This window comes from Halichoeres trimaculatus, unplaced genomic scaffold (genome assembly GCF_033239565.1).
Source record: "Halichoeres trimaculatus isolate MK-OKI-2021-1 unplaced genomic scaffold, fHalTri1.1 fHalTri1_scaffold_3, whole genome shotgun sequence".
Classification (NCBI taxonomy): Eukaryota; Metazoa; Chordata; class Actinopteri; order Labriformes; family Labridae; genus Halichoeres; species Halichoeres trimaculatus.
The window spans coordinates 4,542,751-4,654,282 of record NW_027437181.1 but is presented as its reverse complement, the minus strand read 5'-3'; the positions used below and the strand labels follow the sequence as shown (position 1 = coordinate 4,654,282).

At 39.5% G+C, this 111,532-nt stretch overlaps 2 protein-coding genes and 1 long non-coding RNA gene across 3 annotated transcripts; 1 reads left to right on the top strand and 2 right to left on the bottom strand.

Moving 5' to 3' along the window:
- Positions 1 to 3,398: 3,398 nt before the first annotated feature.
- prmt3 (protein arginine methyltransferase 3) lies at positions 3,399 to 83,301 on the bottom strand. Its single transcript, XM_074666609.1, has 16 exons — positions 83,226 to 83,301; positions 82,842 to 82,971; positions 82,324 to 82,406; positions 82,176 to 82,225; positions 81,982 to 82,087; positions 81,263 to 81,413; positions 80,662 to 80,803; positions 77,682 to 77,747; positions 75,579 to 75,700; positions 66,178 to 66,277; positions 48,134 to 48,212; positions 37,537 to 37,724; positions 34,766 to 34,852; positions 19,237 to 19,287; positions 18,462 to 18,549; positions 3,399 to 3,560 (listed from the first exon to the last, which is right to left on the bottom strand). Exons 1-16 carry the CDS (start codon positions 83,245 to 83,247, stop codon positions 3,451 to 3,453), a joined length of 1,575 nt encoding a protein of 524 aa, XP_074522710.1. The 5' UTR covers positions 83,248 to 83,301; the 3' UTR covers positions 3,399 to 3,450.
- Positions 83,302 to 84,863: 1,562 nt separating this feature from the next.
- On the bottom strand, positions 84,864 to 89,097 carry htatip2 (HIV-1 Tat interactive protein 2). The gene is made up of 7 exons (XM_074666510.1): positions 88,893 to 89,097; positions 88,402 to 88,591; positions 88,216 to 88,323; positions 87,090 to 87,227; positions 86,927 to 86,988; positions 86,169 to 86,420; positions 84,864 to 85,779 (listed from the first exon to the last, which is right to left on the bottom strand). Exons 2-6 carry the CDS (start codon positions 88,588 to 88,590, stop codon positions 86,192 to 86,194), a joined length of 726 nt encoding a protein of 241 aa, XP_074522611.1. The 5' UTR covers position 88,591; positions 88,893 to 89,097; the 3' UTR covers positions 84,864 to 85,779; positions 86,169 to 86,191.
- Positions 86,373 to 111,177, top strand: LOC141787830 (uncharacterized). The gene is made up of 3 exons (XR_012598095.1): positions 86,373 to 86,442; positions 94,900 to 94,954; positions 111,042 to 111,177. It is a non-coding gene; the product is annotated as an uncharacterized LOC141787830 (long non-coding RNA).
- The last annotated feature ends 355 nt before the right edge of the window (positions 111,178 to 111,532 follow it).

The following is a 111,532-nucleotide window of genomic DNA, read 5'->3' as shown; positions in this document are numbered from 1 at the left end:
CTCAATGCTATCATGCAAACACATCTAGTTCTGATTCCCATGAGGTTGTAAAATGTGAAAAGGGTCTGCAGACTTTAAATGAAGGTTTATGATTCCTATTTTTTATTATTTTAATTGTTTATTTCTTTTTTTACTCAAAGATAATCCAATACCAATCATTGAAGTGAATCAATGAATCAATTTGTTTTTAGCTCGACTCAAAAATAATTTTTGCATGTCTGGAGTTTTCGTTTCTGTATTTTCTGCTCGAGGTGTCACTGAACTCACCCCCTCGTGGAGTGGAGGGTTGTTCCGTGTCTCCTCGCGCTCGTTAATTACACGAGCTGCTGTAATTAATTGATCACTCCCCCTCTGTCTGCCTGAGTGATAAGAAGCCTCATCCAGCTGAAGCGCCTGGAAAGAACTGATTCAGCGGAGGAGGTCACCCAGAGGCCCACTGCTCCTGTAATCATCATCATCATCATCATCATCATCATCATCATCATCATCATCATCATCATCATAAAGAAGAAAAGCACTGGTAAAAAAGCCCTCTTGTGATCAAATAAAACAAATCTATAAACTAATTTTAAGCATTAGCAGTGTTCATTGTTTTCTTATTTTTTAAGCAATAACTATCTGGGAGCAGTGGTGCACACAGAGGGGGGTAAAGGGGTGCCCCTGTGTCTAAAAATATTCTTAAAAAGCCACAAAGTGAAGAAAAAAGATGAAATAGTCCTCTCAGACAGTTGCAAGTGATAAAATTAAATAACAGTACCATTGCAGTAAATTTAGCATGATGAACTACCCTGATTGAGTATGTTTGTTTATTATTTAAGGTTTGAGACTTGTGGGAAATTAGTTTTAGATGCTCAAAATTTGCTAGGGAAGGACATCAGACCACCCTGGTTTTGCCTTTACCTCAGTAAATGAACATAAGTGTGGTTACTGAAGGTGTGACAACCTGTTTCAGTTATGTAATCTCCAGGTGGCCTACATCTCAGATTGCCAACCTAAGCTGTTTCTAGCCCACCTTAACTTTTGACAGGCTGAAACACAGTCAGAGAAACTTCTCATGATGACAGACTGAGAGATAGAAAACGACAAAGTTTAAAGATGGTTTTAAAATGCTACTGGCAGCGGATCTGTATTGGAAGTTGCATTTTTTTGCCCCTAAAAGAGCTTGAGTAAGCGACTGAATGGGACAGAAATGTCTGCCATGGGAAATTAAATTTGCAGCTAATTATGTATGTGATAGTGTTTTAAATCTGCTTTCTGATACCTTCTAATCCTCATTGGACAGAAGGATGAACATCTTACTTTCTTTGATCCCAGGAGCTTTTCTTACAGTCTTTGCCAAAGGTCATAACCAGGGCTGGTGTTACGGGGTGGGCCCAAAGGTCCCAGGCCCACCCTTAACGTTTCTTATAATTGTTACATGTATGTATATATATTTAAATTGGTATGAAAAGAGCATGGTAAAATTTTGTTACGCCATGTATATTTTATCAGATGCTCTTTCTTTGTAAAATGAGCCATGTAATTTAGCTTGTTGGAAAAAAAAAGTTGTGAAACATTTAGCTTCATGTGGGTGGGATCAGAACATTATTTTAGAAAGACTGCAGTTTTTTTTATTTATTTGACCGTTGTTAATGTCCTCGCCCTTATGGCTTATAACAAACCATAGCATTTCCTGGTGTGTTAGAGCGCCACTCTTTGGTCAGTGCCATGGAGAGTGGTTGCAGGTGGATTCGTCTGATGCAGAAAATGGTTATAAAAATGTAATTAAAGGTGAAAAAAAGCAACCAAATCCGCTTTAAAACCACACCTAGTAACATTGGTTTATTGTCATTTTTATTAATTGTATTGATGATCTACAAAATTTTGTAACTTAAAGCCAAGCCAAAAACTGTCTGGCCCACTCAAAAGTGAAATCCTAGCTCTGTCCCTGGTCAAAAAGGAGTTCAGATTTGTTTTTGTTTTTTTGTTTTTTTTTCGTAACTTGAAAGAAATGATAAAAAGAGCTTAAGCTAGAAAAACTGGTCTCAGGTAATGTTGAATAGTTTGGAGGCAGACATGTTGAGCTGCAGGTGCCCATCTTGGCCAGAAAACTCTTAAAGAAAAGAGTTGTTCAACTTTAATGTATCATTTCCTAATTAAATCAAAGTAAAGATAAAAAAAGTGCATTTTTGGCTTAGCTTTTGGTTATTATCTATTGAAGCACGTGTGATTGTTTTTAATTGGACTGCACTTTGTATAAAAAAAGTGTTTATAAATAAAGTTTGATTTGATATAAAGAAGGTTGTGTGTGAATCAACATAATTTTGACATCTTTGTCAGATGTACTTGAAGAAAATAGTCCACAGTTTTGTTTTTATGAATTCTTCTCAGTTGTAAGCTGCATCATAGATATTCTACGGTGGCCTGTAGGTGTCAGCTGGTTTGCAAACGCAACAACACAACGGAAGTTGAAAGGACAGTTTTCCTAACAGACACAGAAAAGTTATGAAAGTAAGTAAATGATTTTTTTCTTTTTCACCTTCACTTATGATAAATATAGCGTTAATGCTAATGTTAATGATTCATGACGCTAAGAGTAAGATGACATATTTTCTGGTGAATAAAAAACAATATCACAAGGTGAGACCCCAAAGCTTTTTTTTTAATCAAAGATGAATTAAGGAAGATAATTATTTACTTACTTTTGAAACTTTTCTGTGTCCGTTCAGATAACTAACCTTTTTAATCTCCGTTGTGTTGTGGCTTTTGCAAATTGTCTGACATCCACCAGACGCTGTAGTATTCTCACAGCCAAAGCTTCAAATAAAGATGACTGATGGTAAAAAGTGGAAACAGAGTTATGATTTTATCACATGAAAATTAAATGTTACCATGAAACTTCCCAAAGAAACCATTCAGCACTAAGCATTCATCAGGAAGAGATGCTACTCTGTGATTCAGTCTGACACCAACACAGACTCCATCAGATTTATATAAGATGCTAAAGTAAAGGGACACGAACAGCAGAGAGTCATTAGAAGAGGAAACCGTCAAATCATCAACGAGACAGGCAGCCAGTCTGCTCCTCCTCTGCCTCCTCACAGATCACTACACTCCTTTTCAAAGTCTGGGATTCATCATCTCTGGCAGAGGAGGAAGAAAAAATCTTTAATTGTAAGCAGAGCAGCTCAATGGAGTATGCAAAGAGTCTTCCGTCAGCCTTTCTTAAGCGTAAATTCATTTTGCATTGTGGCCGTAATCTCTCTGAAGATGGATGAGGCCTCAGGTGAGAGCTCACAGAGCTTAAAGGAGGACAAAAACGAGGAGGAGAGACTCAGAGACACTTTCACACCAAGAAAGAGCTGAGACGATCTCAAACAAACATCTGTTTTTTATTACAAGGTAAAGAAACATTTCTAGCATGAACGTCAGATACAGTATTAATGTCCTCTTGCTGTGTGACGGCTGACATCACTGCAGGCTGTACGTCTGCTTCCTGTCTCTGAGGTCAAAGGTGACGAGCAGGGATCGAGGGTCCTTCTTGTTTTTACGGACTGTGATCTTTCCTCGAAGCTCCTCTCCTGAAAACGAACAGAAGAAAGGATAAACATGTTTATTTATGTCCCGAAAGACTCGACAATGGGATGGATGATCCCAGTGAATCAGCTGTTGCTGTATCCTCAGTGGATCCAAACTTTGACGACACATAAAAAGTCGTGAAACACTTGCTCACACTCGCTGCCAGGCTAAGGCCTCCACAGCCTGAGCAGAGACACATCGCTGCTTATAGAAGTGATGACGTGTGTAACGGCGTGGTGTAATGTATGTTAATAAGAAGTGCGAGTGTGTGCGTGAAGGAATGCAGACCTGCAGGAATCAGCAGATGGCAGCGTGAGGAAGCGCGTTTACAGTACAACGCTCGAGCAGGCGGAGGCCGGGAGAGGAGGCTGATGATTATGACGCATAATCACTCTGATTAACTTCACGTTTGACTGCTGGAGGTAAATGAATGTTTATCCACACGGCAAACAAGCATCCGCTCCCCCCCTTCAGCCGCCGCTCCTCCTCTCCGTGCTACGCTCCCTTCATCGCTGGAGGTTAGAGGAGGACGGGGAGGGGAGAAATTGCTGAGTGTGGTGAATTTTCCAGCGAAGCTTCCGCCATCACTGCTGTCACGTCGGAGTGGTTGCCATGCCAACGGTGCTGTCACCGAGTCTTGGCTGCTGGCGCCGCACTCTGGGTCTGTCACTCCACTGCAGTGAGGAAAGACCAGAGAAGATCCTACACTGAGAGCACGCTGCTGAAACAGACACTCGAATTTTTCCAAAGGAGCTTTGACCAAAATGAATCATGTGTTGTGATAATTTCATGACGTCAAAAGAAATCACAAGTTTCTAAACAGAAATCTAGTGAGACAAAGTCCCTGAGAGTGACCATCCACATGGCTTTTTGCTGTAGCTAACAGATAAACATGCTACTTCATGGCTCCTACTCCATCAATGACTTAATGAAGTGGGTCAGTGTTCGACAGGATGGACTCAGGCCAACAACAAAGAGACAGAAAGGTCACTAACAAACATAAATAGCCTAAATTTCCTGCTCATTCTTGTGACCGTGAGTTTGGCCCTTAACAACAAGAAGATTTGAGTTGCTCAAATTCAATTTGTCAAAATTCAGATCTGAAAATCCAAGTTGAAAATCAGATCACAGCATCCAGGCTACCCAGGACAGGAAAGGCAAGATACCGTATTTACATGGATATGATATAACACAGAGTAATATAATATAATATAAAAGAATAGAATGCTACTCTGCCTTCTGGTATTCCCTCTGTCGCTAGGTTAGCACGGCTAGCTCGTCCATCTTATTGGAGATAGATCTTACGTTCCCAATAACGATGGATGGAAGGACAGGTCCATGTCGTCACTTCTTAGCTCACACCTGAGAACCAGCACGTCGTCCTCACCTCCTTTTCCTCACTTTGTTGGAAACATCAGGCCTTGCACCAGTTAGCATTGACATGCTACAGGCTGCTAACAGCTGATTTCACATGTAAACAATGCAGCCATGGTTACATGTAGGATCTCCAGACAAACACAGGAGCAAAAATATCACTGAAGCCACAAAAAGTTTGGTGTCCATGACCAACAAATGAGCCATACAAAGTAATGATCCACTCCAAATACATCGATGACGAAAAAATACAAGAAACAGAAAAAAAGAGAGGGCAGCCACAACAGGGGGACGCCTAGCAACGAAGATAAGGTTTTTTTTTTTCCTCTTTAAATAAAATCTTAACAGTAAGGCCTATGTTTCAAATGGCCATGCCTTCGTTACGTTTCTCAAACTCACACACCCTTCTGTCAGTCTCTTGGTAACGGCCGCTTTGGGGACAACAATAAACTTTTCTTTTACAGTTTCCATTTTTCAAAAGCTCTTTTTGGACGTGTAATCTTCGGACATGACACTACGTAACTTCATATTCTTTGGCGTCCTGACAGTTGTTAAAGGTCTCTAATGCATTGACCATCAACATCCTAAAACTAGCATCATAACTCCGCCTCAGTTGTCAGTTTGGTCCACTTTGCTCTGGACAATGAGCACGCCTCTCCATTTCTCATCTCCTCTGTTAGCTCTGTTAGCTCCTGTCCCTGCGTCTCTTCTGTGATTGACAGGTCACCACAGCCACAGTGAGGTCACTGGCTTTACAAAAAGCTGGCGCCCTCTGCTGTTGCAGTCGTGTAGCGACACTTGACAACTATCAGCATGTGTCAATCCTTAGATCTCCATTATCAGAACCTAGTTTTTTCCACTTTATTTTCAAACGGGAAAAAAAACATTTCTTATAGTTGTGTCATTGCGGTATCTTGCCTCCCTGTCCTGAGTAGCCTGGATTTTGCGATCGGAAATTTTCAACTTGAATTTTCCGATCTGAATTTTGACAAGTTGAATTTGAGCAACCCAAATTTTTTTCGTTGTTGAGTAAGGAAACTTGAATTTTTATATCTGAATTTTTTAATAGGGGAATTAAAGACAAATAAATTCAGATACATAGTTTTCATAGCATAATAATTCAGTTATTTTTTTCCATATTAAACATTCAGTGGTTGTTAAAACTCAAATAATTATGTCTCTTATTTGCTTCCATAGTGAATGCATTTTAAAAGAAAAGGTATAAAAGGTCTAGTTAAAGCAACAGGACCTGGTGCTCATGGGAGCTACGCTCAATCTCAAGTTGGTGAAATGTGATTTAAGGTCAAAAGAATAATTGTTTGACCTTTCCTGAACTTTTGTCACTCTTGAAAGGAAAGAAGAAGCGTGGGACTCGAGACTTTTGCCCACAAACGGTCCAAATAATCCCCGACGTCTCAGGTTGAAGTATTAAAACGAACAAACTGAAACACCAACTGAATGTCTGTGCAGTCTCCGTGCGACTGCAGCAGCTCTGCTGTAATCAGTCACACCAAACTCCCCGTGGAGGAGGGCCTCGCTGCCTCCAGCAAACTGGCCACTCAGATGCTGGGAGAAAGAGTTAACCATGTGTGGAAATGAGCCGAGGAATGGAGCTGCGACGTCGTACATCAACATGCCAGTGTCATTAAGCACAAGCAGGCCTCCAGAAACAGCCTCTCTCAGCCCCGCCGCAGCTTCCCTCCATGAAATTACACTGGAAACACACGGCTGGTGTTAGTCATTCATTTAAACTGTTGTCATTTTCATTTTCACCATTTAACTCACGCTTCTGCAGCATTTGAAACGCCATCAGAGGGAAAGTGACGACTGAGCTCCGTCATTTCCACACATTAACACCAGGAGTTTTCCTCCAGACTGGCTCTAAGGGACCTGTTCCTGAACTTCATGTCACCAAGGAAAGGTCGACCATGTTGACTTTAAGTGAAGCGAGACCGCGGACATGGGTCAGTGCTGCCTACATCCCTCCCACTTCCTCGATTCAGATCCCACATCCAGTGACAAAACAGGCTTTTAGTTGCAGAAACCATCAGGGTTAACTCTCCCTGGTTCATTCGTGTTGTGTGAACAGGACCTGACGCATATTTGCCGTGGTGTCACAGCAATGTAGCGCCAGCTGGCAAGGTGGATTTGCTCAACGTAGGATATTTTTACCTTGAGTATTGGCTGCTATCGGCAGCCTCCACAGATATCAATACCTGGACAAAATGCTGGTATTGGCCCGATACCAGTGCTTGTTCATCCTTGTTTAACTTCATTCTTTCTAATCATGCTGAAAAAGGCTGCAAACAACGATTACTCTGACGATTATATTTACAATTAATCGATGAATGGGAAAAGAAAGGATAAGAATGCATAATTACAAAATTCACAAATTATTGTTTGTTGAATGATATAAACAAGGAAACAACATTTTTGAACATAATTAAACTGACCAGATGCTACATTTATAAGGTATAAAAAATGACATGAATATATTGTTACTTACAGAATCAAAAGTTTGGGCAAAATAAAAAATATATTGTTATATCATCAGATTAAAGGGATAGTTCAGTTTTTTTGAAGTGGGGTTGTATGAGCTCTATGTGACCACTAAGGACATTAGATACAGTAGAAAGTTGTCTCCTCTCCCTCAGTAAGACACAAACTGTAAACTGTGGTGACGAGGAAATAGACGCTAACAGGGAAATACCGTACCAAATTCAAAGGCTATTTTCTCTGCCTACAAGAACTAAAATCAAAAAGTAATACCACAGTTTAAGAGTACGCTACATAAAATAATTTTCAAGTGCATTAAGTCTTCGGAAATATAAACATTTATTAACATCCGTGGATGTTTCCTCTGTATTCCTTTCAGTCGACATCTGTAGCAGCTCCTCTGCTCCGGTTCATACAGGTATCCTTTTGGTTCCAAAGTGAATGGAACTTCATCCTCGCTGTCATAGTCACTCATTTTGAATTTCCTACACTGCATCACAATCCTTAGAGTACAAACAAAAGAATTACGATACTTGATCAAACTTACACGAGGCTACAACCGGCGCCTGAAGCATAGCTTGTTTACATTCCCTACAGCTGAAAGGAGGAGGGGGGACGGAGCGCACTAGCGCTGCGCGGAAGGATACATGACCAGTTAGTTAGGTCAGGATAAATGTTTATATTTCAGAAGACTTAATGCACTTAAAAAATATATAGCCTTTGAATTTGGTACCGTCTGTCCCTGTTAGCGTCTATTTCCTCGTCACCAGCGAGACACCTTTCTACTGTATCTAATGTCCTTAGTGGTCACATAGAGCTCATACAACCCCACTTCAAAAAAACTGAACTGTCCCTTTAAGAACTTAGTGGGCCAAAAAGGCAAATAAATAAATAAAAATGTGTCCTCAATCTTTTCCGCTGCAGGTCAAACAGTTCACCCCCTCTGCCTTACCACTATCTGTAGCAGCTAACGCTAATGCTAATGTTCGCTTAATGAACTCTTTGTAGTTTTCAAACGGGGTGACGATTTAATAAAAAGACTAAACGAGTCCTGAAAGACAAACCATGCATTTCACAACATATAAAGGAGTGTATGTGGGATTTTGTAGCTCCTCAACTCGCTCGTCATCAACGAGCCCGACATGTTAGTGTTTTAAGAGCTGGATCATTGCAGTTGTACTGCATGCCATGCAAGGTCATTTTTGTCAGTTAACACGCTGTGTGCTTTAACTCAGTATGAAATTCTCCCAAACTCTGCCATTGTTCGCGTGTTTGGTTGTTTCCCTCACCTGCCGGCTCGGCTTCTCCTCCGCCACGCTGATCTGTCTGTGACGCATACAGCCCTGCAGCCCAGGTAATCTACACTCCAGTCCAGTAGGTGGCGGTAATGCACCTTCAGCTAGTTGCTAACCGCTAAATAATCCGAGAAAAATGAAGAAGACAAATTAAACTGAAGAGAAACTAATACAGTAATGACGCAGCACAGTGCATCTATTATAGAAAACCTTGTTGATGCTTTTACAAATCCATTTTAGCGATTTTATCATTTCGTCGTTGCAGCCCTAATGCTGATGGACTAGCTTAAAAAGGCTGATGATAAACCAGTGGCTTGTCCTTTCTAGTGATATTATAACAGATCAGTCTGCATTAAGACAAAAACAATACCAGAAACAGAAGAGTTTCATTATCTTTTGGGTTGTTTTATGTAAATTCAAGCTGAATTTAGATTTATCACGGCACAGACTTCAGCCTCCTCCTCTACCCTGCAGGTACGCTCGTGGTCACGTATCAGCTGATCCTCTGTGACACCCTCCTTCTTGCTTTAATCTACTGTAGCTTACGCTCGCTGAGAAGCAGAGCAGATGGGTCGTATATCCCACGCCTTTACACGCAGCAGCCGCTCGTGTTCTGAGTTACAGCCCTGAGGAACATGAAGCTTGGCTCGCCAGCTCCTGTTTGACAGCTCAAGGACCCTCAGAGCTCACATCAGGGGGGTGAGTCCAGGAGGCTTGGACAGGTGAGGGCGGGGAGTCATGAAAGTGGGAGGGGACAAACGGTATCTGACTAACCAATGAAACAAAGCCTTTCAGGTCTTCAGCGAAGGTAACCAGGTCACCACGTCCCCCCTGAGGATCATGGGACTTTTCTTGCCACAGAAACAGTGTGACCTCCTTTTTCCTCTGGACATTAAGCAGGTATAAGTGTGAAAAGCAGGACCCTCCTCTTTAATACTGGAGCTACACAAACACATCAGAGCGTGACAAATGATTCGCTGGTTAATTTATTACGCTGCCAGCCAGGAGGATTTGCAGGGATGTTTTGTTCCAGCCTGCTGCGTGCCTTCTCCCTCTTCCGCCGGCGCCTCCCACAGACGCGCGGTCTCAGAGTTAATTACTGCTGCACTCGTACAAACACATCAAATAGGATTCAGTCTGCGCCGTGATAAATCACCGCAGACAGAGTCAGTATTAAAAACAAACCGCTGGATGTTTATGCCGGGCCCTCAACGCAGCTGATCAGAGATGAAGGTGCGTCTCAGTCAACGCTGGAACAAGAGGCCACTGAGTGTGTGAGCGCGAGTGTGTGTGTGTATTTGTTTTTAAGAGTTTTGTAATCTTCAAGGTGACTTTAGGAAGTTTTCTCTTACAGCCAGAAGGAGTTTGGTAGAAAAACTATGCAAGTACTCTCGTGAATTTAAGGGTGTAGAAGGAGCTGTGTGTGTGAGTGTGTGTGAGTGTGTGTGTGTGTGTTGTAAAATACACCAAAGGAGCCTAGCGGGAAGCTGCTGAATGCTGTTAAAAACTCCATTTCTGGTTTACAGCCCCTGGAGGAGGCTCTGGGACTGTCAGGGTGCCGAGGTGGAGCGAGCACATCAATAACCTGCAGCTCACACACACATAAACACACACACACACACACACACACACACACACACACACACACACACACACACACACACACTCTCTCACACACACTTTCATTTTGTTCTCACTCCAACTTTTTCTCCTCACTCTGTTCGTGTCAGAGTAAAATGCAAACATCCAGGCTGGTGGATCTTTGGAGCATCTGTGTCAGTTAAAGCTTGACTCTGCAGGATCCGAACCTGATTGTTCTGACAGGAACATGTGTGTGTGTGTGTGTATGTGTGTGTGTGTGTGTATGTGTGTGTGTATTAGCCGATACTGTAATGTGTCACTCTTCCTCACAACAGCCCCCCAGATGCTCTGCTTACTATGAATTTAGCTCAAGGACAAAAAACCGCGTGATTACAGTCTTTGGCTGAATCTGTAGTCCTTTTCTAGGATAAGGACAACATTTCCCATGAGCACCATCACCCATTGTCCAAAGATATGACTCTTACCAAGGTGTGCTTTTTGTCTGGAGAGCAGATCTTCTTTTCAACTCTACTTTTCTTAGTACAAAACAGCTTTTCCCTGTGCCACATCATACCGCCTACGATAATACCGATATAATTTTTGACGATATAAATTTGTCATTTTGTGATGTGCAGACGCAATGAGGTATGAAGCTTCCTGCTGTGTACCAAACAACAATGACCGAGAGTAAAAGTAGCAAGGCAGCATCAGCTCCGTCCTCACATGAGGGTTTAGTGCCTAAAAGAGGAGCGACCTCAGTGATGTGGAGGTGGTTTGGCTGACCAAAGATCAGACATCAAGACATTTTTCTGGACTGGTCAGGTGAATGTAGCTCATATGAAGTCCGGAAAGACATTTTCTACCAAAAATAAGACAAAAACACTTGATAAGATTTCCTGTTTTTGCAGTAAACTTATTTTAAGTAGAAAAAGTATTTTTAGAGTAATATGGGCCACATTTACCTGACCAGACCAGAAAAATGTCTCATTTCAAAAATCTGCCATACTTCTTACCTACTTCTCCTGGAAAGCAATGATAGTAAAATAGTGTCTTACAACATTTGTAAAGTGAGTGTTTCTCAAGGAAGTACCAACAGGGCTCACTTTGATACAACAAATATGATTTATCATTTAACAACAGAATCACCCAAGGGAGGACAGGATTTATCAGAGAAAGGTATCGGTATCGGCAAAACATATCATCAAAAAATTGGCATGGAGACATCCCCAGGTTGTAGTTTAGTTTCCTAGAGATTAGCAGACTATCTGTTCAGTGTTGCTTATGTCCTGCCAGAGCTCATCTGCCAACTCCAACCTCACCAAGCAGAGCTATCGTAACCTCACTCTTCATTTTATTGATAGACCCTCAAGTTTGAACAGACCACTGCAGAATAACTGCTGACTGTGGGCTGGTTGGGAATGAACATTAGCACAAACAGATTACCCCTTTAAACACTGCAAAAAACTAAAATCTTCTCAAGTGTTTTTGTCTTATTTTAAATAAAAATGTTCTTAATACACTTGATGCGAGCCACATTCAACTGACCAGTCCAGTAAGATGTATTCTCTTAGGATATTTACAGACAAACATAAGGTCTGAATTACTTGTAAAAATTTGTTCAAACCAAGATTAATGTCATAATACAAGTAGATTTCCTCTTGTCGGCAGATTTGCTTTTTTTTTTTTACTTGTTACAAGCAATTCAGACCTCATTTTTATCTTTAAATAACTTGAAATAAGACATTTTTCTGGTCTGGTCAGGTAAATGTGGCTTATATTACTCTAAAAAGACTTTTTCTACTTAAAATAAGACAAAAACACTTGAGAAGATTTTAGTTTTCTCCAGTAAACCCTAAGTTCAGCATAAAATGAGGAGACAGGAGGAAACGGCAGAAATTCAGCTACAAATGCTGTCAAGTCATACTTCAACCAAACTTTCAGTTCATTTGAGGGATACTTAAGTTGTTTCTCTGAACCAGTGACATACATAGCAATACTGTTACCGAACAAACTTCACAACTGTTCCCTTTATTATGACACCAGAATGATTCAAACAGACCCTGTAGATGCCAAGATACACTATTTCCAATGCTGGTATGTCATTTTTTTAGCAGAGACCCAATAAAAGAGGCCAGGGCCTAAAGGGTTAACCCGTGCTTTGGCCCATGCTCTATCACTCTCGAGTTTAGCTTTCTTGTGCCGTCCTTTTTTTTTTTGACAGTCCAGCTCCAGCGTTCACCATCGATACAAAGAAATCCTTTTCAGTAGAGAAAATGGACACAGCTTGCTTCTCACTGTTAAACTTTACACGTTCAGCCAAGTAAGTCCAACCAGACCATGTATACTGAAGAAAAGCATTTAAAATAACAAATTTTAGTGCTGATAATCTCAGTTAAAATCATGCATAAATATTTATTTTAGTTTCACTCTGAAAGTCCTCACAAAGCCTTTAAGCCTGGCCTATAAATTACACATGATTATTTCACTAGTGGGTGATCAGTGTAATTGGCCCCTCTTTTAACGCCCCTGTAACACCAAATTTCTCTTCAGCTGAGTTTCAGAGACTTGTTGAGTAAATGACCAGGAGCAGTGATGCTGTAAAAGCAGACTGTAAAGGATCAAAACTTAAAAAGACATTTTGAGTTGATTTTTCGTTCAGTCCATCGACTATCTGATTTTATTTTCATTCACTGATCACACAGATTAAAGTAGTGGCAGCAGAGAAATTATGCACCTGACTTTCTTTCTGAACACTCCTGAACCACGTTAGCATACTGTCGTCCCCAGCTCTCAGATTCAGCTCTGTTTATCTGACCCAGCGGAGCACAGAGCCTGAGATAGCGTTTGAGCAGCGTCAGAGGGTTTGACGCTCTTATCGGCCCGACTGCTGCCGGCTGGAGCTGAGCGTGGCTAAGGGCTGCCTGACATGTAGCGCCTCCGTCCCTCTGCAGGTCATTTATTACAGTAAACTCCATCTAATATCTGGTCAGCGAGTGGACAGCCGGTCCCCAGAGGCTCATCAATCCTCACATCAGCCGACATCAGCCTGTGATTCCCATTATGATAAAGCACAGGGAGGGCCAGAGGATACAGCAGTTTGAACAATGGATGATTCACAAAACAAGTGTAAGGAGTGAATATAAAGCTATAAGTTAAGATGTAAATGAAAAGTTTGTGATTGTTGATAATAACGACATGAGAGATCTGACCCATGTGAAACCCTGATACGCTCTGACGGATTCAAAGAGACTCAAATGCCTTTCTTGTTAAAAATGTTGTTGCATGAAAGGAAATGTAAGTTCAAGAAACGACAATCTGTCCAGGATCTATCAAGATTTCTCAGTGATTGTTGCAGCCAACACATTAGAGGACACAAGAGTACATTAAAGTAATTAAATGCTGCAGCAAAGACAAAAATTGGTGCATGACAATAGATCAGACAGCACAACACGATAAGAAAACTTTTGGGCTAAAAATATTCTGAATCTGAAAATCCAGATCCTGATCCTGCCATAAAAACATCCTGACATATTTTCTCCACATCGCCCCCTAATGGAGAACATTTTCCTTGGTCAGAAGCAGGGTTTGCTGATGTTTATGCAGCACGTAACACTGCAGGAAACTGACCACTGATTATCTGGGATCAAGATACACCTGAGGGTCAGGTGAGGTTTAATTTCATTAGTCTGTGACGAGTTTGACCATACTTGGTGACTAATTTTTACAGAAATATCTAAAAAGAACAGTTTACAAATGAAAAAAAAACATACATCTCTGTCAATATGTACCATACTTTGCCAAGCAGTCTGGTTAAGATCGGGTTGGTACGGGTTGGATCGGTTAGGCTTGATTCATGTTTGTGTTTCCGCAGCCAACCGTGCCCCCTTGTGGTAGGCGGTGTGTAAGCAGGATGCTGATAGCCGCTTTAGTTATATAACAGTGTGACGCCATAGCAGCCTGACACGGTGTACCCCGCTAATAAATCCAACAAAGAAGAAAAACGCGACACAGTAAACAAAGAGCAATGATGGAAGACATCCAGAAATTTGTTTTCTTGGTGATTTCGATGTGGCTCCTTGTTACAAAGTGCAATCAAACTTTGTTTCAAAGAAGTCTGTGTGCCGACAAGAGAAATGCAGCCCCCGCTGTTGCACGGTAAGTGATGAATTCTTTGACCAATCAACAGTCTACAGTGTTGTAGCCGGATCAGTTAAGTCTGGCATCCCAACTAAAGGGTCCCAAAAACGTGGTTTGGCTCGTCTCGGTTATTTAGGGATCTGTCGTTGTGAAATCCAGGGAAACAAAAAGTAGGAGGACCCAAATGCGGATGAAAATAAAAATGATCTATTAAACTTAACAAAAAAGGCTTTAACAATCTATTTGCCAAAAAAAAAAAGGAAAAAGTGGATGGACTTTAAAACCGACTTGAGGGACTGAGGAGATTGGACTATTTGCAGAGAGGCTTTATAGACTTTCGTTAACTGACACCAAATTGTTGTATGACATGTTCTTTTGTTGTAACCTTATCAAACAAGCAAATCAAATATAAGTGTAAAAAAAAAAAACTTAACCAAAAAATTCAAAGTTCCAACCAAAAACTTTTACAAAAGGAACAAAACCTAAAAACACTAGGAAACTCAAGGAACCAAGAAGACAGCGACACAACAGCAACAATGAGCTGACAAAGAACTCGAGCAACATAGAGCTAAATAGACAGGAGGAGCAATCAACAAGGAGGGAAACACAGGGAAACTTAAGACAGAGGCTAAATACATCTTAAACACATAAACACTAAGAATAATCACAAAGACATAAACATGACAAGGACCAAACCAGAACCACAAGGAACAAGAATCAAAGAGACACACAGGAAACACAAATAACACACAAGAGCCACCAAGATAAACAAAAGAAACACAAGACCAGAATCACCAAGAACTAACACAAAGAACTGAAGACACACATAAACACAGATGAAACAAGAAAACCCAGTTATATACAAACCAAAAACCCAAACCATGACATCTGTCCCTAGATTAGTCAGTGGAAACGCCATAAAATGTGTGCGGTGCTGAGACGAGCTGAACTGAACCGCTTGGTGGAAATGGGGCTTAAGTTGCATTGCAGAAGCAAAGTTAATTGTAGGTATGTGAAATAGACTTGTAGTTAGTGAAAGGACAAGTTTTTAATTCTTTTTGGTATTAAAAATGTTTTGCTTCTCATCCAAGAAGCTGCTTTAGAGCTGGAACCAATAAAACTAAAACTCAGTCCAGTTTCCTTTAACAATAGGCTTTGAATTTCCTGACCACCGAGAACTTTCACAGACTTCTACACGAGAGTTTTAATAAATGTTTTACACACTTCACCCCGTGACCATTCATGAAAGTCTAGAAGAGTAAATCTTACGTGTTGTTTGCTGGACTCACTGCGTTCTCATTTAAACACCGAGGTCTAAAACATGTTCGACTTCAACAGTTCAACTCATTGATGTTGTTCTGACTTCAGCTGAGGTCAGGAAATAGAAAAGTGTTTGATCATGCAGAGAGTTGTTCTGCTCCTCCTCAGTATCAACTTTAATCTGCTGAAACAGCGTTTCCATAAACACCTCACCGGTCAGTTACAAAGATCTCGTCTTGTCGTGATTCAGAGGCCTGCGACGGGCTATCAGATGAAGTTTTACATGCTGTCTCTGATGGCTGAATGTGATTGGTTTTGATCCCTCGCTGTCTCCGGGGATGACAGATAACGGGTGTCAACCAGCCTGACTACATCTCCACCTCAGACAGATTACCTGCCGCAGCTCGCCATGATGCACAGCGAGGTCCACGAGAGGATGTGAAACTCAAGATGCTCAAATTCATGATACATAGGTGCTCGTCCATGTCTATAACTCCTGTACGTGACAGCTGATACAGGTGTGTAAATGTAAAGAAAGGATCACAGTATGACTCAGCCTTAACGAAAGTAAAACTCAAGGCATGTTTCTCTCCAAAACCAGTGTGCAGCCCATCAAAGCTGATGTCATTAAGGCTGAGAAGATCGAAGTAGTTAATGAGTTCAAATGTCTTGGCATAGTTTTAGACTCAAACCTTGATATGGAGAAACATGTTAAGAAAATGATGTCTTTCAGTGGAGGCAGCAGAGACTTTTATGCACGCCATGATCCTTTCCCATATGACATACTGCATCGTATGCTTGGATCAGGCCGGGGAAACCGTCATTAAACCACCAGAGACTCTGTATAAATCAAGCAGCATCCGCCGGTCTAATAATATGAGACAATACAGAAGTGTGTAAATCGGCTGTTTCTCCAGTGTTCGCTTGAGGCTGGCTCCGGAAGTCCCAGAAGTCCCAGAAGTCCCATACACACCAAGCCAAAAAAGCTGTTTTCACAGCAGAAATTAACCTATTTACAGCCTGGTTCAAAAACGTCTCCTGTCTGAACCGCTAATGTCACTATCTGCACACACTGTACAGTAGTTGAATTTTTTTCTAACTCGATAGTTCAGAGGATATTAAGATCGTGAGCTCGACCAATCAGAGACATAGCTCAGGTCACATGACTGATGGGCACTCTATAGCTGTACGCGAAACACTTGGTGCTACCAATATGGCCGCTATAGCCAATGTGCGCCCAATGTGTCTTTTTCCTTTTCAGAAACAGACGAGTGACGTCAGGAAGACTATGTCCATGATTTATACAGTCTACGGTCTATACGCCTCTTCTTCTCCTTCTTTCACGAGCTCACCCAATCAGAGGCAAAGCTCAGCTCATGTGACAGCTGGGTGCCTTATAGCTGTACTCGAAGCCCTTACCACTTCCAATATGGCCGCTATAGCCATTTGCTTAATTTTCCGTTTCAGAAACAGACGGGTGACGTCAGGAAGACTACGTCCATGTTTTATACAGTCTACGGCAGTGGTTCCCATACTTTTTGTGCCCAAGGCACGCCAAAGGACAAGTAAAAGTCTCAAGGCACACATATTGTGACATATCACTCACATCATGTAAAATATCTGCTAATGTACATAATTATTTGCTAATGCCAAATAAAATGTGACGAAGACAACGGTAGTTCTAATGACATAATTATAAACAAAATACAAAATATTTCAAAAATTGATTTGAAATTCTTCAAATTAGGCTTCATCACAGCAGCAGCAGCACACCCATTTAGACCAGACAGGTTACAAAATTAATGTTTCAGCAGAAATCAAGCACAAAGAACTGTCAATGCAAGGAAGCTGCCGTGTCTATTGTCCTGAACTACAACTTATAAATGTAACACTTTGTATCAGCATTGAAAGCATGGAGTACAATCATAAGTATTTTATATGGTGGTTGGTGGTGAATGTTAGCTGTGTCATTGTCTTATAATTCCCACCTGTGCAACTGTGTGATCAGCGAAATATGGTGTTCTTTGAATTGTTTTTGGGTAGAGTTTGCCTCTGTATTATGAAGTAAGTGCATATTAGGAAGTGATATAGTAAATTGAAAAAATGATTGTTTTTCTGTAATTGTATAATGCCATAATAATGCATCGTTGTCAGAACATCGTTGGGAACCACTGGTCTGTGGCATAAACCAACCTTGAAAATATTGGACAAAAAAATAAATGCAATACCACCACAGGAGGATACTGAAAAGACTTCATATTTTGAGTTGAAAGAATTTTAGATTTTTTTTTTTAAATTTGTTTCTTGTATATAGGACCATAAATGGTTTGGCTCTGCCTCCACAGTGTCAGTCGTCAACTTCAAGTCAGTGGACTGTATTAAATCCATGAGGATATCTTCTTTTAGAGAATGCTATGTACCCTTTTACTGTAGTGCCTTTGGGCACAACTCAGTGGAATGCCTTAACCAGGTGACATTAAGAACTGTGATTCCATCAACAGCTTCAAAACCCAAAATGAGTGTGTGTGTGTGCACGCATACGTGTGCTTTACAACAATGAAATGATTTTATTGTGACCTGCCAATGGACTGCAGATGTAAATTAGCTTCAAGCTAACTCTGGTACAACGCATCAAATGTTGACGTTAATGTTTAATATTGTAAATGGTCCCTTTGTAAATAAACCAAATAGGTAGATAAATGATAAACCTATGAGTGACCCAGTGTGCTGGTGTGTGTGTGTGTGTGTGTGTTCACTGACCTGCTTGGACAGAGAGAGGTCTCTCCAGGAGGAAGACAGTCTGTTTCCAGTGCGTCTTTGTGACCTGAGGACCCGTGGAGAACATCACCTGGCGACGAGCAAAAGAAATAAATCACTAACCAGAATTCTTATTACAAAAACAACTTTTAAGTGACATAAAGTACTTCTTACAATACCTTAAATACACAACACTGGGTTTGTTTTGATGGAATATATAAAAAGTCAGAAGCATTAGCCTTTATGTTGACTTATTGGAAACTATGCCACAGATTTGTATCTGCTATTGTTGCACCACCATAATAAGCTAAAGGACTGGGAACATTTAAAAGCAGACAAAACTAAACAGAAATCTGTTACTTCTTAAAATATATTCTTGTTTATATTACAATCAAAAACTCTTCTTTATCTTTATTTCAGTGCAGACTTCTCATACTGTAGTAAAAGTAAAGTGAACAGTGTTTATGGAGCAACAAGACGATCCTACAGCACACTGTTTTAGCTCCCAGTACAGATGGAAATTTACTGGACCATCCTCTGCATGCAGCTTGACTCTCAGGTAAAATAGGAAGTGCAATCAGAAGGCATGTCCGCGCTGCTCACAGAGCTCGGCATCGGCTTTTCCAGCCGGCCGCCTCTGCTGGGTAAGTGCTTGTATCAGCAGTCGGCGAGGACGCCCGTCGATCGCCAGTGAACGCCTCGGGGAGGAGGGACACGCTAAAGCGTGAACATAATTGAGTTTCCGTTAAATGGCTCGGCTGTTGCCGCCGCTGCTTACCTTGTTGCTGCAGCCTTTGTCAAAGAAAATGTCAAAGTAGCCGACAATTGCCTGCAATGAAATATGAGGGTCGTGTTAGAATGTGACAGCACAATAAACCCCTGGATCTGTTTGAGTTCACTGCAAGTCTGACGAGAGGAGCTGGGAGAGGGGCAGGGGCCTGAACGTGGATCAGGGTTTTAATGAGCTTAATGAAAACAGTGAGCTGCTGTGTTCAGGAAGGAGGCAGGAAAAACAGACCAGGGACTAAATTTACTGATCAAACATTTAGAGCCACATTTACAGATTTATCTCTTTAAAAGTAGAAAAAAACGCTTCCATGGTCACCTTGTCATTGTTTCATGTGTGAGTGTTTTTGTCACCCTGATACAGTGGATCTTGTCATTTTCTCCATTCACTCAGACAAGTTAGCGTTTTTTAAACACTAAATTCAACCTGTAATCAGCATAAAAATGTACGTTTGTTCTGTGGTCAGTTTTTAGAAACAACAGAGGCAGCGTCTATCAAGTTTTGACCGTCACAGAGCAACCGGTGTTTCGGAGTTAATAGTACCATGCTAACTGGTGACTCTCAGCTAAAGGTATCAGTGATTAACAGCTGAGAGTCACCAGTTAACAGGGTCACACTTTACACTGACACACCAGTGACGTCTGCGGGTAAATAATTAACTCTGGCCATAGTTTCTGGCTCTTTTATTACACATTCACATTACATTATTCACATGTTTATGTCCTGGTCTGTCACAGTCTGGTAAGTGTCCACGGGTAATGCAGTCATGAGCATCGAGTGACAGTTGTATGTTTAAATTGCTCTCTGGATACACGCCGGATTTCCTCTAAAAACGTCTGTCCACCTAATATCTGTCCACTTGCTGATCTCTTCTGTCCACTCACTGTTATTTCACAAACCTGGGAGCTGTTAACCATCCGTCAAAGTGATGATATTTAATTTAAAAATGTGTTTTTGGTGCTTAACTCCCCAACGTCAGTTGACAAACCATTATATTCCGTGCTTCTGCACTCAAATTGCGCATGCATCCGGCATTGTTGATAAACAAATAATCCCATTCTTCTCCTATGGTGTTTTGGAGCTGGACTCTTGTATCCAGCTCTGCAACGTCAAAAGTAAGAGAAAAAAAAACAGCGGAAAATGAGGCACATCAGTTATCACGGCCATATTGTAATAGCAGCATTTCTTGCTTATAAACTGATTGTTTTACCTTTAATTTTTTAATTTGTTTTTTATTTGTTTATTTATTTGTTTGCTTGTAATCTGATAGTGTTACCTTTATTTTATTTTTATTTTTTTATTGATTTATTTTTATGTATTATATTTTTTGCTTATAAGCTGATAGTTTAACCTTTATTTTTATTTTTTTATTTTATATCTATTAATTTTTGCTTATACAGTGAAAGTTTTACCTTTAATTCCTATTATTTAAATTATTATTATTATTATTTTTGCTTATAAGCTGACAGTTTTACCTTTAAATTTTTTATTTTATTTTTTATTTATTTTATTTGTTGCTTATAAGCTGATAGTGAACAGGATTTCAAACATGTTTGATTTTCTTGTGATCAGCTGATTTGTGATCCGGAGCACGTCGTGAGGTGTCAATCTCTTCTCGTTACCCCACGTATACTATACGAGGTACACCACACGATTGAGCTAGAATTAGGCCCAATCCAAAAAAATAGTCGCACAAGTCAGCTCAAAACAAGTCGACTATCCCACAGCGTATGCCCAGCTGTACCCTGAAAACCAAGCTGAGTTTCCTGTTAAAGCTGAGTCAACAGCAGCTCCCTCTCACCTCATCTGGGGCTCTTGTCACAAGAAGGAAAAATAAATTATGGGGCAGCCCCTGAACTAGACCGAGGTGATTTTGCTGACAATAAAAAGCTGTGGACATTAAATTAGCAAAGGTGGCTATTTTGGTGACAGCACTTTGAAAACACTCAGCAGGACACAGAAAATATAATTTTTTAATCATTATTTCTTGAAAAATGCAAGAAAGGGGAAATAAATTAGTTTAAGTTCAAATCTCAGAAACCAGCATGAAAGAGGCAGACCTCCTTCGATTTGATTCCCACTGCTGACTGAAAACCAATTCACAAATCTTAAACAAACCAAGGGAAAGTCCAGAGCGCCTGTAGGCGACCGTACCCAAATATGTGAGGTAAAAACTCCCCCCTCAGGCTTGTTTCCTTCCCATCTCTCCCCCAACTGGAGGAAGAGAGGCACTCTATCAATCTAAGGCGTGCACTTGTAGTGGCAATGATGCAGAACTAATAGCTTTTAATCCTGACGCAGCTGACAACTTGGAGGCCAGCTCGCTGAGACAAAGAAGAGCCGATCAATGCAAGCAGAGGAAAGAGAGGAAAGGAAGAGGAGGAGACAGAGAAGGAAGGAGGAAACTGGAGAGGATGCTTCTTTTTTCTGGAGTTTGGTTGGTTTGTATCACTAAATTTGGAGCCATCTGTTCACTGCCTGAGCCCAAAACGTATTTAACCATACACTTGTACTTCACCAGAGAGGTTTTGTATCCCTCGAGCATCTGTATACAGTACACACAGATGCAGACTTGATAAACTGAATGCTGTCAGAAGCTGTGTTCAACACTCTCCCTGCACCGAGCCTTCAATCAACCTTTATCGACTCCGACAGGCAGGGGCGGCCCGGCTAGCTCACAGCCAAACCTCCAGAAAAGAGCCCAAAGTGGATAAAAGAGCATGTCAACCCAATGCAATTATGGCTTTTAATGAACGCTACAAAGACGCCCGGTGCTGAGGTAATTAGGAAATTAGCCGTAATTACTCGTCAGGCAGAGCAGATTCACCTCTCCCAGTCACAGAGGCAGAGATCATCCCGAGCGCGACACGCTGATGACAACGCCTCGTAAGCGAGATTGATTGTCACTTCTGCGTTGAGCAACTTTCACGCAGAAGAAGATGAGTGACTCCGGCTCATTACGATCACGTTTGACAGAGGAGGAGAAAAGTTTGTGAAACATGCGTCCAGATCTTAGAGATGTGATACAGTCTTTTAAAGTTTAGACTTCAACAAGAGCAATTACAGCTGCACTAAGGTTGAAAATCAAAGTGTGAAAAAATATCCATATGGTAATATAGCCATACTTTGACCTGTGATAAAATATTGATATCTTTTTATAAAATAAAACTTATTAATTAATTAATTAATTTTATTCCTAAGATTGATGATGTGGGTTGAACGTCATTTTTTTCTCTTAATTAGTTTGTTTAAAATCATTTTAAGTTTAATTTTTACAGTGTAGTAGACTGATAAAATAATCATAGGTTTGTTTTGCACAATATGAGTAACATTTGTTACACCAAGTGACTTTTATCAGTTTCACCAACTGACCACGTCTTTCAACTGGAGCTGCAACGAGGAATCGATAAATTTGATAGGTAAAAGCGTCAACGTTTTTCCATAATCGATGCACTGTGCTGCGCCATTGATGAATTAGTTTCTCTTCAGTTTTTTTGTCTTCTTCCTCTTTGTTGGATTATTTAGTGGTTGGTAACTAGCTGAAGGTGCATTACCGCCACCTACTGGACTGGAGTGTTGATTACCTGGGCTGCAGGGCTGTATGCAACACATGTAAACAGATCAGCGTGATGGAGTAGAAGCCGAGCCGGCAGGTGAGAGAAACAAGTAAACACGTGAATAATGGCAGAGCCAGAGAAGCCGTTCATCCAAAAATCCCAGAGTTTGGGAGAATTTCATGCTGAGTAAAAGCACACAGCGTGTTAACTAACAAAAAATGACCTTGCATGGCACAGCAGTGTGACTGCAATGATCCAGCACTTAAAACACAAACATGATGGGCTCGTTGATGACGAATCGGGAGCTCAACACCGAGGGGAGGAGCTACAAAATCTCAAATGCACTCCTTTAAATGTTGTGAAATTCATGGTTTGTCTTTAAGGACTCGTTTAATCTTTTTATTAAATCGTCACCCTGTTTGAAACCACGAGGAGTTCATTAAACCAACATTAGCATTAGCGTTAGCTGCTACAGATAGTGGTAGGGCTGAGGGGGTGAACTGTTTGACCTGCAGGTGAAAAGATTGAGGACACATTCTTATTTATTTGCCTTTTTGGTCTACTAAGTTCTTAATCTGATCACATAACAATATATTTTCTGTTATTTTTCCCAAACTGTTGACTCTTTAAGTGAAAATACATTCATGTCAGCTGTTATACTTTATAAATGTAGCATCTGGTCAGTTTAATTATGTTCAAATATGTTGTTTCTTTGTATACATCATTAAGCAAACATTAGTCATCAGCTAAAATAGCGACGTATGTTTGGTTTTGCGAATATTACTTTTAGGCATTCTCATCTTTTTTTTTTTCCGATTCATCGATTAATCGTAAATATAATCGTCAGAGTAATCGATTACTAAAATAATCGTTTGTTGCAACAAATATTTCTTTTGCAACATTGGTTTAATGTCACAGTGGTTTAAGTGACAAACTTGACACACTTTATGCTTTCAAATTTAGTCTTTGTATGAAACACTGAATCTGACTTTCATTAGTTTAAACACAATTAATGGAAAAGTTGTTTTGATCCCTTTAACAACCCTCTGTATTAACAGTCTCTCTTACAGTGTGCGTAAACCTTGACATGTTTAGGACTCTGAAGAAGGAAAGAAGGGATGGAGAGTTTAAGAGAACAGAAACCGAGAAGGGAGAAAACGCCAGGGGAAAGAAAGGGTTAACGTAAACCACGGAGGCACATATGCACACCCACGCACCAAAAACAGGACAAATCAGAATGAGCGCTTTTCATTTTCATCAGCGTTTAGCCTTGGGCCCCGGCTCTGTCTGTGATAAGTGATGACAGTGGGCTCCATGACGGCCCATGGAGGAGGCTGCGCTACGCCGCAGCTCCTCGGCCCCCGTTCTCATGGAGGAGCGGGGGGAAAATTAATAATTATCATCATGGATAACACCAACAGGGAGCAATTCATCATCCCTCCCCTTTCGCCCGGCTGTGTGTCAGCAAGCCGCGTGGCCCGGCCAGATACTATTATATGACGCTGGTGGAGGGGGGCATAGAGAGGGGGGGGCTCAGGGAGGGAGAGGGAGGGGCAGTGAGGGGGAGGGAAGGAGGGGGCGGAGAGGAGAGGGCTAATGCGCTTTTGATGGGGTTTATCCAGGCGTGGAGGCTTCAAGCACGACCACCTCACGGGCGAGTTGGTGTGAATTCCTTCCCCCTCCTCCTCCTCCTCCATCTCTGCTCTCAGCCTCTCCATCTGACTGCTGCCTCTCCATCCGGCTGTTGCCACTCCATCGAGAAGCAGGAACCATCCAACACCTCCAGTCTGTGGCTCGTTGTCATGATGTTTAAAGCTGGCTATGTATGGGTTGTCATCTTTCAGCTGTTTGGAGCTTTAAACTTGCCTCTGTTTGTTCGGGAAAACTTAAGGAGAATGTAAAAGAAGTTTACAAGAGACTCCCGAGAAGTTATTGTTGTTTGTAAAAAAAAAAAGCCAACCCACACTTGCATTTTGGCGTTAGCATCTCTGTTCATCTTGAGAAGACATTTATGGCAAGGTTTTCTTTTTGTTTTGAAAGATCAAGTTTAACCTATAGTCTTTTTAACCATGAGACGGCGAGGTATTGTGAAGTTGTGTGATAGGATGTCAAAGAGGTTTTAGCCAGACTTCTCCTGTCAGAAACTTACATCTGACTGTTGGTGCAGGCTGCAAAAACACAGGATGAATAGATTCAAAAGATCTGTGTTGTGTTGTCTCTGGTGTGCACTCGCCGCTGGATGTAAACCAAATTACAGACAAAGATAACCTTAATGACCAGAAACATCCAGTTCAGTAAAATTTGTAGTTCTGAAGTCTTGGTTTGTTACATTTCCAGTTCAGCAAGGTAAACAAAACAAAATATGTTTTTTTGCATATCATCTTGAAGGCATCTGTCAGCTTGTTGGGGCTTACCAGGGACCAAACGCTACTTTTTAGGACCTTAAACCTTGGTTTCCAGCTGGAACTGGGTTTTCTGGATCAAGACCATATGATTATGCAACCACATTATTGTTCTTAATATTTTTTCTCTAATGGCCCAGCAAGAGGCTTGAGATCATCAGATTAGCCCATAAGAAGGTGGCCTAGGTTAAGCTTGTAGACTCTTTCCTGGATATCACTTCAGACGTCTATCCTCTGAAGGGCTGGGGACTGAACTTAGGTCCTTTTATGGCACAAACCGAAACTCTTCGGTAGTACCCAGTATCAAATTATTCCTTGTCTTTCGATGCCAAGTTTCGGTACCCAAAGGGTTAATCACATGATCAACATCTGATGATGCCACCAGTGATTTGCTGTAACGTTACACGTGGTTGCGGCTAGGGATGGGTACTAATTTAGGTATTTTTGTTGGTACCAACCAAAGTATGTCTGTAGTACCAAAAAACAATTCACACAAAATCAAACAATACCATGTTTTGGTACCTAAACGCAACTGTAACTGTGAGAGAGAGGAAGAGTTGGCAATTTTCCAACTGGACATGAATGCAGCATTACAAGTTAACATCTTGGGAATAAATATGTCAAATTAAAAACCCGGGAGGTTTTATTACGCACAAATTAATATGAATTACCAGATAAACACACAAAAGAACCGAAAACTGGTACCACTGAGCTCTGATATTGATTACCAGATACTGGGTGCTGGTACTGTATTGTTTGTAATGTGAAAGGTACCCAGCCCTAGTTATGGCATGCAAGTTGTTGCCAACTTAGCAGCTTTGTCGATATATTCAGCCACTTTTCAGATCCCTCTAATGTCTTTTTTTTTGTCAAAAAAACATATATAAAAAAAGAGACAAATGACAAATCAAGTAACTATTCTGGAGTTTGGTGACTGATACGAAAGTGTGTATTGATCTCCAGCACATGCTGCTTCTTAACAGCAATGCTGAGCCCCTCCCATATCCAAAACACTCACGGACAGACGAGTCCTCATTAACACGGCAGTTCTTCTCAGAGCGCAGTCACGCTGGCCATCCCATCGGGCCCAAGCACGCTTCAATCCTCAAGTCCAGTTTGCTGGGCCACTGTGACCGCAAGTGTGCCGTGCTCAGGCACAATTAACTTCACAAAATAACTTATAATAACATTCCTACCGAACCAAAAGCGCTGTAAATAACAGTTTGGTGTGTCAGTGCCATCCTGTTATATGGTCTATGAGAACTTTATTTAGTTATCTATTTTCAAATTCTCTTCTTGTATTCTATTGGAACACTGTGTCATTATTTCACTTTCCAATGTATCTCAGAAACAAGTTTTCCTATTTTTGAAAAAAAACAAAAGATGGTTTGGATGATTCAGCATTGGGCTCAGAGAAAAGTATTGATAAGATTTTATCAATACCATTGGCCTTTAAGATTCTGTACAAAAAAAGCAGCTTTACAAGTTTTCTGGGTCAACAACATTGCATTGAGTTTATAAGTGAATAAATATGTTATTGGTCTCTGGATATCTGTGGATGTAAATATACAGAAATAAGTAAAATCGCACATCATGTGAGGGTGATTTACTGTTTTGTAACATATCAATGGCTCAAGTAGGCCATCTAGTGTCTTGAAGTGGTTATAGCAGTATTCTAAGTTGTTTGAAACCTTGCTGAAGTTATGTAACAAGTAAAGAGCCTGCACTTATTTTTTCTTTAATTTGCCTGTTGGTATTTTGATATTTGGAGTTTTGAGTATTTTTTACAGAGAGTAACTGTGATCTGTTTCTGTGATAAAAGTTTAAAGTCTATTTCTAAGCCGAAGTTATACCGATGTATGCTAGCCACTAGCATATCAATACGTTTTCCCATTTATGTTAGCATCAAGCTGGTGACAGTTTGTTTATAACGTGAGGAATAAATAAGGGAATCATTAAGCACATCGGCTAACAATGTCAATGGATTGACACATTTCTTATCGATTCTCAACAGGAGCCGGTTTTGGACTCCCATCCCTACTTTAGATGATTAAAATAGTAAATCAAATGTCTTTATCACCTCAAACAAGAATTAATCTTTATGGGACGACTATTCTAAGTAACTAAAAAAAAAAAAAATAAATACAATACATTCAAATCAGTAAGTTGGGCATTCATTGATAACCAGCAGTTGATAGAAAAAGCCTGAAACATGGTTGTTGTTGACAGTCAGCTGATAACCGAACCTCACTGTTAGATCACGCTGTTGAGAGTCAGAGTGAATTTTTCCTTTCTTAATGTGCTGAAAATCGTCCTTGAGGTTGACGAGTGCCTGTCCTGTCAGTCCAGAAGGCCAACCCTCCCCACATAATTTAAATTTGATGGAAAGCAAGCCGGAGATGGATCACAGAGACTTTTTTCAGCAGCGCTACAGTAGCTTCATCAGCAGAAGTGTAAAATTAATTATAGACAGAAACTTGTTCTGTGTTGCCACACCATCAGCATACATCATGAGGAGGGGGATGAGGAATCTGTGCTCTCTGCTTTACACTTCAGGGAAATAGATCAAGGAGATGTGGATGCCATACCAAAAAAGGGGAGCGTAAAAAATGTCCTGAGGAGATGGGAGCAGAAGTACCAACATATGACCTGTGAAGGCTTTAGTGGTTAGCAAAGAAAATGTGTGGCACATAAGGTGCAGATGCAAAAAGAGGCAAGAGAAGGAGTGATAAAAAAAGGAAAAGGAGTGAGAGGATTTGTCTTGTGTGTGAGCGGCGCAGACGCAGGGGTTGTGCTGTTCATTTAATGCAAGGTTAGGCAGGCTGAGCTGATGAATGGACTGTCGACGGGAGAACAAAAGCAGGCGCTCCATCACAAGACGGGAGGCGCTGCAGCTCCCCCTCACCAATTCTCCAGCACTGGTCCAGGAGCGGTTTACCCTTCACACATCCTAACCTTAACTACTACTGAGCAGCTGCAGCCGATACTGACTGCAGATCAGTATCTTTAAGGTAACAACACCTTTCTCCTGCAGGTCAATAATCCATCTGTAAATCCTGAGACATGCAGGCTGCAGGGAGGAGATCATGAGGTCAAGTGGTTGCTTTAACACAGAGTATGCACAAAGCAAAAGCTGTAAAAAATGTCTGAAAGGACTATTACTGCTGCAGTAAAAGGGAGATCATACACAGGTGCATTCTTGTGCAAATCAGCACCGCGAGCGAGGATGATCAGAGGCGTGAAACAGCAGCAAGAAGAGGGAAAATTAATAACATATGGCGATGAGAAAGTACACCTCCATTCTGTGTGATCCAATCATCTGTTTTTGTAGCAGCAGACCCCTAACATGTCCAAACCTACACACCAGAAATAGAAACTGGATGTTTTCAATTACAGAGCAGAAAAGACAGGAAAAATGAGAGGATGTTTACAAATCCCATTAAACTCAGCAGCCTCACCCAGGGAGCACAGGCCAGATAATAACCACCTATTGATTGTCCATTAAACCAATACACCAGACAGTGCAGTGACACTGCAGCACAACGCGGAGCGGCTCCGACACAATGGGCTGTTTTCACAGACAGACCACTTCTCACAGCGCAGAGCGACGGAGGCTGCAGAGGAGAGGATGTTTGGTCGCATCACGCAGAGAAAAGTGGCTCACACACAGGAGGAAGTTCAGGAGGAGGTGGGCTGAGGGGGGTGAAGATGGCCGCCAGCACCTCGCCAGATAGAACCATAAACTATCGTCCATGCTTCAGCGCCCGGAGCGGATTCTCACTGAGGACGCACACTTTGTGTTGCATTCACTGACCAGGCTGACCTGCAGCATGACTCAAAGGCTCAGGAAGGTTTCAGAGGAGTCAAACAATGTCAGTGACTCTTAATCTGACTCTATCTTCAATATTCTGTTTTTTTTTCCCTCACACAGACACAAACACACACTTTAGTGAAAAACAGCTTATGTTACGTTACTTGTACACACTCTACTTGTCACTGCGGCTGTGACGATATGCTATTGTCCCGATTCGATTCAATCGCGATTCTTGGGGTGCCTATTCGATTTATATTGTGATTCTTTGATATTTACGACTTTTACGATATCTAGTTTGCTTTTTTAACACCAGACCAGGTGAAAAAGTTAAACGAGGATGAAACTGTCTACAGACCATACCAGGATTTATATTTTCCAATAAAATGTACATCATGTGAGTCAGAGAGAGACATTTCGCCCTCTGCTGGAGGGCAGTGGTAACATTTTTCCAATCCAGTTCATAAACAAAAACTAAAATGAAGAATATGAAAAAAATAAATTTGCCCCCCAAAAATCTGATATCTTCAAACAAAGAAATCCAGATTTTATCTTATTTCGATTTTTTTTCCCACTGCTACTTGTTGTACTTTCAACATGTTTGAACATGAACTGCTGACATGTAGAACAAACACATAGCCAAAAATGCCATTTATACTTTTGTTTGCCCTTTAAAGTTACTTTGAATATCTAATGAAATAATATTGGAATAACCACAGATTTTTGAGATTATTTTTTTTACTGTAAACAAAGAAAGAGTATGTTGAACACGGACCATAATTTAAGTCTTTACATCCATCTTTTCCACTCTTGTAGATGTTGTTCTTTGTAGTGTTGGCTTGCACTAGGGCTCAACAAATGCCATCAGCTCTCTGAAGCCTTGGACCTCCACAAAACTTAATGTTAACGTATCTCCAGTTAGCATCTTGGTTATTAGCAGGCTAATCTTCTCCGCTCTGGTTTCATCACAATGACATGCTAACAGGGCTAGCAACTCACGTGATGTGAGACTGCCTATCTCCTCTGTTTTCTCCTTGTGCTTTGAGCGGATGTGGTTAAGCATCAAATCAATTATTCAATCAAATCAAACTTTATTTTTAGAGGACTTTTCATACATATTAAAATGCAACTCAAAGTGCTTCACATGATGAAACAATAAAATAAAAAAACATAATAAAATAAAAAATAAAAACTCCCATCTCTCCCATCCCCTCCCATCTTTAATGGTTACACCACATATCTGGCAATGCACATCAACTTCGGGTGCGGTCACACTGGCCATCCAAACTGCACCGTACTCAAGCACGACTGCCCCCCCGTAGCAACGTCCCCCACTGAAGAGGTCACACTGCTCCAGTATGAACCAGACTATAGCAGGTATCACACACGCATGGCCCTCATACGTCATCATGAAGACACAAGACACAGAGAGCACTGCTATAACTTTAGGGACTTTCTGGTTTATGTTATGCAATCATGCGTCATGGATTATACACTCGTGAAGTGAACCATACAGAAGCCCACCTCTCTGAAGCGCACCAAAGCAGAGAAGTGAACCATGCTGAAGCACGGCACACTTGCCACCAGACTGGCTAAATGGACTAAGCTCTAGGGTTGAAACGAGCTTCAGCATGGTACGGTTGCCAGTGTGACCGCATCCTTCATCGTTTTTGTCCAAGCACTTCCAGACATCGGTTTTCTAAACTGACATGTTGCAGCTGTAGTCGACGGTTCTGTATTTGTTATGCCTTTGCTTTCTGCATAATAACATGGTCTAGACATTTGCCTTAGCTGCCATAAAGTAGTTGTTTTTGCTGAAATCTGGCTTGTTGTGGTGAAGCCGTGGCTGGAGAAGTCATAAGTTTGTATCTCATTAACTAATTTCTTACCTAGTGTCTTAAGCAAGGTGAAGACAAAAAGCTGGGTCACACAAGTAACGCTGTATGTGTTCAGGTTATGTCACCAATACTAGTGCTTACGTGGGCAAATAATAATGTTATAACAGGGACGAAAAACAGGGGTTAACAGCGACTATTCAAATCAGTCAAAGTTGCATTTTTTAAGATTTGTGCGAGTTTTGATTCCACCAACAGATATTATTTTAGAGACTAGGGGTGAGGAAAAAAAAAAGTTCACAAAAGTATCAGGATTTTTTGTTTTACAATTTGTAAATCACATTTTTTTGTTCACATTTTTTTTTTTTCAATTTAAGTCCTGCATTTTAGTCCTTGATTATAACTGGATTGGAAAAAGGTTACCACTTTTCTCCAGCAGGGGGCAAAATGTTGTTCTTTGACTATCTAGTGACGCCATGTTAGATCACCTGAATAAATCCTAAAAACGGACTCATGTGATGTGCATTTTTTGGGACATTATGGCTCCTGATATAGTCTGTAGATATCAACTTTTTCACATGGTCTGGTGTTAAAAAAGCAAACTGAAAAATCACAAAAATCTGAAATATTGAAGAACTGTATTTTAGGTTGAACCCCAAAAGCATAAAAGAATCGAATCGGGAGAAAAGCACATTGTCCCTGCTCTAATAGCGACAAATCACAACTATAGTCCAGCTCTAGACACAGTATTACTGATCATGCTGATGTATTTCAGACTGTCGGTTTCTTGTATCTAAATACAAAAGCAACAAATCTTTCCAGAAATGTGTTTGTAGATAATTCACAGGCTCAACAGCGTCTGTTTCCACAGATCTTAAGTGTAATAAGAGCTTTATGTTTATCCCTCAGGGCTCACAGGAAAGGAGATGTATCCCAGACAGAGCTGCTCTTTAACTTTTCTTATGAGTTTGATCCCAAACAGTTCAAGCCTCCAGGTCACAATCAGCTGAATAAACTATCGCAGCAACTATCTGTTTGTCTGACGCCTTTAAAATAAAGTTATCCTTTTTTCTTTGCAGTGGCTCTGAGAGAAGGAGCACGAGTTGAAAAGAAAGGAACATGAGATCTTATCTTTAGGAAACTGATTTGATCCACTCTTCATTCAGGGCTTCAGGGTGAGAGGTGTTTTCTGTTTGTGTTAGAGAGTGTGTGTTTTGGTATTTGACACAATGACAGGTCAAGCAGGCTGTGAACATCCACTCTGCTGTATGACATGTAATCCAAAGTCACATTAGCCTCTCTGCTTCGATTCCATTCCAAACTCTATTAAATACGAGAGTGACGGACATCCTCTTGAATACGGAAGCATCATCCATCAACGCGAGCTGACGGACGTCTTCTGCTGTTTGTTCTGCCTCCTTCCTTTCACACAGTGTTTGTGATAAATGACAGGTGGGGACGGTGAACGTCGTATAAACCTTCCTTTCAGATCTGTGATTTTATGAGTGCAGCCTTTGAGAAACATGGACCAAAAAACAACAAAAACAAACACTGGAAACATCCTGTGAAGAAGGATTCTCTGAGCACATACTGATATATGAGTTGTATCAGGGACATTGAAGCCACAGAAATAACACAGTCAGGTTATCCTCTAAAATATAAATAAACCATTTTAAAAACTTCAACATACATTGATAATTATAAAGTCTTTAATATGAATGATTAGCAGCATGTTGTTCCACACCCCCAAAATGTGACTTGCTGGAGGGATGAGGTAGTGTTAGTCCAAGTTCAGAGACTGCATTTAGGTGATGTGATGAAGACCCACCTTTTTACAGCTGCCTTTTATTAGAGCATTTTAACAAATCAATTTAATATCATTTTAATATCTTGTCTTTAATTTTGCACTGCAAATTTTATCTTAAAATCTGTTTTTATCTTAAAATCTGTTTTTCAAATCTGTTTTAAAATCTGTTTTAAAATCTATTTCAATCTTTTGTTTGTTTTTTGTTGTTTTGTTTTATTGTATCCTTTTAATTAATCTCCTTTTTTAATTGAATTTTAATTGTTTTCAATAATTTGTTCTGCCTGTAAAGCACTTTGAATTGCCTTGCTGAATTGTGCCATAGAAATAAACTTGCCTTGCCTTGCCTTGATGTTTAAAAAAAAGCAACTTTTTTTTCCTCTACAAGAAAAACATGGAATCCATCAATAATACAAATTTATCACTTTATTATCTTGTAGAATAAAGCTTTTTTTCTAGGGATGCACTGATATGAAAATTTTGGCCGATTACAGATATTAATAGTGTTGTTATGGCCAATGACCGATATTTACCAATATCGATATTGGTTTGATTACAAAAAAAAAAAATTATGAGATGATGTGTTGAGGTAGTTCAGAAAGAAAGAGCGGCGCAATCATAAGAAAAGACGACCATGGAGAGGATCAAGGATGGAGCGCCCAAGATGAATACCGACATTGATACCAGTATATCGTGCATCCATTCATTTTTTTCACATAACTTTTAAAACAATTAATAGTTTCAGCCTCAGAGAAAAAGTTACAAGTTTGCAATTTTACTTTCAAAATCTGTTTTTTTTTTCTCTTAAAAATATATCCCAACTTTTCCCTTCAGTTTTCTTTTTCTCTCAACTGACAGTAGTCCTACTAACTGATTTCTTTAATTTTTTATAATTTTTTTTCTGCATTAGATCTCCTCAATAAACTTCATATTATGCTCATAATACTTTGTCATTAATATGAAAAACCCCAATCCTGATGTCTCTCCATTGGCTTCCGCTTCATTTCAGAATTGATTAAAAAAAAAATTCATTTGTTTGTAAATCTTTACATGGATCAGCGCCTCAGTACATCTTTGACCTTTTAAATATCTACACTTCCTCATCTCTCTGAGGTCAGCTGATCACTTTCACCTCGTGGTGAAATTGTGGAAAAATCTGCCACAAGAAATTAAAACATCCCTCACCCTACAAACTTTTAAAACGCATCTTAAAACTCATTTTTATTCTTTGGCTTTTAACTCAGCATGAAAGTTTTGTGATCTCTGTCCTTTTATGTGTTTTATGGTCCTAACCCCTTTGTTTTTATGGCTCTTATTTGTTTTTATGTAATACTTTAGTTTATTTTATTTGTTTTATTGATGTTCTGATTTGTTTTTTTTTGCAGTGCAGCACTTTGGTAAACTTTGTTTTTAAAATGTGCTGTATAAATAAAGTGGATTGGATTGCTATTGGTAAAAGAGAGAACAGTGACTTCTCTGCTTTGCTTTTTGGGAATATTTCAGGGTCCATAATGCCAAATATCTTTTTAAATCAATTTTTTCAGTGGTAATGGTCATGTTTTCAATACTAGGAGGGCTTCAAGAGGTTGGTGAAACTGTTTTTAAAACAATATTAAAAAATATCTAGCATCACTGAGACTCTCATGAACTTGATAATCAGCAAAAGATTTCTATATAAAGTGTGTGAGTGTATGTTCATGTGTGTATGATCATCTTGAATGTCACTGTTTGTTTATTCTGCTGCTTTCAGTAGGAAAACAATTATAAGGTTTGTACAACACTGTGTGTATTTATTGATTGGCTGAATATAATGTGTACATTTGATACACACCTTTTTGACTTATAACGGGTTTTTCTTGGTGCTCATTATTTGTGCTGAACTTTTATTTCATTAACTTAAATTGTGTGGATTTTAAATTCATGTTTGTTGAGTGACCCCAGGGAGAGGAGTTGCTACTTCAGTAGTGGCTAATGGGGATCCAAATAAACAATAAACAAAAACAATGCATGTAATAAGATAGGAAAATGTTGGCAAAAGCAAAATTTGATATGATTGGAAATCCTCAAATACTTCCCCTGCATTTTGGATGTGTCAGTGTGTGTTTACTCACCGTGCACTCTGTGGTGTTGGTTATCTTCAGGCAGAAATCTGATGAGAACTCCAGCTCAGACAGACAAACTCTGTTACAGTTGAACGTCTGTGAAGAGTCAAAAACACACCTGCTGTTATTACATGTTACAGGACATGAAACGTGGTAAAGTAGGTTGAAACAACAGCACCGTAAGATCAAGATGTGATCGTTATTAGAATAAAATAATTATCAGCTGTACACTGCAGCTCACTGGAGCATTGGATCATTTCATCGACTCAGAAATCTGTCATTGACTCTGTTTTCAGCCTCGGTTTTCAGTTAACTTTACTCTAAACCTGTAGTTTGTTTTTTACTATGCTCCCAAGTATGTGGAGTTCCTGTGAGCATGTGACTCATCACTCTGAACTGATTTAAACTTATTTAAATAGGCTGCAGCTTCAGGTTTTACATTCCCATCAGCCCTCAGAGTGAAAAACCTCATCTGTAAAGCAGGAATTTATAATTCCATGAAAGGACTCTCAATTTTACGGAATAGCAGCCAGACTTAATGGAATGTTATTGGATCGTATCAATGGGAGGCGATAGATGAGAGTCCGTGTAATTTGGGCAGAGGGGCTGTCTATTTGTCACTGGAGGGGAGAAACTATCGATTAGAGGATTCAAATTCCATTATATCAACTTCTGTCCCCATTCATCACATCCACAGATGGGTGGAGGACATGCTGGGCCTGCTTAGCAAACAGGCGGAAGCATAAGAGACGTGACGAACAGAAAGGCTGAGGAAAGGTATCTGTGCTCTTAGAGGTTTGGACTGTGTGTGTGCGGTTTGTTTTATCTCTGCGTAATGTGTGTGCTCTCCCATCAGCCCAGAGAAAACGGCTCTATCCACAGGGGGCTGAGAGTAATTAAGTTTCCTAAAGAGGAACTTAAACAAGGATTAGACAGATCAATCACGCAGCTCTACAGCATCAGCACACACACATACACACACACACACACACACCTTCAGGGCCATATCTCTCTCCACAGCTAACTCATGCTCTCATTCTCTGCCTGCAGCCTAACAGCTTAGACCCCACAAACTCTATTTCTGGGATTTGTAGAGTCAAGAACCTCCTGAAATGGGATCAGACTGGACTACTGGTTCACCAGCACGACTTGCTCTTTCAGGTGTCCAATCTACAGGGAAGTTGATGTAATCAATAACAAACATGAGATTTTGGTAACGTCAGATATTGTTTGTGTTTCATTTCTGAGGGACAAGTTGTTTCCAAACAGTGGTTTAATCTGCTGAGGAAGGATTGTTGTTCCGTTTTTATCCAGCCTGTTTGAGTTTAAATGCAGTTTTCCATACTTTACCTATTCCCTATTTTCTGTCTCTTGCTCCTGTTTCTTCTTTTTTGCATTTTCCAGCTCTATTTCAACCTGCTTACCATCCACCAGTACCAAATACCAGTTTTGCAATTTTCTCCTGGTCTCAAGATTTTGTTTGGGAGTGTATATCAATGTCGAAAATGGAGGTAAAGTTGTATGTAGGCTGCGACTGGTTAAAGTAACACATTAACTGCAAACCTGAGCATGTCAAAAGCATATTTATGTGGATGTTAACCTGCAAGGAAGACCAAGGCTAATGGTGCTAGTTCTGCTAGCTTAAGCCCATAGACGAGTCTGCACAATAAAGACAGTTAAGTGGATAAAATTCTAAACATAGTAAAATTTCTAGACTAATTATCTAAACATGAATTTTTTGTAAAATGAAAAAATAAAATTGTGCATGTAATGTCTTAGTTTTTTATTTTTGACAAATTTGCAAAAAAATTAAAATCAAAAAAATCTCAAAACATTTTGAAAACTGATTGTAATTATATTTTTTTTCAAAATCCTTGAAATTTCAACATTTTTGTAATTACAAAAATTAGCAAAATTTTAATGAAAAAAATGTATATATACATTTGCAAATATTTTTTACAAATTTGAAAAAAAGTGTTAAAATTTCCAAAATAAAAATAAAAATAAAAATTGAAATTTAAAAAATTTACAAATTTGCAAATAAAATGAAAAATAAAAAAATTTGCAAACATTGTTATATCATCAAATTGAAAAAAAGGAAAAAGAAAAAAAATCTACCAAAACTTTAAACAATTTTGAACTCTTAATAATTTGCAAAATTTTGGGTAGAATTCTTGAATTTGATATATTTATAAATTTTCTCAACTCATTTTAGCTATTTGCTAATGTTCCGCCACATGTCAAGCCCATATCTTAAGCCGGCACGTTGTCAGTTAAATGAATCCATCCACACAGAATTAAAATCTGTATTTTCTTCCAGATGAGTCTTTTTGTAGATGTAGTTATCTTCCCAGGGCTGTAAAACTTGAGGTTAGCCACAGGTGCATGGAAAGTTGGTGGGCTGTTGATGTTGTAGGAGGTGAAGTAGAGCGGTGGCAGGCTTTATTGACAGATGGGATGAAGATTTAGTTCAACTAAACGTTAACACGTTTTTATTTAGAGGCAGTGTCTTTAATCATCAATACCCTCTGTTAGGTTTCTGGTGTACAGCAATTTTTAGCATTTCCCTACAGGCTTCATTTTTCTAAACCAGATGTTGCCCCTTGCTTTAGCCACACCATGCTTACCCTTTTAATGGCTTATTAAACATAACATAGCATATCCAAAATTGCATCTGTAATTTTAGAAAGTCCACTTCATATCAAAGACCCCTCAGTAAACTTGAAAAGCACTGCCCTGTAGTCTCATGTTGCAGCAGATCCACCAGAACAGTGTTTTACCTGTATGACTGTAGGTTCAGAGATTAGTGTTTCTGGTTGCACCACTTCTACCCCGGCCTCAGGCACCACCGCCTTCTTCATGCACGACATGTTGAAGCCGTAAACGTCATCCCAGAATGCAATGCGGTCTTGGTGCCTTTGGGTGTCTCCGATTGCTGCCAGACTGATGTTACAGAGGTCGGGATAAACTGAGGAGGAAAAGAAAGCACACAATCAAGGAATAATCCTAACTTTTATCAATGAAAAACAATGTGATTCAAGTCAGACGAGACAATGAGATGCACTAAATGAGATGAATGCTAATCAGTCAGCCATGATATATCAGCAGAGTGATGAACAGTCATTAAGAAAGAGGAAGCAGCTCCATCTTTGACAAACTACAGAAGCTCTTCGGTGTTAGCTGGCCTGCGACCAGAGGCAAAGAGCCAGGGACAGGAGCATGAAAAAGTACCTCGGTAAAATCCACAACCAGCAGAGCAGCTTCATTCAGAGGAAGAAAGAATTGGGCTACAAGCTGAAACTTTTCCTCTACAGTTGCACCTATTCCCATCATGAGTAAGGGTGTTATCAAGTGACTTTGAAGCAACATTTCTTGGTAAAATAGATGAGTAATTTCCCTTCAGATTGGACCAGAGAGTTGCTCTAACCTCCTGTCAATGCACTCCTAATCCACAACAAACAAATGTTCCTCTTCCTTAATTTTCAGGGTCACTGCATCAGAAATTCCCTTTCGGTGTTATTGTAAGGCTGTCCAGTTGCCATTAAGTGACTCAAATCAGAGATTTATCTTACTCCAAACGATCTGATCATTAATCATAACTAAAGGAAAGAGTGTGTGAGTGTGTGTCCCGTTAACAACTTCTCTGATTGCAGAAACGTGTTCAACATCAGCAAATCTAATGGCTTGAAAACCATTCAGCAAATTTAATCAGAGAACGCCTCGACATCTTGTGGGTGTGGAGCTCTGCATCAATTTCATGAGGCGGCTTTAATGACTGAATCCATCACGTGTGCACAAAACATGGCCTGATGACCACTTTGTCCTACTTTCAGACTTTAACAGACTGGACAGCAGAGGGATGAAATGAGGACACCTGGACAGGACAAGAAGAGAGGGTTTGAGATTTGATTGTCACAAGTTTTGGTATAAAAGCCTCAGAAATCGTTTGAGAAAGTCAAGTTTTTGCAAATATATAACTATTTTAAGGAATCTTGATTTGTGCACAGCCTTCCCTGTACTGTTGCTCCGAAGTAGGGATGGGAATCGAAAACTGGTTCCTGTTGAGAATCCATAAGAAATGTTTCAATCCATCCATATTGTTAGCCTTTGTGCTTAACAAACCCCTCATCAATTCTTCACATTATGCTGGAGCTGCGGGACCTTACGTCAACTATTCAACTTTCATCACAGAAACATGAAACTGCTCTGCAAAAAATACTGAAAACTCTAAATGTTAAAACTAAAGAAGAGTTAGGTGCAGGCTCATGGCTGGCTTCATAACTCGGCAAGGTTCCAAACAACTTAGAATACTGCTTTAACCACCTCGAGACACTAGATGGCCTTCTTCAGTCAATAATATAATACAAAACAGTTCATCAATGTCACGTGCCAGGCAATTTTTACTTATTTCTGAGTATTTACAAGGGATAGAACGGTCTTTAAAAATAAACCCGAACCGTTCTGTTTCCCTCTCTTAGTTTAGGGCGTTGGTGCTTTTCTTTTGTCTTCGTTTTACAGCTCAGTTTGAAGCAAGTATGTAGCTCCAACCGTACGCATGCGCAACTTGAGGTGAAGGCGTTGTTTACATGACGAGCAGAGCAGACAGAGTAAGAGGATGTACCTGTAGCGTTGAGTCGTTCTGCTGTCTGGGAGCTCTTTAGATTCAGTGTGAGCTCTGATGACAGCCGTAAGAAAGTGGAGGATAAAACCACGACTGAGTATTGCCAACTTAAGAGACTTTGTGGCTACATTTAATGACCTTTCAGACCCCCCTGTACGTTTTTTTGAAAGACGACAATTCTGATGACTTTTCTGAAGTTTGGAGTCTGATGCTGAAGTGTGTGTGAGTCCCTCCCCTATCCAAAGAACGGACAGTCTTCACTCACAGCAGATGAAATCACCAAGTGTGTGTCTCATTATGGTCACTTCTGCTAGTCCCCAGCCCAGATAAAGGAGGAGGGTTGATATTTAGGCATTAATAAAAACAAGAATGGACAGAAGAAAGTTAATTTGTAGAATTTAACATATTTATGAAGTTGTGTTTTACCTGCTTTATTTCTCTCTCCTACAGAGTCAATGACAATTACATGCAAATGGATTATTCCGCAAATTAGACAGCAGTGTCATTTAGTGGCTTTTAGCAACTTCTGGGACAGCCAATAGTGACTTTCCTTACTGAGGAGTTGAAACTAGCGATGTTTCACTCAGCTTTAATGATGTTTGAAATGGGAAATAGCCTCATTTTTTCAGTATTTTCATGATAATTGATGACATAATTTATAAAAATAATCTGTTAATGGTGGATTATTAGGGTATATGGTTAAAATAAAGGTGTTGAAAACAACAATGTTCACCGAACTGAAAACCATGATAGGAACTGAACCATGGATTTGGTGAACAATTCACACCCAGAGATATCTGGATCCAGTGAACAATTACATATTTACTCACTTATAAACTCAATTTTTTGTTGTTGACCTGTAAAGCTACTTTTTTGTACAGGGAAAATTTACAGGAGGACTTGATAAGGGAATCGATAAAGAATCGAATCAATAAGCAGAACCGATAAGGGCAGTGGTATCAATAAAATCTCATCAATACCCATCCCTACTCCAGAGTGAGTGGTGAGTTCCTGAACAACATTAAAACTTTATAAACCACAAGTAAAGGAATTAAACTGCTTTTTCCAACGGGATAGTAATGGCATGCAGAAAAGCATCTCTTTAACACCACAAAGCTCTTAAAACTGACACTTCCAGCCTCTAAAATGGCAATCAAAGTTAAATGAGTCAAATTTCTCTGCGGCACAAAATTTCATTAAAACCACAGAGATAAAAAAAAAAAAAAAAAAAAAAAGCCACTTCATTTTCTTTCCTGAGCAGACAAGAGCAACTACCATTACCCTATTGTTCATTATCCTCTTTATTACCTGAGGAAGGCATGCTGAATGAGGATGCTCAGCATAGTTAATAATGTTGATGGAGCGCTCTCTTATTTTCAATCAACTATGCAGGAAACGCGGTGAAGACTGAGGAAGCAAACAGTGAAGATGACGGGTGTTGAAAAAATATTCATTACTTTAAGATAAATAAGTTTTCAGACGTTAGGATTTTAGGCTTTTGTAGCTTTTTCCCCAAAAAATTAAACAAATGTTTCAACGGCTGACAGTGTCTTTATCACCTCAAATAAATAAACGCTGTTAAAACTCACCCTGGCTTTATTTTGGTTGGACAAGCTTTTGATTTTTGTGCAGCCTCAGAATAACCATTTTTCATCTGAGACGAAAAGTTTTGGTTGGAGAACTGTTTATTTTGTATACCTTCAGAGAATGAGCACTAGCTGTGATTATTGTGTTACATAACACTGTCTGTTGAGTGAACATTACCCATGTCTTAAAATGAGCATTAAACGTGAGCCTTAATGTGTCTTTTTATTGTGTTTTCACATCTGAATAGATTCCTTTGTATGCTTAATATGCTAAGTGATTAAGACAGAGCTGAGAGGCTTTAAGCCATTGGTAACCCTACTGTGAAGCTACATTAGCCCACACAGAGGCCTAAGGCCCAAACTACACTCACAATCTACCCAGAAGATTTCATCAAACTTGATATTTAACATGTTACATACTGACAGCGCTACTGAAATCAGAATCTGCTCAAATGAGATGTTTGTATCCAGAGACATCGAAGGAAAAATGTGCAAAGTTTACTTTTTGTCAGGAATAACTTACCTGAGGAGACAATATTTAAAGCAATCCAAAAGGCAAGACAGTCTTCCAAACACCAGGGGTGCATTAATGTATCAGGTGAATATTGACCAATATTTTCCTTGTTGCACTGAATCTATCACTTCGCAAGTAACGTGCTAGTTGCAATGTTTATTGGATCACTTTAAGCTACCTCACTACTGACTCAGAGAAGAGGGTTTTGGTTTCTTTTGGGCAGAAGAAGTGGACACTAACAGCAAACCCACAGGACGAACTCTGGTTTGTTGTTTCACTCTCTAACCTGAGAAAAAGTATTGGCAATGTGGGAATATCACACTGTCTTAGTGACATGCAGTTTGTGCTTTAATGAAAAAAAAAAAAAACGGATTTCAAAGGAGAGATGACCAACAACAGCTACAAATAACTCATTTAGAAAATAAAGACGTTAAAAAAGCCAAGAGGTTATGAAAGAAACTCGGGATGCACTGATACCGATCCAGCCCCTCAAAGCTGGATCGGTATCAGTGGGAAGGGGTCGATCCATGGTGCCAATCAAGACCAGCTTTGTGCTTACAGAGAACAAACGTTTACAAGTGAGTGGTAATTTCTTTAGATCCTGAAGTATTGTTTTTCCAAACTACTGGTAAATATTTACATATTTCATAGTTTAAATCAATATTCATTTCCATGCACTCATTTTTTCCTTTTACCCGAAGCAATACCAGTCTTATCCTACAGTAGGGCATGAAGGTTCTTGTTCAACACTGATATTAGTATCTGTATGGTACCGTACCACACAAGTTGAATTGGTGCATCCCTAAAAAAAACAACACCAGCACCTCTTGACTTCTTTATCTTTTTTTTTCCTTTTCAGAGCTGTGGTTTCTGTGTCTTTTTTTTGTATTGGCAGAGTTTTTGGTCAGATGCCCTTCCTGGCACAACCTCTCCAATTATCTTGGACCTGCCTTGGCTTGTCGCCCCTTAGTAACTGTTAAGGAACACTGCTGATCGACTGAAGAGACGATTTGAAGTTAAGCATCTTGCACAGGGACACAGGAATCAAACCTTAAAACCCTGATTAAGAGATGACAACCATGTCACCAAGTCACAGCTGCCCCATTCATCATAACTAATAACTAATATCTAAAAATAAAACACATCAGAATACTGGAGTATTGGGCCAATGCCTGTGCAAAGCATCAACTCTTTGCAGATATTTTTGACTATTTCATTACAAAAACAGGCCTGATCTATATGCAGATCTATTTGACTCAGTTCTATGCTCTTCTGTGTTTACAACAACCATGTGTGAGAGCGTCATCATCCACAATGGTGGGTCTAATTTTGCTAGACAGAGCTGAAATTTTGTAAAGGAAGATTTGGAGTTTGGGGATATTTTCTTCTTTGCTGCTTTTATCATCGACAACTTGTGATTTGCCATTAATCCTGGTCTTGTGTCCTCTAATGTGTTTTTTGAACTCTCAATTTTTCACATCATGGTATATCCATTTGTTAAAAGACATCAGCTATAAGAGTTGTTGAGTAGAATGTACAGAGCTTCAGCTTCAGACAAAAAGTGGCTGAAGATTACAGATAAACTGTAATTCCTGTTAGTGTTGTAGATTTACTTACCAAACATTTACACATTTAAAATCCCATAAAATAATAAAACAGTTTGGATATATTTTGATTTTTTTTTGGTTTACAAAGTTAGAAAAGCATCCACCTTATATTAAGTCATAAGGACTGTTAAATTAATACTGGATCAGATCAGCTGATACCAAAGTTCAGGTAGAGGTATTTGGAGTTAAAATGTTGGATCTCACGCGATGGAGCTGGAAAATCTTTGGCGTAAACAGGTTGTAGTAGCAAAAGCAAATCCTTTAAGTGAGTACTCCCACCAATATTTTTTCCGAATAAGTGAGATGAATTGGAAAAAAATAAAAAAATAAAAGGAAAAAGAGCAACAGTTGCAGTAAATAAATCAGACACAGAGTATGAGAGCACAAAACTAAGTTTAAGCTTTTAACAGCAGCAGTAAATCAAATTTGGGGAAGTAAGCAGAGTCAACAGAAGGGAGCTAAACAAAGCGTGGTATTAATAACAACAGAAAGTGGAGTTAGAAGTTGCAGATTGAAGTCATGCAAGCATCGAGAAGCATAACGAAGACTAAGGAGTAGGATAAGACGCTTGAACTAAATGTTGTGTGTAGCTCTTTCAGATGCTGTGATAGTTTTTAAGGCAGGGGACTGATGGACTTAATCCATGAATCAATTCATCAGAGCATGACTTTAAGTTCCTTCAAAGAAGAATGAAAGAAGAAAAAAGGAGTTTGCAAAAATGAGGAGTGCATGAGTGTTTTTATCTTTTGTGAAATCTACTTTTCGGCCCCGACTGTCATCATTCACTACAAACTGCATAAAACCAAATTTTACAGATTTAAAAACAGAAGCCTTCAGATGCTTTATTTATTTATTTTGTCTGGGATGTGTGTGAGCGCTCAGTCACACACAACCTTCGACACATGGGACCATAAAACGTGTGAATGGATGGTGACAGCTCAGTGATGGGCGACTCATGGCCTCTCATTATTAGCTCCTGACCCGGTGAGTGTCACCAAACCTAATGACTGCACACACACACACACACACACACATTTCCATGCACACACTCCCAAACAGCAGATTCGTCTCTCAGTTTTAGTCTGATTACTGGACCGTGGGAGTAATTATGAAAGCCAGGTGAGAGGAGAGGAGGGATGCTGATCGGGCAGAATCAGGACAGGCCCGTCAAGACGAACCAAGACAGACACGGAGACGGGGAGACGGATAGGTGAGGGAAGCAGGGGGTGCTGTGAGGGAGAAAGACTGAGAGGAAGAAGAGGGGGGGCACATGGGCGTCCCCAGATTCATGGCTTTGACATCTGCGTCCTTCTCGACTCGTTGCTCGCAGCCCGTTTGTCATGCCCCCCCACCCATCCCCGCCTTCTTCTCTTCATCTCCCCCATTGGTCGGCTGTGAAAGAGGGAAAGTCAGCGTGGGAGGGGGGCATGGGACAAAAAGATCCCTTATCCCTGGACGCTGCACTGTGCCAGGCAAGCAGGGACACATTTAAGGATGAAGGGGAGGTTAATGTAGTGGGGAGAATGAGGGAGCCGCTGTAACTCTCCTAATGTAGCTTAAACACACATACAGCAGCAGTGCTGCAGGGCTGCCTAATAACTCAGCACAGCCGTGTGCACACACACTTTAAATCTGAGAATAAACTGAAGAACAGAAGTTGATTTATCGGTGCATGGATCAGAATCAGCAGCTATCGGATTAAAAAGTGCAGCTTGGTACCTTAGTTCTCATTGCTGCATTATTTCACTTTTCAGTCTGGCTGCACTAAACGTGGTAATATTTGCTTCGCAGGTTTGCACACAAATACCGCCTCAGGCATGTTTACTTCTGGAGAAAAACACCACCAAGGGCTCTCCATTCATAGTGCTGACACCGGCTATTTACCCCCTCACAGTGCCTGGAAACATTCAGGCTGAGGAAGGTCTGGGAAATAAACTGGATGATTTGTATATGCAAAATTATAAATCTCTGACTGACCAAGGGTTTAAATACCAGAATAGTCACATTTAATGAGAATGTGGATACAAAAACTTGCTTACATTGCAAAGTTGAGTGCGAGTGTCTGTGGGCGTGTATAATGTGAAGTATCTGGAGTGTAAAACTGCTTAATTGTTATTCAAGGCTTCTTTGATATTATGTTACATTGTACGGTTTTGAAGCCAAAATTTGCCCATCACAGGCGCCGGCATTGGTAGCAGTTGTGCAACCAGTCGTGCAGCAGAGGTTATTTTACAATCACCCCCCAAAGAATACACAAGAACGTCAGCTGTCAAACATGACGTGGAGCCTCCTTTTAAATCTCGAATAAGAAAAGAAAACAAAACTTTTCAGAACGAAGAGGACCTGAATACAAGGCAGCCAAATAATATCTTCAAATCACCACAACAATCAGATGTGAGAAACATTTCTAACGGGTGTGTTGATTTTTCAAAAGTTTGACCACAGCCCATCTGGAATGACTGGGGAGATGTTTTTTTTCTTTTTTTTTTACCTTTACTGCAGCCAGCCACTAGGGGGAGCAGTTTTTGTGGCAACCTCACATCAAGCTGAGCAAGATGACGTCCGTTTTTTTAAGTCTGTGGTTACAAGGTCTCACTAAACTACATCCGGATTGTGCATAGGCTACTTGTATGAAGCTGAAACTCTGTACATTCTGCAGAAACTCTTCAACTCTTACAGCTGATGCCTTTAAATGAATGGATTTATCATGATGTAAAAAAGTGTGATACTGACAAAACATATTAGAGGAGACAAGACCAGATTAAAGTTATGAAATGGTGCAGAAAAGACAAAAAATAATAAGGGATAAAAAACATTTGGGGCTAAAAATGTTTGAGGTCAAAACCCAAACCCAGGTTAAAACCCATTTTTATTCTTTGGCTTTTAACCTTGGCGAGACTTAGTTCCTTTGGCCGGTCTTATTCTCTTTTATCTGCTTTTATTTGCTTTTAGTATATTTTCTTTTACGTGTCTGTTCTTCCTTATCTGTTTTTATCTTTTTAATTTAATCTACCTGTACAGCACTTTGTTTACAGCTGTGGTTGTTTTTAAAATTGCTTTATAAATAAAGTTGGTATGGTATGGTAAAATGGTCTAAATATTAAAAAACAATCCTGATAAATTCCAGATCCTGATCCTGTCATAAAAAAAACTGGCATATTTTCCTCTATATCGCCCCCTAATGGAGAACATGTACCTTGGTCAGAAGCAGGGTTTGCTGATGATTACACAGCATGTAACACTGCTGAAAACTGCTGAAAACTGACCACTGATCATTTGATATGAAGTAGGGATGCACTGATCCAACTTTTCTGGTCCCGATACCTTGGCTTTAAGTATCGACCAATACCAATACTGATCTGATACCAGCGTTAAACAATAACCTACATGCTCTACTGTTGGGTAAGACTGGTAATGTTTTGAGTATAAGACAAAAAATGATACATGTGGATTACTGAAGTTGATATTTATTTAAACTATAAGTGTCCAAATGTTTGACAGAAGTTTGGTGAAAACAAGACTCCAGAATGTACCAAAATTACTATTTAATTGCAAAATCTTATATTCTGTAGACTCATAGTTTAGATGTAGGCCTGGTCCACATGTAGCAGGGCATTTTCAAAAAATGAACACCGCCCCTTATTTGTTTTTAAAAATACTTTTGTCCACACGCAGCAGGCAAATCAGCAAACAAGTGCGGCTCAAGGCATGTCAAACACAAATTTGTCAGTGTTTTCCAGATGTATAACCTGTGCCAGCCAATCAGAATGAGCCCTTATCATTCAGCTGTGATGTTTGAGAACCGAAAACTCTGTTTACCGGAGTCTTACACAAAACCATGAAACCAGAGTTTTCTAAAATCCTCACTTCAGCTGGAGTTTTCAGAAAACATAGTTTTTTTGTGACGTAGAGCTTACCGATCCTTTCCTACTAATACCTGATCCAGCTTTAAGGGGTTGGGTCGGGCAGATACACAATACTAGGATTGGAATGGTGCATCCCTAGTATCAAGAGAGAGTAGGGTTTGATGCCATTAGGTTGTTATGATGGCACATGGATGTTTAAACACACTTAGTGACTGATTTTTACAGAAATCACGAAACTAATATGCGCTTCTTTATGTTACTTTCATGGTTAATAAGTATGTCATCAAGAAATGTTGTCAATCAAATTTTACTATCTTTAGAAAATGTTTGGACACCTCCTTGTAACAACAAAAGAAGGGGTAAAATGGCATTTGATGTCTTGCCCAGTGGCACTTTGGGACATGCCTGGGACTGACACACCAACATATTGCTAGAAATTCAACCATAGACTGTTTACTCTTTGTTTTTGAGACAGTGTTTTTAGTTTGGGGTGTTTTAATCTCAGCTCTGCTCTGGTGGTGCAGCTCGTTGTTGATTTATTAAATGCAGCCTGCATCAGGAGCGTCAGGGTTAAAGGCTCACACCGAGCCATACGCTCTCCTCTGACCTGCCACTTTCTGCCTCGCTCAGGTTAAACCTTCGCCTGTCCAATCTCCCTCGCCATCAGATCCGTCTCCGCAGCCTCAGTCTCTCAAGCTGTCCATCAGTGTGTGTCTGAATGAGTGTGTGTGACCTCTCCCTGGTGTCCCAAAGAGCCACTAAAGGCAGTGTGGTGGAACCGTTCCTTAGTTGGGTCACATTTGGCACAAGCCATTAAATCTGGTCAGTGGAAGGAAGGGATGACTCTGGAGACACACATACACACAAACACACACACAGAGGAAAATCCTAACAGGGCAAAGTCTCTTCATTTGTATCCAGCTATTGTTCCTGAATTTTAACATCTAATGAGTATTTTTTTGGTTTTGTGTCATATTTATGATGATGCTGAAATCTGGTTGCCGATGCAGCCGTGTACAATTTGACACATCCTCTGGGGAATACATGACAGGCCCTCTGATCATCTCCAGATGTGCTACTTGTAATAACCACAGGAGGCCAGCATGAACACTTTGTCCCCGCTGACAGATGAGAAACAATCTGACCCCAGTTTCCCACTCACACTCAGCAGGAGAAGACCTACCTGATCCATTGTCAGCCAGGTAGAGGTCTCTGGCGTACAACACAGAGTCCAGCATGGACTCAAACAGCAGGAAGTAACCCTGAGGACAGAGAAAGCACACGTTAGCGCTCCTGTGTCTTCAGGAGGAAGTTTACAGAGCAAAGAAACCAAGGACAAACGCAGCATCTCCTGATTTCTTTGACAGCCTGAGGCAGGTAATAAAGGCATACAAGGGGAGGCTAAAGAAGCGTGGGAAAATGCAATTATTTTTTAATTTAGCACCGCTACATTGGAAATCTGAATCAGCCAGGACGGACTCGGGAGACGTGCCCACGTGGTTTCCTTCGCAGCATCCTGAGGTTTGACCCTGGGATGACCTGCTGTTCTGCTCCAGCAGACGGCACATTAACCGTGGTATTATTCCATTAATGCTGAAATTGAGTTTTGTCCACATCTTGTTGGCTTCGTCCTGAGTGGCAGATACTGCTGACAAATGGCTTTTTCCACCCCCATGCCCCCCACCACCCAGCACAACAGCCAATCAGACGAGAGCCAGTTGCAGTTCCAGCTGCTTCAGTATGGTATCTGTGAGCACAGCATTTGGGCGATTCAAACATATGGGAGGGCTCATCTCCATCTGGGACAGGGGGGCGGAGCCAAGTGTGCACCTGAAGGTTTTACTGTAAGTGATGATCCAACAGAGAGGTGACGACAGTGACGGGCTCCTTAGGGAACGAAAACATCTGAGGGTTTTCACTTCTGTGCTTTGCTGTCAAAACAAAGGCACAGGGGTAGAAAATACTTCAAACATAAGCATTTTTATCTTTAATCTGGATATTATGCTCTTTACATTTTGTCTGTATTTAAACAACCATGTACAGGAGGCAGGATTTACATGTGGCATTTGAAGTCCTGTAGACTGCTGAACAGTTTTCTTTCTTTTTCTTCTGAATCAGTTGTCCTGATATTAGTTTTGTGTATGTAATTTATTCAGTTATTTATAATTTAATTTTTTCCTATTTTTTCTTAATTCTGTTTTTTTTATTTTGAATTAATAAATTTATTCTATTTTATTAACGTATATCATGTTCCCTATATGAAAACTCACAAGCGCAATTATTTTTATTATGCATGATGAAAATCTCAAAAAAAAAACAAAAAAAAAACAGCTGTAAATGTATAACAAATTTCAGGAAAAGACTTGTGGCAATTATTTTCAAACCTTCTCTGCAGTAAAGGCAGTGGTGTAGTTGATCTTCAGCTGTTATTTACTTCAACTTTGTAGTAACAGCAATGAACAAGCGCAGTAAGAAAGATGGAAACAGTTACATGTGGCACCAAAAAGGTAAATCTATAAATACAGAAGGCAAAGGGAATTCCTTCTGTATTACATCACATGTTAAGAAAGCCCCTTAGATTTGAAATATACTGTTTAGTGAGAATCCTGCATGGGCTAACTCTAGATCTATGGGTGTAAAAAGAAGGAGCATGGACTCAAGGTACAGCTAAAAGGAGCTATCAAACTAATACTCAAATAAAAATCTTTTTAAAAACTTCCCACAGATATGGAGATTTTTGGATAACTCACAATCAAACCCAACTTTTAGTTGAACCTTGCTGAAAAAGTAATTCTATTTTGCAGATTTTTAAAGCTTCAGCATTTAGAAAAGCTTTGCATTAAGTTCCTACCAGGCAACAATCTACGATGAAAAATAGTAATTTTTTGTCAGGTTCTTTCTTTAAATTTTATTAATAGCTATTTTTGGTTTCCATTATTTTGTTTGATTCTGATTTGTCTCGGTACGGTGCGCATTTTGTGGTGTTTCCACTAACTTATCCCGGGACAGATCCCCAAATGACCAAGGCAAGCCGTTCCACTTTTTGGGTTCCTTTCGTATGGGTGCCAGACTGAACCAATCCGCTCTTGGAAGGTGGAGCTACAACACTGCAGACTGTTGATTGGTCAAAAGAATCATCACTTACCGCACAACAGCGGCTGACAGTCTTCTCTGAAACAAAGCTTGATTGTTCTTTGTATCAAAGAGCTACATGCCAATCACAGAGAGGACAAAATGCTGCATGTCTTCATCTATGCTCTTTGTTTACTGTGTCGCGTTTTTCTTCTTTGTTGGATCTATTAGCAGGGTAAACTGTGTTGTGCTGCTAAGGTGTCACGCTATTGTTTACCAGCTGCGGCTTTCAGTATCCAGTTTACATGCCGCCTACCACAAGAGGGCACAGTTTGCTGTGGAAACGCAAAAGGGATCAGGCTTAATTGAACCAAACCGTACTGAACTGAACCAGACTGCTTGGTGGGAATGCAGCTTTAGAGTTTTGGACACATTTGTATAAGTAGGGGCATAGCTGAGTTGATACACAAGTGCTAATGTTATAGCTGCTAGCATCCAGATCTGTATGTGGAAATCAAGCAGTACATCTAAGTATCCTGGATTTATTAAAAACAAAAATCTTTTTTTACATACTTTTGTGGCTAAACTGAAAAACGACACAAGTCTCATGTACAATGCCAGGAGGACTGATACCCGCCTGTGCTCCATCTCTTTGCTTGTGTTCAAGTTGAAACTTATGAGTCAGCACTCTCATTATGGCGATCAACATGTTTGGGATTCACTCCTTGACCCCACCTCCATGAGAAAGTTAAAGAAAGATTTATAGACGGGAACTTTGGGCAAACGCTTAATGATTTGTTTTTATAATTTTATTTATGTGGAATAACTGGAATATTATATGACTGTTAGTATTATATTTACCTTCAGCCTAGCCACCTCAATTTACACATTTCAACCAAACAGACTGAACCGATGACCTCAGCCAAGACATTTTCTCCCCATGAAAAATAATCATGAAGGAGAATAAATACTAAATTCTACTTATGTGTTGGCGTTTAGTCTTTGTAGACATGAGTTAAAACTATTTGAGACCGGTTTGTTCAGAGTTTATAAATGATGAAAGATAAAACCTCGACAAACTCGCTTATTTCAAGGACACGAGTCATAAAAGTTAGAGGAAGCAGAAAAACCTGACGTTCCTCTCCCTGTTGTTTTGACAGAGAAGCTATTGAAGAAATTTGTTGTTTGAACTCAACAATATGACGGCAAAAACAAGAGCACAAACTCCCCTCAGTTCTGTTTTAGAGTCCAATTTATACACTCCCTCTGTAGCACCGGGAAAGAGGTCCAAGGAGAGGTGAGGGCCAGGCCTGGAGATAAAGACTGAATGAAGGGATGTGATGAAGAGAAAGTGGAGAGGACAGGGAGTGATATAGAGGGGATCTAGTGGCCGGCAGAATGCACGGAGATAAGCGCCGTATTATTCAAATAAAGACAAGCTTTTACTGGAAAGAGGAGGGAAGAGCTGCTGCAGACAAACAACAGGAAACGGCTCTGATTTATAACTCTGACTCCAAAATCATCACCATCTTTGTCACAGGCCGCAGCTGATAATGATGACAGTGATGAAGCTGATATCAGCGAGTCATCCTCTGTGAGGCGATAACGGGAAACAGTCGATCTATTTATCAAAGTGGACCGGTCTCGAACCAAAGTCAGGCCCACGGATCGTCTGCTGCTGACTGTCGTGGTCCAGCCGACGTCCTTAGCAGCAGAGCAGGTCGTTTTTAAAACCCTCACACAGAGTACAGCAGCCTCGTAATTTAGATCCCAATTTCACGGGACACTGCTCCACTTGAAGGAAAGAGGATATGAGAGGGAGGGAGAAGCCTGCGAGCAGAGTCACACCTTACTTTTATCGTCAACAATGCTCCAGGATCATTGCCCCCCCCACCACTGCCGCCGCTGCTTTTTACATCCTCACAGCTGCACGGACCACACCCCCCTAATTTATACATCTGCAACATTAATTAACATATACAAGACACAGGAGAGCTTCAAATGCTGCATGAAAATCTGAAACAGCAATCCACCAGAGAGGTTTTTGTCACTGCTGGATGACAAAGGACATTTTACCTTTTTGTCTCTAAAAGTTTCATCTAAGCTGGATGATGCAGCAGTTTGAGCTGACAAGAGATAAGAGCACGACAGCAAAACTTAAAGTTTTAGTCACGGCTCCAGTGCGGTAAGATAAGATGCTCCAAAGTTGGACTTTTATCATGTAAGACCTCCTTAAGGTCACCCACTGTTCATGTTTCAATTATGAGAACAGAGTTTCAGTGTGGTGTCAAACATCATGTAGAGCATTTCAGAAGATTAACTTTTAATTAAAAGCCTTCAGTTTTTAGAGATGTAACCCAGAACAGAGCAGAGTTCAGATGTGTCAGAACTTCTGATGAGTGCTCCAAGGTAGATAACGGAAAGTCTGTGGTTACACTTGTGGTGTTATGGGAAATTCAAACAGAGTTTAAAAAAACGTTCATGCTTTCATTTTTGAACAGAATAAATCAAACTTTTTTCTTTTTTCTTAATTAATTAATTAATACTGAACAAGAGTTATGCCAGGCGTGTCATATCAGATTAGTCTGCCGAAAGGAGTCCTTCATATTTATTAAGTAAGTTTTTTTGCCTTCTTCCTGTTGACAATGTGGCAAAAACATCTGATCGTATGGTTTGTTTACAAAAGCACCTGCCAAAAAGAACACAGGCTAAGAGCGCAGAGACGCTCCTGGCACACAGTACAGTTTGGTATGGGTTGGATTGGTAAAGCCTGACCTAGCGATCCCAAAGTCAACCGTGCATTTCTCGGTAGGCGGCATGTAAGCGAGTAAAGAAACTGCAGCCGAAATTTCAAACAGGTGGCACTCACAGGTAAACTCAAATAAAAAGTGACAGCCCTCTAAGTTACCCTCTTTCTGGATCATAAGTTCTTGGATGGTTTTGACATGCACTTCAAACCAGCTGCTTTTACATGTCCCTTGGTATAGCTGGGGTCAAAACTGGAAGAAATAATTCTATCACCGACAAGTTCTAGAAACCTGTTATTAATCCACTCAAACTTTGGCTGTAACCAGTTTTTCTTCTTTTTTTGGGTATTCTAATCACATTTTAGACGTATGGGTTTTTGGTCATTTTAGGCGTTTTGGACAGAGTAAATCCTTCTTTGTGTTTCTAATGACCTACCATCAATCTTTATTCTGATTTCCTTTTAATCCCTTTTGTAAATGACTCACATACAAGTACGCTCATTACAATTCTGTTACCTTGAATATGTTGTTAACCAGTTAGGTTTTCATGCAAACAGTCAGAGCATTGACTCACCCTGACAATTTCTACTCCACATAACCACCCACTCTGTATGAAATCTGACCTTGAACAGCACAGATTAACTTTTTTTAGAAGCTGCATCAGCCGTCAATAAATCTGTCTGTGGGCTCGGTGACACAGACAGGCAGAGGTGTTACTGAGAGGAAACGGCTCCGTTAACCACCACGTCGCCTGGCTGGTGCAGGAGATGCACTGCAGCACGGACGCTGTGCATTTCCATAAAGGAGGCTAATGAAATCCTAATGAGAATGGGATGGAGCAGCTTATACACATTAACAGAATTAGCATATAAAACACATCGCCCTGAGTAGGTAACCACACACCCACTCACACACATACATTTGTGCACCAATATGGCAAATACACTTTGATAACTGTGTTACTTGAGTCAAGAGTTTCAGCTTTTAACGATGGAGTATTCTCTTAAACACTGACCGAGCTTCTTCTGCGCTCAGTCTGAGGCTGTTTCTGTCTCTGATTTCTGGAGGGGAAGGAGAAAAAAGGCTTTTGTGTGTTACGTCTCACAGATTTCCATGTACATCAACCCTTTGGGAATTAGTGGCAGTCAGTAATGGGCACCAAGAGGCATTTTGGTACAAAATCTGCATCAGCAGTTTACACTCTCCTCCGCCCTCCAGTCTCTCTTCCCTCTTTCTGCAGTCTACATACGTCTTCCTCAATTACTGCAGATCATCATCACTTCCAGTCCCAGGAGGGCTGAGGCAAAATAAAGGAGATGGTGTGCATGCTGGAGTGTGAGTGTGTGTGCGTTTGTGTGTGTATCTGAATGGGAGTGTGTGGCAATGCTCCACTGAGCACTGGAGGCAGCACCTTTACATCAACAAGCCCAGTCCGTGCTGGGATGATATAAAATTAGCATAAACATATCACTCACATGCGTGTAATAGATTGTGCTGTGTTTACGCTTCATGAGTGTACATTATGGAGGTTCCAGTATCAGCATTGTTTTCATTTGAGGCATGTAAATGAGAGATGGAGGGGTGAGATGGTGGGAGAGCAGAGGTATCTGCAGCTCAGTCACAAGGTTACAAGAAGCCCTGGGTAATCTAAAATGAATAACAAAGACATCACGAGGATTTGGAGGATGTTCAGAGTGAAATCCAAAATGAAGATTTATAATAAAAGCAGATATCACCATGAGGAATTTAGAAAAAGGCTCCTTCACATGAGATATTTTTGGCTGTAGCTTATTCAAAGTAGAGGTCAGCAGCGTAAACATAAAACAGTGTTTGCCTTTGAGCGTCTTTGCAGAATAAAAAAAGTTACAGCTGTGAATTCACTTATACACCATAAAATCCTAATACACTCGTCTTTGCTGAGGTACTTGTCCCAGCATTCACAGGCTGTTATTAAATTCATCACTATGAGGGAGCACAGAGGCTGTTTTTCCTCCACAAAAACAATGTCATCCCAGCAATGCAGGGTGATGGTTTTGGGTTTATAAGGACGCCTGTTTGAGGGATTCATCCGGCTGTCAGGTTCTGCATGTAGCGTTTTTTCAACTCAGTGAGCAGTTAAACATTTCCTCCTGGTGTTTTTGACCAGATGAAAGAAATGGAACATTGCCTTTTGGATATGTTCAGTGTATATCACTGAACTGAATTGCTGCTTTAAGTAAATGGCAGCCTATATGCTCGTAAGCCCATGCTTCAGTAGATCGAAGACAGGATAGACTAAAATCTGAGTGTTGGTGTAGTTGGTTTGTTGCTGAAATGGAAAGTGGACACACGTCTCTGCGTCTCTGTAGACTGATAAATGTAATATGATCTGTGAAATGAACAAAATACTTCAACATTAAACAGGAGGAAACATAAATTTATGATACAAAAAGAAAAAAAGGGGAAATGTCTTTGGGGAGATCTGCCTCTCAGAATTATTTGCCTTTCAAATACGGAATTAACAGTAGAATGATGAGAATATGCTGTATGAAAACTGGATTAGGAAAAGGCTCAGACTGAAGGCCCTCTGAAGAGGTTTCATATCGTAATTCTGGTAATTATTAAGAATGAAGGCAGTACTTATATATATATATATATATATATATATATATATATATATATATATATATATATATCGTATATTATTATGGTAGTAAATTATTATTATTTTTATCATTTGATTAAAGGTAACAACTTATCTGTTTTCCTCCATTTTATTTTGTTAGCTTTTCACTAATGTATTTATTTATGTATTTGATTTATTTTGTTTTGTTTAATCCATATATGCATATGTAAATTCAAAGCCAAAAACAAAATTAAAAAATTTGTGGAAAAAAATAAAAAATCAAATAATAGAACCTCAACAGAAAAATATATCATTTAGCTTATTTACCCCAGTTCCAAACATTATGACAAAAACAACAAGTCGAAAGAGGCGTATATAAAGAAAAATTATCCTTTATCTCGCTAACTTACTTCTCACTGCCAAATTTTACCTAATGTAGACAATTCAGGGGTAAGTGTTGAATGCTGACTCTGATTTCTGAGGAAATCTGAAAATCTCGGTTTATTTTTTTGGCTGAAATAGATGAAGATATATTGATATAAGAGTGGGTCTATTTCAGTGTGTTTTACTTGGTATTATACTATCTATATTCTTCATGGCTTGAGAAAAAAAAGTAATAAAAGTGAAAAAATGAATTTAACTTGCAAAATGCTTGATGCCTGGATATAAATTTGAACTTAAGTTGTTTGCATATTTTTGTTGTAGGAAAATAACATATCATCATCCAATTAAAATAATGGCCTAGGTCATTTTTTGAGGAAAATACGTTTTTAGCTTTAATTATCTCTTGATAAAGCTGACCATCTCTGGTACAATCCCTTAAAGCTTTAGCTGAAGTCAAGAGGGTGACTTAGGCCATTTTATTCTTAGCTTAAGTCAAAATCTTGGATTATTTAGGATAAAATGTGTGACTAGGGCAATTTAACCAGCTTTCATGATGGCGGCTACTTCAGGAAGAAATAGAAACTTAAGTACAGAAGAAACTGAAAACATGATCCTTGAATCAGTTTTTAATGGTGAGTGATTAGGTTCACCACACTAAAGGTTATGATATGATGATGACAAGTTATAATCTAACTACAAATTAAGCAACTTTTAGCTAGCTACCTATTCCTGGCTAGCCCACTTATTTCTGTAACAAAACATAAATGAGCACAAGGCAGTAATACCCCTCGAAGTGTTAAAATTAAAGAAATGTTTTGGTTTTTTGGTTGGAGATGCATGAGTACCTAGCGCATGATTGGCCTGACATTTATTCAGTTTAGGTTGGAGTTATTTGTTTTGAGTTTGCTTTATGGAATTAAAGGATAGTTAGTGGCTAGGTTTTAAAGAGTTATAAAAACTGGATGTTGGAAATGGGTTAAGTTCAATAAAAAAGCCAGCAAAGAAGACCTGGAGAAGTGAGGAAAGAGTCTGCCTCCTGACCAATTTAATTTACCTGGCATTTCTTTAATCTAACTCTAGGTAATTCCAGTTTTGAGTTTGCACTATGGGAACGTCATGTAGAGAGATTTAATTTTAGTTCCTGTTTTCTTAAAAAGAGCTGGATATCTTGGCTGAAAATATAATCAAGCAAAATATTTCCTTTTAGAAAATTAGTCTTTCAATGTACCTTTACAGTACCAGGACAAATGTCAGTTAACATCAATTCTACTCTTATGCTTTAAATATGACCTGGTCTACACCAAACAACCCTATGTAGGCCAAATAATAACAGTCAGTATAACTTCATCAGGCGTCTTACTTCACAGTGAACTGCTCTGAAACTACTTCCTGAAGGTCTTTGGAAGTAAGCACAGCCAATAAATCCTCATTAGAGCATGGACACACCTGTGGCACCATCCTGTGTGTGTGTTTGTGACGATGATAGTGAGGACACAAGCCTGTTTGTGTGTGTGACTGACAGTCAGTCAGACTGAAGGACAGGATGACTGATGACTACCACGCTCTTTTTAGGCAGTCGAGTCTCACAGCACTGATAATGAGGCTAAAGAGGAAGAGCTGTCATTAATTTGACTTCACATCCTTACCTCACACAATGATACACACTTTGCGTGTGTGTGTTTGTGTGTCACCAGTGAGTTTGTAGTCAAACTATGTTCCCCTCAGGGACATGGGCACAAAAAAACAATGCCTTGGCGGTTTCCTTTTTAGTAAAACTCACTAAACTTGCAATGCTGCTGGAAATGGATTGGATAATCTGTGTGAGTTTCTTCAAGGTGAGATTTGAAAACAAATACGCTCAGTGTTCAGGGACACTGGCCTTTACCTCTGTACACAAACACTTATCAGATAAAATATACGACACAGGATCAGCATCTCTACATCATCACCAGTAAACTGACACAAACCAAAGCTTCCTCACTTCCTAACTAATGAATCTGAAAGTCACGTCATGTCATGTCATTTTCCATCACTCATCTGGGTCCGGGTCGCAGGGGGAAGCAGTGCCATCAACGAAGACCAGTGGCTCTTGTCCCCAGCCTCTTCTACCAGCTCCGTGGGAACACAAAGGCATTCCCAGGCCAGTCAAGAGATATAATCTCTCCACCATCTCCTGGGTCTACCCAGGGTCTCCTCCCAGTTAGACATGCCCAAAACACCTCCCCAGGGAGGTGTCCAGGAGGAATCCTTGCCAGATGCCCCTTGGCTTCCCTCCCTTGGGCTGAGCCCAGACACCCTGCTGAGAAAGCTCATTTCAGCTGCTTGTATCTGCGTTTATCTTTAGGTCACTACCCACAGCTCGTGGTCATAGGTGAGGGTTGGAACGTAGATTAAGCGCTAAATTGAGAGCCTTGCCTTCTGGCTCAACTCTCTCTTCACCACAACGGACTGGTAAAGCACCACTGCCAACGCCGCCCGATCCGTCTGTTAATCTGTTGCTCCATTTTCCCCTTACTCATGACCAAGACCCCAAGGTACTTGAACTCCTCCGCTTGGGGCAAAGACTCTCTCCCGACCTGGAATGGGTGGTCCACCTTTTTCCAAATGAGAACCATGGCCTCAGACTTAGAGGAGCTGATCTTCATCCCGGCTGCAAACCGCCCCAGTGTGAGCTGGAGGTCAGTGTTCAATGAGGCCAACAGGATCGCATCATCTGCAAAGAGCAGAGATGGGATCCTAAGACCCCGTACCTGACTGCCTCCGCCCCTTGACTGCGCCTAGAAATCCTGTCCATAAAAGTAATGGGTCAAAAGCCTTTACCAAGTCCACAAAGCATGTGTGGACTGGTTGGGCAAACTCCCATGCCCCCTCTAGTACCCTAGCAAGGGTATAGAGGTGGTCCAGTGTTCCACGGCCAGGACAAAGACCACATTGTTCCTCTTAAATCCAAGGTTCGACCAACTGCCGGAGTCTCCTCTTCAGCACCCTGGCGTGGACCTTACCAGGGAGGCTGAGGAGTGTGAACCCCCCTGTAGTTGGAACACACTCTCTGGTCCCCCGTATTGAAAAGGGGAACCACCACCCACCCTAGTCTGCCAATCCAGAAGCTCTGTCCCCGATGTCCATGCCATGTTGCAGAGAAGTGTCAGCCATGACAGTCCTACAACATCCAGAGCCTTGAGGAACTTAGGACGGATCTCGTCCACTCCTGCGGCTTTGCAGTTGTGTAACTGCCTCAGCAACTTCAGCCACAGTCTGAAGATATTCCAAGTTATTATGGGTGATCCAGGTCATATTTTTGGATTGTAACATCTTAAAACAAGGTTCCAGTAATGAAAACTATCAACTAAAAAAGAGACAAAAACAACCACGAAGATTAGAGTTTCTGTACTGAGTTTGATTGACTTCAGGACATGCAAACCAATAGAGAAGTAAAGTTATGTCTAGTTTGGTTTGTAGTGAGTCTGCCATCTTTACGAGGCATTGTAAGTTTAGTTTAAGTTAGTGAAGTCCGTCTCTCCTCCGTTAGTATGCTCTCATGTCCATATAGGTATGTCCGTCCCATTAAACACCATCGAGCCATGCAGGCCCATCACCTGTGATTGATCTCAGAGTGACAACCTTTATTTAGCCTTTGGAAAACTGAGCTCTCCTCCCCCTCGTCAGCCCCCGGCCTCTTATCTGCTCTGTTTGTTTTTCCGTGTGCTGAGAGAAAGGACCGATCAATGTTGTGAGTTATGAAATGACAGTGGTGCTGCTGAAGGCAGTCTCTCAAACACAGACTCTCATTTTCCTGCTTCTCCTCCTCCACCAGCACCATCACCACAGATCCAGCACATTCATCACTCATCTCTGTCTATTAGCCCCGTAACCACTGTCTGTCTGCCCGCTCCAACAGCTCTGACAGCTGGACTTCACTGATAGAATCCTCGCTGTCTCTTCCATTACAGCCTTAATTGACAGGTCACTCATTTCCTTTGAATAAAACTTGCAAGGTTATCTCTTTAGAGCATTAATTTGTGGGTTTATGATGGTTAAAATTAAACTCTGGTCTCTTTAATCATCATTTATAAGTCCATTTATTGTTGTTGTGCCTGCAAGTTGCACGCAAATACATAAATAACTGATGTTCAGTCATAGAGCACCAGTTAAAGGTAAGTGTAGGAGTCGGTAGTTGTCCATAGGTACTCAGATAGAAACCGAGAGCAACACTTTTAATGGACGAAGGATTTGTAAAATGGTAATGAAATCCTTAAGACAGCAACATTTCAGGAATATTTTGACCTTGAGAAAGATGTACTCACTGTTTCACAAAGTTAGAAAAGTAAGTCAAATTAATTCATTTGTTAAGAAACCATGGTCAACGTTTTCTGTTTCACTGTAACCAAGATCCATGTGCAATAAATCTATAAATATATTAGTCTATATCAGGGGTAGACAACCTGGGGCACAGGTGCCATAGCTGGCACATGAGACTATTTACATTGGTACGCAGAGAATAATTACAATGAATCAGAGGACAAAATAAATACATGAATAATAAAACTATTCGGTGTATTGTATTTAACACTTCACAAGGAATTGAGCACACTATGAATGTTCTTAATGTTCTTAAATTGGGGTGTTACAAGTGTGCCAATGTGTCTTGCAAGTGCAACACCACAAATCACCCTTTGCACGTCAATCTGCTAGCTTGCAATCGCATCCCTTTGGTGGTGTTATCAAGGCAGTAAAAACAAGTTCCAGTCATTCTTTCCAACATAGCTGGACAAGGGAGTATGTACTTACTGCCAGAGATGGCTGGAGATCGAGGGATATGCACCCTTTGCTGTGAAAGTGTGGTATGTAGGATATCAAGTGTGCAGCGTCTTTTTGAGACTAAACAAATTATGCAAAACACAGGAACACATTCAGAACTTTCTATACTGTTAAAAACCAGGCAACAGAAGGAAGCTATACCATTTCTCACTGCATAGCTAAGCATGGAAAACCATTCAAGGAGACTCTCCTATCAACTGTCAATGATTTTATGAAGAAGAAAGTACTGGCACTTTAATCATGAGTGTATTTCAAAGTGACTCGAGACATGGAAAAGGTTGCATACCCCTGGTCTATAAGGTACTAAAGCCCCAAGCTGTTCAGTTCGGTTCGTCTCGGCTCGGCACACATTTTACAGCATTTCCACTGACTAATCCTGGGACAGACCTCCAAATTACTTTTTGGGACCCTTATGTGGAATGCCAGAATAAATCGATCCAATCTCGGAAGGTGGAGCTTAAACAATGCAGTCCGTTGATTGGTCGAAGGAATCATCCCTTACCATGTGATACTGGCTGTATTTCTCCTGGAGGCACACAGTCTTCTCTGAAACAAAGCTTGATTGCACTTTATATCAAAGAGCATGCCAATGACAAAGAGGACTAATTGCTGGATGTTTTCCATCGTTGCTCTTTGTTTACTGTGTCGTGTTTTTCTTCTTTGTTGGATTTATTAGCAGGGTACACTGTGGCGCGCTGCTATGGCGCCATGCTGTTATGTTACTGATGTGGCTACCGGCATCCAGCTTACATGCCGCCTACCAGAAGGGGGCACGGTTGGCTGTGGAAACGCAAACAGGACCAGACTTAACTGAGCCAATCCGTTCCAAACTGTACTGATTTAAACCTGACTGCTTGGTGGAAATGGGGCTTAAGGTTACAGGAAGGGTGTTAATGTTCATCTTCCTGACAGTTATCAAGTCAGCAGTGTTCCTAATGATAATGGTTTCATGTTCTGAAGTAGAGTAAGAGATACATGGTAATTTTTTCTGCCTGAAGGGGGATTAAATCAATCTTGGAAAGTTGGGGTGCCATGCCATGCAGGCAGAGTTTTTTTTTTAGCTGTTAGACGAAAAATATTGAAAAGCATTTAGTCTTATGCAAGGCGTCATTTTATTCTCACCATATACTAAACTCTGGAGCTGCACCTGATGTTTTTTTCTATTGTACATGGAAAAGGTTACACTTATATTTTTGTTTGCAGGAACAAACTTTGTTTACAAACAATGAGTAAAAGTTGGAATTTTGACCCTATGCAGTGAGTTACACTGCAGAGTCTGTTTTCAATGCTGTACAGCCCAAACATCACGGCCACCCGGTATTGGTTTTGCACTTTTTCCTTTTGTAAAGATTTCCCCTGATTGACATGAAGTTGTTAATGAAGCCCTGAATTCTTTATTACTTCACTCTCTAAAGCCACATTTTGCCAATTCATCAAAATAGCTCAAGGATGTCTCTTAAAGGGTGTTTTTTGGAAACTCTTTCAATGTTTTATTGATCCTGTTGTAACGTGTTAAAATGTGCTGCTGGAATCAAACTTGAAATAAGCTTAAACAATCAATCAAAATGCTAAGTTTTATCCTTTAACATGATACCACTCCTTATTGGCTTATTAGCTATTTCAAAACCACCCAATTATGATTGTATCAATGATTTCATTTATATTTCTCATTTAAATAATAAGGGTATCTAAAAAAGTTTCAGATTGTGCTGAAAGGTTTGATGGTAAATCAGTTGCATAGTGCAGCAGCTACAATGTTAATAAAGCAAGTTTTCATCCTATTCTTCAGTTTTTGTGTGTTTTGAGGTCATTTAAGGTATTATTTAGCAGCACTTTTAGAAAATAAAACTTTTTTAACAGCCCAAGCATTTCTCATTACACACCTACAACTAAACCTGGACTACTTTCCAGGCCAGAGAACAACATTTCAATCCCAACACAAGCAGTGATACATGAAAGTAGTTCTCCTCTTACATTCTTTATCAGAATTAATGCCTTTCCTTCCCAGAGTAAGCCTGAGGAGATGCAGAGAGCATGGATCTGTAGGCCTATTAATTCTCCATGTTTCAGATTAATTACACTGTTCAGTGACAGCAGAATCACCAGACTGCTGCTATTCTTTCTGCATCCACAAACTGCAGTGAAAGAGTGTGAAAGGCACTCAGTTTTCAGTCCTCTTCCTCTGCTGGAGTTTTACATTCTGACCTTTCCTAAACTTGTACAGGAGATGAAAACAGAGTGTGTGGGTTCTTCTGTACAGAACAAAATGTTGGAGTTAATCTATTCTTAGTCACAGAGCTCCCCTCTGTGCATCCCTGTACAGCTATAGCCTTGACCCAGTTAGGACGGTTTCTGTCGAAGGCCTTTGCAAGCCTTCTGTCTGGGCCTGTGTGTGTGTGTGTGAGAGGGAGAGTGTGTGTGTGTCTATTTTAAGCAGGGTCAAAAGACACAGGGGAAGTTCATTAAGCTATGCCAGGTTAAGGTATCAAACCCTGATCAAAGTCACAGAGTTACTACATTTTGAGTTTTTTTGTCCTTTGTTTCCTTTATTTCAAGCTAAATAAATGCTCATTGCTCTTGCAAAGGTTTAAACTTTAAGGAGTCAGTTCTGGATGTGGAAACACTTCCTGTAACAGTAAAAATGATAAAACCTGTTTATCAAAATTGGTATTAAATCAGTTTCGGAGAGCAGTTGTTTTTCTTTGAGGAGGTATTTAGTCAGAAACACAACAAAGAAAAAGCTACTGCATCATTAACAGAACTGAAACTAGGGATGGGTACCAAATTAGGTATTTTTTAAAGATACTGAACTCCTAAGTCCGTAGTACTGAGTACTGAGTGGAAGAGTAGGCTATTTTCCATGCTGGACATGAACACAGCATTGCAAGTTTGCATTTTGAGAAATAAACATGTTAAATTGAAAAACTTTGATATTTCATTATTTAAGAAATTAATATTTATTATCACATAAATACATAAAAATACTAAAATTTGGTACCATTGCTTACCAATATCGAATACCAGGTGCCGGGCATCAGTATCATTTAAAATGTGATAGGTACACATCCCTAACTGAAATGAACATAATTACATAGCTTATAAGATAAGTTTCATTAAAATCTAGTTTTGCAGTTTTATTATTAATAATTGTCAATACCAAGTTCCCAGTCAGATACTTAGGTTTAATGAGGTAATAGTTGCACAGAAGGTTAAGGGGTAGAGCTGCACATTTTTCTGTTTTTTTTTTTGTGCTTTAAAAATAACGAATAGCTAAAATTAATGATAAAAACATGTATTGAGCTTATTCCATTTCAGCTGTTTTTGCTGTTAGAAACACCTATTCCACTCTATTTGCTCTACTGTTGGCTTAAAGATGCTATGAGGAGGATCTTAATTGGGCTGCAGCACCCCCGTCTAGCCAGGAGTCTCACGCATACTGTCGTAAAGATGTGACTTTAACCAGGCGTATGTCTGATTTGGAGCAAATTTTCTTTGTTCACTTCAACTTTTTACCACATCCAAAAGTAATGTAACATGACAACACTAGTACTAGTAGCTCGGTGCTATGACTTATTCGTAGGCTAACATGACAACAAGCAAACTATCAGTTTGTATGGTAGTTCAGTAGCCGTCCTTATGTAGCGCTACTGACAGCCCGATGCTGTCAGATATGTCTGTAATGTGTAACGTTAGTGAACCCTGGTTATATGTCCTGCCAGTCATCTACCAAGCAGAGCTAACAAACAAAAACAGTTTAGCCCTTTTAACCTTTAGCTCGTGCTCTATCTCTCTCCTGTTTAGCTTTCTTCTCCTATTCTGTCTTTTTTCGAGTGCTTGTGCTGGGATGGTGTGGTATGTCGGGATGTATCTCAAGAAGAGCGGTATGTATGGTTTGTCTTGTCTGAAAACGAGATGCCGCATCTTTAGGGGCTATACTAAATAAATTGAAACTGAAATTGAAATTGTATATCAGTACAGTTATGTAGCACTACAGTTTGAAATGTGACGTCAATCAAATGTTGTAGTTGTCGGTTATATGTTGCGCTATTGCCATAATTAATCACAGAAATTGTTTTCAGCAGAGAAAAGGTAGATTTAAACTCTGTCTTCTAAACTTCGTCAGCTGGCGTGGCGTTGTCATACAGACTTAAACGTGTTGTACATCAATCCGGTCCTACTCAACCACTTTGGGAAGCTATTAAGTAGCAATTTGAAATAACCTATATTGGCGCTGATAATCTTATGTGACACAGTGCAGGATTCATGATAGCAGAAACCAGCTGCGGGACCAAGAATGCATGTGTTAGACACTGATGGTGTTGCTAAAAAACTGTTTCTAAACTTGTTTATGCAGGTATATAAATGATTTTATGATCAAGCATAACAGGGGTTGAAAGAGACCTCCTGTCCTGTATGTGAAACATGTTCAGTTTGATTATGCTTTTCTCAAGCTTTCATGGAAGTTCCTCTTCTATCTGCAGCAATTGTATTTTGTGAAACTTCACATTTTCAAAGATTTGTGAGGTTCCTTTAAATAAAAGGGTATGGAAAATTATTCAAGCAGTAAAGGAAGTGACTTTTTGAAAAAAAAAAAAAAACTCAAACCATAGGGGAATAAAATATGACTTCTCAAGTACAAATATAAAAGTAAGAAATTACTCTGTGAAGTGATGACTTTCCAGAATGTCTCTAAGATAAGAGGACACTACCTGGCTATAAGACAAAGCCATTAAAGTTTAATACAGTCTGCAGCCATTTACACTGGAAGTGAAAGTCTCTTCCTCTGACGACTGTCATTTTTCCATTTTATACGGGCAGTTTGGAGAGGGGATTCAGAGGTTCTGGTCACTGTGAGAAATGTCTGCCATTGCTGCCGTGATGAGAAGTGACTGAAGAATTCTTAGATTTATTAGCGCCCTGTGAGCCGGTGTCATCAGAGATTACGCCCCCTATCCTTCACTGGTCCACCGACACGTCAACCATCGAATTTCAATTTCCCTGCTGAGAGGATGGGAAGGCTCTGGCTGGCGACCCCTGCTCGTGACCCTGGGGTTTCACGATAGACGGGGGAGGTGGAGAGGGGGGGACAGATACGGGATGCTCATGAATTAGGGATGACTTCAGCGGTGCATTCAACTTTGGCCATGCTGCCTGTATCGCCACTGAGAATCTCCCTGATAAATGGGCATCAAAGGGTGGGAAGACGGCTCCTCCTGGTTAGATATTCAGAGAGGCTCATGGTCGCGTTTAGCCTCCTTTAAGACATGTTTAAAACATACACCTTGGATTCTGTAAGCTCATTGGTGGGTAATGGACCAACCTGAGATTATGCAACTACATTAAAGCTGCTGTAAATGCATAGATGCATTTGATGAGGATGAAGATTCATCTCATGAAGGCACCCTTGTTTACCTCAGAAGGGCCGATCAGGTGGTTAAAATGCAAATGTGTTTGTTACCTTGAAAAACAGTAGCTCCAAATAAAGGGAAATGTCCATCTAATGCATGTCTTTTTAAGCTAAACTTTTATCTTTCATTCTGTCTCTGATTTTTAGAGGCTTTAACGTCTGTGTGTACCTTTGGGTGTAAAGGATGTACTCACCATCCACTCTGAGATGATGATGTCCACCTTCTCCACAGGAAGGTTGATGTCTTCTATCCGGCCTTTTATCAGAGTGATCTTGTCCTCCAGTTGGTTGGATCTGTTGGGAAAATGCAGGACTTGAAAATAAAGCTTCAAACATTTTTTTCCCAATCAACTGGAGTAGACCGAAAATTTGTTTTCATAGTATAAAATACATAATGAAACTTTGTTAGAACGATCCTGTACAGCGTTTCATACATTTGAGTAAGTAAATAGTGACTAGATGATAAACAGGGAGGTGGCTGAAGTGACTGGATAGCACAAATAAAAATACTTCAGTGTTGGTAAAATTATGTCATATTTAAGGAGAATAACCAGTGATTGTTTTTATTTATACAAAAGGCAGCAGACCATCTTGCACTTCTGAGTTTCAGCAACTTATATTTTCCTTATCATTATAATATTCTCGATGCTAGGTGCCGCCCAAGTGGCTGCCTGTTGCGGCAGCTCTGTCTTCTTTGTTGGTTGTTGGTTTGTAATTTTTTCATCACTTTTTCGTAATCTTTGTATTTGAAGTGGGTCATTGTTGGTAATGGACACCAAACTTTTTGTGTCTTCAGTGAAATTTCTACTATTTTTGCTCCTGTGTTTGTCTGGAGATCCTACATGTAACCATGGCTGCATTGTTTACATGTGAGATCAGCTGTTAGCAGCCTGTAGCATGTTAATGCTAACTGGTGCAAGGCCGGATGTTTCCCACAGGGAGAGGATGGCGTGCTGGTTCTCAGGTGTGAGCTAAGAAGTGACAGCATCGACCTGTCCATCCATCCATCATTATTTGGAACGTAAGATCTATCTCCAGGGTATATGCTGGAATCCTGAGGTTAAATTCAATATCTTTTTAAGACTTTTTTAAAAACCTTTCAAAAAGTCTTAAGACCTTATCGTGACAACAAGCTGTTGTTAGCAACCGATCTTTGACAGTCATAGTTTGCATTTTAATATAAATGAGGTAAACTGAGAAGGAATAAAGCTTGAAAGAATAAATGAAACTAAAGGCAGATTAATTGACATTAACATTCTAAGAAAAGTAGCAGTGGTTATTCAAGGCCAACTTGCAGAAAAAAAAACAAGAATTTTATTTCATCATTGTCAAAATTTAGGACATGTGCTTAAGATTGTGTGATTTGCTTTCTATCAGTGCTACATACGGACAGCTACGAAACTACTGTACGAACTGAGTTTGTTGTCACATTAGCCTACGGATATGTTGGGCTGCTAGCACTACACACAACTGGTGCCTCACAAAATTACAACTTTGCTTGTTGTCATGTCTCAAACAACAGCGCTAAATAACTGTATTGGTAAATATCTTATCTTATAGTGTTATATCCAGTAAAAAGGTGATTTGAACAAAGAAAATTTGTTCTAAAACAACTGAGATCAGGGGAAGCTTTCTCTAAATCAAAGGAATCCAAGATCTCAGGTCAACAAAAGTCTGAGAAATTTTCACAGGAGGCTTGAGAAACTCTTATGACGTAGAGAGAAATATTTCTCACGCTGGTCTGTGACGAGCAGAATGATCGTCCAATCACCAGGTGTGGTTATTTTTGAAGGTTCAGACCCTGAAAACATTTTCCAACCAGATGAACTTTTTCCGTGGCAAAAATTTGGAACTGTCTGTCTTTGGAGTCAAAGCTTGAACACCAATAAAATTTAATACCTCATAACATTAGGGTTAAGACCTTTTAATACTTTTTAAGGGCCTTCATTTTCCCACAACTGAGTTATCAACTTTTAATACTTTTTAAGACCCCGTGGACACCCTGATCTCCAATAATATGGACGAGCTGGCCGTGCTAACCAAGCAACAGAGGGAATACCAGAAGGCAGAGTAGTATCATGCTATTCACAGACATGGCTAACAGAGCTAACACCGGACATCAAAGCCACATTGGAAGAGCTTCACCTGCTGTGAGCAGACAGGGTCCAGGAGACAGAGACTGAACAGGCTGCTGAAGAAGCTCAGTCCTGGACCCTGTGGAGGTGGAGGCTGGCTGACTGGACAATGATGGACAAGCTGTCAGCAGCTATTTTCTTATGGACCTTTTTGCACTTTCTATACACTTTCTTACCTTAGTTTTCTTGTATTGCTGCTGTGAATGCTGAATATTCTATTCTATTCTATATGAAAGAAAGAGTAATATCAGAGAGTAATATCCATTCAGGGTCTCAACTTCAGTCCTCGACTAAAGGAAGTCCTTTAGAGAATGCAGATTGTTTAGCTACTAAATACCCTGCCTGCTGTTTTTTTGCCAGGAAGGTGATGCACAGCATTTTTAAACAGAAATCTAAATACAGCTGACTAATGCAGATCTCTGTTTTAGACTGAAAAAAAGCTGCAGTGAAACCATGATACAGTCTTCCTTTAAATATAAAATGTGCATACCTTTAAGAGATTTAAATCTCTGCTTAAAACACATGGTGTGTAATAACACAACACCATGTTATTTTATTTGTTCCTATATATTGTGTTAAGTGTGGAGGTTTTCTTTTCATGTCTTCTTTTTAATGATTTTAACTTTAGTTTTCTACAAGACGTTTGTCTTTCTGCACATTTCTGACGATACACTAAACTGACAATGCGGTGTGACACTTATTTTGTCAAATCTTTTTGAAACCTTAGTAAAAAGTCTGTGACAGATTTTTAACCCAAGCACATTTTGATTCCCTGTTTCATTAATACCGTTAAGAACTTCAAATGAGATTCTTCAAACACAGCTTTGTTAAAAACTCACACAGCAGTTCCTTGCTTGCTTGAACAAATCTAAAAATAGTCTGATTAATGGTGAGGGCTATAACTAAAAAAGTAAAGTTGTAATGAGATGAAGGTCATCCAGATCCTAAGTAGAGCTGAGGGGAACTGCAGAGTCAGAGTATAAAAATAGTGACGAGGGAACATTTACAAATCACTGACTAAGCTTCAAAGTCACTGAATCTGGAGTGAAGAGTGAAAAAACATCAGCCACATTGTTAAATATGTTTTGATGCTTATAGACCAGACCTGAACAACAGTGTTTGTCAGTGCAGTGTTATTTCCTGTCACTCTGTGGGGAGTGTACAGATCTGAACTGTAGTCCAGGACTGCAGAGGTGTCAGGAGGCTCAGGTAGGGACTGTACACCCAGTGCTGCTGTGTTTAAATGATCCCTCCTCTCAGACCGGCCGGTCCGGGTATCAATCTCTGTGAATATTCCATTATCATGACAGCTAATGTTACCGAGGACAGAACAATTACTCACAGCGGCCCAGAGTGCATTTCTGTGGCAGCGATCCTTATCTTGAACTGTCTCTCCCCTCTCTGCTGCTGTGCTAGCGCTGCTATCACCTCCTCCCAGAATCCATCCCTCCAACCCCCCTCCACCCCACCCTTCACCCACAGCCCTCCACACCTCCCACCTCCTCCACCTTTCACAAGAGGGAAACACTGTAATCTCATTATTGGGGTAATTTAGAGGACAATGTCAGGACTCTGGGGAGAGAGTCAGTATCTGTGCGGCTTTGTGGGCATGTGTGTGGTGTGTGTGTGTGTCTGTGAGTGTGCATTTGTGAACAGAGGGAAGGGGGAGATAGGTTGCACCGTTAATCACAGGCACCAGAGTTTTCAAAATAACCGCGTCTTTTGTTAAAAATTTAAGTACCTTTTCTCCCAACACAAGGATTTTTATAATTATAATTATGATTATTAATGATAATTATGGTGGTTTTATTTGTTAAGACCAACCATTCCAAGGTTGCCAGTGTTCTTAATATCAAATATTTATGGGGATAATGTAACATGCAGAACTTTCCATGGGAAGAGAATCTGTTCTTCAATGGATACCATGTATTTCTATTAGTATACTCTGTGCTGTAATGCCTGCTCTGTGAAAGATGAGGATTTTTTTTTGCTCAATCATGAGGAAAAATAGTTCGAAACCAAAACCAAGGATATCAAAGGCAGTGTAAAGACTAATAACTAACTAACTAACTAGCTAATAAAATCATACACAGGATCCTGTTTACCTCAGAGCAAAAGTTTCAGGGCTCAGTTGAAATCTGGTAACAGACCATGAGAGATATCAAACTCAAATGACGCTGAAACTGAATCTCACTTTCTTTTTTACTGTACAGAAAAAGCACAGACTTTCACACATCTACTCCTCGTGCAGACAAAAAAGTAGGGCTGCAGCTAACGATAATTTTCATAATCGACTAATCAGGCGATTATTTAAATGGTTTATCGATGAATCAGATAATGACACATTTTTGCACTTTCCTTTACAATTTAGCTTAAAATTGTTTTAGGTGTTTTCTAAACAGCAATAAAGACAATAAAAAGCATTTTTCCCTCAGTAATACTTGATTACAGCTTTCTCTTTCTTGGAAGTAGTGCTGAATCTGCAAACATAATTGGCCACTGACTCATTTTCAGAGCATGCGCACCTCTTACAGTAGCCATACTGTAAGCTACAATTTCATGCACCAAAACACCCTCGATTTGTTGCAGATGAAAATCGATTATTAAATTAGTTGCCAACTAATTTAATAATTTTAACTGATTTGTTCAATTAGTTGTTGCAGCCCTACAAAAAAGTCCAAATTTACCAGAAGAAAGCGCAAAAATCCTGCACACCGGCCAACTACCAGAGAGAAAGAACTTTAATGCATTAGACCTTTATCAAGCAAACGTTTGTGCCGGCCAATGAAGCCATCTTAAATAGGAGTGGCTGTGTGGGTCCAACCAATCGCTTCACTGCATGTAGAAAGATTGAAAAAGTTAATTAAGACAATGACGATTCATTGATAAATTACAAAACATTTAAATTAGGGCTGTCATTTTAACGCGTTAATTAGATTAATTAATTACACCGCAAATTAACGCCTTATAAAAATTAACGTAGATTAATCTGGATCCCAAACTCGCGGGGCGTTCAAAGAAGCACTTATTTTCAAATGTCTGGCATTTACAAACAGTTTGTCCTACTTGGAAAAAGTGGTGTTCTCGTCAGATTTTCAAATTTCCAATGGTCCCTGAATGTATCACACTTGACGTAAAGCAACATGCTTTAAACCGGGGGAAAGCGAGAGACTGCTGTCCACATCTTGTTTATTCACATGTCCTTTTTGAAAATCTGCAGAAAATCAACCGTTTGCTCTAGCTCAATTTTGTAAAAAACAGATAATTCTACCTCTTTACTGCATTAAACAAGCCCTGAAAGATCGATATTTGTCTTGTATTTAAATCTAAAGAATTCTTTGAAAAATTGCTTCCATCTTCCTGGTCTCATGTTTCAGCTTGGGGCTGCTCTGCATCAATGAGCAACAGTTTGTGTGTTCAGAGCATGTAAAACTGAAAATACTTCACTTTTCTTTGATCCAAGACTTGAATTAAGTGTTTTGTACATAGTTCCTCACAGTTTTTAGCCTTAAGCCCTGGTTCTCCTGACCTCATAGAAGTATAGAAGTTCATATTGCAGTAAAAATTGAGTCAACATCGAGTAAAAATGTGACAGAAGCAAAAACTGTCCTTAAAATTAAATCAGCTTATCTTAGGTGCAGGACTGTGTAGATTTTGTAAAGACAGAACCATAAAACTTTTTTAATATGTTCCTTATGCCTCAGGGTACCTAAAATTGTGTTGTATATATTCCCAACTTTTTTTAAAATGTTTTTTTTAATGTCTTTTAATGTAATTTTATTGTCCTGGAATTCAAATGCTTTATTTTGGGATCTTAAGCAGATATGAGATTAAAATGTGATTAATTAGATTAATTAATTACAAATCCTGTAATTAATTAGATTATTTTTTTTAATCGCCTGACAGCACTAATTTAAATGGAAAATTTTCAAATATGTTGTGACTGAATACATTGGTAAAAACTAGGGACTTCAGTCAGGAAGTACGACACGAACAATCTCCTTATAGGAAAAAAGAGGGACAAAAAGAGGAACTAATAATTGTACCTGCAGGAATCTCTAAAAACACTGCACATGTAAGAGATCACAAAACAACAGGTCAAATAAATAAATAATCAAAAGACCTGATGATGTGAAAACTAACATATGAAGCTTAAAAATATCTTTTAGAGTAAACAGAATCAATGCGAGGCAAGATATTGCTTTGTTGCAGTGACACTATTGGGTGAATGCTGTAAAGTGGAGCAGAACATGGCAGGAGCTTGAAGCTTGGAGCACGACGCATCGGAGCAGAGATTTCCGATTGGGACTCGGTAGGCAAGAAACTCAGAGGCAAGAAAACCTGATAGAAACCAGGTAGATTTGAACGACTGCAGTTAGTTTGTCATCACTTCTTGGAAATGTCAGCTGTTAGTGGGTTAAACGCTGCCTTCAGCAGAGTCAGACATTGGTGATACTGAGGCTGTTATTACACAGAATTTCCAATTTGTCAATCTTGAGTTTGCAAAACCATTTAAAGTTTTAATTTCACTCATCTATGTCAGAATATCTTTCCCTTTCTCTTCTTTGTTGTCACAATTCAAAGCCCCCTATTGGCTAATCCATCAATCCCAGCCATTTAAAAAAATCTATTTGGACATTATCCATTAAGGAAGTGACTGTGAAGGAAAGAAGTCACATCTAGCTTTTCATTTAAACTCCAGCGGTGGAGTGGAGACAGAAGATGGATGCTGCTGCCTAACCAACAGGAGCCACTTTAATTACAGCCCTGATATTAACACCGAGAGGAAGTGACGGACACACAAAGGCCAGCAGCATGCACGCGAACATTCACGCACGGAGAAATAAGAGCTTTAAAAGCAAACATTTGATTCAGAGCGACCTCAGGGCTCAGTGTGTGTGTGTTTCCATACGTGTATGATTGAATGTGCGGGAGCAGGAGGAGGCTGCACATCTCTTTTTGGTTGAATCTTCACCACTGGCGAAACCTGTGATGCAGCTTGCATGGCGACGCACACACTCCAACAGCGAGCCAGTGGGCTGTAAAATTAAAACGTCCTTTTCCTTCAGCGAACCCTGTTGTTTTGCTTATACGACATTCTCTTACATAACAGTAATAATGGCAGCCATTATGGCCCCTAACTCAAAAATGCATTTCAGAAGCAGGGGTGTGATGGAGGAAGTGGTCGCAGGTAGAGGAAGGGACAGCCCAGGCTCTGGTGGAGGTAAATGACTGCACTGTGGAGAACACATGGTAACTGAAATTGGACTGAGTGTATTAAAACGTCCCATCAGGGGTCATCTACATGTGTGAGTGTGTTTTTGTGTGTGTGAGGCTGGAGCTGGAGGCCTTGGTGTGAAGCTACCGCAGCGGAGAAGAGGCAAGGGGTGAATGAGTCCGACTGCAGGAGTAAATTATGTGCATTATGGCCACAGCGCTGACAGCAGCTCTATTGAAGTCAACCAGCTGCAACAAATAAAAAGGTGGCTGGAGGTCACACAGACCTCTTGTCCCATAATCCTTTGCTGCAGGACAAGGGAAGACGGCCAGTGCACCCTTTCAGCTCTTGGAAATGCAACGGCTTGAGAGAGAAGCCATGCTAGCAATGAGGCTACTAAGCTAATCTGAGTTTGTTGTCAAAGAGGCTTCAGATATTTGGCTTCTTATTTTAGGATTGGTGCAAAGGAAGGCTTTTGTTTGACCTCCTCAAAACAGGAATCCCTGTATTTCAGATTTGAAGGTAGTACGTTATATTTACTGGCCAACCTTTATAAGTTTTTCTTGATTTATACTAGACTTATACAGCCTTTGGTATAGCTTAACAGTAGTGGACAGATGCTGGTTCGGCGTGGCATTACAATTTTTTTGTCAAGTGCACAAAAAAACACAAAGCCTAACATCCCACTAAACTACATTTGGTCTGTGCAGAGGATACTTGTTTAAAGCTAAATCTCTGTACATTCTGCAGCAACTCAACAACTCTTCCAGCTGACGTCTTTAAATGCACACATCTATCATGATGTGAAAATGTGAGAGTTCAAAAAACACATCAGAGGACACAAGAAGAGATGAAAGTTGTGCAGAAAAGGTCAAACTAATCTGAATATGAAAAACAATCCCGATTAAATCCAGATCCTGATCATGCCATAAAAACATCCAGATAAATTTTACCCTTACTGCCCCCAAATGGAAAACCTTTTTTAGGCCAGAAGCAGAGTTTGTTGATCTTTACGCAGCGGATAGCGCTGCAGAAATCTGACAACTGATCATCTGGGATCAACAGACACCTGAGGGGCAGGTAAGGGCTGATTTTGAGGCTGTAAAGATGGAACAAGGACGTTTGACCACACCTACTGACAGAAATCACTAAAAGTAATAGTTATTGCACAGAGAATTCATCTGAGACTTTCTTGATTGATAAATATGCCAGGCAAGAGCTGCTGGCCTTAAGTCATTTTCAAACTTTGAAAAAGTTTGGATACCCATGACTTGAGGATTTCAAAGAAAATTCATGCTTGAATTAGTCAGATGCTGAATCATGGTGTATTCACCCAAGGTGTGCTATCATCACTTCACCACACCACCTAAAAAGTGGCTGTGGTAAAGTTTTAAGGTTTTACTGAACACCAAAGCATTAAGACCAGAGGTGGCCAACCTGCAACTACAAAGTATTGATATATTGATGCCAAAGTTGGGATCAGTATTGGTTAATCCATGGGTGACGAGATTGATACTTAAGTTTCGGTTTCTCTTCTCTACATGTGCTCATTTCAATTGCTTATGTGCTTACAGCTTTTTAAATAGCTATCTAAATAGCTAGACAGACAAACAAACAAACAGACAGACACATAGATAAATAAGATAGATAGATAGACAGAACTTTGTCTTTTCAGCAGTAAACACAGAAATTAGTCGTTTTATATAATTTCATCTATGTGTGAGAGGAAGCGTGTTTGTAGGACCTTGTGTGTGATGTGGCTTTTTGTAGTAACAGTTATTTTTGTGGCTCTTGGTCTCTGGTTAGTCAGCCACCCCTGAATTAGGCAAAGGGATAAACCCAATTGAATCAGATCACTGTCTTTCCAGTGTATTTGTGTCCTACCCACAGACACATGTACATAGTCTCCATGACATCACCCATCTGAGGAAGCTGATCGTTGGCAGGGGCCACATTAGAAATGCTGACTCAAGAAGCGGCATTGAAACTCCTCACTAGCAGCTACAGGGCAGACGTGTCAGTTACATGAGCTGCACCTCTGACTGAACAACTTCTTGATCTTCACGTCCCCTGAACCACTGAGTTAGAGAAAAATTCACCCATGTTCAGTGTGTGCTGACAGTGAAATTAGTGATTCAGACCCTAGTTGATTTTTAATGCTGTAAAAGTCTGTTTTTGGTTTAGAGTGTGGCTCCTGCATTGACTTTATTTTTTCAAACTGAATTCTGCTCCTTGGTCTTACCTGACGATGTCCATGGCCTGATAGATGATTTCTGATTGGTCCACTGCTATAACCTTCATGGCCCCAGATCTGGCAGCAAACATTGACAGTATACCGGTTCCACAGCCGACATCAAGCACCACCTGCAGAACCAGAGGGAAATATTTCTTATCCTGTGTTGTAAACCATTTTTTCATCACATTTTTACCTTTCCTGCATCATTTCATCACTTTCATGATAAAGCCATTCATTAAAGACTTCAGCTGAAAGAGTTTTTAAGTTTTTGCAGAATGTACAGACTATACAAGTAGCCTCTACACAGTCCAAATGTAGTTTAGTGAGAAATTATGAGATAGACTTGGGTTTTATTTGACAGGAAATATAAATGCACACATCACTTACAACAAGTAATTTCAGCACGAAAAAAAACGTAGAAGACTCAAATTGTTATTCTTTGTTTTATCGTAAATATTGTAAGTGTTATTGTGATTAATGTCATTATTATCACAATTTGTATAGTGCTTTAGGAACTGTTTTTCATTTTATTAAAAATAACTGTCTACAAATGTCCATATGTAAATTAGTTTTCTCATTTATGATTTTAAGTTTTTTTATAATTTATTTTTATTTTTCAAATAATTATTATTATTTATTTTTTTTATTATTACTTTATTTATGTATCTATTATTTTTCCCTTTGGCCTTCTTTTTAATTTATTTTAGATGTTTACTTAAACAAAATTTAGCAGAAGGTCTAGTGGAACCACATGTTATTGATTTATTATTATTTTTTTTTTTTTCAATTTTTATTTTTTGTTTTGCTTTGTTTTGTTTATTGAGTTATCTGGAATAATAGTCCTATAAAGATGAATTATCATTTGAAATGATAGACATTTTGTTAAAAATAGATTTGCTATGTTACTTATCCTAATTTTTTAATATTTAATCCATATTAGGTTTGATAAAAACAAAAAATGAAAAAAAAAGGAAAAATTATCTGAGGGGCATTAAATAAGTGATATAACGACACAGTATTTAAGTATTTCAATAAAAAAAGAAAAAAAATTATAATACTAGTCCGTTATTACATAGTGGGAGTAAATCAGAAAAAGTGAAGAAAAGAAGAAAGTCAGACCTTTCCAAAAGTTTTCTGCAGTAGATGGAGATTATTTTGAAGGATTGTTCATCATAAACTTGCCGGTGACCTCCAGCTGCCTCCGTGTAATAGAACAGAATCTGTGCGCTGAGCCTTTTAGATTAATGTTTGGACATGCAGAGTTTTCATCATCTTTACTTCTTTAAGTGCTTCTAAATCCTCAGGACACTCAGCTAACTTTCCCACTCCAGCTTTTGCTGCTGTTGACTGAGTTTTTAATCACTTCTATTTCAGGTTTCCATAGGTTGCAGTTAATTTGTTCATCTTCGCCCCCAATGGGGTTTAATGAGCTCGGCGCAGCTGCAACGACTATACGCCCAGCTATATGTAACACTGTTTATGTGCCTCTCTATTTAAGGCCGCTGTAACTTCTCTGGAAGCGTCCCGCTGCCTTTATGAGTTCACAGAGGGTCGCCAACACTCCGCTGACTCAACACAACGCTCGCTCCTCGCTGCCTTCTCCATCTTCCTTCTAACCCCGTCTGAGCAGAGCTGAAACAAGAGTCTCCTGGTTTGTTCTCTGTCCAACGCTCCCTGTAGAAGGTGACATTTTCCTCTCTGGCGAATGTTTCGCTCTGACAGGGATAATGTACGTTCCCATCAACGCAGCCTGCCTCCCTCCTCTGCAGCCTCGTCCCAGCACTAACCAGCAGCCGCCCATATAATGGATGGTCATGATACAGGCCACTGCTTCCTGCGACTAAAAGCAATGAAGAAGAAATGGTGGGGGGTGAGCTGGAAGGCTTTTTGGGGCTGGGTTATGGGTTTGGTGGTGGATTGCATGTGTCTCTTATCAGCACTCTGCAGTCGACGTTGGAGGTGCTAATAAAGTCGTGCTGTGTTTTAAATCAGACAGCATCACCTTATTAATGTGTGTCCTGCAGAACGGGCTTGGCTCTCCGGCTCATGCTGCAGACACACATTCATACACACATAAACTGTTTGTTTGCATGTGTTTATCTGGCTCACCTTGTCTTTGAACACGTCAGGGTTGCGGTACATGAAATCACGGTAGCTCTCTGTGCGCACTTTGTCCTGTGGAGAGAGAAGAGTTCAACATGATGATATGACTGCTTGTTTCCAGTCGATAAGAAAAATATGCAACCTTTTCCAAACCCTTTAAGTTTTCCTCTGCAGGTGCTGACTGCAGAATTCTTATAGAAAAATCCTAAATTGATCCGTGGTATGAATAAAGCTGAAAAAACTCCTGAAGTTTTTCATGAGGAGGTCAGTTCAGGACTCCATAATTAACCTGCCAATCATCTCTGCCTCAAACCGCCCTCGCCACCTCCTCTCTGTAAGGAAAGCTTCAGAATCTGTTGAACTGACAGCAACATGACTTAGTGTATGATGTAGTGGAATTCAAAGACTTTAATACGCGCTTTGAACTGAGTCTGAAGCTCCTGGGTGATAGTGACTTGACAGAAAGTTGAAATGTGCTGTGATGTTTGTGTAATTTAACAACTACAGAGAGGCTAACATAAGGAAAGCACACCTCTAAGTTTCCCTTTAGGTGTTAGATTTATGGTCCCTTTACAAAACAGTGGGACGTTCGTCTTGCATATTTTCATTGGCTATCCCTTCAGCCTCCTTGTGTCTTTAGAGGAAGTGTTTCAAAGAGAAGCCACGGCACAGGGACAGTAACAGAAAGATGGACGTTATTTCAAGCAGATTTCGTCTTCAGATAATGAAGGTGCAGCTTTATTTCGCCCAGACTTCTCGTATGTCACTAAAGCCTCAAGTTTACCTTATTTTGAAAATGTCAATATCTTAAAAATAAAACAAAAACATTGAATTTTAAAGCTCCTGTGGTAATGAGACCTCAATGTGGGCTATTTGGCACTAACAAAACTTTCAAAAACAGGATTTGGAATTTCTTTCTTCTTGGAATTTTGGCTTTTCATGCCTTTTAATGTGATAGGAGAGGACAGTGGCCAGAAAAGGAAACAGGGTGAGAGTGGGGAGTGACATGTGGGAAACAGGCCACAGACTGGTCTCGAACCCGGGCCACCTATTTGGGGGCGAACCTCATGGGGCACAACTTAGACTGCTAGGCCCTCTGCGCCTCTGTCTTTATGACAGTGCTAAAACTTCAGTCTCCAGGTAGCTGATGTACAGCATAGTTTTTTTGGGGGGACCACACCAAAACTTGCCATTCTTGCTTGTCAACGTCAGAATTACTTGTCAGTTAAATAATTATTAATACAGTAACATAACCCTGACCTGGAGGCATGTCTTGAGATTGAAATGTAGCTCCAGTTAATGACATCTACTAGCCGTTGTAAACAACCTCATACGACAGATGTCATCTCGTAGCACGATGCTATTTTACAGTCCCCTTCAGAACATTGTCAGGTTTTTTTTACGGGACACATTCCTGATAACTGATATCTTTTATTATTTAAGGATGGCAGAATGAGCTTTTGCTTGTCAAAAAAAGAGCCTTTATAACATAAGTACATGAGAAGTGGAAAAATAAGTTGCATATACTGATTTGTCAACAGGGGGCAACAAAATCAACGAAACTGAAAGCTCCTCACAGGAGCTTTAAAAAGCACCCTTTACTTCAGGAAAAGTCTTCTCGTAGGAACTTTGTATAAGACCTTAGGGATGTCCCGATATTACATTTGCACTTCCGATATGATACCAATACTGCAGCATTGAGTATTGGCCGATACCAATATTAATCCAATACGATATCAGCATTGAACATGCATACTTTTATGACTTATTCTGTAGCATGTCTGTCATGTTAGAAAAGGCTTGATTAAGTGATATTATTCAAACAAAGAACAGTAGTCAGCAACAGTAGGTATGAGGAAAAACTGACCCATTTATTATTAACCAATGGGTAACAGAAACTTCTTATATCGGAGATTTTAGATGCATTCTGATACGATACCAATACTTGTTTTTTTGCTGATATTGGACCAATATCCAATATCAATATCGGACTGGGACACCTCTATAAGACCTGTCCACTAAAACTTTCTCAAGTGAAATAAAAGTTTTTTTTGTAAAATAATTACAGCTTTGAAATCTGAAAATAAAATAATAATACTAATAATCTTAGGACAAATGCTCTCCATCTAAGGTCAAAGTCAGAATGATGAAATTGCTGAGTGGGTTGGCCACTAAAAAGATGGGTAAGCTCTTCTTCTTTAACTCTTACCTCCTCCTTGTCACTTTAAAACTACTTTTAAGATCATATTTTAATGCCAGGCAATTGCGAGAGTATTACATCACAAGTAGTTACATCTGAAACCAAAGTGACAGACATCAAACCCAAAAAAAAACAAGTCTGATACTCTCTGTCATCTTTTCTTCTCACACACACTGAGTGATTCACACACTTTGGGCTAACCTGTAAAAAAAGTTGAACATATTCTACTGCAAAGCCTCCGTCACGTGTTCTCGGCCCTCCAGAGACTCTGATGGAGTTTACAGCTTGACGCACACACACATGACGCAAAACTTAACCGTGCCTCGCACCAATCAGGGCAGCCGACAGGGAAATGTCTGAGCACTGCAGTAAGTAGAACAGGAAGGGAGGAGACAGAGCTGACCCCCCCACCTACACACACACACACACACACACACACTCCACCAACACACCCCTTCCGCTTGCTGACACTTCCAACTTTCAGAGCTGGAGGAGTGTAAAAATTAATTTCCACGTTCCGAGCATGCTGCTGTCTCACATGAGCGCTCGGCGCTTATTGCTGATTTGACACTTTGGAGAGAATGTCTTGTCGTCTGTGTCGCTGTGTGCATAAAGACGATCATTTTCATTTACGTGCTACATCGAAATCTTTCAACCAAGACTCCCACTGATGAACTTGTTCGTGCTCTGCAGAGACACCTGCACCCAGCGGGGATGACTCATGGGACTTTAATGAGACTTTCAGACCCTGACAAGTGCGTGCATGATGTTTGTGTGTTTGCAGACCTTCAGCATCTCCTCGTGGATGCCGTAATGGCCGTAAGAGCTGAAGTAAGCTTCATCTTCGTCCTCTCTGAGTTCAGCCACAGTTCCCAGGTTGCCTGATTTGCCAGTTTCTGCATTCAGCACTAAACCCTGAGCCAGGAGCCTGAAAGAGAGCCAAAGAAATCTGTGTTTAACTTCTCATATTAGGACATGGGACAAAAGCAGAGACCAGAAAGCAGAAAACACACACAACCTTCATGCGGGACGAAGCAGTAAATGGAGTAGATGGGAGGCATTTATCTTTCTAACTCTCTTCCAACACCCCCCAACCTCACTCTTTCTGTAATTTTCCTTTATTGCCCCCCTTCCCACCTCCCCTCCTCACTTTAACCTCAATGCTGCAGTGGAATTTTCCCTTCCCTCCTTTATCTTTCCCCTTCCTCAAACTTCTTCCACAAGGTACTCGAGATGATGGTTCTGCTATACTGTGTTCACCGTGTCCCCCTGCTGGCTGCAGGAGGATAGTGCAGGACTAAACTCAACCCAAGTAGACTTGAAGTGCTCGACAAAGAACAAGATTTACCTGAGACAGAAGCAAACATTGAGTGAAAATGATACTAACTTCAGTTTGTGCAGGTCATCCATGGCTCTGGCCAGCGCCTCCTCTGAGCGACGAGCTCTCTCCTCAGCAGTTTGTGCCCTCTGCAGGAGTGCATCATGGGACTCTGCCCCAGACTGGATCGACCCCTCCGCACCACAGAGTTCCTCTGGATCTGTAAGAAACACAATAAATGGGATGATATGAGATTTAACCACGCAGGCTGAACATAAAACCTGAACATATCTCAACACAGAATCAAACATGTTTAGTCTTTTTTTACTCCTGCAGTTTGAAATGATGTGTCAGTCTTAAAAGATCCACTTTTGCACAGCTAGGGCTTCTTTCTTTTGCTTTTCATTTTGCAAAGTCATTCAAACATCAGAGGAGGAAAAGCATCAAGGAAATTGCACAGAGACTGATTTCTACTGCCAAGAATAAGCTGCAAAACGTAAGACTAAAACATAACCCCAGGCAGTGTTAACAGCTGAAGCTGGAAGAGAGAAAATGTTGACCCAAGAAAAATGGCACCTACTTATTTTGTCAGCTGTTCAAAAACGCTGTGAGGGAGCAAACGAATCATTTTCAAATTAAAAGCAATGCAGCATATTCATTCCTCCACATCTTTTTTTCTTCGTTGACCAGATTTCAGAACAAGGTATTTGAATTTATAGGTGGTGATGCGTAGTGAGACACTTTTTTGGGGGGACTGTATTTAGAAACAGTCAGAGGAGTTGCACTACCTGTCTGAAGCAGGGGGTCATCCTGCAGGACGGGTCGTAGGAAGTCCTCACTCTCCCAGGGTAAGGCGGCGTCTGGTAGTCCAGTGAGGCTGGAAGCATCACATTTCTATAAAACACAAACTTCTTTAAAAATCAACCCTCCTCTACAGCAGACATATCATGCATGGAAGCTTCTGGTATAAATCAGCACTTACGGTGGATCGAATAAAGTTTATCATCTTTATGTAACCATAGTCGTCTAAATCTGTGAGAAAAAAGAAGAGAGAAGTGTTAAATACATATTAAAAAATAAATAAAGCATCCCTTGGTTTTCTTTTACAGAGACTATTCGTGTTTACTCACTGTGTCTTCTTATTATATCTACTATGTTGACTTGATGCTCAGATGTGCAGTGCTGCAGCGTAGCAGTCACCGAGCTTAGTGACCTGAAACAGACAGGAAAATTTGTTTCAATGAGAAGTCTAAGAAAATTACAAACATTTGAAAATTAGTGTCTCACATTTTTTATTTTCTGTCCAGAAAATACATACGACCACAAAACTGTATAGCAACATGAACTAGTAAGATTATTTAACCAGATAATTTGTAGTAGTTACAACCACTATCTTCCAACTTTAAGTCTGGAAGGCAAAAGTAAAGAGGTTTAAAGTGGATTTGGCCATGTTTGACAGTAGTTTGCATGGATAGTAACTGTTGACAAGCAATAGTTTTACAGGTTGGGAACAATAACAAAAGCAGTGTATTGGATGTTAACATCTCCAGCTCTTTAAAAGGACAGAAAGCACAATAGATCTTTTTCTAAATTTCCTTTAAACTTAGTCTGCAGTCTAACAACTCTGACAGACCTAGCACACACTCACCTGTTGCAGAACAAACAGCTAACAGACTGATTTTCATCCTCCTCCATCCACTGCCACTGCTCTTCATCATCTATGTCTTCATCATCACCGTCAGAGAGCTCTGGCATCTCCTCAGCATCTCTATCACCGCCTGTCAGTCAACACATCTGCATGTCAGGGCTAAGAATCAACACAAAACCTTCTTTCTAAGTATGGTATCACTTTTATTTAATCATGTAGCATTAGCGTTACGACTGGTACATGTCTATAACGCTCTGTGTAAAGAGAATAAAACAAAATTCATTTTCTAAACGCACCAAAAATACATCTGAGAGCAAAAATTATGACCCAGGCATTTTCAAAACAACACAACTTGGGTTTAACTGTAAAATTTAGTAAACTCACGTGGATCTGTGCACTCTGCCATGTTGCCGCCAGGGTTTCAGTAAACTTCCGGGTGACGTACAGTGACGTTAAAGATAGGTGGGCTGAATTAGAGAAGCAGTTCCACGTAAACACCACCGGATGTCGCCATACTCTGTCTGTAACGGTTGTAATATCTATACCCGAACAAGACTTAAACGAAATCTTTGATAAAAACCAACCTCCAGTCCTACAAATACACTATTCTCCTATTTAAAAAAATAAATAAAAAAAATAAAAAAAATAAACAAATAATAATAAATAAATAAATAAATAATAATAAAATAAATTTTTTTTTAAAAAATCGTTATTTCTTTCAGGACTTTTTGGGAGTTGTTAAATAAACTGTCAAGTTAGTCACGTCTTATATCAATTTTACTACATAATTATTCATTTTGACAAAACATTGCTTTCACTTTAGCCTTTAATATAACTATAATTAGAAGTTTAAGATGCATAATTACCTACTTCAGAGAAATAGATCACCTTGGATGTAAATACTGGTAAACTGGAAGACCTGGAGACTGTTGAAGACTAAGAAGGAGCATGTTGAGGTAATGCCGTAACACATTGACGGATCCACATTTTGGTTTAGCTTTTCAGTAATCTTAATAGACACACAACTGCATGAAAACGTGAAAAAAGCTTCACTTATGCGTTTTCAACTTTGACTCTGTTCTATTTAAGTAGTTTCTTGCCGGACTGTAATCGATGTAGCGCACGCAATACACGTTCTGGCGGGAAAAGTTTACAGCAGGTGTGTTACTTTTCTAAATGTGACCATTTCCAATGTGTCGTGTGGTTTGTTTGTATCATGTATTAACATTTTTCAATAGATAATTTTGAATATAATTAAAAAAAAACGGAGGCACATCAACTTCTGGTGCCACAGGTTGATGTTTACTAACGCAGGACTGAAAGGTAAACTGTAACTCAAGATTGATCCTGTTAAAGATAATTTGAGAATGCAATAACATTAAAACTACTTATTCTTCCTCTGGATTTAAAACTATAAGAGAGACTGTATTCAACTTAATTTTCCAAAGATAGTTTATCTAGTTATTTTCGACTGGTCCACCTAAGTTGGTGTTAAGTGGTCGAAGCAAAAGCTTGAATCTGGGGCATCAAGATTTAGAATAAGACTTGCCTTGGAAATTACCTGACTTTCTGGTGAGTTATAGGAACAGGGTTATCATCTTTCACAAATACTTTTTGGATACCTGGATTTACCTTGAGCAGCTTTGATTGCAATATGGAGTTAGGGATACCAGGAGCAAGGCTGGGACACCCAAATAAATCTTTGTTGAATTAGCAAGTAATTTCTTGAGTATGAAAAACGGAAACCAAATTCCATTGACCTTTTACTTGAAGCAGGATAGTCTAAAGAAGACTTGTGGAAGTCAAGTACATGTCAAGTTGTAGGTGGTTTCTGTAATAAATTTCGAGATCTGTATGAAACAGCAGGACCCTACAGAGGTTCAGTACTTCATTTGTGTTACTCAATTTAGCCACATGGTGGCGCTGCTGGATCAAGGACAGGAAAAGGAGATTTATTTAAATATCTTTATTCAAACAAAGACACTTCTTCAAACTGCTCATACAATGAAATGCTGTTTTGGTAAAGTAAGTTTAAACAAAGGACAGCGAAACTTTAAAACAATAAAACAAATTAAATATTTAAGTTCCGAAGATGCAGGAAAATAAACTGATGGTGCAACATTTCTGTGTATCATTACCTACTTACTTTGAATCAGCACATTTAGAAAGTCTAGCTATAATCTGTTTTTCACATGACCCAAGAGTATACATGTTGCTTTAATAAATGAATGTTTGACACAACCAACATAAAGATAGTTACACTCAGTTTCGGGACACTTGATCTTTATCAAAAGAAAACACACCACCAAATGGCAGTTAAAGACACAATGAACTATCATTGAGACTGACAAACTTTGCTGTGTTGCAGTTTATAGGACATTTCGCTTTGGAAACAAGTACATGAAATGGTTGATCAGCAATCCTTAACAAAGTTCTTCCCTTTGTAAAACTGAAAAGATGTGTGTATCTTCTGTGTCATGCAGTGTCATAGCACAGGTTTTGTTTTTACATGTACATGCACAATATCTTCTATTGCAGATTTAGTAAAGCTCATTCAGACACAAATAACATTGAGATGAATAAATATAATATTTATAACCAAATAAAACAAGCATTCACAGTAAATGATAAAAATACAGACACTGAAAGTCAAAATTGAGTAGATGGTGTTTCTAAGAATTTAATTTAAGGCAGTTCAGTGCAATATTTCAAAGCACACATGGTGACCATGAACAAAAACAGCTTGGCACTTTTTCCCTGAATAAATTGTTGTGATTCCTCAAAGTCTTGGTGTTGAAGACCCAGAACAGTTGGGTATTTTCTTGGAAACACTCTTTTATTTTCTGACCATTGCAGAAGTAGTGGTTATGTTGACGATGACACGAAAATAATATTTGTAGTGATGTAAATATGTGGTCCCTGTGTCTGCTGAAATGACCTGAAATGATAAAAAAATATTTTTATAGTAAGACGCCAGAGGTCATACAGAAATTGATTGTTATTTTCTAACTTTTAGAGTCAAAAAACTTAGCTTTCCTTTCACAAATGTCAAGGAAATTTAATAAATTGTGTGATGGGATAAAAATACATAAACTCACTTCTTCAAATAATAATAATTTGTTTTGTTAGAGGGCAGTATAAAACTGCAAGTTGAAACTTAACTTAGAGTTATTTAAGCTTACAGTAATTTAACGTTTCATTCATAGTACAGAGTGAAAAATCAGCACAGTAATATCGTTACAATTTTTGGTGTTTAGGACTTCAACAAGAGTCAGACACTTGAGTCAGTCAGGAAACTTTGCAAGAGCATCCAAACTGTCCCCTCACCTGAATGAATTTCTTTCTGTCTCTCATTTCTCTGAAGGTTTCCCTGCAGGTTTTCCTAGAGCTGCGATGGCTTTGTTCTCCAGGATCTCTGTCTTCTGCTCGGGTTGAAGCACAGTGTTCGACACCATCGCTTTTGCCACAACTTCAACTGTGATGGCCATGGATGTGGAGCACACAGAGGAGAGACCACCGAAGAATTTCCTGGCCAGCCACTCGCCGGGCCGACTCTCCTGCCGGTCTACCAACAAAACCCTGCAGGGGGGAAACGCCAAAGGTACCGTCAGTGGTATCATGGGATTTATTAGATAAAGAAAACACTGTGCGGAGCTGACATCTTGCACCTTTCTGCTCAGGAGAAACTGGGTTTTCTTTGGTAATTTACAATGTACAATTTGCATTATTAAAAAAATGTTATCACATGCTTTTATGGTATGTGAAAAAAAAAAAAGTTGTGTCAAAATTTCACTTCTAATCAGTGGGCTCCATCAATGGCTTTAGGCAAAAGCAGGCACCAAATACTATCAGGCCCACAATCCTGAGTAATTTTGGGTCATTTCCTGTTGCAGTTTGAGAAAAAGTTCACAATCGTACCAAATTTGGTAAGACTCAGTGAAAGAAAACACAAATAATTGGTGTTTGCCAAGTTGACAGGATAAAACTCATCTCTGTTTACACCACACAAATTCTTTCTGTTCCACAAAATGTCCTTTTGAGTTTGGGGCTAACTGCTATTGAACAAAGTAAACAGGATAACTTACCCTGGTCGATAAACTGCATATCTGTCAAACCCCAGTGCCTCAATCGCTGCTTCTACTTGTCCCTGGAAGAGAAAATAAGTAATTCTGTGACACAAAGGTAGAGTTACTTTGGGAAGATGAAGAGCTCAGGAGGAGAATTCAGTGAATTAAGGATTCAACATACCTTAACTTTAAGGTAGAGGAAGCTACTGTTTTTATCAGCTCCTCTGGAGGACTGTAGGTGGTACTGTGAGCAGCCTCCTGCCTTTGCAAGCTCGGCTGATTTAAGAACATAGTCATGGTCAACACGGATAAACCCTTCCTGAAATAAAGCAGAGAAATGCCAGAAATGGTTAAAATGGACATGTTTTGGACGAACAGTTAAGGATGTGTTCAGGAGATGTTCTAAAAGTTCTAAAGTTAGTTAATTCCTGGCTCTTGCTGCATATCCTGAAAATATTTTGTGGTACAAGAAGACATGTTGAAATGTTTTCAAAGATTTTTCCTTTCACCTGTTTTTGTTCAATCTTTCTGACAGCAGGTGGTTAAACAGTCCCAATAAGTTTTCAAACAGCAAACTTTTTTTCTCTTTTTTTGTTCTCTTATAAATCTTTTGTCATCAGTCCTACTCCTACACTGCAAAAAAACTGAAGTCTTATCAAGTATTTTTGTCTTATTTGAAGAAAAAGTTGTCTTGTTATACTTGATATAAGACACATTCACCTTACCAGTCAAGAAAAAATGTCTTGTTTTAAGTTATTTAATGACAAAAATGAGGTCTGAATTGCATGTAACAAGAAAAAAAGGGGGCTAATGGAAAAGGAAAAATTTGCTCGAAGATTTGCTGAAAACTTGATGTCTTAATGTGTCAAGTAAATTTTCTCTTGTTCCATTGGCAGATTTTTTTTTACTTGTTACAACCAATTCAGATCTCATTTTATCTTTAAATAACTTGAAACAAGACATTTTTGGACTAGTCAGGTGACTGGGGCTCATATTAAGTCTAAAAAGGCATTTTTTTTTTTACTGAGACAAGAAATAAACACTTCATAAAATTTTCTTTTTTTCCAGCGTACCTCCCATCGTTTGGAGCTATAAAATTAAATCTGGGATAAGCTAATATTTGTCCAACCGACTTGTCTGACCTGCTCCACAGGAAATTTTATTTGCTGAGTCATTGCCACCTACAGGTACTGTGTTTATTCCTATCTGAGAGACTGAACTTCAAAGTTTGATGCATACATAAACAGTCACATATAAATCCATCCAACAATACAGAACCCACACTGGGTTTTAAAAAATGAACTTACAGTCCCTGCTTTTGCCTTGGTTGTTCCCAGGCAGCAGTAGCCAACATCATGGCCCTGGAAGGCTGCAGCATAATCATCAAGCTTTTCAAAGTCCACCACCTCTTGCACCTGGAAAGATAAAACATCACAGTCAGGGTCAAGTCAAACATCATGGATCTCAGGTAAATCAGGAGTCAGCTCACTCACCAGGTTGTCATACTCTTTCCCCTCGAAGGTGAGCTGTCTTCTTCCAATGAGGGTGATCTTGGAGAAGATGTTGCGCTCCAGGAGCTCTTTAAGAAGTACCTTTCCTGTTTCTCCAGAGGCTCCGAGGATGAAGCAGCTTTTATTCTGCTGCCTGAAGTTTTCCTCCAGAGTTTTCATGTCCTCAGCCATACTGTGTGTACCAAAATGTATACACATCAAATGTGAATCAAGCAGTTTCAACAAACAACTGAGCTAATATCCACAAAAAATACACCAGACAACATTCAGAGACTCCAGTAGCTGTGAAGCCTGTGCCTTGTTAAATAATTTCTTCCCTCCTACGTTTAACAGCTGATCTTAACATCTCAGATAATAATAACTATCACTATTCGTGTTGAGCAAAGTCACATTCATGTATTTTCAGGAAAATTTAAACTGCTATGTCCCAGCTACCGCCCCCATAGGTAATAGCAACCTTCATTTTTATTTACCTTGTGTAATTAACCGGCTCAGGATCGTCGAAATACTTCAAAACGGCAGCAATAACCACAATAATGACAGTAAAATACGCTTTCCAAGTGTGTAACAGAGCTGTTTCATTACACGGGTTGACAGGAGCAAGGGAGTAACAGTGTTGTTGGTTCCACTTCCTGGTTGCCTTATCTTTGGGGACGGTGCTGTCTTCCCGCCTCAGTCGTAACTCGTCTCAGGAAAATTACGGAAATTAATGAGTTTTCTCAATATTTTACTCGACGACAAGAGTCCGTGCGATTTATGTGTGTAAAGAAATATGGTTGGGCATGATTGTAGACGATACAGCACAAAAGAGACGCCGTGTTTAGATAACACCGAGTCTCTTCTTCATGCCCAAGCCCACCACTGACCGAACAGCGCATGCGCACTGTGATATTCAAAGCCCCTGGTAGAACCCTGAAGACATCCAGTGTCATTTCCCCCTCATGAAGGTAAAATTAGTTTATTACCTCTAAATGACCACAGAATTTACTTTCTTGGTATTTAATTCAACATGAAAATGTTAACACTGAGATAAATAATACTAATCTTTGAGAGGAATACCTGCCCAAAGCATCTAAATGAGCTCTGGATAGTATTTGTATAGATGAAAACAGCTGATTCTTGGTTAGCTTGATGGCCCTGAAATGTACATACGTTTTACCAAAAAAGCCTGCATGAGGTATGTCATACAGACTACCATTAAAACAGCTAAGTTTCTTGTGACGTTAAAGTTCTCCTCTCAATACTTGACTTGAGTAAAACTTGAGCACACTAGATCTCCAGCAACAGGAGTAAAAGTTCCCAACTCTTCAGAGCTATGTGTCACGTAACAGTATTCAACTTTTTAAGGATATATCACCACTGGTAGTCCAGCTTGAAGAAACAGGTTTCTTTATATAATATTCTCCCATTATTTCTCCTTGTTTGCTTTTGTTTGTTTATTTGGCTCCTCATTAGCTTCAGCATGGCAGAAGCTATACTTTTCAGGGTCCACAGTTTGAGTTAAGCAACACAATACATAATTTATACATTCACATTGATTCTCAGAATATACAAAAAAAGAAAAATGAACAAAAATGCATCCTGACTCAGGTATATAAAGACAATGACTGACAACTAATTGAAACAAAATCAAAGAAAACAGACACATGAAGATTAGTTCTTTGTTTATATGTTTGCTTTTATGTCACTTAGATGTTTTCTTGGTGAAAATTGAAATTGTGAACTGGAAAATATTATGACAAGTCTCAAGAAGGGATTCTGGACTGGAAGGAAATAAAAAAATATGCAGTCATTTGTCGACCAAAAAGTATCTTTGGATATAGGAACATGTCATCCTCCTTTCAGGGTGAAGTAGATCTGCAAAGACGTTTAAAAGTTTTAGTTTTGTAAATAATTTGCTCAGGAAATCTAGTTTTGTATCCTATCTGAAGAACTAATCCCTGAAAAATGTCTTTGCCTTTTGTCAGACCTTCAGGGGGTTTCATTAGCCAAAACCTTTACACAAAGAAAGCAAGTCCAGTCACATGCAATGAATTCATCAACACCCCATGTTTTTAACACCCTGCCACTTGGAACACAAGGCATCGATCCAATTTAATAGAATATGATGGAGCCAGGGATGATCCTGTAAAGATGTCAGCAGTAAGAGACAGAAAGAAAAGAGGCTGAGGTGGAGAGAAGAGGCCTTAAACTGGCACTCTGCTGAAATGAAATGTCGCCTCTTTGTTCCTTAGCCACGGGTGCTAATTGGGCCAAGCTGCAGGGAGGAAAGCTGCTGCTGGGCTCCTGTCTGTCGCACCTGTTGAGTCATTGTCTCTCACATTGATCAGACAGGAAGTTGGAGTAAGAAGGCTTATGCCACAGTGGGTGCGTGGCAGAAACGTGGTTCAATTTCCTTTTAGAGCTCCGCTGCTGGAGGTGGAAATACCAATGGTGGTCAATGCGTTCGTCCATTGATTAGCTTGCACTAAAGGACATATGGATCATAAAGAGTGGTTTTCATCAGCTTGCACACCTTCTTTAAGCCTCGGTCACAGCTTTCACAGTTTCCCAGTATTGCGTAATAAGTTTGATGCCCCTGTCACTGCTGTTCTACCACACTTTACCCATTCAGACAGGATTAACGTGATGCATCGATGCAGTGACAGACTAAAATGTGTTAAAAGTTAATCTGCAGTAGTTTACACATAATGGCAGTCATCCAGAAAAGTGCTATTAAAGTCCTATCAATTAAGATTATGAATTTTACACTGGATTATCAGCAAAAAGTCACAACAGTTCTTCATTTTGACACCAAACTCTAATCAAAAATGAATGCAAGTTTGCTGATTGATAATATATTATATTAATGCAGCTTTCTGGGGTTCGAAACATTCTTATGGATTTCCTGAATAAAAAAAGACAAAACAACATCAAAAACTCTAACCCTGTGCATGCAACTGCTTATATATTTCACTGTTTGCAGTTTATCCAAACTGTTTATGGCTCTTCTTTGGCATTTTTTTGCATTAAAAGTATAAAGAGCCCCTTTAGCACGAACAAAATGATAAAAATGCGAGTAGTACATGCCATAAAGTCAGAGAGATATGTATGTAAGTGTGGTTAGAGTCTGCAAACTCTTTAATTCTGCAAAATTTAAAGTTTGAGTACTATTTATACAACCATATTTGGATTTCTGGATTTATTGTGAAACTGTGATCTTGTTTTTAATTCTGCAGCAATTGCATCATCTGACAGGCAACCCTCACATACCATTTAATCTCCAAATAAAATTAATAAATAAATGAATACATAAAATTAATTAAATAGATAATTAAATAAATAAATAAAAATAGAAAATAAATAAATAAAAATGAATAAATTAATACAATTTAATAAAAATATATATATATATATATATATATATATATATATATATATATATATATATTAATAACAACTACACTGTCTTGTCAGTCTCCAAGATCCACTGCGAACTTATCATTTAGAAAAATAAAAACACAAGCTTAAAAAAAAAATTCTAAGCAGAAAAGTGTCTGCATATTAAGAAAGCAATGAAGCAATCTATGGAAGTGCTTTGTTTGGTTTCATTTTAGTCCAATATGTATTTACGGTTCAAAATGTAATTTTTTAACAAGCTGATGTTGAACACGTCTGAAATGACTGATAAGACAGAATAAACTGAAGGAAGTGATCTTTGAACTGCATGACTGCAATTCTGTTTAAGTATATTCAAGTCTGAAACACTTGTAAAGATGAATACATACATCAAATACACAGAGAGAATGCAACACACTCACACACCCCACACACACATGCTGTACACAAACCCAGCTTAAGGCTTAGGCCCCGCTTCCACAGACTCTGGAGTGTGATGCTAATGATGGAAATTAATGGAGCCTGACAGCACAATCTGCTGCCTATTGTCTCCCAATAAACAGCTTTACAGTCCACATGAGCCACAGAGAGGACGGAGGTTTAATCTGAGGGAGAGGAGACGGTGAGAGCAGGAGAGAGGCTGGGTGGAGGGTCAGACCTCAGGGGACAACACTGATCCTGAAGTGGGGATTAGCTCAATTAGAGAGCCACTGTCTGATCAAGATGCAGGGTTCAACGGTACCTATGATGTGTGGCAGTGCATGTGTGTGTGTGTGTGTATGAGTGATCCCCCATCATTAGAGCTGACTGTTGCCTTTATTTGTTGCTGTATGTGCTGATGCAGCTGGTGGGAACAATAGTCAAGATGATGCCTTTTGCTTAGCTTTGACCTCCGGCTCAGATATCCATTTAGCATCTTACGTGTCAATGGTAATTAGTCTGCAATGTGTTTTATTGTCCAAATGATAACAGTACTATGAATATTTCAGTGTGAGGTTTTATGGGGTCCTGTTTATCAGTAAAAAAGGTGATTTTTATCCTTTCTGTGATTTATTGTGATAATACTTCGCACAATTTCACGCTTTATTGCTTTAAAATTTAAGTTCTCAGCCATTAGATGTTATATGATTGGGTGTTTATGCTCAATATATTAGTATCTGAGCATCAGCGAGCATTAAATCGTGTACATAAAACAAAAAAAGGGCAGTTTAAGAGTAGCAAATCATTTCAAACCCATGATTATTTGGATTAAATGGTTACATGCATATTGCAATCTGTAATGTAGAATTATTTTTTATTTTTATTTTCGCTTTTTTAAATTTATTTATTTTATTTTATTTTATTTTATTTTATTTCTGTAATATGCCTTCACTTGTGTATTCTTTCCGACAGCTAAGTAAAATGATATACAATCAAATCATTTCAAACTGATTCTTATTTGGATAAAATGTCCACATTAATATTGCAAAATGAAATGTAGAATTTTTATATTATTTATTTTTTATTTATTGGATTATTCATTAAATTATTATTTTTTTTATTTTATCCCATTTTATTTAACTCATTTTATTTTATTTTATTCCTGTTATATGCCTTCACTTTTGTACTCTTTTCAACAGCTAAATAAAAATGTATTTTAATATTTAACGACATATCTATCTATCATGTAGTGAAATTAGCATATTTTATTCAGGGAGCATTTTTTAATAATAACTGAAAGGAACCTTTAGTAAAACTTTAAAGGGAAAACTAAAAGTCAAAGGGTGAAAAAGGCCACACCAGCTGTCACTTCCTCTGATCATCTGTTCAAAAAGCGGCACAATAAAGTCACCCCACACCAGGACGGAGGCTCAGAGTCTTCCCCAGGCCTCTGCTTTGTTGCGGGCTCAGACTCCAGGCTCAGACCTCCACAATATGTTTGAGATGAAGCAGAGTATCAGCGGTGCTCAGAGGAGCTTTGCTGCTCAAAGAGCTGCGGCTAAGCAGCAATGAGACCTGCTTTCCCTTCTCTAAGGAACAATGTGCTCATTAAAGGAGCAAACAGATTATCAGTGTTTTCAATAGAGGGTCCTGAAGACAGTCTGGGGGACCTGGCTGCTCCCAGCAGGTAGAGATAAGACTACACTTTCACATCTGGTCAACCTGCTGCTAATAGATGCGTCTGTCCCTCATCGCCTATCTGCTGATGTTGGTCCAGTAACTACTGTGTCCAAAGTTTGTCAAGTCTGCATCATCCTGAACTGAACCTTTAAATAATAGAGAACACGAATTCATTACATGGGTAATTCCTGAAGGAGGTAGCTTGTTTGTTATCGATTTTCTTTATCAAAAATATGAATTGGAACTTCTGATGTGACATGATTTTAAAGGTTTATTCTCTTTAAGAAACCTCTAGCGTCAAGTCACATAAAAGTTGTTACTTTATTACAATAAAATAAGGCTGAATGATTTTGGAAGGTAATCTAATTGCAATTATTTTGGTCCAGTATTGTGATTGCAATTTAGCATGTGATTTTTGAGTGGGGAAGTTTATCTTCTGCATTTTTCAATAAATATGAGAAATAAATCATTATATTGCATGACCAGCCTGAAAAAGGATACTGTCAACATGTAAACAAGTCTTTTCTGAAGGCCAGGCCTACATGTCAAGATGAAATCAGATGAATTGATACATGAATTGATACGAATAAAATATCTTTATTTTACTACTACAATCACAATGGAATATTGACTAATTGATTTAACTCCAAGCCTTGATGACTTGTAATGTTAGTATCATTAATTATCTTAAATAAAGGAAGAGAAAGGAACAAAGCACAGCAGAAAACAGGCCTGGTATAAACAATAATATGAAAAACAAAGATCACATTTTGCCAGAAAAAAACAGCATATTGGGTTCTGCTGGATTTAAGGAAGAAGGGGTACAAGTTGCTTTATTTCCTCCAGGTCTGTGTACATGAAACTTTTTTTTTGTATTTTGAAAATTGCACTCTATTACGTTGTGATGTTGGTTTCAATTTGATTAATTCTTCAGCCCTATAATAATATTATTGTTTGTGAACGGCAGGTCTCTTTTGTCTTTTGTTCTCTTGTCTCTTACAGAAAGTCCTCATGTATTCGAGCAGCAGCAGCAGACAGATGCCATAGTCATCCTGAGGTAAGTGAAAAAAGATTGTTGGCTTGGATTTTTAGTAAACTGTCATAGTATCAGAGTCCCAAATCAGAGTTTGATCACAGGTGGGTGCCCAACAACCATCAAGTAACTTATTATCAAAACATCTAAGTAGGGCTGCAGCTATCGAATATTTTAGTATTCGAGTATTCTACTGAAAATCCCATCGATTAATCGAGTAATCGGATACAATACATTTTGTTTAGTTAAAGAGCAGTTATTTTTCAAATGAAAATTCTCCTCTTTCAGAAATAGAATTTTCTGATACAGCATGTCAATAAGAGCACTTGCTTTGGTAGCTCCAAAATTTGTAAACACACTTTGACACATTTTTTTTTGCCTTGTACATCTCATCAAATGTTGCAGACCCAAATGGCACCCATTTCGTAGAATGACCCATTAGTCTCCAAACTCCAGAAAAGAAACTAGATTTGTTGCTAGTTGCTTTTTTGTATAAGAGGTAGCTTGAGGGGTCTGAAAACTCTCTTAATAAGGCCTCAGCTCTATTTGAAATACCACTCTTTGATCTTTTTTGAAATAAAACGATTCCTCGAGGCGGAGAAAATTACTCGAGTATTTTTTGTTTAAGAGTACCTCGAATCATGTGGGGAATCATTTCAGCTCTACATCTAAGTTCCTGCACCAGCTAGCATGTTAAAAAGCAGGCAGTAGGAGTGCTCTATCTGAGCTTAGATCAGATGTGTCTTGAAGTGATCAGAAGAAACAGAATTTATCTAAAGCTTTGCAAAAGCTCCTGTAGCTCTGACACTATTTGCATTAAAACACGAGCATCAGATGTCATAACGTGAAGACAAAAAAAGAAGAAACTAGGAAATACATATTAATAAACCATCACATTATTAGACACTTTGACAAGCAAGTCTCACAGTTAACTTTGGCTTTATTTTCCCGAAAATAGGAACTTTGAACCAGTTTGTATTGGTTAAAGAAGACGGCAGATCCCGCTCTTTGATCAGCAGCTCTGAAATCAGTCGAGTTATGCCTTGTGTCCCTTAAAATACATCCTCTTGTCAAATCCACTAGAAGCTGTTTCCCAGCTGATGGTATTGAGCCTTTCTTCCATTACTGAGCTGGAAAGCTTTGTCTGAAAGGATGTGTATTGGCCTCAGAGGCTTTTTCTCACAGTGACATGGCGTCTTTAAAGTCAATCAGCTGACTGAAAGAAGATTCTCCTTCCTTCTGTTATAAGTTACCAGCCCTTTCAACCATTTGTATGAGTTTTAGGTTTAATAAGTAAATATATCTTTTGATTATTTCTTAGGTGTGATTTCTAACTTCTATCAATTGATGCTGAATTTCCCGCTCCTAAGCTCGTGAGATGCTGTTACGCCATAATCTGATCCACTTGATGTCATCTTTCTCCATGTTTCACACAAAGAGGCCGATGATCTGTTGTGACGAGACTTTCCCAGGACAAAATTAAACTTGAAACAGTTAAATCTGCGCGCTCTTATATGGCAGAGTAATAATAGCATAATACACCAAAAGCCTCTTAGTGGATATTTGTGTTTGGCTTTGAGTTTTCACTATCACATCTATTTGCTGTCTTAAATCTCCCCTTTGTGGTGGGGCGGGTGAAGCTTAATGACTCCTTTGAACTGCCGACGGACCCGGCAGAATGGCTTTGGGAATGTCAACCAACTAACCTTTAGTCTGTTTCCCACATCCAGCAACAGTGAAGGCCATGTAATACCCAGTGTTTGATTCCTGTCCCCCACCTACACGCACAACTAGTCCATCACTCTGTCAAGGGCTGGTCGCATTAATAGACAGCGGTTCAAAAACACTAGAGACGTCGTACCTAACGCGTTTTTGACTGTTTTGCATTTTGAAAGAAATCTCACAATACTTGCAGTCAACATTGTCTGACTTTAAAGGCTTTGAGCAAAATTTGTCTCCTGAATGTGTAAAACTGCACAGCGATCCTGCTTCGAAAAAGTTGTCCTGATCTTCCACCACAAAAAACTGATGCTTAGAAATGTGACCAATTAAAAGCCAGGAGATCTAAACCAGGAATCAAAACATTTTTATTCTGGGTGCAGTTTAGTCCCAAATTTTTTTGCTGTCTTCTTACATTTTGCTTCAAATGATCCAGATACAAAACTCTTAACAAATCTCACCTGTCCTCTCTGCAAACACCTGAAGTAAGGATGCACAACATATTTTAAGCCAGTAAAATAATTTTTTTGTTATTACTTCTTAATAAATACCACATTGGATATTTATGGATTGAAAAAAACAGATTGATATTGCTTAAATTTACTTTTTACATTTTTAACATTTGAAAAAAATGCCAATCCAACTTGACGATAGGAGAAGAAGAAGAACTGGAGCAGATGCAACAGGTTAAGATTAGTGATTGATTCCAGTCATGGAATCATTGTGTATTTTTTATTGTTTAAAGAGGAGGATAACACAGGTGCAAAAACAACAAGAGGAAAAAAAATTCAAGTGTTAACACAAGGAATCCTGTGAGTCTGCTCTTGACACCGCAGCATAGACGGGAGAAAGACGAAGCACTGGTAGTGCTATAGTGCCAGCTCAAGAATTACTTCATATTGGGCAAGACAAAGCGAGATGCTAAAGCAGTTGATGGAAAAGTCATCAAAGTTTCTGTACTACACAACCCACATATTTCTGAGGATTTCTCCAGCAAATGGCAAAATTTGAGGTCCCATTGACACCACAGCGTTTTATCCTAAAACACAGTCAAAAAAAAAGGAAAATGTAAAACAGAAACGCTGAGGGACTGAAAATGCAGTAGTCAGCATGCCAGGTCTGTAGTTGGCGTTGTAACTGTCTTGTCCAGAAGCTGCTTTTGGTAGATTTCCACTGAAGTAGAGTTGAGCCGATCATCTGGTGTGTTGGGGAATGCTAAGAGCAGAATTGCAGCAACAGATGCACATTTTGTTAAATACAGTCAGCAGATTCAGCAACAACAGGACTGTCGGACTCTTGGATGAACTCTTGGATGAAGTTGAGCGTGACGTCAGCGTTTCCACTAAAAACGCCGCCTTAAGGCTGTGTTATGCAATCAGACATACAAGATCCGTGCGAGAGAACGCGTGAGGCTTTTTTGTTTATTAACACCTGGCACGGTGTCCATTGGTGTCCATTCCAAAACTGCAGGGGGCGGTGTATCACAAACGTACGTCTACCAGAGAACTAAACGAGAGTCGAAGAAGTTTGCCTTTGTTTACAATATGACTTGTCAAAAAGATTTTTCTGGGTTCTTTGAACCCATTTCTCTTCTCTGCCGAGAGTGGCCGCAATTTCAAGCCATGAATTATTTACCACTTGGTTATCATGGTGATCTCTGTGTTAAGCGTCATACAGATGCCTGTATCTCTGCAGTTCGAGTTCTAGGACATCCCGTTCTTCTGCCATCTTGTCCGTGTGTCTCCGTCCGGCAGGTTAGAAATTTTTTAGTGCGCACGGAAATTTTCTGTGTGAAAGGGAGGCATAGGCGCGAAAATGACATCATTCATCCGCACGAAGCCGCACAGACCCCGCGGACGGGTCAAGCATTAATCAGCCTTTACTATTTACGTGGCAATGGTGTCGGCAGTGTTTCAGAAAAATTTCACTCTGGAGGTCAAAAGTCGGCTAAAACGGTGTTTCCGTGTAAACCCTAGGCCAAAATGCACTGATACTTTTGCGTTTCACCCTAAAACGGTTGTCGTGTAAACGGCCCCTTAGACAGTTGCCAAAGTCAGCTTTGATTGCAGACGTCCCTTCACCTGCGCTGTGTGATATGAAGTTAACACACATTCACAGTCTGATCAACGACTATGTTAGTATCACACGTTAACCAACTTCTGGTTTTAGTCATGTGACTGTGCGTAGTTGAAAGGACCAGTGGCTGGATGGAGACTTTAGCATGTATGATCACAGTGAGGTAAAAATGCCACTGCAAGAGTCAAAACCTTTTTTGAGAGTGGGTTAGAAATAACGTCTTTATGTGCACCTTTGCTCTTGAATTCTAAACTGTTTTATTCATTTCTTACTTCCGGTGTGCACAAGGAAAAACAAAACAGAAATGCAAGAAAAACCCATGTCCTGCGTGAGTAATCAGACGCATTTATCTCAGGCTCCCTTTTCTGAAGTTAAACAGAGGGATTGTGGTATTTTTGTTGTACTTGTTTTAGTTTCCATGGCAGGAAATTTGCCTTTGGATGGATTTAAGGCTGATTAAAACGCGATGTATTTTGACCCTTGGATAGTTTCTGATGGACTCAGTCTCAGTGTGGTGCTGCCGGCTCTCCCCTCTCCCTCTGTCTCAGCTTCTGGCTCTTAAAAAACCAGCTGAGTGTGCCCCTCTGATGGGCCCTGCTGTCCAGAGGCCTACAGGGAGAGTGAAAGGAGAAGAAGGGAGATCATGTCGGATCATATCGGACCCACCACAGCACAGAGACCTCCCTGCCGATGAGCAAACACAGCTACAAATGGCAGAGCTGGCTGGACAATCACTCAGTGAATGGGAGCTAATTAGCTGGAGTCTAATGCCAGTTTACTAACACCTGTATTAGCGTGCTCGCTCAGCGGGGAGTCAGGGCTGGCCAACAAGCGATAATCCCTCATAAGCCCAAAGTACTCCTCCCAACAACTGGCATTAGCATATTTAGCTATAGCATTAGCCAGCTGTTGCTAATGTCCTGGAGTCAGGCTCCAGCAAGGATGCGTGGATGGATAGAGGAGGAGGAGTGTGTATTGGGTTACCTGTGTGTGCAACAGGTTCCCCTCACAGAGTCCAAAGACTTTCTTAACACCCCCTGAGCTCCAGATTTTAGAAATACAGGAGGGATGTTAGGAAGCAATGTGTCTCTGTAGATTGCAAAAGTGCCCTCACACTTTAGCAGAGAGATAGAGGAAGTTTAAGGAGAAGTACAGAAACACTGAGATTTCCAAATTCTAATGAAGTAAGAGTACAAAAGTGATGTACCAAAATCTGCTGGAGCGAGGCTTTCACAGCAGTGTGTTGATGTAAAAGAAGTGGAAGATTTTTTAAGGCTGTTTTTGGACAGGGTGCTGCCTGTTTTAGAGTACAAAGGAGCACAGAACCAAAAAGTAGAGGTCCTATAATGTACTTAGAGTGTATAAGTTAAAAAAATGCCACACTGTAAGAAAAAGCAAAGGGAAATGACTGGCAGATATGGGTGCCAAACAAAAAGCTTTTAAATTAAAGCAAATGATGTGCAATTACATTACATTAACAGAATTTTTATTAAGAATTCTGTAGAAAAATACCATTTTTTAACAGGTTTTTCCTAAATTGTCATGATCAAACACCTTCAATGTAGTGACAATGCAAATGGATCTTCAGAAAATTACTGTTATTTTACAAAATCTTTTGTTGTAAAAGTGTTTTATAACCCTAGGTGAGGAGGAAACACAGTGGATATAAGACCCTGTTGTACACTGAGGTATTGCGTGAGGAGAACAGACTGTGCTTCACTGCATGGACCAGCTGTGTGATATTTAATTACACTGCATTTTGAAATTGACCAACAAAGCACAGCCCATCAACACATCTCATTTATTAACACAAAATACACAGTAAAAATCAACAGACCGCTGGTCCACGCCATGGAGCACAGACGGCTGGTCCGTGCCCTGGAGCACAGCAGGGTCTTATATACACAGTGTTTCCTCCTGATCGCAAGTGCTGTTACAACAAAAATGACTTAGCTGTGAAATAATGGGAAAATAGGACATTTGGGACACAAAATGATGAAGGTCAATGACACAGTGACGCATGAGATGAAGGTGTTTCCAGGAGAATAGCAGAGGTTTATTTTTGGAGTTTTTTTTGCTTTAAAAATCTGTCATGGTTTAAAGAACAGTTCATTGCTCAAGATTAACCATTACTGCAACCATGAGTGAAGAGGGCACAGAAAGCAGCTTCAAACGCTACATAAAACTAATAAGATTTTACTGCAATTTCCAGTTAAAAATATTAGGTTGTTAGTACGGACATGCACCCTTGTAAAACAAGCTACAAATTTAGTTACGGATAATAATTATCATTTTATATCAATCTGACTGTGATTTAAGGGAGCAGAAAAGATAAAACAGTATGTTTTCCTTTAAAAATGAGAAATAAACATATTATGCCATTATCTGCATAATACTATTTAAAAAAAAACCACCCAGGTTGTTATTATACAGATAATTTCTGTAATTTTACATTTTTTATACTATTTTTGAAAAACTACTGTAAAAATTTAGGGTTATTGACTATAAAATTTGATTTTTTTTACAGTGCATCTAAAAGACATTTCCACAAGCTGTTTCTGTGCAAAGCAAACTTTAGTCAAAGCTTCTCTGACAAGTTCTTCTAACTGCTCCTGGATGAGACTGAGTCTTGATATCTGCTTGTGGCCAACAAAAGCAAATGAGACAGTCAGAGGATGGATGAATTCTCCGTCTGTGATGCTTTTGTTGGTGGCTTTGCAGATGAAACAGTTTAAAGCATGCTCGGTAAAAAGCCTGTTGTTCATGTACCACAAACGCACGCACAATGAAATGACATGTTTTAAAGGCGGAAACAGGGTGAGATTAGTGGTAAAGATGTACCATTTTGTCCACATATAATAGACAAAAACGTAAAGATCCTCACTGTAGTTTGAATCTAAATTATATCATTCAAAGATTTAAAAGAATATTGCCATTATTTATTTGATTTATTTTCCCTTTATTTTAACAGGAATTCTCCTGTTTAGGTAAAAAAAGAAAATCTCTTTTGCAAGGGAGTCCTGGGCAAGACGACTCATCTCGTCATCATCCTAACAAGTTTTTCTTCCCACCAACAAGTGTGTTTGGTCGTGGGCTCTGAGAAATCACTTTTTTGGTGTTCTTTTGGGATTGATCTGTTTAAGTTGAAACCAGAAATCACACTCTTGAACAACATCTTAAGGCTAGTGGAAAAGCTACAAGAATTTTCATTTTGGCATAGTGGATCGTAAGCAGGTTGTAGGTAAAGCTTTCAAATGCGACAAAGGAGACTCTAGAGCAAGAGACGGAAAATAGAGAGTAGGTAATTTATTGAAAGCCACATTTAATCTCAAACAAGCTGGTTACTACCTGATCAGAAGTTTAAAACCTAAATATTTTGTCCACTTCCTGACAGGTCTGAATGAAAAAGACACTGCAAACAGAAGTATAAAAGGAAATCATGTTTAGACGTTGAGGCCCATTTGGTGTGAGGCAAACATGTTAGAGACCAAACGTCCCTGAAGAATCTTCTAGGCTCATAGATTCTGTCTTTGTCATCTTTCTCACAAACCTGGGAACCCCTCCCCGTGTATGTGTTCACTTTCAGTCCCATTCCTTCGCTCTCAGGCTCCCGTCCTCTCCCACTGCCTGGGTGGTGGTGTGATTACCCAGAAGCCGTGTGCGTATCAAGGCAAGTGCGAGGCCGCTGTGTGTGTAAGGGATTAGCGAGCTTTAGCATTAACATCGTGACTGGACTGGCTACATTCCCTCGCTGGGCTAATAATTTGAGGGGAGGAGAAAGCGGCTGGTCCATTAGCTCAGTCTGTTTGCTCAGGAGTTGGCCGACTCTGATCCCCTAATTTCTCTCCCAGCTTCCAAGAGGATCTCTGGCTTTTGTGACGGAGGGATGGGAAGATAAAGGATGGGACTGAGGGGCACATTGATTCAGAGATCACCGTCCTCGGGACACTCTGTACACTTACCAAACTAATCAGTGTGTGTAAACACAGCGAGACGTGTTGAGGGCTGGCGGCTAAAAGGCCGGGGTCTCCGGGGTTGATTAGGGAGAGCTGTTGATGGACCACACTCAGTGTCTGCGCTCTGATCTGCAGACCACATGCAGGCTGGCTCATGTGCTGCTCCGCTCTGACTGATTGTGGGTGTTAAAAGAGGCTCAGTGAGGATCTGTTGTGGTCTCTGGTGGATCCTCAGAGTGTTGGTGTCAAACATTGCAAGACAGATCTTACCAAGATTAGATCTTACCAATATCAGCATTTATTAATCTATACTTTCTATGTAGATGTTCAGCTTAGCAGTCATTTCTTATAGATTTTTAAAAAGTAGATTCAAAAACAGTCATGGTGATCCACGTCATGTATAAAAAAAATGCTGTATTCACTGACTTTATAACATATGCGCAGAACAGAGCTGGTGAGAAACTGTCTTGGTCTCTTGAATCTTGAATCAAACATTGGTTGATAGCTCAACTTAAAGCAGCTGTGAAGAGTTTAAAAGTGATCTTGAAAAAAAGCTCCCTTCTAGATATCTCTCTGATCCTAATCCACACTTAAAATCAGATTATCAGCACCAGAGAAGGTTATTGCTAAATGCTACTTCATAGCTTCTTTGTAGCTTCCCGATTGGGTCTATGACAACACCACACTGGCTGACAACCACACCGGCTGACAAAGTTTAGTGGAGAGAAGAGAGATCAGTGTTTTTCTCTGCTGAAAACAATTTCTGTGATTAATTTTGTAGTGATGGTGGACACTGGAGCCTAACTGTCAGACAGAAAAAGGACAGAAGAGCAGAAGAAAGATAAACAGGAGAGAGATAGAGCACGAGCTAAAGGCTAAAAGTGCTAAACTGTTTGTGCCAATGTTGATACCAACCCACAGTCAGCAGTTATTCTGCAGTGGTCTGTTCAAAATTGAGAGTCTATCAATGAAATGAAGAGTGAGGTTACGTTAGCTCTGATTGGTAGATGACTGGCAGGACATAACCAGGATTCACTAACATTTCCGGGCTGTCAGCTCCACTAAATATAAACAGCTACTAAACTACTTACAAACTGACAGTGTTTACTTGTTGTCACGTTAGCCTACAGATATGTCGGAGCACCGGGCTGCCGATAGCACTACATATAGCCAGCTACTGTAACGTTTGCTTGATGTCCCGTTTCAAACCGTAGTGCTACATAACTGTACTGATAAATACCTTACCTTAGCGTGTTGTATCCAATAAAAAGTTTGTTTCGATCTGATCTCCAATTTACGCCAGAAGGTGGCAAGGCAGTCCAAACAGATCCTCCTCGTAGCATCTTTTACATCAAGGCAAATTCAGTCTCTCCACACCAAAAGACTTACAAAATTGAACCAAAACTAACAAAACACTGGCTAAAAAGATATTTGTCTGACACCTGAGATACCTGGCCACAAACTTTTTCTGACTAGATGCAAAAACGAACATAAAACAGACAAGATTTAGGGAACTCGTGGTACAAATCTAATCAAACCTAATTGGTTTAACCTCACGATTTCTGAGCTTTGTGGGTGTATTTTGACTCATTTAAGGTGAGCATTTTCAAGCTAACTGACTAAAGATTTTTAGAATCTGAAAACTGAGATCAAGATGCATTTCTCTGGGCCCTGGTTACATTTTTTGAACCCAACACAGTTTTCTTGCAACAATAAATTCATCAGCCATCTCCATCATGAAAAAGGTGGATTTAGTTGCTGATGATCTTTTTGCAAACTACAGGCCACACGAAAGCTTTGACATTTATTTGAGGTAGTTTCATGATAAGCTAAAAACTCCTCATGGGAGCTTTGAGTAAGTGGTTTAACGATTGCATGCAAGCTCAAGTGTTATTCATCCCAAATTGTGTTTATGTTGTTCATCCTAATGCTGGATGACACAGTTGTGTGTCCTCTCTGTAAATAGTGAAGCTTTATTTTCAGTCTTTATCAGCTGATGGTGAATTTGAGCTTTTTATGGGAAGTCAAACTAAACTAAGCACAAAAAGTAAGGAAACTTGTGTTTGGTAGATTATTTCTTTGTTGAAATAATGCTTCTTGGTAATACATCATATACTGTTAGAAAGTCTGTTAAATTTCTTTTAAATGGAGCCACATTTGTCAGAAACATACATTTGAGGGACACGCAGCAAATCATCTCATCCTCTTAGAAATTTCACGACTCACATTTTTGCCAGATAACTTGATTATTTTTTTAAACAATCTTGCAAAAAAGGATATCAAGTGCTTTGAAGTAAGAACCTGTGTCCAAAGAAAATGCATGGAAAGTAAAATCAGCCTCGACACAAGAGGCTTGTATTATAATAACCCATCAATCATCAGATCTTAATCCTCCTCCCGTGGGAGGACAATTCTGTCAGCACACGATGACTCAACATCGTCTTCATTTTAAGTGGACATCAGATCAGATGTCACTATCAATTCCCTGAAGCCGCGACCTCTTTTAATACCCCTCACAGCCAATTAGGGGACGTAGTGGCAGCAAACCTTCAATAGAAACACACAGTAGCTGCTTAAAGCTACACATGCTACCCTGCTAGCTGCTGTCAGCGGGGACGAGGGCTAATGGGCAATCACAGGGGGGCTTATGTTGCAAATCAGCCCCCGTGCACGGGACTCTGCTGGGGATTCCTGTCCGGTGTCGCCTGATTCTGCAGCTTATGATCCAGTAATGGGTGCTTTGGTGGAGATCTGAGAGGCTCCTGTGGGAATATGGTGTCAAACTGGCCCCAGCTTCCTCCGGCTGAGAGAGGCTTTGATAGGCAAAGTGGCACACGGAGGAACAGGTCCCTGCTGATGGGACCTGTCACTAATAACTTGTTCAGGACAGATGAACCACTGTGTTTACAGCTGAAACAGACACAAAGAGGGAAGCATTGTTTTTTAGTGGTAAATGATTTGGAGTTTTAGATTTGTAAGTTAAAGAAGTTAAAGAAGATAAATCAACATTGACTTTTTTTTATTTGCTTATTTTTTTTAATCTAATTAAGATATTTTTATTTCAAAGTTTAGAAAAACTTGCACAAGAGGTTCATAGAAATTCTGTCTGCCTTTGCAGCGTTAGTCCCTGTTTTTCAGGGTGGAGTCCAGAGTGTGTGTCTCTTTGCTTTATGGTCTAAAAGTGTGTTTGCAGAATGTGTGCATCCAAAAGTTGGTGAATCTCAGTTTTTGTGGGTGACCAAGCTAACAGCTGATCAGATTTTTATGTCTAATGTTTTTGTTTTGTTTTGTTTTTTTGATCGTGGTAGTATATTAAAGGTGTTGACTCCAAGTGTTTGGACTGAAACTTTTGACATTAATTTTTCTTGGAAGGGGTTTTGTAAATAGAAGAGAACTTTTAACAACTTCAAAAGTCATCACTTTACTAAAACCTTTCATGAAACATAAGTCAAGAACCATCTTACACCTCATTGTGTTGCAGATTTATACAAATGTTTTGTTATCATTAAAGTCACCAAACCAGAATTTTACCAAGTAATGCAGCTTAAAAACAAAATCCTACAGCATTGCACGTTTATTTCTGAGAGCTTATGTTATTTCTTAGTATTTACATGCTAGTTTGTCTTTTTTAAAAGCTTAAAGCTTTTAGAGTAAGGGTCTTCAACCTGCGGCTCTGGAGCCTCATGTGGCCCTTTGACTCCTTTGCAGTGGCTCCTAGTAGTTCTAAAAAATATCGTTTAATTTTATTTTTTCTTACAAAAGAAATTAATGGTTTAAGACTTTGACACTAAATAAAATCCTGCGTTAACATTTAGTTGAACTAAATCTTCATCCTATCTGTCAATAAAGCCTGCCACCGCTCTACTTCACCTCCTACAACATCAACAGCCCACCAACTATCCATGCACCTGATGCTAACCTCAAGTTTTACAGCCCTGGGAAGATAACTACATCTACAAAAAGACTAATCTGGAAGAAAATACAGATTTTAATTCTGTGTGGATGGATTCATCTACCAAAGTGCCAGCTTAATATACATGTTTGATATGTGGCAGGACATAAGCAGAGAACAAAAAAATGATGAATTGAGCTATACAATGAGTAAATGTTATCAGATGTTATTAAATATAATTATTCTTTCAAAAAAATTAATTTTTTGCAAATCTATTAAATTTAATTTTCTAAAATGTTTACAATTTTTTGAAATGTCCTTTTTTGCATTTTTTTTCATTAAAAACAATAAATTGCAAATTTTTTCAAATTTAAAAAAAATATTAGAATTTTGCCAATTTTTGAAATTTCAAAATCTTTTGAAATGTATGCAAATTATTGACAGTAAAAACCAAGACATACCATTCTATGAATTCCAGAAAAAAAACTTCTTAGATATTTACGCACTAGATTTTCACTACATATGGAGTTTTTTTTTTTATAAACTTTAGTTTTATTGTAATGATAAAGTAGATTTAGTGGCTCCAGGATGACATTAATCCAGGTGAGCTTATGTAAAAAGGCTCCTGGGAAGGTAAAGGTTGCAGACCCCTGCTCTAGAATCTATTTTTTGTTGCTTTTATTCTTCTGATGTCTTTTTTCTTTTTTACCTGTCGGTCATGTTAAGACTTTTGTTATGGTTTGATCCTCTTCTGTTAGTTTTGTGGTTTAAGTCTTTTCCATCTTGCAATTTTCTGTTAGTATCATCTTTGTTTTATCTTTACTTTCTTACCCTGTTTTAAAAAGCACTATAGATATTTATTTTTTACTTTTATCAATAAAGAAACTCTGCCATTAGCCACAGATTCACACATTAAAGAGATGATTTGGGCTGCCACAAAGCAGATATTCCTCAGCTAAGTAATTCCCTGACCTCTAACTTGTATCATGGTTACTTTGAGTCCCCTTCTTCCACACAAAGTCAGTGGTTGAGGCGCTCATCCTGTCCTAGTTTTGTTGCCTCAGATTTGTCCTCAGATGTGAACTTTCTTCATAGTTTGTGTACAATAGGAAGATTTTATAAAGACAGCACAAGTTTGTGTTCATTGCTGTCCCACGTGCCGTCCCGTCACCCTGAACAGAATGTGAACATTATTGACAAACTGACCTTGATCATCTCTTATCGCTCGCTATCGATCACTTTAATCCCATCAGGGAAACACCGGCCCTGTCACTGAGTGTAGTGTGTGTGTAAGCAGTGTTCAGGCAGAGTTATGGGGGTTTACACCGTCTGGTGCTCCTGTCAGTGGACGGGTGGGTGTTTGGTGAAGAATGGTGAAGGCAGGTGGTGTGACTAAAGCGAGGACTGGACCAAATTGGGCGGATGCAAGCTTTAGCCGAGGAGGGAGGAGATGGGACAGGGGTGTCACCAGTCGAAAGGGCCTGTCCGAAACAGCGCCGCACACCACACCCACCCAACTGTTCCTCTTTCAGCGCCCTCCTGCCTCTCTGTCTCCCTTCTCCTCTCCTTCTCTCTGCCTCCCTTTATCTCTCCTCTTCTCCTCCTCTTTTCTTTTCTTTTCAAAAATGCATTGTTAACAAAACGGTTTACAAACCCTGGCTGGTACATTATCCACGACCGCCTCCTGTGAGATTGATTTAGGCAAATGGATTCAGAAAAGGGAGGGAGGGATGGAGGGGTTTGCATGGAGAGGATGGAGAAGTGAAAAGGGGTGTGTTCCTGGGTGCAGCAGCTTTACAAAACCACCACATGGGCCACGTTGAATATTCTTTTTTCTGTTGCATTTTGAGAAGCCATACATTAAACGCTCATTATACAGCCTTTATGTGCAGGGGGAGGCTCCTCCTCTGCGAGGGCAGAGCGGCTGTGGACGGACTATGATCTCTCTGCATATGCATGCATGGAGCATCTTTAGAGCTTTTCTGACATGTATGATATCATCATGACCTGCAGATTTGACTTTCATAAAGCCCAGCTCAGGAAAAGGAGGGTGTGTCGATTGCAGGGCTAATTTTTACGGTTCTAAATCTGATCGTGTGCAATGTTTAATAAAGTTGATTTTGAGGCTGCTGGGTTTTTGAACAAAGGGGAGAAATCTTTGAACTCAAGGTCAAACCTGCACCAAAGGAAGACTTTTAAAGAGAGGACAAAGTGGAATAAAAGCAGCGTATGTTTCAGCAACTTTAAGAGAAGCTACCAGCTCCTTTTTAACAAGTTTGATTGTTAAAAAGCAGAAAAAGAGCAGACGTCTGAGTGTGTCGCTCCATGCTCTCCAAAAGGCCACACTTTCTTTCATTTTCACTTTTCATTTGACTTTTTAACTATATCATTTCACTTTCACAGTTTTTCTCATCTTTGTTCGACAATAGGATCCTTTTCCAGAAGTGTGTGTCACTTTGAGTGTGTGTGTGAGTGTGTGTGTGTGTATGAGTAGGGGGGCAAAGGTTGAACTGGGCATCCTATCATGATAAATCACTGGTTAATGAGGAGTCTATTGTATCCTCTCACATTGTGTCCCCCCCCACCCTCCTCTGCTCCTCCATCTCCCCCTCCTCCTCCTCCTCCTCCTCCTCCTCCTCCTCCTTGTGTCCCTTAGACCGCTACCTTTGGGTTGTTAAGCTGACACAGATAATGAACTGGCCGCTTTGAACTGTCCTCACAATATTGACTGGTTGCACACAGCAGATGTCTCGCTGGCAGAAAGCAACTGGTAAAAGCACATTAGGTTAACAAAGAGAGCTTTGCTTTGCAGGGGTGGGGACGGGAGAGGAGGTGGCAGAGGGGTCTGTGTGGGTGTGATGTGGGGCGAGGAGGGGGCGAGGAGCAGAGGGCAAGCTTCAGAGTTGACAGATCTGGGGGATTATATCACAACAACACATTTGTCGATTATATGAGGAAAAGAATGAGCGACAAAGAGGAGGAGATGATTTGAAAGAGAATATCTTTACATCTTCACAGGCTTGTGCTCCAAACGAGCTCTGAATGATCGTCTTCTGCAACTTGTACAAAGATCTTCAAGTGTGAACAATTACAAAAACATTAAATCAAGCATTGAAATACAGAATATGGATTTGTACGTGCAGCAGAAGTATGAGTAAAAAATGCATTAGAATCATAGTTTCTTGCTTTTTAAGTGCACGGTGATATCTTTATTTTCTTCAAGATAAAGACTTTTCACATATTTTGCATCAGGCTGGTAAAAACTGTTGATGGCAGTAACTATAGTTTGTGGCAAAAATTGTTTTCTGAGAGAATATTTTTGATAAACAATTATTTTTGGCAATGTACTGTAATGTTATCTTAGTAACAACTTTTTGTTATTTAATTTAATTTTTGGATTATTATTATTATTATTATCATCATGTCTTTTTTAATTGTTATGTTTGTAAATTATTTGTCCTTAGCATTTTTTAAATGTAATTGTATGTCTCAAAAATTGTTGAAAACTCAATAAAAACATTTTCAAAAAAAAAAAAGGTTGCTTTGAACATAACTCTAAATGTGTCATTTTGAGAACTTAAGTGAATATTGATATCGTGATATTGAACAGGCTGCAATCTATTAGGGAAGGCAAGGCAAGTTTATTTATATAGCACATTCCAGCAAGGCAATTTAAAGGGCTTAACAGAGAAAAAAAAATATTAAAAGAAAATGACCAAAACTCAATAAAAAAGCAGATAAAAAAAAATAATAAGAAAAATAAGAATAATAAATATTTCAAGGCAATTTAAAGGACTTTACAGAGAAAAAATATTTAAAAAAAATCCTATTAAAATTCACTAAAATGCAGTTAAAAAAATATAAAAATAATAATAAACATTTTAGCAAGGCAATTTAGGGGGCTTTACAGAGAAAAATTATAAAAAGAAAAAAAAATATGTGAAAATTAATAATAAACATTTTAGCAGGGCATTCAAAGGGCTTTACAAAGAAAAAATATTAAAAGAAAACAATTAAAATAAAAAAGGCAGATGAATAATGTGAAAAATGACATTAATAAAAATTTTAGCAAGGCAATTTGAAGTGCTTCACAGAGAAAAAATATTTAAAAAAAAAAACAATTAAAATTGAATAAAAATGCAGTTAAAAAATATGAAAATAATAATAATAAACATTTTAGCAAGGCAATTTAAAGGGCTCTACAGAGAAAAAATATTGAAAGAAAACAATTAGAATTCAGTAAAAAAACAGAAAAAATACTAAGGAAAATAACAGTAATTAAACAAAATCAAATAAAATCAAAAAAGAAAGAAAGAAAAAGGTTTAAACAGACTCTGCCGAGTTGCAGTCTATTAGGGTTGATACTCTGAATTCTCACATTTTGGCACCAATGATAACATTCACTCCATCTCCTGATAACACAATGATTAACTTCATTCTCATTCCTCCTCTTGTTATTGTTGTGCAGTGAATACAGCGCAGCCTGCGAGCCGACTGGTTTCTCCCTGGCGAGTGGGACGGGTGTCTAATGGGTCAATAATAAGCCGTGACTAACCGTCTCCCTGAGGAGCAGCTTGGCCAGACACACACTCCCAGAAAGCAGCAGAAAGGTATGAGCCACCAACACTGATTACCATATAATTGCAGCCATTGTATTTGACATGGAGAATTAGCAGCCCGCTAGGTGGCTAACTGGCCTTTTATTCTGCTGTGAACTGGACAAAAAACACACACACACACGGACAGACATGCACCACTCGTACTGGATAGAATATGCATTTATGTGCACAGAATGACTTGTGTCGCCACGTTTGCATCAAAGTCTCAGATTTCCAAAATGTGGATGTTTTTTGGAGGTGGTGCAAACATCTTTTGCGAAGATGAAGATGTGAGGAGAAGCATCATTTGGTTATTTGTTACAGACTTCATTTCTACACATTTTGGCCTTTAATCCTCATT

Excerpts from the sequence above, each read along its gene's own strand:
- prmt3 (XM_074666609.1), bottom strand. The coding sequence starts at position 83,247 with ATGGCAGAGTGCACAGATCCAC. Across the intron at positions 82,226-82,323 it reads AGATATAATAAGAAGACACA|ATTTAGACGACTATGGTTAC; the intron begins GTGAGTAAACAC and ends TTTTTCTCACAG. Across the intron at positions 19,288-34,765 it reads CCAACACCACAGAGTGCACG|GCAATTGTCGGCTACTTTGA; the intron begins GTGAGTAAACAC and ends ATTTCATTGCAG.
- htatip2 (XM_074666510.1), bottom strand. The coding sequence starts at position 88,590 with ATGGCTGAGGACATGAAAACTCTGGAGGAAAACTTCAGGCAGCAGAAT. Across the intron at positions 88,324-88,401 it reads GGAAAGAGTATGACAACCTG|GTGCAAGAGGTGGTGGACTT; the intron begins GTGAGTGAGCTG and ends TTATCTTTCCAG. Across the intron at positions 87,228-88,215 it reads CCAAGGCAAAAGCAGGGACT|GAAGGGTTTATCCGTGTTGA; the intron begins GTAAGTTCATTT and ends GCTTTATTTCAG.